At 46.8% G+C, this 139,282-nt stretch overlaps 13 protein-coding genes and 2 long non-coding RNA genes across 25 annotated transcripts; 8 read left to right on the top strand and 7 right to left on the bottom strand.

Annotated features, from left to right (window-relative positions):
• Nucleotides 1-1,391: 1,391 nt before the first annotated feature.
• LOC118513874 (17-beta-hydroxysteroid dehydrogenase 13-like) lies at nt 1,392-5,147 on the top strand. The gene is made up of 4 exons (XM_036060180.1): nt 1,392-2,076; nt 4,351-4,607; nt 4,687-4,800; nt 4,863-5,147. Exons 1-4 carry the CDS (start codon nt 1,480-1,482, stop codon nt 4,942-4,944), a joined length of 1,050 nt encoding a protein of 349 aa, XP_035916073.1. The 5' UTR covers nt 1,392-1,479; the 3' UTR covers nt 4,945-5,147.
• A 1,050-nt stretch (nt 5,148-6,197) lies between these two features.
• LOC118513875 (cuticle protein 1-like) lies at nt 6,198-7,636 on the bottom strand. Its single transcript, XM_036060181.1, has 3 exons — nt 7,480-7,636; nt 6,943-7,268; nt 6,198-6,857 (listed from the first exon to the last, which is right to left on the bottom strand). Exons 1-3 carry the CDS (start codon nt 7,492-7,494, stop codon nt 6,695-6,697), a joined length of 504 nt encoding a protein of 167 aa, XP_035916074.1. The 5' UTR covers nt 7,495-7,636; the 3' UTR covers nt 6,198-6,694.
• A 5,008-nt stretch (nt 7,637-12,644) lies between these two features.
• LOC118513877 lies at nt 12,645-16,723 on the bottom strand. Its single transcript, XM_036060184.1, has 4 exons — nt 16,560-16,723; nt 14,416-14,913; nt 14,211-14,359; nt 12,645-14,144 (listed from the first exon to the last, which is right to left on the bottom strand). The coding sequence occupies exons 2-4, from the start codon at nt 14,875-14,877 to the stop codon at nt 13,913-13,915; spliced, it is 843 nt and encodes a 280-aa protein (XP_035916077.1). The 5' UTR covers nt 14,878-14,913; nt 16,560-16,723; the 3' UTR covers nt 12,645-13,912.
• A 137-nt stretch (nt 16,724-16,860) lies between these two features.
• On the top strand, nt 16,861-18,588 carry LOC118513878. 3 transcript variants are annotated; one of them, XR_004906526.1, is made up of 4 exons: nt 16,861-17,291; nt 17,367-17,414; nt 17,544-18,381; nt 18,446-18,588. It is a non-coding gene; the product is annotated as an uncharacterized LOC118513878 (long non-coding RNA). The 3 variants fall into 3 exon arrangements; XR_004906525.1 differs by having other exon boundaries at nt 16,861-17,414; XR_004906524.1 differs by having other exon boundaries at nt 16,861-18,381.
• LOC118513876 (glucose-6-phosphatase 3-like) lies at nt 18,571-20,720 on the bottom strand. 2 transcript variants are annotated; one of them, XM_036060182.1, is made up of 6 exons: nt 20,300-20,720; nt 20,054-20,218; nt 19,802-19,987; nt 19,452-19,746; nt 19,261-19,376; nt 18,571-19,183 (listed from the first exon to the last, which is right to left on the bottom strand). In XM_036060182.1, exons 1-6 carry the CDS (start codon nt 20,359-20,361, stop codon nt 18,949-18,951), a joined length of 1,059 nt encoding a protein of 352 aa, XP_035916075.1. In that variant the 5' UTR covers nt 20,362-20,720; the 3' UTR covers nt 18,571-18,948. The 2 variants fall into 2 exon arrangements, with proteins under 2 accessions (XP_035916075.1, XP_035916076.1); XM_036060183.1 differs by having other exon boundaries at nt 18,909-19,183; nt 20,296-20,653.
• Nucleotides 20,721-21,012: 292 nt separating this feature from the next.
• Nucleotides 21,013-26,179, top strand: LOC118513879 (histone-lysine N-methyltransferase eggless). Of its 2 annotated transcripts, none has more exons than XM_036060187.1 (9): nt 21,013-21,360; nt 21,431-21,706; nt 21,795-22,126; nt 22,210-22,345; nt 22,412-22,558; nt 22,630-22,922; nt 22,989-25,047; nt 25,116-25,276; nt 25,911-26,179. In XM_036060187.1, exons 1-9 carry the CDS (start codon nt 21,246-21,248, stop codon nt 26,115-26,117), a joined length of 3,726 nt encoding a protein of 1,241 aa, XP_035916080.1. In that variant the 5' UTR covers nt 21,013-21,245; the 3' UTR covers nt 26,118-26,179. The 2 variants fall into 2 exon arrangements, with proteins under 2 accessions (XP_035916080.1, XP_035916079.1); XM_036060186.1 differs by having other exon boundaries at nt 21,014-21,360; nt 21,768-22,126.
• Nucleotides 25,690-27,544, bottom strand: LOC118513880 (MTRF1L release factor glutamine methyltransferase). Its single transcript, XM_036060188.1, has 2 exons — nt 26,827-27,544; nt 25,690-26,755 (listed from the first exon to the last, which is right to left on the bottom strand). Exons 1-2 carry the CDS (start codon nt 27,382-27,384, stop codon nt 26,294-26,296), a joined length of 1,020 nt encoding a protein of 339 aa, XP_035916081.1. The 5' UTR covers nt 27,385-27,544; the 3' UTR covers nt 25,690-26,293.
• Nucleotides 27,545-28,530: 986 nt separating this feature from the next.
• LOC118513882 (protein C10) lies at nt 28,531-29,357 on the top strand. The gene has a single exon (XM_036060190.1). It carries the CDS (start codon nt 28,658-28,660, stop codon nt 29,006-29,008), a length of 351 nt encoding a protein of 116 aa, XP_035916083.1. The 5' UTR covers nt 28,531-28,657; the 3' UTR covers nt 29,009-29,357.
• Nucleotides 29,358-29,370: 13 nt separating this feature from the next.
• Nucleotides 29,371-32,169, bottom strand: LOC118513881 (FAS-associated factor 2). Its single transcript, XM_036060189.1, has 2 exons — nt 30,236-32,169; nt 29,371-30,165 (listed from the first exon to the last, which is right to left on the bottom strand). The coding sequence occupies exons 1-2, from the start codon at nt 31,382-31,384 to the stop codon at nt 29,995-29,997; spliced, it is 1,320 nt and encodes a 439-aa protein (XP_035916082.1). The 5' UTR covers nt 31,385-32,169; the 3' UTR covers nt 29,371-29,994.
• A 543-nt stretch (nt 32,170-32,712) lies between these two features.
• LOC118513884 lies at nt 32,713-34,516 on the top strand. The gene is made up of 3 exons (XM_036060198.1): nt 32,713-33,204; nt 33,268-33,606; nt 33,674-34,516. The coding sequence occupies exons 1-3, from the start codon at nt 33,136-33,138 to the stop codon at nt 33,842-33,844; spliced, it is 579 nt and encodes a 192-aa protein (XP_035916091.1). The 5' UTR covers nt 32,713-33,135; the 3' UTR covers nt 33,845-34,516.
• Nucleotides 34,046-38,528, bottom strand: LOC118513883 (dihydrolipoyllysine-residue acetyltransferase component of pyruvate dehydrogenase complex, mitochondrial). Of its 6 annotated transcripts, none has more exons than XM_036060197.1 (7): nt 38,443-38,528; nt 37,859-38,064; nt 37,214-37,401; nt 36,544-36,942; nt 35,763-36,399; nt 35,531-35,698; nt 34,046-35,437 (listed from the first exon to the last, which is right to left on the bottom strand). In XM_036060197.1, exons 2-6 carry the CDS (start codon nt 37,987-37,989, stop codon nt 35,569-35,571), a joined length of 1,485 nt encoding a protein of 494 aa, XP_035916090.1. In that variant the 5' UTR covers nt 37,990-38,064; nt 38,443-38,528; the 3' UTR covers nt 34,046-35,437; nt 35,531-35,568. The 6 variants fall into 6 exon arrangements, with proteins under 6 accessions (XP_035916090.1, XP_035916089.1, XP_035916086.1 ...); XM_036060196.1 differs by lacking the exon at nt 38,443-38,528 and adding an exon at nt 38,163-38,430; XM_036060193.1 differs by having other exon boundaries at nt 34,369-35,437; nt 35,763-36,447.
• A 12,502-nt stretch (nt 38,529-51,030) lies between these two features.
• On the top strand, nt 51,031-65,784 carry LOC118513885 (protein drumstick). 2 transcript variants are annotated; one of them, XM_036060199.1, is made up of 4 exons: nt 51,053-51,979; nt 58,871-59,357; nt 61,169-61,189; nt 63,421-65,784. In XM_036060199.1, the coding sequence occupies exons 2-4, from the start codon at nt 59,137-59,139 to the stop codon at nt 63,470-63,472; spliced, it is 294 nt and encodes a 97-aa protein (XP_035916092.1). In that variant the 5' UTR covers nt 51,053-51,979; nt 58,871-59,136; the 3' UTR covers nt 63,473-65,784. The 2 variants fall into 2 exon arrangements, with proteins under 2 accessions (XP_035916093.1, XP_035916092.1); XM_036060200.1 differs by having other exon boundaries at nt 51,031-51,979; nt 61,169-65,784.
• An 18,741-nt stretch (nt 65,785-84,525) lies between these two features.
• On the top strand, nt 84,526-85,228 carry LOC118513887. Its single transcript, XM_036060201.1, has 2 exons — nt 84,526-84,774; nt 84,881-85,228. Exons 1-2 carry the CDS (start codon nt 84,583-84,585, stop codon nt 85,022-85,024), a joined length of 336 nt encoding a protein of 111 aa, XP_035916094.1. The 5' UTR covers nt 84,526-84,582; the 3' UTR covers nt 85,025-85,228.
• Nucleotides 85,229-93,143: 7,915 nt separating this feature from the next.
• On the top strand, nt 93,144-97,297 carry LOC118513888. The gene is made up of 3 exons (XR_004906527.1): nt 93,144-93,509; nt 96,391-96,628; nt 96,702-97,297. It is a non-coding gene; the product is annotated as an uncharacterized LOC118513888 (long non-coding RNA).
• Nucleotides 97,298-105,325: 8,028 nt separating this feature from the next.
• On the bottom strand, nt 105,326-112,248 carry LOC118513890 (protein sister of odd and bowel). The gene is made up of 2 exons (XM_036060204.1): nt 110,112-112,248; nt 105,326-106,306 (listed from the first exon to the last, which is right to left on the bottom strand). The coding sequence occupies exons 1-2, from the start codon at nt 111,110-111,112 to the stop codon at nt 105,889-105,891; spliced, it is 1,419 nt and encodes a 472-aa protein (XP_035916097.1). The 5' UTR covers nt 111,113-112,248; the 3' UTR covers nt 105,326-105,888.
• Between the last annotated feature and the right edge of the window lie 27,034 nt (nt 112,249-139,282).

Raw genomic sequence — 139,282 nt, forward strand, 5'->3', positions numbered from 1 at the left:
TTCTAAAGCTACAAAGCGATCGAGGCTATTGAACTGAAAAGATTGTATTTTCAAGGTCAATGCTAGTTGCCATGTGGTTCCGAGCCGTAAAAGTCGCGATCCAAAAACTCGACGCCTGGGACGCTCCTGCTCAGCATCCAGCGCGCTCTCCAGAACCTGGAGACTGCTCGACAAACTGGCTTGACAACTTTTTCGGACGATTATTGGCGAAATAGCAACAAAAGACGGCAACTCCGAACCGTCCAGAGCTGAGCTCGGGAAACTCTCCCGCTAATACATGATTTATGAATTTATTTAAATGTTCATTGATTCGCCGGGCGTAAACCGCAGCCTCACCGGGGAGAGTAAAGAAGTAAAGGGCTTTCTTTTCGATGCCCGGTACACAGGAAAAGCGTTAAATTCGTTTGTTTATAAAGTGTATTTTAGTGGCCTCCATAATTAGGTAATTGTATACTTCATTTTTTACTCCTATTGATCACCTTTTGAGCGTGATGAATGGAAAAAATTGCATCTCAATATAATACGTACAGAATCTGTGGTGATATGCGTGACTGCGGACGTGCAAGAGATGCATGTAAGCGTTAGCTCATTACCAAACGCAATGATTGGTGCTAATTTCAACCCGCCAAATGTGTTTCTACTACTAACCCCATGCGGTTAGCTGAAGCCGCAGGGTGAGACGCGGTGTGTCAACAAGACGCGTCGAGTCATCTGCTCGATCGGCGCACAAGAACCGTAACCAATAATTCAAGATACTCATCGTGAGACCCCCCCAGAGAGCGACAGAGAGGGAGAGAGAGAGTACAAAAAAAAGGGCACAAAACCACAAGGGAAACAAAACAAAACCGGCTACGCGGCCGGCCGTTGTTTGCACATTTGCTGATGATTGTGTCCGTACGTCATCGGCACAGATCACTTGTGCATAGGTTGTGTGCCTCCGTAAACCCCCCCTAAAAAAAGCACAAAAAATTGTAAAAAAAAGACGTTACGGTGGAAAGCATGGTGTGGTCACACAAACGGAAGCGATTTTGAGGATGAAACTGGCTTTAGCGCACTATGGGAAGCTAGTGTTGCTGCTGGTGTGTCTGTCTGTGTTGGTTAATAGTAGTCGCTACTTTTACTAATAAAATTATAGCAAGACATTTGGACACGCTTCATTTTATAGCAAGCGAAGATCCAGCACAATTTTTGCTAATAAAAAATATCTAAATACAATTTTGCAGACTCTCAATATTCGCTATATGAAAGGTTTTGAAAAATATATAAAAAGTTATCCAAAACTAAGTCATCCACCATGCACCATCTTGCTCCACCGCGTCTCATAGTGCCCTCTCGATCAGCGGCGGCGCGATCCTCCCCTCTGCTCGGACGATCGGACAGCCTCTTGAGTTGTGAACCCCAGTCAGGTTGAACTGTCCGCTGGCAGCTACGTCAGACGCAGTCTTTCCCTGGAACCCGTGGCTATCGCGTCGCCGCACCATGAGCTCGTCAACCAGCACCAGCGATCGCAGTGATCCTTCCTCCTGCGTTGATCCTAACCGGCGCGAGGAAGCCACCGGTGGATCAACGTCACCATCGCACGTCCGGTTCGTGATAGCGCTGGAGCCACTGCTCACGGTGCTCTCGATAGTGTTCGATCTGGTGAAAGTGATTCTGCTCGGTGTGCCGCTACTGTTCCGTGAAATCTATTCCATGTTCGTACCCCGACCGCAGAAAGATGTCCGGGGGCAGGTGGTGCTCGTAACGGGGGGCGGTAATGGGTTGGGGCGTGCGATGGCCCAACTGTTGGCGGCGCGTGGCTGTCATCTGGTGCTGGTGGACATTGATCTGGCGGCCGCTGAGCGGACGGCCGAAGAGATTAAGCAACAGTACGGTGTGTCCACCCGAGCGTACCGGGTGGATGTGTCCAAGTACGACCAGTGTCATCAGTTGGCCGCAAGTATAGAACGGGACGGAGCCGGACCGGTGGATATTCTGATCAACAATGCTGGGCTGATCATGTTTGCCTTCATCAACGATTCGGACGTGGAGCGCGCGAACAGCGTGATGGACGTCAACATGAAGTCGCACATATGGGTAAGCTTTATGGTGGCCAAGCCGTCTCAAGGCCAAGGGTGCTTCCATTCATGCAGCATCCTAGCGTCTTCGCTACCGGTTGAATGCAGCCAGTAATCTTGCGCGAGCGTTCTTCACTCCATCGCTTCATCTTCGTCACGTTAGGAGGAAGTCGTTGTGGAGTTTGTGGCGCTACCCGTGACCGTTAGAGGTGTGTCGTGTGTTCACGTGTGTGTGAAGAGTGTTGAAAAATTAAATGACCACATACTTAGCATAATGGCAATGTTTGTGTTGGGGTGAGCTACAAGCCTCGAATAGGCGGAACTGCCAGCACTTTGACCGCGATTCGATCAGCTGTGATGGCACTGCGGATATATGCATAGTTTGATACGGTTATCGAGATGGATGAGCGACCCTTCTCCATAAAAGCCAGTTTGGCATATTTATAGCCCTTGAGGAAGAAAAGGAATGCTAATTGGTGATCGTTAAAAAATAGTTCAATAATCAAACTAATTAATATTCCACCGCAGGTTGATGGTGGAAGAAGAATTTACGCCCCAGGAAAATGTCACCTTAAAACGAATGTATGTCAGGTCAACCAGCCACAACCTTATCCGGCCATAACGTGAAAAGTTCGTTTGATGCATTGCGTAAAAATTGGCGAACAATTTTTTCGCTATCTAGCCGATCAACGACGAAGGTTTGTGAAACTTGATCGAGGGAAAAAGTTAAACCCGGTTCGATTATGTCGGTGGTTTTGCTCGGTTGTGTAATCGTTTGCCAAAACATAGCAGGAAATAAGGGTAGCGTTTTTTAATTTTTTTACGAGTGCTGATGGACACACGAAAGCCATCTATTTCTGCCCATTCATGATGCTGATTGCAACTTTCGGCTCTCAACATTAGCCAAGCTTTTGCGAAGGGTAGCGTGTGCGCCCCGTTTTAGCGGTCAACCAGCAATCGAGCGGTCGAGCTTTGGCGAATGTTGTTGTCCAATCATGGGCGCTTGTGAACGAATCCCTATCAAGGTTGAGGCTGAGGTTGAGGCTGAGAAATTCTCCACCATGGCAACCTTAATGATTGAAAGGGTAGAAGCGTATAAAAGATGCAAACGAAGAATATGTAAACGAACTGGGGATCGCCAAGCTTCTCTCGGCTATGCTCTCGGCTTATGTTGATGGAAGCAGGAAGTATGCACTCAAGTTGATCGTCGAACAACACTCACGGACGATACAGATAGGAGGTGCCAGTTTTGAAGATGCTCCAACCTAAAATAACTTTAACGATCTTCTCGCTCGTCCAGCGGGTTCTTAGCAAAGGTGAGCAAAAAAATGCATCAAAACCAGTGCCAAAGGTAAACAAGTGTAATTTTGCCCGATAACATGTTTCCGTGCGCGTCGATCACATGCTACTCCTACGGCTCTGTAATTTTGCTGTTTTGTTTTGTCATTATAGCTAATAAGTGTTTTTCCCCAGCGGATGAGTTGAAAATCTGTCAATCAAGCATGAAGTATGCTCAATTGTTTAATGCTTTTTGCTGCGTGCGTTCTGTTGATCGATATCAATTTCGATAAGTGACTGTCGGGAAACAATTTAAAAGCCGGTTGTTTTTCTTGGCCAAAGTGATCGATGTGGATATGTATTAACGAGGTCACTGCAGACTTTATACCCTGCATTTAGACCTCACAAGCTCTGGTAGTCCATCGGTGTAGAGCTTTAGTGCGCGATCTTACACTTCAAAGAGTCGTTGTTCGAATCTCAGTTAGACCGGTCCTCTCTCCATATCCACTTATTAAATTCTCATACATGTATAATCTAAGTCAATTAGGAATGGATCCTAGCAGATACAAACACAAAGCTATTTTGGTGGTGTCTGACGCTCAAGCATGTAAATATGCATTAAACAAGGCGGATTGGGTTCATGTTGCGTAAACAAATGATAAAAAAGTCCGCAACTTTAAGGCCTTTTGCCTTGCGCAAATTTTTATAATTTTTTTTTCTTCCAAAAGTCACAATATAAGATCATTAATCATGTGTTGCAGTTATCCACGATCTCTAAATTTTGTTAGACCCCAACCAGCGAACCAGCGTGACTTGCTACTAAAGGTTTAATACGAAAACACAGAAGAAAAAAAATGACAAAGCGATGAATTTAAAAATATTACTGGCAGAGTTTGACAAATTTGCAAAATTCCTAAAAATCTTCGCAAAACGATTGTTTTTTGCATCTAAATGCTGATTAATTGAGCCGATGATCACCAATGTTTTTTTTTCTCTCTCCCTTTTTCAACCACAGATGACGAAAGTGTTTTTGGACGGGATGATCAAACGCAAACGTGGCCATATCGTCGGTATATCTTCAATGTCCGGCATGTACGCTTTTCCGTGGGGCGTTGTGTACTCGGCAACGAAATTTGCCGTGTCCGGTTTCATGGCCTCCCTTACGGAGCAGCTTCGCATCCAGGGAATTTCGAAGAGCGTACGCACCACCTGCGTCAATCCGTACTACGTCACGACACGCAAGGATGTGGTTGAGTTCCTGCAGAAACCACGGTACGGCATTACACAACATGCAGCAGTAACAACGGAGCAGCTCAAAAACAATTACATTCTGCTCCTCTCCACACACTAGGTTTGCTCCCCTGACGTGCGATCAGGCGGCACGGGAGATCGTTAAGGGAATCTTGCGGGAAGACATCGTGGTGACGGTACCGAGACTGTTTGGTGTATTTACTCGGTTCATGCTGTAAGTACGGTGAGCTTCCAACGAAGACCATCATAACTGACAAACCGTTCCTCTCGTTGTAGATTCTTCCCAGTGCCAGTACAGCAGCTCGTTCGAGATTATTTAATCCGCGAATATGAGCTAAACAATAATTTACACACGTAGAACCAACACGACGCAAATTTGGTAGATGAAGGAGCCTAATATTAGTACACGATGTACGTCGATACTCACTGAGAAGAATGCCTTCGGAGGGAGTTAATGCCTGACTAGTATTTGAAATTTTCTTATACAATAATACAACTGCATCTTTATACGATAAGAGTTAGCTAATAAAATCAACGACGGTAAGTGTGTCAAGCAAACAACTCACTTTTGTAGCATTCTTAATACTAGACCCTATTCCAATTATTGCGGAGATTTGTTGCCACCGAACAGGGGTGTACAACTCCGCCGAAGGTCAAGAGCATTCGAAAGTAGGTGTGTAAAAATGAAACCGATATTTGACATAAGCATGCCTTAGCCGGTTAATAAGGAGAAAAGATTATAGAAATTGAATTTAATTATTATTTTAACTATTTGCTCTAAGTGATAAGGGATTTTAGCGTGCTATATCATTCAAACATACTGTAAATTCAGACTAAGGCTTTGTTGTACAACAATTTTGATTCCTCGGGAATGTTTCATGTTCATTCCTTGTGGGTAGCCGTATTGCTTTGTCATAAAAGGATATAACGAAAAGCCAATTAGCAAATTATTATTCATCTTTCTTGGCCCAACGACCTCTTAGGTCATGCCTGCCATTTTTGGCTTATTGGACTTAATGTTACTGCATAGCTAGACAATCAGTACTCACTATGGGGGAACGTCCCAGATGAGACTTGAACTCCGGTCCTGTCGTGAGAAGACCGGAGTTGCCCTTGATATGAAGGCTATAATATAAAGTGCAGAATTTTAAGGAAAAGTTTTTTTAATGTTTTCAATTAATTTTTAAATGCGTTTTTAATGTTCTAGTGAAAGCAAAAGTACAAGTGAATTTTTAAGAAGCTTCAATTTGATTGAGAAACGCTAGTTTTATTGTGAGCTTACTCTACAGCACCAAATGGTAAAAAATCAAAGCTTAAGACGGATCACATAACAGAAGATATTTACACAACTAACTCATATCAAATGCAGGCACACACCGAGAAAAATTTGGCATGATGGACGGTTTGATAATTTAAACCACATCTCTTTTGGGCTGATATTATGCCAATGTATTCCTTGCCGTCCTTCTACTACTGCTTGTGACGTCATAGTGTATGGCCCGATAATATCGCCGACATTCGCAACAACAACAAAAAACATATGCTCTGAAGCGTTAAGTCATAAATTTCGGATGCAGCTACAAAAAGACCAGATACGCAACACAACGAGGGTTTGATTCTTAAATCAATTGCATTTCAAATTTCACTTGCGATGTGTGCGATCGCACGCTGAGATAACATAGTCGATGAGAAGTTGCATATTGTAGTGGGATCATTTCTTTTTGCTTTTGCTTTTTTACATGGCATTTTTCCCTATCCAAAAAACAAAAAAAGGTTCTCCAACGCTTGGAACTGCTGCGCTCTTATCGTTCTTGCTGTTCTAACAACCAATCACGCTAAGGGAACACAATAACATCTGTACAATGTGCATTGCAGTTCGGGGCAGTACTAAGTGCTGCACAAACCACTAACAAAAAAAACAAACAAACCAATACTGGTCAGCAGGGACACAACCGTGGCGGAAGGTGAAGCGAGGATGAACAACTATGGAGCTGAGAGGGATGAGAAGGAAATGGGGGTTTCTGTTTTCGCTTTTTACAGGACGGTAGTGTGAAGATCAGTGAAGTAGCAGAAGAGGATAGAGGAAGTAGTACGAGGGGGCGAGGATCTTAGCAGTACGGGAAGTTCGGGCAGGTGTGTGGGGACACTCCGGCCGGGTACTGGCGAGAGGTGAATCCTGGCAGAGGAGCGGCCTGAGGGTGTCCAGCCTGGACGGTGTTATCACAGTACGGATAGTTCGGGCACGACTGCGGGTTGACTCCGGCAGGGTAACTGTGGAGAAGAATTTTCGGGACATTAGCGAGTGCCAGGATTTATGGCCAAGGAATTGCTGCTTCAAGAGCAGCAGAACCCCTACCGGTCTCCTCCGGCGGTGGGGGCCGGGGCTCCGAGGTAGTTGTGGCTTGGGCCGGTCAGAGCCTGGTACGAGTGAGGAGCACCGTGGTAGTACGAGGCCGGGGCCGGAGCGGGAACTGGGGCCGGGTTCCAGCTGGGCTGAGCGTTCCAGTTCGGGTTCCAGTGGTTGGCAGCATGGTTGTTGTAGGGGTTGGGGCTGTGCAGGGCCGCGTTGTCGCAGTTGGGATACGACGGGCAGCGGGACGGATCGACTCCGGCCGGATACTGGGCGGCTTGCTGATGTTGGGGCTTAGCGGCAACCACGGCGGCAAAGGCCAAAACAGCGATCTACAAAGCAATCACAACAACGCAGGAAGAACCATTAGCATCACACTCACTGGAGCACTCTGTTCACTGTTCGATCATTCATCATCCCCGAGCAATCACTGCTCATTGCATCACTGATCCTCGACGATCCTCGCACTTCCCGAACTTCCGGAGCTAGAACTTCACACCGGAGCACCACAACGCACACACCGCGTCCCGGGATGGCACTTACCACTTTGGAGAACATTTTTGAGCGGCTGACGATGTTTTCTCTAGCGTTCAATCTTCTGATGCACACAGCAACTTGTTGGACTTTTATGTTACCGAAACACGGACAGTTGTTCGCTTAACACAAAACTTCCAAACCGAGTACCGAATACTGATCTCCGAAAGGACAATACCCAGCTTTTATAGTAAAAACACCACACCCAAGCAGCAGCAGGTTCGGTTCGTACCGATCTCGGCCGTCGATCCTCGGCCGAACGGCGTATTCTAGCGATCCCCTCCGCTGCTTCTCAAAGCCCGACACTCTCCATCCACGCAGGGGACCGAACCGTGCAATTAGAAGGGAAGGGTGCCCACACGAGCGCCACCGGATTTCTTTCTCTGCCCAAAAACGCGCTCGATCGCGCCAGCACGCCCATCCTCCCGTACGCCCGAACTCGACCACGAACGCACGAACGACCGGCCGAACGAGCCGTGGTTTCTCCCCCTTCGTGTTCGTGGCGTCGATCGAGCTTACTTACATTTACAGTTAGTACCCAACGCGCATAAGCATCCCCTTCCAACACCTCAGAGCCACACGGAGCCACACGAGCTCAGTAAACGCCAACCGCTAGGGCCAGTGCTTGCGGACGTCAGATTTCGAACGCGGTGGTACAATTAACGCGGGGCCGGTTTCTATTAGTCAGTACGGAAATTGGGTGTATATGCGCACCCACTACACCACCCCCACCCCCAGCAACCCACCGTCTCGCCTCAACCTATGACCCCGACCCCTGAAGGTTTGTAACGACGCGCCAAATGTGACACCGCTGCCGCAGCTTTTGCCTACAAAGGTTTCTTGCCGCCACAATCGATCGAGTTGCGTTCGATGCGTGCTAGGTAAGGAAGCGGAACAGAATGCCGAAACGAAGCAGAACAGAAACAAAAAAAAAACAAAGCACGATTAACGATTGTTGAAAAAGAAACGGCTCTTAAACGCCGATATAATTTAAAAAGACATTCCTAAAGACAAGACAAGACAATAAAACAGTACAGTGCGGTGGACAAAAAGTGCGACAGTTTAGGGTTTTTTTTAAGGTGGTTTAACTATTAAAGTCAATTTTTTTTCAAGCATATGTAAACAGCATGCAACGCATAAATGAAAACATCTTGATTTTTCATATAAAAAAGATCGAAAATATTCCTACAGATAAGGCAAAGCAACAGAACATTACAGTGATCGTGAAAACAACCTTAAGACCTATTTATTTGATGAAGGAAGCTGTTTATTTACGAAATTATGTTCAACATTCGTATGAGGGTTTTACTAAACTAATAAATTTAGAATAAAAACGTTTAAACCAAACAAAGAAATAAACAAACAAAATTTTATTAAGACTTTTAAAGAAGTAGGCGATCATGGCTTAATTAACAGAGGTAAATAAACAAACAAAAAATGTTCAAAGTAAAAAACAACCGAAAAAAACATAAAAAGCAATTTTTTTTTATCAATTATGACGGTACAATGCCGTTACGTCCAAAAATAACTTTTATTATTTATATAAATATATTTAATCATACATAACCATTCTTTGTTGGGCATTTTTTGTAAAATTTTATAAAATATAATTAATTTTTCATTTCATATTAAAAGATAAACATTTTCTATTTTATCAATTTTATCAATTTTTCTTTCATTTCTATCAAAAAATCAAAAAGGCCTAATAATTATTAAAACCTAAGTAACCTCGACAGAGACAACTCCCAGCTTCATGTTAGTGTATCGTTCAAACGATTTGATTTAAAAAATGCTATAATTGTGCTATAACCTATCTCGTCCATCGCGCCCTGCACTGTAGCTGTAGCTCCCCCTAGAGGCACTTTACACCTTCTACTATTGTAGTACCGGTCCACCACACCGCGACCGTGTAAAATAACAACAAGTTGCCCTTGATTGCTGGTCCGGAAAAGTATGATTCTGCGTGTCCACCTATACCACTCACCCACCCCACACTAGCTGTCCCACCATCACCACCTTGCTGCTAGTGCTACAGTTTTCTTTATAATATTTTCAGCTTCAGTCTTGCTGTGTTGCGGTTCCATCCAAGTCGCACCCGCTCGGGCCACGGTCCAGTTCGCCTTCGTCGTCGTCGTCGTCAGCGCGACAGCGAAAGTGAGCGCCACCACCGATGACGCCGATGGTCGAAATGGAAACGGAAGGGAAAGGCTCGCGGGCCAGTGCTTGGGCCCAGCGCCAGCAACCAAATGCTCCGATCGATCTATCGATCGTTTGCCCCGATGCAAACCAGATCTTGCACATGGGCTGTAGTGTGGTTTTGCTCTACTATTGCTCTTGCTTTTGTTGCGGTGAGCCCATTTGCGTGAACGCGAATCCGATCGCGCCCGTACACACTTCTATTGCAGACGGCGAAGAGAATGGATGCAGAACTGGATGTCCTGCAAACGGTCCCACATCGGGAAGCCGAGCGAAGGCGGCAGAAGGAATGGTAGGCCCTCAGCCCAATACGTGTGCTGCATTCTTTCCCACGGGCGTCATTTCCTAGTGGTTGGCAAACGGTTGGCCGGCTACGATCGCGTGCTGCCCAACGCATTCTATCGATGCACAATCGGACGTACATTGACACAAACGCCTCGTGCTTGACTGCAGACGATCATTAAAGGGAAAAACTCGCCCAGCTAATGATGAGCGCCAAACCAAACAACACCCACTGTTAATCACTTTACGGCTGCACCAATTAGCGAACGACCTGTGAAGGGATGAAATGAAAGCTTCTTCGGTGCGAAATCAAATTGCATGAGGCGAAGAGTGAGCAATTCGCTTTTCGGGTTTTCCTTTTGCTCGCTTATGGCACTGAAATTTTTACAGCCCCAAACACGCGCACGAGTCGCGAAAGCTCCATTCACAAACGGTTCCAATTTCCTGCTGAATGATCGTGTTGAAAGGCAAACAATCGAACAAACAGCTTGATTAAGCTGTCGATCGGATGTCGGGGTGATCTTATCGCGAACATAAAATTGTTTGAAAAAACGGTACCGAATTGTGACAAAATAACTAATGAACACTTCTACTTCTCGCCGCCTAATCAGCCGCTCTTTTATCGATTTCATCACACCAAACAGCGGAACAAAACAACGCCTTGCCAAGCGAACCGTGAGCCGATTCCAAACGAAAAATAACGATAATAAAACATTTTATTCGAAAGGATTTCAACGCCCTTTTCGGCGACGAACCCATCCGCTGAAACGAACCACCATGAATAAATTATGCCCGGCGCACCTCTGCTTTACGCGGGGTTCGAAAATTGAATAGAATTGATCGTACTTCCTGCCGCAAATCGGTGTGACTTCGAATCGAATGTAGGAATTCCTGAGCACGAACGTGAGTGTGCGTATACTATATGGCCCTGAACTTCGTGCCAGTTACGCCCTGCCGAGAAACGAAATATGGTGACGAACGCCGTCACGATCGGAGTACCTTCCTGCTTCTGTACAGCGATCATCCAACAGCCTCGGCACCCAGCAACCAGAGTAGCAAAAAAGACTTCCCATTCTGCAGTAGCACAACACCCAACCGACGTGCTGCTGCCACCTTAGAGTGCTCTCCTTCCGCACACGGTTCGGTATTTGTGACGGGGTCAGCAAGATCTGCGCCTACTGATAAAACGTGGCCGAACGCCGGACCTTGGCAGTATTGCAGCTCTCGGTGCTGGTGCTGCATTATAGAAATGACAATCCTTCTTGTGTCATACCCGATCAGGGACGGGACCGATGCAGCCGAAGAAGGAAACCGGCCACCGATCGGACACGGCTGATTACAAAGTGTACACTTAGTAGCGCCTTCGGAGCAGCTAATGTGCGACCCGCCGTAATGCAGTTCCGTGGCGGCTGTACTAAGCGGAGTTCGAGAGCGCCCGCTTCTGGAGGTCGGATGGTGCTATAAAAACATCGTTGTCATCCGTCATCAAAGAAGTACGGACGATCACGCTTTCGTTTCAATCGGACCTCGAGCCGCTTCTCACTCGGTCATGCGTGATTAGCACCGGCCATCCAATAAGCTACCGGAATTCTTCCCCCCGAAAAGAGATCAGTGAACCTTGGACCATCTGTGCACGCGCGAACATTAGGCGAAAGATCAATCGATCGACCAGGAAACTCCCATCAACTCTGCTGCTGCTCGCAGTTCGCTAGAATGTGAAGCAATTTCCCGCACACTGCAATGCTGCAAGTGCAGTGGCGTGGACAGGGTATGCACCAGGGTTTTGTGCGGTTCCTTCGTTCGTTACGCCATCGGTTGGTTACAGGTGCCTTACTGTCTTACTGAGCCGATCGTTCCACACCGATAGGGAAGCAGAAATTGAACGAACGGGCTGCCATGCTTCGTTCTGAGAGCAGTTGGAGTAGAAAAAAAGGGAACGTATTAATGTGACCTTCCAGTGACCCACGGCTAGTAATAATGCTGGCTGCTGGATCGAATGGTTAAGAACCCGAGCCGGGTGGACAAATAATACTGATGCAACAAGTTCCAAGGGAATCGGAGTTCCTTAAAAGTAGTCTAACTTTTAGATCTACCATATGAAGATGGAATTCCAATATCCCAACTCAATCCAAGGTCCAATTCGATGGGGAAAGTCTGAAAAATTGGACCAGTATGCTGCCATTCAACCGTAACGAGAAAGTGGCGGCATTCCGATCGGAATTAATTAATTTTGATCTTCCTCTTTGTTTTACGCTCAAAGTTATCCAAGGCGTAAAGGTGAAAAATATCACACAAATGCGATAATAAGCTAATTTGATGTTGGCATGTGGCGTATTTTGATGCAAATTTGTAGCTAAGCGTATAATTTACCGTTCAGCCGCCCATCGGCCCTGGAACACTGGATAGAATAATTACGCAAAATTTAGAATTAGAACGTTACCAATATCCGTTACATTATCCGCACACCTATTAATAATCATTACAGCCGTCGAGGGAGATAAAAATGGCGTGGATTGTTGAGAACACTGCTGCACATTGAGCTCCACCCCCGTGGGTTAATGCTTCAATCGTGAGCGACAATAATCGTTCAATGATATTTCCTTTCCCCTGGTGGTTTCTCCGCCATCACGCCCACAAGCCATCCCGCCACGCCACGTAATAACTTCATCGGCCACTCACTTTCGTTCATCCGTTCGCTGCGAGGCGCTTGGTTTAAGGAATGTGATGTGTTGCATGCCTACGCTACGGTCACAGATGTCTAGTGCTCAGCTGATGCCTATTACCTCACCGCAAACAGCAAACTTCCTTAAAGGCATGCCAAGAAAATGGTCGGACACCTTCTGTCCCCGTCCGGGATACGCAGGGCAGAGCCTTCAAGCCTTCGTCTGTCAAGTGGTGCTGCCAGCTGGTGTGAAGTTAAGGGAAACCGAAAGTAAGCCACGGCCAGCGGAACTTCCCGGAGGGACCATACCCGGTTGGGACGGACCTCACACAAAGTCCCACCACCCCCCCACCCAGTGAGCCCCGGTCAGGAAAATTACTGCAATTGTCTTTGACGCGAATGAATTCGATCGATGATTGATCGCGCCCAGAACACGCGCTGGCGACCCTCGAGCATGGGCGTCGGGTGGATTGTGGCGTTGGGCGATCGTGAAACAAATTTTACAAATTGAATTCCAAACTGATCGCCGGAGCTCGTGCTTTACCGTGGACGTGTTTCGTTAAATGTGCTAGCATGTGGCACTGGGCAGTTCTTGGGGGAGAATAGTTGTCGGACAAGTAGTTCGGTGGACGGCAATTCTGTGGTCGAAAGGTGTGTAGATAAATTGCGCGTCGTACAGTTCTTGCAAACCGTTTCTGAGTTCTTCCTGGATTGAGACGTATTAGATCATTTCATTAGAATTCCTGAGCTGTATTTGTATGAGAGTTTGAGAGAATATAAGAACTAGATCTTAGAGAGTCCTAATAAAAAAAAATCACTAGAAACCGCAAATAGACATCAGCTAGTAGAACGCAAACGCTATGCCCCTCACGGATATCATTACCAACTACTCTAATTACCACATCATTTTAATCCTATCTCCCCTCCGACAGATGTCAAATAACGCGGAAATGTACACCTGCTAGCGTACTGACATCAGCATACATTTATAAAGTCTCGATTCTAGTGTCAAACAAACAAAAAAGCGGCTGCTGCATTCGAGCTCTCCCTGACGATTCAATCGTTTCTGACATTGCAGATCCGTTTGATCTGCTCGCCATCCCTGCCAATCCTGGCTCCCGCTCGCCAACCTGCGATCCCAGATGCGGCGGAAAACCAAATAAAAACACGCTCGGAATATATAATGAATATGAGCCTGCCATCTGTTCTGATTTAATTTACATCGAATGCACGAATCAACGTATGCACGGATGGCGGCCAACGACACCACCACCTGCCAATGGAGATGTCGATCGGTTTCGCTCAACGTCCGCCGCCAATGACACGCAGCACTGCATCCCGGAGATAGATCAGATTCGTTGCCTGTACGCAACAGTCATAAGCGAGCGGTTCGATGACTTTGTTCAGGATCGCCTTGCTATGTCTGGTGGCGGGTATTAGGTAGAGTATGGTGACGATGATCGCACCGGCCAGAATGAGTTTGTTGGATTTGAAGCGCCGAAAGCATTCCCTGTCCTTAATTGATGTTTTGAGGCTGGTATGGGAAGAAATTACTGGGTTATTCGTATCTCCAAATCGAGTCCCACTATTTTCCCAATACCTTTCATAGATGTGTACTCGCTCGGCGATTACTAAACGCAGCAGCCTTATTCCAATGGTCTCAATAGTCTCATTATTGGCAACGTTTAGAGGCAGGAGATACTCCTTCGAAAATCGTTCAAATGCACCTAGCAATAGCGATGATCGAAGCTGAAAATAAACTTGAAGATGATCTTCTAGATTTTGAGCCTACATTCAATACATACCTCACTGTCCAATATCTTGATAACCTCAAACTCCACGGTCAAAATGTTCGGACCTGAATCACTCACTTTGGCCACTCGTTTAAGACCCACCAGATCCAACTTCATTCCTAGGTTTATGTACTTGGCTACGATGTCCACCACCGCCACCACGTACATCGGGAGTTGTCGCAGAAAGATGTCCTTTTGACGTTCCAGCGAATCCGGACCTGCTTGAGAAGACTTCATCCAGCTCTGGAAGGCACGCACCAGGAGCAACTCCAGCGTATCGATTGTAGTGAACTCAATCGCAGGCGAGAGCTTAAACTGTCTCGTGAGATGGAAAACCAACTCAACCAGCGGCTTCATGATAGCATCGGTTTCGTACTCGTGCGATGCCCACAGTAGCGCATCCCGGTGATAGATGCTTTTCCAATCCGATTGAAATCCGGACTCGTTACTTAAGCTCAAGGCGTTGTTGTCCATACTGGCAAATAGACGAGCTAGCTCCACTGAAGAAACCTGGGGAAAAAAGAACGAAAACAACTTGCTCATGTCTTTTGTTCATTTATCTTGCCCAGCCCAACAATAGAACTCCGGGCGAGCATTTGCCCCGGGTTAATGGCCCAATCCGGCAATACGGAATGGCTTTGTGACATTTTAATTATTGCAGCCAATTGGTTCAACCTCAATTTATTCGCCTTATTCCCATTTTATCAGATCGAGCATGGTTCGCGTTCAGAGCTTTATTTATATTTCTGTGACATTTAAATCGCGCTCGACTCAGGTCGCAGAGAAAAAAAAAACGCTGGTCGCAACCCCTAGCCAGACACCGGACACCCCCGCAGAGTAGTGGAGTGAGATATTGCTCTGGTGGAAATTTCAGCCCCTGCGTCATAGACTCCCTGCCTACTCCAGTTCTTACGTCACTGGCAGGGAAAAGGAGGGTGGGTGTCTCGGGTGACCCGGGGGAAGTGGGGGTACATCATATCCTGATGCAGAAATCATGTTTCGCTGCAGCTCTATGATGCAATGATAAATGATTTCTAATTGTGCCTCGGTGGCCGGTAGAAGCAGCAGGAGTACCGTTTAATGCGATACCTATTTTTTCCCTTCTTGAGGCAAGTTTAATGGAACTGTTAATGGATAACGATTATTGTCACCTATAAGCATGCACAGGGCGGGTGAAATTTATGTGATCGGGTCCATTGTGCAGAATCAAGATCGTAAAGATGACAGGAGTTGCAACCAAACGATCCTTAGACATTTAACTTCAGTGTCTCAACATCGAAGAGGGATTAAAGCAAAAGTAGGAATAGAATTCCATCTAGCTGAGATCATCAAGGAGATCTTAACAACACTTAGGGGAGTTATCTGGGCTCAAATCTCGACGAAATTGATACTCCAGCATTCCATGGCAGGCGCAAGTGTCCAACCTCTCCCAATTCTACAATTTACAGTTATCGTTCTTGCCTCTGACGCCATCTTGTAATATTCCGCCAGTAGTTACCAGAGCTACGCAACGAAACTAAGGCTCCACTTACGCTCAAATATCAATTAGGCTTTCACATTATACAACTACTAATATGATAATGCACGGCAGCCGGCAGGATTTGCATACCGTGCACATTAAATCACGCCGGGCCCTTAGCCCGTTCTGTAATACCCTTACCGACAGAAGGTCCAGAGTTAGGCAAAAAAAAAGCGCCGTTATTATTGGTACAATTTAAACGAAGGCGCTACTGGCCCCTGACCTCCTTCCCTCTAGCTACCGCTCCCTCTCCGGTGTCGCTTGGCACCAAAATCAAGCAGCGACTGCGAACGTGAGCCCATTCTTCAAGCGTTGCAACGGATTTAAATGGAGCGCTCCAACGGTTCACGGCGTCCGGAAAAACGGCACAGGTTGTGTACGCACGGTCGCGCGACCAAAGAATCATAAATATTTAACCGCCGATTAGCGCAATCATTCATGCCCGCTCAAATATTTCACCTCCGCTAAGTGACATAATGAGCGTTATAAATAAGTTGTTTGGGAAACGTTGCGGTCCAACTTCGGCGGTCCAAATGCAGGTGCAACAGCAACAAAAATGGTGGGCACGGTGCGGCCTGCGGAACCGAAGCTTACTAATTTGTTGAAATGGCACAAAAGAATTACTATCGTATCTTACCTTTGGACGTGTGTGTGTGTGTGAGTTTGCTATAGCTCCAAGCGTGAAATTGAATAAAGCACTCAGATCTGTTGACCTGCGCCAACGATTGTCCTGTACACTAGCTCCTCTCACATACTACGACCAGTATTGTTCAAGCCCGCGTCAACTGACACACGGTTGTCAGATTGCGTTTAAGAATATCGTAGCCTACTGTGGGAGTGTAATCGCACGACACGATCGCAATCGATCTGCTCTGCTGTTGACAAGAGTGTGTGTGAGCGATTAGGTGTGGGAATGGCACTATCAGATAATTCGCCTGTTTGATCTCACACTAGGACTGTGGATTGTAGATTGATTTGATGATTTGCTTAGGCGACAGATTGGACTACTTTTTCAAAAAAGCAGATTGTAACGGTTTTACCGGCTTAAAATTTGAATTCTTCATGCCCATAGCTGCAACGAAACCGATTTTCGATGCCGCAATCAGAACGAGGTGACATACGAACAGTTTTATTGCACCACCATAAACACCGCTGTCAGATAATTCGATGCCGGTATCTATAATTGAAATATAAAACTATATAACTACTGGATAACTGGGGACCGCTACCGATCGAGATAATCCTCACGCCGTTTGTGTGCGAATTGCACTCAAACTTGCCCAATGCCAATATCCGATTGCTGCAAGGAACGCTCGCTTGAAGCAACAACAACAAAAAGCTGCCGTTCTCGAGCTTCAGGTTCAGAAAGGTAAAGTCGTGGCCGTGCTGATTAGATTTATCGTCCCAACGTGTAATTAACCGTACGGTACACATACTTTATTAGAAACCTCTTGCGTGCAGGCTGACCTCACGGTGTTTGGCGCTGTCGCCGGTATTTATGGCTTTCTTCCGAGTTCCTGATGGCCTCGCCCTGCCTACCGTTCGAGAGCGCCTGGCAAGGGGTGAAAATGTAAATTAATTATTAAACTCGTCACACTCAAAACCTCCTTTCCGCCCACAGTGAGCTGTAGTTGCTGTACTTTCAACCTAGCTTTTTTCTTCCTTCATCTCGGTCGGATTCTTTGTTTTACGAGGTAGCAAAAACCGAAGAACGAGTACTCCTGCAACACCACCATCGCCGAGTACGTCACGATATGCAGCTGAAAAGGGGAAAGACATTGGCATTGATTTTATTTATGGCTGCCTGGTAACCATCAGCAAGCGGTCAGTGCATTGCAGTTGGGTCCTCGGTATTGCAGCTAGCTCAGTCGGACAACTGACTTAAACTCTGGACCGGTTCTTGGGCACATGCCCAACGATCGCAACCATCGAATGGAGCAAAGCTGGTTTTGCACGGTGTCGCTGGCGGAAATTCGTTGCTCCATTGAACCCGGGGTACCATAGCTGTCGGAAGTGGCCGGTACTCCACTGCGAACCACCAGAAACGCCAGATGGTGGCACCTGATCGGGCCAACGGACGGACGGCCGGTAATACATAATTTCTGAAAAGGGGCCACACGATCCTACGCTCTGTATGAGGCAAGTTGTTATGCTCCGGTACGGAGGCGATCTATTCTAACAGCAAACACACGCCTAACGAATGAGGTAACTACGGTAAGAATGGTGTACACCTTACAGTGGCTAGCAAGATAAACGAAACGTTGGATGCTAAGCCCACCAAGATGAAAGGGAGCGCTCGGGACAACTTTTGGCACGGCTGGAACTTGTTGCAATCGTGTCATGTTCAAGGTTTCCGTGCGTGTGTTCGGTGCACACACAAGACGAAGCAAACCGGAGCGAGCGTACGAAAACAACGCGGAAGTTGAATTTCTTGAACGATTCCAACTATCACTGGTAAGGTAAGATCGATTCCCTGCTTTTGTTGTATTTCGGCTTTGTCATGTTTTCGGTTTCACCTTTCAGATAATCCATCAACATTTTTTGATCTTCGTCAGAACATGGCGTTCTATACATCCAGCTCGTAAGTAATACTTCGTAAAGCATTTATAGCAATGGTGATATGTTTTTGAGATAAATAACAAAGAAGATACAATTTTAACAAGCAATTACTTGAATATTTTTATGGAAAATGCCATGAAAAAAACAATCATCTAATGCATCTTGAGAAGATTAGAGAGTATAGTTAGTGAACGCTTTCAGCAGTCGTTGTATGGCGCGGTGAGAGTTGTGTGCGAGGCATTTGGTAGAATTATTAGTTGTTTTGCTGGTTTGTGCGTGCCAGTGTTTGCTCGCCAGCGTTAGTCCCCTAGTCGATATGTGATGCATGAAAACCTAAAACTTGTACAGCATTGTAGAAAAGCGTTTCTTCTAGCTATTGAGCGTTCCAGGCGATCCAAGACTCTTTCGAAAAAACGAGACTCTCTAGTAAAAGTTGAATTAGTTTGCTGGTTGTTTGTGCTAGTTGCTTAGTTAGATTTAGACTTGGAGGTTCTATCACTGCGAGACAGGCGGTTGTCTAGTCCCGCTAAAGCAGGTACCCAGCGCAGATAGGCATACGTGAATAGGAAGTAGAGCAGGAAGCTGGATAAAAAGTAAACAACCACACCGTAGTTACGTGGCGTGAAGTCCAGCGCGATCCATTCGAACGCCATCATTGCCATCACCATCGGAATGCTGAGCTTCACGTTGAGTGGTTTAGCTCTGGAACGGGTTATAAAGGTGTGGGAGGGAATTATTTGTAAAGACAAATGTTGGGCACGATCTTGATTAAACCTTACCTTTGAATAGGTCCTACTACGGCCAATGCCAGCAGGGACCCTGTAAGGCGAATAGCGCTAAACACTAGCGTGGTTGTGGGCTTCAGGTAGAACGGGTCTTCACACCATTTGAAGGCCTGTTTCGGAATACAAATTGAGTTTCAGAATAGCATCCATAATAGGGTAACTAGAAGAGACATTTAAATGCTCACCATCTTCACTGCCCACTGTGGATCGATGCCCAGCAGCTTCTGAATCCAGTACAACGCCAGCATAACCAAGCATATGAACACGACGAATCCAACTCTTCGCTTGCCCGATTGCTTTGCAATGTACTTTTCCAGACGATGCGAGAGGCACACTTTGCTCATCACGATTCCCAGCAGAATTCCGAAGATGCACTGATGTAAGAAGTGACATCCGAAATACATCCGAGAGATCGATATGAAGAACAGCGTGCTGTAGTACACGATTCGGAGCGAAACTCTTGCGGTTCTTCCATATGTCCTGCAAAAAAAGAGCCCATTAACTGTTGCGCTATCCAAAGACTGCATTAACCTACGCTAAGTATTCCTCTAGCACCGAGAATATCACAAACAGGTAGGTCGTGGAGGTCATCAGATGACCGGACGGATTACCCGGGCTTGGCTCACAGGTTAGCTCATTTTGATAAATTTTTGGACGGTTCAGTGAGGAGAACTCTTTCGTTTCGTTTATCCACCAGAATGGGCGATCCTCGGCGAGTATCCTGCGGACATTCACTTTGAATCAATCAACCTCTCTTCAAACTCCTGTCCTCCTCAAGGTATCTTACCACTTGACGATTGTGTTGGCATACTCCGTCAGTAGCACACTGAGTAACAATTTCGAGTACAACTTCGTACTGAGACCGGCTACGACCGGAATGACGGTAAGAAACAGTACCTTCGGATCGAACGCTTTTGTGACGGCTGCCAAAAAATCCTCATACTGCGAAAAGCTTCACAAAACAAACCAACCCCAACCCAAAGTTTAGTACCGGCTTTCGGCGAACGGTTGACAATCAGCGATTCTTACTTACACATCCTGGACGTAAATGATTTGAAAAATTTCCTGCTTCAACAAATAACCGTACAGTTTCATAACGAGCACTAACTCGTCGTGGCAAACGTCTGGCTACTGTTAATGCTTCCTAGAAACCATTAACAACCAGCGAACACCGAGGGCCGATGACTACTTTGTTGAAGGAAGATAGATTTTAGGAACAATGTACAGGAGCATTAGAACGAAACGGTGAGGATTTGCTATCTAAATATCTGGGAAACGGAAAACAGTCCCTACAATGGGACTGGAAAGGGTGTGCTATTTCCGGAAGACAAAAGCTTGTAAAAATTAGTGAGGTGCAGCTTGCAACGAACCACGAATTGGGAGGCCTGTTTTTGACGTAGAATAATCTATAACCGCTGCCATGCGCACTTGCTACGTGAAGGAGGTTTCATAAAATGTGCGCGTTTTCCTTTCGTGTAAATAATGTAAACATGAAGCTGTGGCCGCATAGGGCGATTGACGAACGTTGCGAGCCACGATCCGGAATGGAAGTTCATTGATTTTTCTAAAAACAATGCATCTTTTTGGATTTAAGATACAGTTTGAAATATGTTATTTTGCAATAAATAGCTAGCAACCTTTCTATTTCTTCAGTTTCGACAAAATAAAAATCATAAAAACGGTCGACATTTGAAATTCAATTTCGAATGTCGACCGCCGATGACAGCTCGATGTGAACGTCAGTGTGTTCGGGGAAAAAAGCAAACACTCTGTTTGGCTTGGGAAAACAAGCAAAATACGTGCAGTAAAAAGTTCTTCTCACACGGCGATGTTTAGAAACCTATGTTTAGAAAAACAAGGCACATTACGTTAATATTTTTCCTCCAGTGTATCTTTTGAATCTGGTTCTAATCGCTGGAAAATATTAGCTTAAAATCACGGATTTACCGGGAAGATTGCAGGTGACTGCCGAAGGCAACATGGATACAGATTCTGCCGCAGTCATTTCCCTCGAGTCGGACGAGGAGATGGATACTGTTGCAGCACCGGAAGCACCGAATTCCACCGTAACCGGAGAAGAACCCGAACAGGAAGGTGAACGATTATTTGCTATCTATTCTATCCTCACTCGATACTGACTCAAAGTTTTATCAAAACATTACAGCATCGAACAACGTTGAAAATGATTCGGCGCCACTCAAAAGTCCAGACAACGCAAAGACCGATTCGAACGATGGCGGGTCCGATATCATATTGATAGACGATGAGGAGAAGGAATCTAGTGAGACTAGTGAGCAAAAATCATCCGAAAACTTGCTGCCACCTACAGAACCAGCAGTGGAGAACCAGATCGAATCTGAAGCACAGACAGCAACGACAGCAACGACTGAAAATGAGGATGTCGAAATGAAGGAAATTGCAAAAGAAGATGAAGAAAAAGGTAGCTAGAAAGAGATGCTTGTTGATGTTATATTTCTCTTTTCAATTAATGGCCCTCTCAGTTTCAGACTGTCCTCAACCCGTTCCAGAAGAGGAACAAAAGCCGGAAGAAATGGAGCCGGCTCAGTCAACAGCTATCTTAGAGCCAGACAAAAAGGATTCAGCTGGGATCGAAACGACTACACAATCCATCCAAGAAACGAAGGAACCGGTTCTGTCAAAGGAAGCCGAACCCGTGAAAAAGCTCCAGCACAACAGTAACCGGCGTGAGCAAAAGTGTGGCAATCCTGGATGCGTTAAGAAAGAGCTGGAATTAATCGAAGCACCTATATTTGCCCAAAGTCTGTACAGCATGCCACCCGACAAGCAGACACAATTAATATGTCCCGATTGTTTTCAATATTCTGTTAACCATTACGAGGTAGAGCGTGTGACTTCCTGACGCTGCGTTTCCGAAAGGAACCGTTTAAAATAATTCCCTTTGTTTCTTCCCTACGTATTCAGTCCCTGTGCGCATCGCTGACGAATGAAGAGTCTCTGTATCGGCGAGAGTTGCTGCAGGATAAGGTGGAAGAGATACACACGGTGTTGGATAGCAGCGATGAAGAGACCGATGAACCGAGTGAATCTGAATCGAAAGGTATGGGCAGATGTTCCGAAAAAGACCTCACATTTCCCACACGTACACAATTGTTTTTCGTTTTAGCTGTCGAAGCAGTGCTTCCGGAGGAAGCTATTTCCTTGGTGGATAAGAATCTGAACGAGGTGATAAATGCGCTGTGGAAAGAGTATGGTGAAAAGCATATAACAATGTTCCAAATGGACATGGTTCGCGAAATGAAGCGTAATGAAGGTTAGCGTTCAATAAGCGCTAAACCAGGCGGTAGGGATGTTTAACCTTTTTGCTTGCCAAATTCCCCACAGCGACATCGGAACGCATCGACTTGCAGCTGAAAAGGTTAAAGGCCACTCTTCGCGGTGTACACGAAAATATCTACAGCGTGCGAACGACCAAGATCGATACGCCGGAGCTCATCGTAGAGGACGACACAACGAGCGAGCGTATCGCTTACCAACGTATCCGCGACATGCTGGAACGCAATGAACCACTTGTCCGGCACCCGGTGAAACTTAACGATATATACTACGGCGTACAGTCGACGATACTGGGCAGCTGGGTCAAGTGTAAGGTGATGAATATCTCCGAAAATAATGTGGTACGTAGGGCGGATAGAATTTACAAAGATGGACAGTTTTCTAATCACTCTAATCCCTTACTCCAGTACTCGGTACGCTTCCTGGTCGGCAACAACAAGCAGACCGTTCTGAGTGCGAAACATCTCGCCTACACGGAGATTCCATGGGTGAAGCTAAAGTTGGGCACGCGTGTGATTGCCAAAGTATGCTCTACCACTGGGGAAGCGGCCAGTCGAGCATTCTACGCCGGTACGGTGCTGGAATCAATCAGCTCTTACAACAAATTCCGGTATCTCATCATCTTCGACTCGGGTCACACACTGTACGCACCGCTACAGGAAGTTCGGGTCGTTTGCGAAGAGTCCAAACACGTGTGGGACGATGTGCACCCGCATTCGAAAGAATTCATCCGCAACTACATGCAAACGTGCGGATCGATGCGACCGATGGTACAGGCACAACCTGGCCAACGCCTAATGGTGGAAATCAACCAGAAGTGGTACCAGGGCAAAGTGATCGAAACGGACAGCAGTTTGTTTAAGCTGTACTTCCAGGAGATTAACCGATACGAATGGATTTACCGCGGTTCGAAACGACTCGCGCCGTTGTATTCGCGTGGCACGCCAAACAACAAGTTTTCCAAGTTCCAGCGTCGCAATGAGCCTTCCATCGAGTACATTACGATTGAGGACGATAGTGCGAAAGCGCCGGCACAGCAGGACAAACCCCAGCCATCGCAATCCGGCGCCAAACAGGAATCGCAAGATACGCAAGTTCGTGCGACCGCTAAAAAGAGCACGGCGCATCGCCACAGCAACAGTGGCAATAAAAACGCCAATGCTAATGGTACGGCCACCACCACCACCAACAACAACAACAACGTCCCGGGCGTCATCTCCTTGAACCGGAACACCATCTACATCGATTTCGACAAGAACCGTTCCACCGGGAAAACGCTCAACTATACGACGAAAAACTATCGAGCGCCCCAGAAGTTTGTGCCGCACGTGTGCGGTCCGAGCTGTGTGTATAAAATTCCCAAAACCATGCGCATGTACAACCTGCTGGCCCGTCCCCTGATTACCGGCTGGGAGCGAGAGTTTTGCCATTACCGGGGACCGAAGAAGAATACCGTAGTCATGTACCGGGCACCGTGCGGTCGTCGGATCCGTGACATGCCCGAGCTGCATCGGTATCTAAGGGCAACGGGTTGCTCGCTGAACGTGGAGTGCTTTGATTTCGAGTCGGACATACGGGCGCTTGCTACGTTCTGCGCCCAGAACGTGCATTTCGAGTGTAAGGATCTTTCGTTCGGTGCGGAACCGATGCCGGTGCACTGTGTCAACAACTACGACGACACGCAACCGCCGCCGTGCGAATACTCGACCGAGCGGATCCCAACGGAGGGTGTGAACCTTAATCTGGACAAGGAGTTCCTGTGCGGCTGTGACTGCGAGGATGATTGTGCGGATAAGAGCAAGTGTCAGTGCTGGCAGCTAACGATAACGGGGGCCCGGTTCACCAACCCGTACGTCGATCCGAACACCGTCGGGTACGTTTACAAGCGTTTGCTCGACCCGGTACTGACCGGTATCTACGAATGCAACGTGCAGTGCAAGTGTCGGAAGGATGCCTGCCTCAACCGGGTGGTGCAGAACTCGCTGCAAACGAAGCTGCAAGTGTTCAACACACACAACAAAGGCTGGGGCATCCGGTGCCTGAACGATGTGCCCAAGGGAAGTTTCATCTGCATCTACGCCGGCCATCTGCTGACCGAGGACACGAGCAACAAGATCTGCGAGCTGAGCGAGAACAAAACGGGCGACGAATACTTTGCCGATCTGGATTACATCGAAAATGCGGAGAATCATAAGGCGGATTACGAAGCGGAAGCATACCGATCGGATAATGAAGATTCGGTGCAGACGGACAACCCGGACGATTCGGATGAGTCGGCGGACGATGTGGGCGGTGAACGGTTTGCGTCGACCCAGGACTCGGACGAGGAGTACACCTCGAAAACGAAACCGAGCACGATGGTGGTGAAAACACGGGCCCAGTCACGGAAGGCAAGCACGACGGAGCGTACTGCTGCGTCTGCCCCTTCGATTATTGGAAAAGTGTCCAACAACGGTGTGAATGATGGTAAGAGCAACGCAGCCGACTAAATTTGCTATTGCTTTACGTTTCCCTCTCTACCTCCGCGTACACAGAGCAAGAGTGCGTTAGTCTAATACCGAATCCGGAGATGAATCCCAAAGGAGCATCCATAACTGCGGATCAGGAATCGACTCTGCGGAAGTTTTTCGGCGAAAACGAGCATATCTACGTGATGGATGCGAAGAAGTCGGGCAATCTCGGTCGATATTTTAACGTAAGTAAAGTTGCCTTACTGTTGTAAGTACGGTGAGTCCAAATCAGTCTTCTGCAAGCTTCATATTTTACATAAAAGGGTGAGATTTGGGTTGCAAAAGGCATGATAAAACGAAACCAATGAACAGAGCTTCAATCATAGAAGCTCAAAAGTAAATTATATAGAAATTGCAGACTAAACAGAAGATCAAGAAAGATCTGGTGACTAGCTATTTCCAAGGACAAAAGCAAATTTGATTCAGAGAGGACTTGAGGCCAGGAGGCCTTCAGAGCCTTCACAGTTCTGAATATTGCCTGTAGGATCATGTTCCGATTACTCTTCTACAGACCAAGCTACCAAGCTGGTTTTGCAGGTGTGCAGGTTTTGCAAGCCAAAGACTCTATTATTGTGATTGAAAATCTCTACTGCCCAAATTTTCAACAAAAACTGTGTATTCATGTATCAACTATCTCAAACCTGTATACTTTAGCTTTATTATTTAACGCCTGAGATGCTCCAAACTCGCCCTTTCGAGTGAAATATGCAGCTAGACGAATACTTTCTGGGACTAAAGACACTGCCACACGGTGGACGAAGGAGCTAACGTTTCGTACTCTCGCGATTCTATTTTTTTCCCCCTTCTTACACGATAAAGCATTCCTGCGTGCCCAATCTGTTCGTCCAGAGCGTGTTTGTCGATACGCACGACGTACGGTTTCCCTGGGTCGCGTTCTTCGCGTACTGTAACATTAAAGCTGGCACGGAACTAACGTGGAACTATAACTACGACGTGGGCTCTGTCAACGGGAAGGTGCTGACCTGCGTCTGTGGCGAACGAGGTTGCAAGGGTCGATTGCTGTAGGTTGAGCGTGTATGTGTGTGTGTGTATGTAGGTGAGAATAAATAATGGAAAGCAGAGCTATACTATACTAGTGTTTGGCTGCATTGCTGCTGTCTTTTCCCACGTTTCTATTATCCTGGTAGTCTCGCTAAACGCTAACAAACGCTCTCTAGGTACGAGTAACAAATGCAATCAGCTTATAGCTTAACTATCTCGACGAATCGATCCTTCTGAAACAGATCCTTGTACGACGCCACAAACCGTAGTCCCATCAGCTCGCCGTGCTTCGTCAGAAACTCCTCAATGACCGGTGGATGTGAGCTGTCCACCTCGAGCCACAGGACGCCATCCTTGTTAAGGTGTTTGCCGGCTACCCGGAGAATGGCTTTTATCACAGTTAGTCCATCATAACCACCGTCCAGTGCTCGCAGATCTTCGTAGATTTTTACCTCCGGATCGAGCGTGGGAATAAGCACCGAGGGCACGTACGGAGGATTGCTGACGATCATGTCGAACGTTTGCGTGTGCAGCTCCGGTGGCAAATCGTTCACCAGCTTGTGCTTGAATATGCGCAACCGGTCCATCAAGCCGACCGATTCGGCGTTTTCTCGCGTTAGCTCGCACGCAATTCGGCTTTGGTCGATCGCTATCGCAGAGGCCTGCCGGGCACAGACAAACAAGGTAATTCATTACTAAGCTCGTGCCTCACTTAATGATACGCGTGACTCACCTTCGGGGCGTGTTTCAGCAGCGAAAGACTTATTGCACCCGTCCCGCATCCGATCTCGAGGAAGAGCGTTTTCTCTTGATTTTCCATCTGCTGCAGTATCAGCTCGACCAGCTCTTCCGTTTCCGGGCGCGGTATAAACACGGGCGGGATCATTTTCAGCGTCAGGTCGCGGAAATCCCACTCGCGAATAATGTACTGTATTGGCATGCGGGCGAGCCGGCATTCGCACAATGCTTCGATTTTTGCCATCTGAGCATCGTTGAGCGATGAGTTTTGGTGGTTGCCAACTTCCGACGGACCGGACAGCTCGAGCACGTGTGCGATGATGTTCACGATGGAGGTTTCCGGTTCGGGGATGGATTCCGATTCGAACCGTTTCATCCACCTTTCCTGCGTACCGCGTACAGTGGCCGGCAATGTGTTCTGTGCGATCGCCGACCCAGCGTTACCGCTGTAGTGCACATGGAATGGGTCTGCGGCACGAGCCGGAACGGTTCTTGTGAACAGCTTAACACCCATCCTTGCTGCTGCTCGTGTCGTCGACGTTGACAACATCATTGTTGTCGTTTTTTTTTTGTAGCACTTTAAGCTAGATTTTATTTAAAAAGTAAATGGAAACTCACAAGAGCACGGGTAGCTGGTCGCGTTGCATCTTTGCGCAATCGATCCGCTGCAACCGATTCGCAATGTTTTGCAATCAGCTGACAGGTGCGGTTGTCAGTGTTGCCAGACTGTTAGAGAAATCGAAGCAAATTTTGGGAAAAATCAGGACGAAAATAAAAATCCAACGAGCTTCAACTCGTTTTGGACCTACGACGACTCCTTGCCTCGTTTGGATTTACGAGGACGGATAAGTAAGTTTCGCTTTTTCGATCGTGGAATAAAGACGATGAATCTTAATAGGTTATTGGCCCAGAAACGGTTCCTATCTAGAGGCAAGAAAAGATTATAAATGGGCGAATACATCGATTGGCTGTTCTGGTGGTTGTAGGTAGTGCCGGTAGTGCGGTAGTCTTCACAATACGGCAAATCTTGCAGAAGATGTTGGAGCAGCAGCTCCACTCCTACCATCTCTTCATATGGCCAGGTGAAGGTGGATGGAAAACTCTCAGAGCCCTTTGCTACCACCAAGGGCCTGCGCCAGGGAGATGGCGACTCGGAGGTGGAAATTTCAGGGACCATCTTCTATAAGTCAATCCAGATCCTGGCATACGCTGTTGACCTAGACAACCGGTCATACTACAGGAATGAGGAAACTTCTCCACTCTAAATACCTGTCGTGACGGACGAAGCAGGGACTGTACAGAACATTTATAGTCCCAGTCCTCACATACGCTCCTGAGACATGGACTCTGTCCAAAACTGACGAAGCCCTCTTAGCCACGTTCGAGAGGAAGATGATCAGAAGGATTTTTTGTCCCGTATGTGTGGAAGGACATTGGAGGAGCCGCTACAATGACGATGCCCTTAGTTAGTTAGATGCCCTTGCCCAGAGCTGGTTTGCATAGAAGCGGATGGAAGATGGATCTCCCTGTTCCTTGAGGTTACCAAGAAATCTATGAACTTTCTATCCACCTTCACCTGAGATGTCTGGTAGGCCACCGTTATTCTTATTTTGTTTTTCCTTCTGCGCAATGAATCTGGCAGCACTGTTTCGTTTGACCCGCTTGACAGCTCCTGTCATACCTTGCAAATCCCAAACAAAGCCTACCTTGCTGTTGTTGTTGTTGCTGTGCTTTGTTGCGCTGCTGCAGTAAGGAAACACAACAAAACAAAACCCGTTTTCTACACTCATCACACCACACCTAAGCACCGATATAGATAGGCCGCCATGTCTTACCTATCAAACTTTAACGCCGAAACGGGCAAAACGATCCTGGTGGACATCCTGAAGACGGTCAATCAGCCAGAAAACTCGAAAAAGCTCGCCGAAGCGAAAGCCAGCTCGGGCAAGGAGATGATCAAGATGATGCAGAACGTGTTCCCGCTGGTGATGCAGATACAGATCGAGGTGATCAAGGATTACGGATTCCCCGGCAGTCGGGAAGGGTTGGTCCAGTTCGAGCAGATCATCCGGGAGTTCGAGCGCGAGGATGTGGATATAGCCCGATTGCGGGCACAAGTACGTTCCATCTATCTACCTCCAATTAACATCAACAGTACGAACGACGTGTTGATTTAAGGATTTATGGGCAAAACGCCTCGGACGGGACGGACGATGTGTGCATTTTAAGACTGAAGACAAGTACGGTTTTCTAATGGAACAACTGCTAAAACTGCCAGGAAAGGATTCGCATTACGGTCTAATTTACAGGTATACTCTAATACGCGGGACACGATGACCCATGGTGAAGTATTGATATAGTTCAAGTAGGTAATGTTAATGTGTCGAGTCGTCGACTTTTGTTTCTTTTTTTGTATCGCCATAACCATCCCCACTCGATATACAGCTTCCGTACAGCGATAAGTATTTGTGTATTTAATTTTGTAAGCATTTATATTGCAAATAAAGAACAAAACATAACCACCAACCGCTCGCGTGTGTGTGTGTCCGCAATAGTTTTACGTTGTAAAAAAAGCAATTTAAACGATTTTATTCGCTTCCGTTCGCGTCACAAGGGCATGCTGATGGGTGGTCGTCCAAGACGACCGGAGCTGTCGAATCAATCAAAAACCTCCCTTCGATATAGACACTATTCTTCTGTATTTTAAATGAAATTTACAGTTTTTTGTTTTAAGATTTCATGCAAAGCAACAAATAAGTATTCACAAGTACCACCAAGTTTGGTAGCTTGGCCGTTCGAATGGCCCTACCCCGCTTTTTTCCTCGCGCTCCTAAAATCTCAACCACTTCAGATGGGTGGGAGACAAACCAAAGAGGAGAAATGTTTTTTCTGCTGTTTTGTAATTACTTTTGCACATACAGCTTGATGCACTTGGTGAAAATGGTTGGGAATTGTTGTATCCTTTGCTTAACCCGCACCGTGGGACTGTGTAGTGGGGCTACACTTTGCATGGTTGGGGATACCATCCCGCTGCGAGTGAAAAATCGATAAATGTCCGCTGCCACCGGAATACGGGCGGGCAGTGCCTTAGCATACACATCGTAAATCGTAAATCGTCCGCGGTCCACACAGCACACTTGCGCATCAGACCCGCCGGACCACACTACGCCTCCAGATCGGCCACGAACAGTACTTCGCGATTTTTCAACCCGGACAGCAGAAGCGTTTGGCCGGGCTCGTCACCGGAACAATCTAGCACGCGCTTGGGGAAGTTTGTTGTAACTTCGAACGAATCGGGCGCGTCCGGGTGACAGAAAATAAAGTTGTAAATATCCTGCAGGAGAGGGGAAAGAGCGCGTTAAATTGAGAGGAAAAGGCCACCAAAAAAAACCCGGCTCACTTACCCGCATTGTGTCGGTATTACGAAATCGTCTCTCTAATCGCAACCCGCTGGGCAGTTTGAAAACTATGCTGATCGTGTCGGGCGCACCTACTTCCGGCTCCGAAGGCACTTGTTCCGCCAGATCGAGCTTTAACCGTTCGATGTCATCCTTGCGCTGCTGTTCCGCCAACTGTTCCGCCTCGATCGCCGCCTGGATGCGCATCGCCTCCTCCCGCTCCTGCTGCTTCCGGCGCTGCTTCTCCTGATCCGCCTGCAGCGAACGCTGGTACGCTTCGTCCTGCTGCTGGCGCAGCGTCTGTGTAAGATCGCGCTCGAGCCGATCCTGGCGCGCCTGATTTAACCACACCTCGTTATCGTTCACCACCGTGTCCATCCGGCGTATGAGCTCCTCCGACGAACAGTCGCCCTCTAACCGTCCCATAATGATCATCTTGTTCGCCCGCATGCCGATGATGAGCAGGGTCGGATGGGTGCGGACGCTAATTGCGGTCGCCACCCGCTTTCCCTCGTGCGACGCCATATCGCACGCCCAGAACAGCATCCGCCGGTTGACGTACTCGATCACCTGCGGGTTAGACATGGCCCCGCGACAAAACGAAACCGCCTCGGACGTTGACTCGGAATGCAGATACACTAGCAGGAAGCGCAGCTCGTTCTTCGCATCGTTCAGCGCCTGCGAATACGTGCCCTGGTAGAAGACCGGATGCTCCGGGTACTTTTCATTGTACGTCTGGATGAACTTCAGCACGTCGCCGAGCGGATCGGCCGGAATGCTTTCCTGGTCGCGGAACAGCCCCAGAATGGTGGACAGCACGGAGGAAAACGCACTGTACCAGAAGTTGACCATGTAGTTAAACATGTACCGTATGATGCCGCCCACCCCGCTCGGCTCCCGGGCAGGGCTTAACCGTGCGCTGGAGAATACGTGCTGCAGAAAGCGATCGTTGATAACGGCGGGCGCTCGTGATTCGGTCGCGTACGCCGACGGGCGGCCTTCGCGTATGTTTAAATGCTCCTGAAACGCCACCTCCAGATCCCACTGGTGGCGGATCAGTATGTCGCGGCACACGTTCATATCGTCCAGCCCGGTAATGTCCTGAAACTGTAGGACCTTCTCCGTCTGCTCGTTCGACAGTCCATCGTTATCCATGGCGATTCGGTTTGTGTGTGGGTGTGTGTTCGCGGTTGTCGCTCGCAGTCCAATCCTCCCCTCGACGCCGTTGACGGGTGTCGTCACCTGTGCTAACAAACGGGTGCGTAGGACACAGCCACTCGCCGCCCCAGCTCGCGCGTCGTGTTTGTTTTTTCCTCCGGGACTCTCCTACGCTAGGCGATGCGTTCTGGTGTGCGCTGGCGTGATTAGGTATGCCACCTACTTTCACAAACCGTACATTCCACGGATTTCGCAGTGCCTTTGGTGTTGTTTTTGCTGGTTGCTGGAGCTGGCACTTTCACATACGGCTTCCTACCGCCTCTTCCCACGACTAGATTCACCAGAGATCGTTCCTTACGTAATGCCCGGCAGGGATGCCACCTTCAGCTACCGATCGAATCGGAATTGCACTATTCCGGAAGGACGTTCCGGTTTTGTGTAATCCTTCCCGTTTCTGTGGTTGTGCTGCACCACCAACGAAGTAGGCTTCCGTGTGTGTTTTCTTCCGACCAGGGTCGTTTATCGCGTTTCGACGATTTGCCAAATAGCACAGCAGTAGTACCGCGATGGGCTGGTAAAACAAAACAAAAACACCTATTTCAACGCTGCCGAGCGTACGCAGGGTTTAAAGGCTTTTTCCCCCCGAAAAAACAAAGATAGTATGCGTGAAAATCTACACAATGGAGTAGAAATCACTTTTCTTTTCCTTTTTCCAAAGAATCACTAGATTTAGACATTTTGACATTATTTGGCCAAGTGTGTGTGATGGGAGAGGTTGGTCAATAGTGTGCGCCACTGTGCTGATAGCAGCGTGTTGACAGTTGAGAGCAACACAAAGCGGAAGTGCAAATGTATTTGTTATAAATGTTGTGTGGAAATTCACGTGTTTATTTGAAATTATTTTTCTGAAAAAGATTTTGGATTTTTTTGCATTGAAAATACACTTCAAAACCCCATCAAAGTTGTGTTAGTTTTACATTACAGCTTGCCCAATCCTACCTGCGATTGTGGGGTGATGCCCAGTGAAAATACTATGCGAAAACATGACGCGGTAGAACTTTTTCAAATAAACACGTTGCCTTTGGGTGGTAAATACGTGTTAAAAAGATGTTTGTTTTAAGATGGAGAGCAAGAATACTTACATTGTTACTCTGCCTGCTGCAGAAGCCCTTGGTATTGTCCAAGGAACAGCGCCGTCGTTCGCCAATCAAATATCCAGGACTTTCCAATGGACGCATGAACGCCATCACTCCAATACAATTTGGACCTATCTCACCTTCTCTGTGTATGTATCGTCGTCGTCCGGTACCATTTTCATGACGAGTCTTATTCGCTGTCCAAAGGCGAAGTCATTGTACACCACATATCGAGGTTCTGAGCATTCTTCCCTAGAAGCATTGGACGGAATCCATATCTCAAAGTATCTAATCAATTACTTGCTAATGTGTTAATCAACGAAACAGAACAGCTGCACTGTCCTATTAGAATTATCCCAGCGCAGAGGGGCCCCTAATTTGATGATTTGTACCCAAATTATAGCCCCACAAATATCCGCCATCCGCCAATCACACGTACCTTTCGATTAGGTACAGAAATTTGCATAGTCACAATTAATGACTATATCCGATCGGATGTTGCAAAAATCCGCGCTGCCGCGTACAGCGTTAAAACGACCCTATTGCTATAAAGCGTAAGCGCAAAATTACGCCAACTTTCAATGTCTGTTTAGCTTCCGACGACGAAACAAAATGTCGATCGAAAGGAATGGAATGTTTTACGTGCTGCTCCTCTGTGTATTTGAATTCGTCCATGGGTTGGTAAGTAATGTGGGTAGAAGAACTAACGGAAACACTAGCGGCTAATTTCCGTCTCTCACGTAGCGAATCAACATGACAATGTTCTCCAACTGCCAAGACGTAAAGCTTCCCTACGATGAGATGCCCATCTCGCTGGAAACGGTACGATTCGATCGGGATTCCCAAGGCGTTTGCGATACGCTGCATGCCGAGTATGAGGTCCGCCAGTCGTCGGACGATGTTGAATGGGAACTGATCATTACGACGTACCAGTGCGAGCAGCAAACGGACAAAATATGTCTGGACAATCCGAAGGAGTACATTGAGCCGATGCATTGTGACCGGTTCCATTCGGATGATAGTGGGCCCTGGTTCTTCATCGCCAGCTCCATGTCCAATGGTGATCGGTGTGGACGGTTTACGGTCGGTTAACATTACTAGTTTAGCCGGAAGATGAAATCCATTATAGACTATCTGACTTCCGTAACAGGGCCGCTACAATCTAGATGCAGCTGTGCTGAAGATCAAGTATCTGGAGCAGTACATCGCCATGGGCAAGGGTACGTATCGCGTTCGGATGCTGTTCCACATCCCCGGCACGAACCTGGACACGCTGAACGTGCGTGGATGCTGCGAGATGGACTTCGACGTGATTGATTGATTGATTGGCTGTGACTGGATTGGAGACACGGCAGAGACCCGATATGCTGAAACTGTACAAATGATCACTATAAGTCGCACGGACATACAAGTAAAGACATTCAACTACTCCCTATTGCAAATTCTGTCCCCGGGCTGTTTTGGTCAACCGTAATTTTGAAGCACTTTGCCAACTGTCGGGCAAACAAGAGAAACGGCCACATTAAGCTCCAATCGGTACTGTATTTGATTCTGTATCAGAGACATTCCGTAGTACATTGGTTTTTAAACGGTTTTGGGGGTACGGTTGAGTTTGGTAGACGACGCTGTAACCTAAAGCTGATTCACTTTGTTTTCCAAACGATTCCAAACGATCACAACGATTTTCCTAAAGATTCAAATACGGGTCAAGGTCGGCAAGGCTTTTCGCTAAGCTCCTCTGTGCGCGCGTGAATAGTTTTAGCTTATTGTCTTTGCTCGCGACGATCATTCTCTCCCCATTCTGTGCAAACACAACAGAAGGACAGCAGAAAACTCCTTTACGAAAGTGCCTTGATGAACCACGATGCGGTAACCAATAAATAAATTTGATTTATTCCTCGATGTCTGGTTTAAAAATAAGAGTAGCGCATACAAACAAACAAACAGCAAACAAAAAAGCTATACAAAAAAAGATCTTGTTCAACAAGCAAATCCATCATCGGGTATCTGACCAGTGGCTCGTCGTCTAAATTTCCCCTTTTTTCCAACCCCCCCCCGTCGTTTTTGCGCCCTTCGCCGTTTGAGTGATGGTGCTGTGTCTTTTCTTTGTTTGTTTAGTGAATCATCCCGAACGTCGCGAACATTTGACTGACTATAAAATAGTGCTTTGCTCCTAGTGTAAGGTTGGGAAGATTTCGGCTCGTGGCCCGCACTCAGCTTTTGGTGGTGGCCGATTTCGTTGCCAAAAGCGAGTTTTTGATGGTGATGTTTTTGTTCGAATTTCGTTGGCTTCCCTCGTCAATCAAGGCTGTCCGTCTGTATGGGGGGTGGTTCCCTTTTCCCTTTGTCCCTGTCTTATCCATTTCCCCGTGACTAAAAGATTAGTAGTGTGCGGGAACGATGTGGCATCGCTCCTGGTGTGTACAATGCGGCGTTAAACGGTCTCTTTCTCTATGGCTTTCCTACACTATGAAACAGGTAGATCGGTTACTATCGGCAGCGTTTGCAGCTTCAAGGTATGCTCTATTGGAGCTGTATTGCTCGTCAACATCTCTCTCTCTCTATCCCTCTCTCTGTCTCGCTGTGGTTGTGAAACTATGAACTATTTGGTACATATGTGTAATGTAATTGTACAGGGAGCATCCATTCGTTAGGGAGGGAAATCAGTCCAGAGCATTGAACCACCACTGGGATGAGTGTGCGATGGTGTTTGTTTCATTGCCGTTTTAACGCACAACGCACGTGCAGTAAATACGCAACTAAAGCATCAATACTCTTGCCTCCCATACTGTTGACACCCTTCAGTTTTGCGGCTGCTGCTAGTACTACTATTTAATATTTCTACTCTTTCCATTACAGTAATCATCCGCCCCCCATAGAGCTGGACTTTCGGTTCGGATTTCAGCAACAGGGCCTTAACAGGACGGAGAGAGAAAAGAAAATCGAGAAATTTAGATTAGGCTGGTATGGGTATCAAGAACTGGTGCAAACGAAGCAACGTTCTTACCACTCGAAGAAGACTTTTTTTACAACACCTCCTCCCGTTTACAGCAACATCGAGTTGGGATCCTCCAGGAACTGGCGGAAGTACTGCAACCAGCGGGCACCGACGGCACCATCGACCGTACGGTGGTCACAGCTAAGCGTTACCGCGACATAGTCACTTTCCTTGAAGCTACAAATACAAAGGAGAAACATCACAATATACAGCTCGATCCAAGACTCCACACCGTTCTTACCCAGCTTCCGAGTCCTTGTCAGGTACGAGACGCTTCTGAGTGCCACCGACCGCCAGAATGCACGACTGTGGTGGATTGATGATGGCGCAGAAATGGGTCACGCCAAACATGCCCAGGTTCGACACGCTGAAGGTGCCGCCCTGGAACTCCTGCGGCTGCAGCTTGCCCTCGCGTGCCTTCGCCGCCAGATTCTTCACGTCCTTGCTAATGTCGGCGATGCCCTTCCGGTCGGCCGCAAACACAATCGGCGTGATCAGTCCCCGGTCGGTCGACACGGCAACGGACACGTCCACCGCGTCAAACTGCCGGATCACCGTGTTCATCCAGGCGGAGTTCGCCTCCGGCACCTTTTTGCACGCCATAGCGGCCGCCTTGATGATGAAATCGTTAATCGACAGCTTCACGCCCTCCTTTTCGAGCTGTTTGTTAAAGCGCGCCCGCAGCTTCGTCACCTGATCCATATTTACGTCGACCGTGAGATAGTAGTGCGGGATGGTGGTTTTCGATTCGAGCAATCGCTTCGCAATCACGCCCCGGATGTTCGACACCGGGATGTCGACGTAGGCCGCACCGGCAGGGATGGTGTGCGCTGCTGGTGATGGGGCACCGGCCGCTGGTGCACCGTCCGCTTGCATACCTGCAAGATCCTTAGACGTTAGTGAACCAAACATTCCGGAGCCTTTACCTTCGGAGGGGTTGGGGAAAAAATGGAGAAAAACGAACGAAATTGCATGCGTTAGTTTGTGTGTGTGTGCTAAGCATTAAGCCGTTTATCGTTTACCTTCCAGCCGCAAACGTTGCTGTTCGGCAAGCTTCTTAGCCATCGGGCTAGCGTAGACGCGCGGTCCGCGCTGCTCTACCGCCGTCATCGGCTGTGGCGCGGCAGCTACTGGCGGTGGTGGCGGAGGGGCAGATACTGGCGGTGGGGTAGGTGCTGGTGGGGCAGCGGATGGTGCCGGTGGGGCTGGAGCAGCGGCCGGTGCTGCCGGTGCAGCACCCGTATCCTTGTAATCCTTGAACGCAGCCACATCGGCCTCGTTTTCTACGATAATACACACCAACTTTCCGATGGGGACGTCTTTCTGACCGGCAGCCACCAGAATCTTTGCCAAATAACCCTCCTCGGGCGTTTCGAAGCCCATCGTCGCTTTATCGGTTTCAATTTCCGCCAGTAAATCACCTACGGATCGACACAGAGAAAGGGAGAGCAGCGTAAAAAGAGAAAAAAAAACGTCAAAACATTATACAATTCTTGGCTATAGCGCCGTGACTGCTGATAGCGGTGTATTGATGAAGTGGATCCCGGGCGCGGATCGTGCGATAAGGTCGTACGAGGAGGAAACGACAAAATGCCCATGCTGTGAATGTCAGCAAGGTCATTCGGTATGCACGCCGCACGGGTATGTCTGCTTTGTGCATCGTTTACTAATACTACGCAAACGTAAACAAACCTTCATTCAGCTTGTCGCCTTCCTTCTTCTCCCAGCTGACGATGGTGCCCAGCTCCATCGTGGGGGACAGTGCCGGCAGCAGGACCTTCGAGTGAGCCGGAAATCCGCTGCAGTATCCTCGGACCAGGTTCGTTCTCCATGTTACCTGCTTAAGGTTGTTGCGGCCGTTCGATAGGGTGTGCGAGTTTCTACAAAAATAATACAAACCGATTATTAGATCGCACTGGTATTGGTTGGTTTGGCGTAACGGAAATTATTTTTTTAAGTAGGCGACTAATCGTCCGGAAGGACAACTTTACGGTCAAACACTATCACCAGCATGCATACGATGACGTTTTGCAACCCCCGATCACGCATATTCGCACGTTCCCCTTCTCGCGGCGCTTCTCCTCAAGGAGCGAGCGAGTGGGTTGCTAAGATTACACAACATATCGTATATCAAATCAAGGCCACACAGGCAGTCTACTCCAAAACAATCATTTGTACCTCGGGAGTGCAACACTAGACCACCGTGCACCTAGCTGTCGCCGATTACTAGTTCAGGCGATCCGGCTACTTTAAAAACACCGACCAAAATTCACCGATATCGCCGTCGTTCCGGTTACATAACACGCATGCACAAAAAATTCAACGGGATCAACTTACCTGCGGTGGCCGGCAGCTGATCGTTTGGCACACTCGCTGCTGAGCGAGCGGACGGCAGTGCCTTTCAGTATCTTTCGGATCGATCCTTGCAGCAGGAGATTCTCGTTTCGTACGATGATTGTTCGTAACATTTTAGAGCGCAGGAGGCAGTACTGGGTCCAATCAATCAATCGCGCTTCTTAGTTGAAGGGGTCGTCCGGCAGACACTGTCGGTTGTACACGTAGAGAGAAAAAAAAAACGAACAAGATATTAGGTTGCGGAAGAAGGAACACCGATTGCCTCGACGGGCACGCACGCACGCACAGCTTTGCAAGTAGCAGGAGCTTTTTGGAAACTGCTGGAAGCGAGAGGAACGAGATCGAAGTCACTTTTTCACGACCGTCCGCGGCGACCTTGGCGAAAAAAGTGTACGCGGAACTCGCTCCCTTTTCCCTCGTTCGTACGCGCGGCTTGCTGTTGAGTGCACTTTCAGGGTATCGGGTAGCAGGGAAAGGACGAAACACGAAGGGAGCAGGGAAGTACTTGTAGGTACTTTTAGGATTAGAACTAAATAATCGTTGATAAATAATTATTATCAATTTACCTGAAACGACAAAGTGTACAAGAATGCGTTTGTCTTCTTTTGCCGACCAGCTGTCAAACTTCGGCACTGGATCGGGTGACATCGGGTTTGACAGCCCGTTGTGGGTTTATGGCAGTAGAATTTATAGCAGATTTAAACTGCAATAATACACGAATCGAGCTGTTGTTGGAGTGGACGAAGGTGTTCGATCACTAAAACATCTGTTTCATCGTAATAATGAAGCATTTTCAAGTTTTTTTTTGAGAGTTCCATTTTTAATTCAAAAGTATTGCTACCTAACTATTTGGTAGTAATGAATAATAGGAGTTCAGTGTGCTATAGCGATAAGTTTGAAGTTATGTTTGGTTTGGTAAAGTGAACTTAATCAGCTCAATCGCACATTAGTAATACTTGAGCCAACCCAATTCTGAGATATGTTTTCTTGTTATCTTTGAAACTACAAACTAATTAGAACTAATCCTGCTAATACTGACTTCCTTGACTTAGTATCCTTTAGCTAATAATTATTCCTGCTTACGAAGGAACAGACCGCATGGGATTTAATCCTATCGTGTTAGAAACCAGCGACGATTCTACTAGTCTCTAAAATCTATTTTATCAAGATTTAAAGTAAAGAAAAGCTTGGTCGCATCGTACATACTCAAGGCTTTACTGCACGGATGTACACCATTTTGAATTCTACCGGGCTTCGAATGTATCTCCTGTACAACCCCGATCGATAGATCCTTGATTAAGTTGTTAATACAACCCATACTTTGAGCTTTATCAATAACGTTACAGAGCACACACACACGCAAAAAAAACACCCGAAAAAATAGCACCGATTAAGCGCGAAATATATGCCCGAATCGCCAATTCGGGTCCAACATTACTGCGGAAACACGCGGAACACACTTAAGCCAATCGAATACGTGCCTGCGCACGTGAGGTGGAGTTTTCCGTGGGTCCGTGGCTCCATGGTCCACGTTGGGCCGCGCAAGTCTCCGCGGCAATTTACTCCGCCTCTATGGCCCCACGCCTAACTTATTGTTATTGTTATTATCCCAGTCATCCTTCGCGCGTTTACCACCGTTCACCGTGGCCGCGGCAACGAACGTGGTGGAATTTAATGCTCTTGCGTTTTAGCTTCTTCGCTTCTTTGATTATAGGCATTTAAGGCGGCCCAACCACCTGGAGTGGAGCTCAGGGAGTAGAAGATGGTGGTGGTCCGGTGCGTCCTTTTCCTGCACGGATCTTGCGTACGTACAACGCTGATCAATCCGAAACGGGCTCGAACCGTGCCGCGCCCAGCAACGGTCACGATGTTTGATTTATCAATCGGTTTCGGCCTCTCGATCGTTTCCCAAAGGGTTTGGTTTTGTGCTCTTCGCTTCGGTTTCGATCAATATAATAGCAATTCGTTATTTACTGCCATTATGTGCGTTTGCTCACAATCGATCGAGTGGCATTTACGGCGATTTTATGCGAGTGATGCGATCCCCGACAGACATTTACATTTGCTAACCGACGTTACATTGGGCGAATTTCGCTAATTTAAAGCATGCTTAATTGTGATGTATGAACCAGTGTCAGTAGTCGCTGAAGACTGTGCTATAAAATATTCCATTCATTCCAGATTCTCTCCAAAGACATTGACACACACACTCACAGCCCCTTGCCACATGTGGAGAAATTAAAGTCTTCCCTAACAGCTCGGTAACAGCAACAAATGAGACACAAATCCCACTCCCGAGACCGGGCCAAGATGTCTGCCGCCCCAAAGCGACCAAACCTTTTGTTGGACTCCACACGAACTGGAGCTAAGCCAGCGGTCGCTTCACACACGGACAAGAATAGCCCACCCCAAAGATCACACAGCTTCTTTTCCCAAATTCCGATTCCGACGATGCACGCCGAGGCGCGTACGCGATCTCGCGACTCTCACCGCGATCCTGCTTGTTGCTGTTGTTGTTGTCGCTTTTTTTTCGCGCGATCGTTCGCTCTCTCGAAAAGGGAGGCAAACATAAGACATTAGAGACACTACTGTGCATTTCCCACGCTGCTCCAAGGGGTAGTTTTTATATAAAGATTTCGTTTCCCTCCTTGTTTCGCGTCTTCTGCCTAGGCCTATTCCCTTCGGTACGAACGACGCGCTGGACGTCTCCTCGGTGGTTGATGCCGTTGTGCCCACGAGGCGATGTTCGGCGCAGGATCACTCTGGTGCTCTGGCGTTTGGGGTGGTTTGAAGTTGGAGTCTCTCTCTCTCTCCCTCTCTCACTCCTCCACGGTGGCGGTAGAGGCGAAGTCATCGTCGTCAGGGCTTATGCAAACTTTCTGGTACGCGATTTTCAACCCGTCCAGAACGTCGCCGAAGTGAGCGCAGAATTTCGCCTCCAGGCTATTGCTGCAGTCTCTTCGCTGGTGCCTCCTGATCACCCCCACCCCAAACTCCCCGGCGGCTCAAGTTGGCGGGCATAAACGGTCGATTACTGCCAGCGCGATTATGCCGTGGGAGGATTGTTGCCGTACCATTCATCCTTCTCCTTGTGTGACGATCGACGGCGATTACGCCCCGGCCCCGTTGCGTGTTTTTACTTGTGGTGAGCGCGAACGAAGACAGAAATCAAACGCGACTCGAATCTGCGCCACTGCAAGTTGCGATCGCCCCCCGGGAGAGGACACCCTCGCATCTCCACTTTCAATCGATCCTTCTGGCAGGCTAAGTGAGCTGATTGTTTGTCTTCTCGTCCCCGCCCGCGGGGTGGGCAGCGTAGGAAGGTATCCCGAATTTGGGCCTGGATTTCTGAGGTGCGGTACTTGCCCAGTGACGGTAACGTGCCGTTTTTTGTAGGGCCGAAATTTCCCATTCTGCTTCGTCTTGTTCTTGCTTCCCTGTTCGCTGGTGCTGTCGTCGAGCTTGCTGCGTTGATTTTTTGATCTCGAACTGTTGCGTACATCTCCGGCAAAACTCGGCAAATTCCGACCGAATGCCTTACCCGTGTATGGAGCGTTAAATTAAAATGTGCGATCTCACGGTTGTGTGTGGCGGCGGCCTGCCATTTGTTGCCCTCCATCTCGCGGCCGTTCGGCGGGATTAAGCCTGACAAAACGGTACAAAAAGCGAAGCAGTGCTGCTGGGAAGGCGGGGAACATGGGTGGAAGAAAAGTGTGTTTGCGATATTCAAATGCGCGGATGGAATGGAGGGAGAGATATAGATGTAAGTGAAGAAAATATTTTAAAAGCTGGGTTGGTAACGTTCAATTCAAGTAAAAGGACTTTTTAGTGGATTTGCTATAAAAATACTAATCGAAAACAACGATGTGATATGATATAATGCGAGGGCTCTTGCTCTGATGGCTCGGAAGAACATCTTCGATTGTTTGTTTCAAGGTGTAGATATATTTAAAAAACTCCAATTGCCAAATTTAATTTTATTGAGCAGCATCCAAGCAAAAAGAACGTTTAAACAGCTCTTAAACAGCTTCCATGTCAAGCAGATTTTTTTTTATAGCAAATAATTAAATTTCAGAAACAGCATAGTGGATGACAATATATTTTTGACACATTCGACTACTCTCAACAGGGACTAACGGCATAGGGATCGTGGATGAGTCATTAAGAAATGGACTTGGAGAAAAAGGTTAACAGGTGGACTTTATCAGTATGCTCACTGCCATAAATTTAGGTCCTTAAACCTGTCAGCTAGCTAATGCTTAAATTTTAAGGGAACCTCTATTTCAGTTGCTGTTTCCTAAAGTACTGCCTTAAATTACTTACGAATCACAGCAAAGACCTACTGGAGGCCTCCCATCAAGAACTTATGTTAAATATCTTAAGAAAGTCTTTGCGAGCAGCAAAGTACTATGAAGATTCGAAGTATCTTTATTCAGCTTTAAAAGAGCAACAACGTTAAATGTCTGTGTACATCTCAGTTACTTCATCCCACGTGTTAATTAATCGTCCATTTACTTCACTTTCTTGCCAGCAATCGTGCCTCCATATCGTGTTAAGCCAAACAGTCCACCTATGGATAACGGATTAACGAATCAATGCTTAATGTACCGTTTAGCTAATGACACGTACTACATCACCCATCGATGGCTGCACGATATTAAGCGATATTTAATAACGGGTCAATTATGCTATAATAGCAACCAATTTGCGGGGCTAATTGTGTGGGATCGAAGCCCATTATGAGGTGAGTAATTTTTAATCATTCCCACTCCCCGCCTAGCGTGCACGAATGAGGCTTTTTTTTCCTGTGCGTTCGATCGTTTTCCAAAACCCCGCGGATATAGTCGAGCGGCGAGATATTTAATCAGAGTTTTTAGTCTACAAAAAAACGAGGGACCACGCAAGGGAAGTTTCTCATGGACTGCAATGAACAGACAAAATCTGGTAAAACGGGTAAAAGGAAATGTGACTGTGAGGACGATTTACGTTAATGCGAAATGAAACTATCAGCGCGCCACACAACAGCACACGACAGCGGGCACCTTCGTTCGACCGTCCCTCGAAGCGCAACTGGTAATTTGGACAGCGCGCGCAACAATTGGGCGCGAGAAGACAGCGCCACACACCGAACCAAACCAAACCAAACCAAACGAAAAAAAGCGCGACAGCCACCAGGACCCACAAATAACACAACTAAACGGCAAAACAAACGGGAGACTAATTTTCTTCCCTTCATAAATCATCATCTTTCTAGTCGGGCCGGGCGAGAGGACCCTCCAGGCCGTGATGGTCGTGATTTTTGTTGTTGTGGCCTAGTGGCCACGGCTAGGTGCAGTCTTCGTCAACCTGTGCCCGGGCCCAAGAGTTGGGTCGCCTTTACTGGAGACACATGTAGCAGATGTGTGTGCCCCAGAGAGTTCCATCGATCAATTGTGCGAAGCAGAGTGGTCTTTAGTTTATTGCCTAGCTTCTTGAGATTATGTGATCGAGTTTGTGGAGCGGGTCCTCCTCTCAGGGGTTGATTGATGAACCTAGGAACTCTGCCTCCAGCAGTTTGCAGGAGAGCACCCCCCCCCCAAAAAAACATAACAGCACCTCGATCCGTTGTGTACATTATGCACAATTCGGGGTTCGGGACTGTGGGGACACCTTGTGCAGTGCGAAATCTCCTGGTAGACAAATGGTTCCGAACTCGAAGAAAGCGCAAAAAGCCACGGTACCCTACAATTTAAATCTGTTTCGCCATTTCGCTGATGGTGGGAACCGATTTTTTGTGTGGTGCTTTGGGTGAGTTTGGTTTGCCGTTTAATTATAAGGCAAAACTAATCAGGATGATTTAGCCGAAATGACCAGGGCTCAAAGCCCGAGGTGGTGACCGTTTATGGGGGGAATGTATCATGGGACGGTTTGGCGATTTTTTGGTTTGCTTCTTCCAGCTAAGCAAGTGATTCGCATTAAGGAGGAAGGCTTTTTGGGTTGATCATAGACTTTGAGCTACAAGTAGCTCAGTTTACGTTTAATCATAGAGTTTAGAGCGTAGGAATAATTTGGGACTTCTTGATCTCATTCAAACCTTATTATCTTTTTCATACGAGTTAAAAGTCTAGGTTTTGCTTTAAATTATATCAGAATAGGTAGCCTCAAACTAGCCTTAAACAAGCCTTAAACGATGACGAAATCTGTTCCACCCTGTTTTTGCGCGATCATTTGCAGATGCTTGCAAACATTGCCCTGTTCATCAGCCTCTTCCAGCAAAAAAACACACATTATGACGGCAATAAATTGTTAAATATTCCTTTCGATAAAATTGAAAACCGTTTTTCCACCGTCACGCCACCACTGAAACGCGAAGGTGTATGCTCGCCACAAATGGATTGATCATTAGGCGCACAAAACTAATAAGGATCTGCCGCGGTGTGCAAAAACAGAAACAACCAAAAAAACCGCTGGACACAAACGAACAGCAAACTGTCCCCGAAATAATAATCTCAATGAATTTCGCTTGATGGGGCACCAGCACAAAAACGCTCAACAATAATAATCTCCGAAACACTTAGCGCATCACAAAAAACAAACACCCAAAGCAAGCATTCCACCAGCTTGGCACTGGGGGCCATTACCCGTACCGGGCCGTCGGGTCGGTTGGTAAATCGTAAAAATAAAAATATCAAACTAATTGATACATTAAAATCAAACGAAGCGCTCGTAAATAATATTTTGTGCACTGGGTCTGGGCCGCGGTCTGGCCGAATACCCCCGCCATAACGGCTACAAACGAATCGGAGCTTTAGCGTGACAATTTGGGCTGCAGAACAAAACAAATGGCAGCTCGTTCGAGCCTGTATCCAACTGGGCCGAGAACGAGAAAATGAGCGAGCCGATGCAGCGGACTGCAATTCTCTGGAAGGTTTCCTGGTAAGTGGGGAAGGGTAAGGGTGGGAGGGAAGGGGGGACGGATTGAATTCGATGCCAAAAAATATCGCTTAAGAATTCTGCCTGCCTGACAAGGTGTATCAGATTTCAACCGAAAAGCTTCACACAACGATTACTTAGAAAGTCTGCCATAATGGTGACTTCAACTTTGCTATAATTTATTAGCAAATTTGTGCGCTTTACCATTCATTTGTTTACTTTATTGGATGATTGAGCTGTGTGTTGATTAGCGTCCTATTAGCTCTGAATGCACCTCATTAGAACCTTCGCCTGCAGCACCCTGTCTCTGGCTCTTGGCCTTTTCTTTTTGGTTTTTTTGGCGATCGATTTCACAACCCCACTGGCAACCGGTGTGCAGTGGCGCAAGCCAAGTGATTGGTTTAGGATGCGTGACCACGCAAAGCAGCAGGAACTCAGCGCCGTTTTTAATGCCTCGCTACGCACCCGGCACCGCCAAACCAAAAAACAAGCCACTGCGAAAGCATAATTAACCAAACGAAGGTGAATATTTTGATGCTTCTATAAATAGTAATGATCGCATTAACATATAAAGCCATAATTTATGTGCCCGCAGTTGTTGGTAAATCGTGCCACAGTTTGGACTGGTGTCCCGATCATCCAGGCTCCGGGTGCAATTAAAGCTGGCCGTCGTTGATAAAGCGAAAAGCTGCGATTTCAAACAGGAAGCAGTGGGTGTGTAATAGCTTCCAGTTCTTCCAGTCTGGTGCTTTGTCATTTTTAATAATTAAAACACCCGCTGAAGGAGAACCCCTCGGGGACATTTTCTTCGCAAAAATTAGCGACATCTTCAGAGACTAGTTTCGCATCTCGATTGCTTCAGAATAGGAGTTAGCACTAGGGGTGTTTATGGTCCAGCGGTCATCTAAAACAAACAGGCGCCATAATGCCATAATCCTCCGACAAACCCAACGCTGACTCATTTTCTCTTCCCAGGACGATCCAATGTGCCGCGCATCCCATTAATAATAATATCGAGTTTTATGTTCCGTCTGACATTCAAATGAATCGTTTGTCGGAATCCGGGCCAACCTCCGCTGCCAGTGCGGGTTGGCGGCATTAGCCGTAGGTTTCTGTAGCAACGAGTCGCCGATCGGGTCACCGCTTTCAATCGAATCGGCCCATTGCCGTGTCCGTTAATTGATAATTAAAGATTTTCTTCCCGACGCCGCATGTCGCATGTTCGATTTTAATGTCCCAAGGATGGTGCCGGGGATCGGGCCTATTGGCGAGATCGCGCGATCCGTTTCCTTGTCGCTGGTCGCGAAAATCTTCCCGCACCGGGATGAAGTGACAAAGGGGCGCGCTCGTGTGACATATTGGCTGTAAAGCTGTTCGACGGCGAACCTTCTCCGGCTACACAAAAACTGTCTTCGCCTCGTCAACGACGAGTGACCGGCCGGCCGTAAAACATTAACATCGTTATGACCGTATAACGTCACTTTGGGGGTTACAATTTTCTGCCTCCACCATCCGCAGTGTGTGTGTGTGTGTTGAATGTTGATTGATATTTATGATTTGGGAAGGATTTACGAGCGTTCCCGTACGGTCGGTACGGTGTTCGAACAACGCACCGTGGTCCGTCCGATAATGGGGTCTGATGGGTTTTGTGTGGATGGTAGTTTTTGTAAACATTCGTGCGAAACATCCAAATAAACAAAGGGCGGTGGTGGTGGGGAGAAATGGTATGGGAGGTATGCGGGCGAGAAGTTCTTGGGGTTGAGATTTGTCATAAGAGTTGTACACATATGTGAACAATAAAATGAGTGTTGTTTTTGTTTTCGAGTGGGACCTTGCATGAATCAGACTTCGTTTCGACATCACGTTCGTTTATTAGACCTTTAAGAAAATTTTGAATTTAAAAGCAATTTAAGCAATATCTCAATCAGAAAAAATAGAGATATTCATGATCATGTTGATCTTCTCCATTCCCTTTGTGTGTGTGGCTACGCCTCGACCGATTTGATGAGTCGAAGTTCCTGGACCTTCAATTTTAACTTTACAGCACAATTCGCAGCAATTTAAGGACAGGCAGATCAGATCATATGACCCATTGACGTTTGACATTAAGTGACAGCGACTAATGTTTTAACTGACAGCACTGACAGCATATACTGTTTGACAAAATAATTAGTACGTACTTGGGTAATAGCATTTGGAGTACTAGAAGCCGCATAAAAAGGCATATCAAAATGAACGAGAAGGATCTAGATAGAACAGGATCTCAAGTGCTGGAAGAGTTAAAAGCAAGGTTAAGGTTCAAAGCGGGCAATGTTGACGACTCTTTAATAATTACAGCAGAGATATTTCTTACCAAAAATGATGTCAGTTACTGCCCGGTTAGGCTGTTAGTATAAATCCGAGAAAGATGTACAGATTCAGTCGAAGTCTCATGGAAGCTATGGTGAAAAAACTTATTGCAGTCCTTCACCAATTTAAAGCCCAAAATTCTCCTTACTACAGAGTAATAACCTTTTTGTTTACGTGGTCATATATGAATGAAATTGCCCTGCATAGCTTCTTCCTTCAATTCTGAATTCCGCTTCAAGATCATCCACGGGTAGAAATGGAATTACCAGCCACAGCCCGAACAACAGTCAGATCATTATATTTCCTTCACAACACATCATCAAAACCCATTTCCCACCGTACGGTCCCGAAAAGGAACGATCCCAAGGTGGTGGCTTAATGTTGAAGCATGAAATCGTTTAGAACGGGCGTGGAACGCCGAGAACCCGAAGGAGCCTTTCACAGATGCATCTGCCCGCAGTAAGTCACGTCGATGTCAATCATAAGCGGGTGGAAATGGTTCCCGATATATTCATTCGTTTATAATGATGATACACTCGAGGCGCTCGCAGCGAAACGGTCCAGTTGAGCGACCTTGCCAGCCCGGGAAATGTGAAACGAGCACCGGTGGCCACCGGTTTGCCCCCGTGGAATGATTATTTCGCCCTCCCTGCTTGATGGCCGACTACCTTATTTTTTCCCACAGGAGTGGTAGCGTTCGCTGATTGCCAGCAGTTCGATGATGCAGCAGCAGTAGTGAGGGTAGTAGTAGTAGCACCATTAAAAGCAGCTCGAATGCGGTGGCTTAATCGATTTTGCTGAGCGAAGGAGTCGTGCATCGTTCGGTTTGGGAAACGGCAGGGAAATGATAATAATAATTTCATCATTCGGTACTTAGTGTCACGCAACGGTGCTGCGATGCTGATGGCCCTCAGAAGAGAATATTGCGGCCGGTGGTGGCTTTAACGGTGGCACGGAGGAGCTTATTCAATCAGCGTGCGTGATTGGACGTGGAAGATGCAACAGCAGCAGGTTCATGAGATTAGAGCAGGAGATAACAGGCGGACGAGAAGAAATGTTTTTTTTACTGCAGAGAAAGAGTGCGATCTATGAAGGGTGATTGAAAGGTTAAAGCTCTGATTCCCACAGTAATTGGTGATTGCAGGGCTTTTGTATCCTTTTTCGACCTAGATGGATTATCGAGAAAGAAGAATTTAGATTGTTCAAGACTTTTAATCATTAGACTTCATCTGGTTCTTCCAAGAATCGAGGTATCAATCACTTAGTAATTCACGGGGTTAAAAGTATTTCTACGTCCAAACCAATATTAATTTATTCAGAGTTGAAGTTAGAGCGAACTCTTATCACTATTCCTAAGCAGATCTTGATTGGATCGCTTCTGAAGATCTGTTTCTCACAGCTCAAGACACCGAAAAGCTGGAAGCTAAACATAAACCAGCTCAGGCCGGTGAGTGAGAATTAATTCATCACAACCTAATCGTGTGGTAGCTGCGGAGTTCTAAAACTCGTATAGTAGGATCAAAGTTGCTCGCTTCCCATTATTGCTCGGTCCTTGGACCAAATGCTCGCCGAACGGAGGGTGACTTGCGTCACGTCACCCTCACACCGTATACGTGTCTACCCATTTCCCTCCCAACGGCATTTCAAACGGACCAATCGAACTTGCCGAACGATAAAAGTCGGACCAACTGCAACCAACCAACCAATCGGGCGAACCAAAACGGAGAGGGCCAACAGATAAAAAGCCCGTTTTCCGCGATATGCCTCCTTCACCGAACCACGGCTGCTACTGTTTCGTGGTCCCGTCGACATTCCCTGGGCGACTGCGGGGGTTTGAGCGGGGTTTGCTGGACGGGGTGCCAGTCAGAAAATTTATCTCTGCTCTCTGTTTCGTGAGAAAAAAATGTGTTTCGCACACACAGAGACACAAACACACACGCAGAACAAGGGCACGGTAAGCGCGCGCGCGTCACACGGTAGCGACAAGTTATGCTCTCTGGTGGCTTTCTCCGCTAATCTCCCGAGCGAGACAGAACGAAGATCAGGCTGAACGCTCAAAACCAGTAAGCATGTACGGGCCAAAAGGCCCTGCACACATAATGTACTGTGTGGGACTTTATTTATCCACAGTTCTTTGGGCCTCGGAGCCATCAGCTTATGTGCAGGTCGGTATATAAAGGTAAAGCGTTTGCATACGCGTTATGAGTGCTGTATTCTATTGGGCGATCGTGTAAAGACAGGCAGCACGGCACATAACCGTTTCTGTTGCTGGCTGCCGTGATGAGGATTATTTAGCTCAGCGAGAGCGAGAGAGCATTCATTGTGAGCCCCAGCAATCTCCCAGCTGCTGCTGCTGCTGCTGGGCGCAATCTTTGACATAAGTGCGCAACTTGCCTGCTACAGATCGTGTGCGTGTCGTATGAATTTTGGGGAAACGAGACGATGCTATAAACCGCTCCAAGGAAGGCAGGGTGTGCGTGTATGGTTTTTTGTTGAAAAAAAAAATAAAATCGTATCATCATAAACTTCTTGTTTTCATTCTAGAAAGTTATAACAGCTCATCCTTTTCAAATCATTACTAAGATTTGATTATCTCAAGCTCTCGCTTTCTTCAATTGTTTTAATTATAATCTCAAGAACACCTTCAACTCTGATTCATCTTCGTCACTTTGATCGACGAACCCTGCCCAAAAATCCACCTAGTGGTCAATTATTGAAGTGTAAACAATTGTTTAACATTCTCTTCTTCTGCTTCTTCTTATTCCCCTTCTGATCCACAAAACTCGTCGACTGGCAGAAACCACGCCCCTTTTCTCCCCGAGTCGCCATTTTCGCCTGCTTTACTTTGACGAATCCACCGCGTGCTCCACCAAGGAGCGACAGGGAGTTCCTTCGGCAAGCTGCGTGTACGAATTTAACGAAAGAAATCGAATGGATTAATTGTGGATCTCCAGCGCAGTAGCGTTAATCTGAGCCATTAAAGCCCTCCTCCTCAGCCGTCCCCAACCACTGCCCACCTTTGAAGCATGCTCGAAACTTCGAAAACTGCTCGAAACCTTACTGCTCACTGTGTGGTGGAGATATCTCGTTTACATAAATATTTTATATATCTCCCTGTCATCCTCCCGTATTCTCTCCTTTGCTCTATGTTTTCGCCTGACTCCCACTTTCTTCATTCAACTGCTTATATGGGTCCCCTCATAGGGGACCCTCGAGGGGGTGTTGTGAGGTGCCTTGAACGGCTCCTGCCGGTTTTCAGCGTTAACTGAGCTGAACTGAAGGGAAACCGGGCGTGAGAAGAAGCTGGCAGCATCAATGAAACGGCTACCAGTGTCTACGGGAATCTCGTTCGAGCTGCATGCTATCTCGTTCGCACCCTGCACATACACACACACACACGTGCCACCTCTTGCGAGACCATTTATTTCGGTTTCAATCTTCTTCCGTCCTACGCGCGCAGCATCGTTTCGAGGTAGCCCCTTTCTCACACCTTCCAGCCATCCGCCTTCCTTATCTTTTTTTGTTCCCGCTCCCTTCCTGATACCTCTTCGCTGCGCTTCACCCCCTCGGATTTCACGTACTGTTCGCACTCGCTCTCTCTCTCTCGTTCGCTCTCACCTTCGCGTAGGAAGGCGAACCCTGCCCAGGCCTGCTGTAAATACCAACCGTGCCGATATACATCAATCGGGACATACAGAAAAAAGGGAGCTCTCTCTCGTTCGCTCTTTTGCTCTCTGGCTCGCTGCCTCTCCCTCGTACACACACACTCGCTTTATCTTGCTGCCAGCTTGCATCGCCTACTGCGTCTCTCGAGCCGTATTTTTTTGTGTGTCAGTGTTTCTCGCTCCAGCGTGAAGATCAACATCGTCCGTTGCTGTTTATGTACACGGTTTTGTGATTCGTTTCGCTCGCACAGCAGAGCCCAGCAGCCCCCGGTGTTTTGCTTTCGACCTATGTGTGCGTGTGTGTGTGTGTATATTGCCTTCACCGTAGCGAGAAGAAGGCGCTACTTTTGCTCGGCAAAGAAGTCCGCTTTTGACTTCTGTTACTAGCAACGGCCAATTCCAGTAACCAATCCCATCCGTCCGCTCGCACGTACGGAAGTTGCAGTAAGCGGCAACAGCAGCAGCAGCACCACCAGCAGCAGCACTAGCAGCAGCGGCACCATCAGCACCACCAGCAGCAGCAGCAACAACAACAGCAGCAACAACAGCAGCAGAAGCAGCACTGCCCGAGACCTATCGATATACCAGCGCCGACACGGGCGCGTTAAACGATCATTCGAACTCGATCGAACGAGAACGCTTCGCCGAGCTACGCTGTCCGAGGTTTACGAGTCGAGCGTACAAGTAACCGTGTGTCCCGGTATTACCGATGCGCAACACCAAGGCCTACTACAACTGAACCAAAATCCCTCAACGCGTGGTAGTTCAGTTTCGGCAATAGCTGTGAGATTTGTGAGATTTTGCGGCAGAGCAGCTGACACGAGTCACAGTGTGAAAGTGAAACGGTTTTCGTGGCTTGAAAAGTGTGAAATAGCCGAGCCATTTCTGAAGGCAACAAGTCACAGGGAAGAATAGTGACAGTTTGGTAGTATTTTCGGTTGTTCGAAAGGGGCATGAGATTGCTGCCTAAAGTCATCGAGAGTGTCATCGACAGTTTTGTGACAGTTGTGAAGAACAAACGGCATTTGCAGCAGTGTGACGCAGAAACGTGGCTGAGAGCTTGAAGAGTTTGAGTTGAGTGTGGTTGAATGAACGACTTTATACACGAGCTGAGTTGAAGTTACGGAGGTTAGAGGCAGCTATTCTACGACGTTCAAACAAGAAAACTCTTTACGAGGTAAGTTTTTCATACACTATTTAATATCTAATGCAATTTAAGACAAAATATTTCGTATGAGACGTTTGGTAACGTCTTAGCGTTACGTGTGGGGAGAATAAAATTGTGGAGCTAAATTGCCGTCGGCTTTCGTGCGCTTGAAGTAACAAGCCAACTTAAATTTCAAATTGTGCTAAATAGCCGTAATTTAACGCCGTCCAAGGAGCACACACCAGCATGTTGCACAATTTGTTCGATCGATTCGAACGATTTATTGCCTCAACTGGGACAACCTCCATTTGCTACCGTTTCGCAGTTCAACACCAATAATCCCCCAAAGCGACCGAGGGGTGAACGAATCGCGTAACGGCAAATGGCGCTACCGGTTTTACGCAATGGCTACCGTATTGCGGGCGGGCGTGAGAACGAGACAGCGCGCAGGTTTTCTTCCATTTCGCTCGTCGTCGTCGTTCAGGTGAAGAGAGCGAGAAAACCAGTAGCAGCAGTGTGTTGTGTGTTGGGATGCTGGCGCTTCTCTTATTCTTTTTTTTTATTGGGCACGTTTTTCCACCTTCCGAACACACGCTTTCGCTTGCCCACGCGTAACACCGGAAGGCGCGAAACAGTAGCTGGAAATAAAAGAGCGCGAGAGAGAGAGAGAAAGGTGGGAAATGAGAGAGAGTGAGAGAAAGAGCGCACAAAGCGCAAACGGTAGCAAAGAGCGATGGCGATCATCAAGGCGTTAGCTGAATTTAGCTCCTGTCGTTAGCAACTCTTTCTTGTGTTGCACTTTCAATTCTCTTTTTATCTATTTTCTCTTTGCATTTCACGTCGTTTTTTTGAGAATTTTGAATGCGTAATAATGAGAGAAGAATGTTCGATATGGGCATGATGTCATGGAAAGCCATTACAACCCCATTACACCATCCAACGGTGGAAGCCGTTTCGGTCAACACATTTCCGAACATCAACACTCGAGATCTTGAGAGTTCGATTTGTCTGCTCGTCATCATCGTCATTGTCATCGACAACACCGCCGCACAGTAACAAATGCCGTAACCTGTAAACCAATGTTTCGCTACATGTTCCCTCAATTAGGCGGACAGTTGTTTGATGGTTGTTGGCAGCAGCAGCAGCAGCCGAAAAAAAAGATGGAGAAAAAGAAGTAAACAACAACTAAATCTTGTCCATCGCCAACGCGCGCGGTTTTTTTTGGGGGGGGGACAGTTTTCAAAGCGGCCCGAAGTACTTTCCTTGCACCGTAGAATCGGTAGTTACCGGAGAGGGACGAGATAAGGTATGTGAGCGTTGTGTGTGCTCGATGTAGGCTGCTTCTGGTAGGTAGGTGGCCAGGTTTTCGCTGAGGACACACAGACACACACACACACACGGCACACATCAAACGGCCGACGGTACCCATTACTTCCGCTTTGATGAACCATGTTGAGCGTACGGCCGGTCGAACCAGTTTGAACCGATATTCACCGTTAACGCTGTGCTCTGGGGCTCTGGGTCCCTCTGGTGGAGATGTCGTAAAAATCACCCCGGATCACCCCATGTTTCGAGAGTAGAGTGGCGGGCAGTGGCCATCATCACGAGAGCTCCAAAATCTGAAGCTAATTTATTGGTCCAAACTTGGTACCGGTACCGATGATCATGATGGTGATGGGTCTAACTCTGACTAGGCCTCACCAATAGGGGTTTTAAAAATTGGAAAGATTTATTGCGCGCGTCTTGGTCGACTCCACTCCTCGAAACTAGATCGGTGTCGCGTGGGAAGGAAATTGGTGGTTGACACATTTTTGCCACTCGAGTTCTCTAAGAAGCCAAAATAAAGACGTAGTTGTGGTTCCTTCCACAAAAGCATCCTTTTTTTTCGAGGTCCTCTCGGCGAAACCAACTTGTTGATAATTTGTGTTGAGTCACCTGATTCATTTATCATGTTTCGGGTTTGTCGATCAGCGACGAAAGATCTCTCAGACTGCACCCTTACTTACCCTTCAACTTCGTCAAACGTTTTGGTACGATCCGAGATCACCAGATCCGAATCAATATTGGGAGTGTTGGTTGTGGTTCTGTACTTTCTCTCCCTGTTTTTTTTTCCTCTGTTTTCTATCTTCGAAGTCCACTCGATCGTGCGCAATATTGTCCTGTACAGGGCGCTGAAGTGGATTCCGAAGAAAGGGCGGTATTTGATTGTTCTGTCATGTGGAAAGGACACTCATGAATGGAAAGCAAGAAAGGGATCGGAATGCACCGAGTCCGAACAATGCCATGCATCCTGGTCGCTTGACCATGTCATTCAAACATGCCGTATCATTGCGAGGCGGATCATCATTGCGCAGTCATATTTCATATCCTTCTATTGTCCGGGGCTTGATGTTGAGGAGTCTTTTGAAGCTCCTGAATTGAGTCTTTCAATGAGCGTGTGAGCTTTGTGAATGAAGTGGCGGAATGGAATTCACTCCATAAATCATCAGGTTCAGGATCTCGCTAGCTGAAACGAATTGCGTGATCTACAAATTGAAGATGGGTGATAGATTTTTTTTTTTCGGGAAAAGAAATCAAGTTCAGAACCCCAATCCTGAGCAGGGATAGGGACTTTGCCACCCATGCTTCATAGTTAAGCCCAGCAAGTGCGCGAGTTGTGCCATCCATAGACAATTAGACAACCACGACCTCTGCGGCTTTCGAAATGAGCTAGAGAAAAATGGCCCACACAGGTGAGGAGCTGAGGTTGTAAAATCCCTTTCGCAGTGAGCTATCCGGGGTGAGAAAAGAAGACAGCACAAAACCGGCCTCGTTTTCCGCTCATTAATCACGTTGTCCCTTGTAGTCGGTCGCCGGCTGCATGTATCCGCCAAACCGAGTTGCACGAAAAAGACCACCCGATGCGGTTCAGGGCCCTGCACTCTGCCTAACTTCGCCTTCGCTTCCCTGGTACACATGACACGACACTCTATCCGTACGGGCGATGCTTACCGCTAAAAATTAACAGCAAATTTCCATGTCCAACACTGTTTGCAACTCTGCACTTCCCATTTTCGAAGTCCGCCACGACGGTACCCGGGCACGTTGCCGGAATGTGTCGGAATGTTTGCAAGGCGCAGGCGTCCGGAGAGCGCGTGTGTGAGAGAGCGAGCGCGTGTGAGTGCAGACAAGACGAGTGCACTTTATTACGACGGTGGGAAGATGTGTGTTCCCAGCGCAGAGCTGCACAGCAAAGCCTTAAGTCACTTAAGCGACGGTAACGGATGCGTCGTAGGCGATAGTGTATGCAGTGGTTGTTGTAGTCGCTTTTTTTCTCTCTCCTTCGTTTGCCCTTTCTTAGCGACATAGATGGCGTGTGAAGTGGGCAATTCCGTAATGCAACACTTCCTTGTTATCGCCATCGTTTGCAATAAGTTAATCCCGGTTGAAAGTGGCGAGTCCCTTTTTTCCTATATTGTGTCGGGCCGATGAAGTTGGCAGCATTGCGATCCGAACTATTCGGGAGGTCTGTTCGGGTGTTGGGCAATATTGGAATTCAATTTAGTTGTTTCGAAGAATTTCTGCAATAAAATCCACAACAGGATGTCACAAAACAACGCTCGTGGCTTTGTACAGGAACAAAAAATGGCAGACGCAAGTCAGTGTGTTTGTGTGTTTTGACCCAAAAAACCACATGATCGGATGCTGGGCGAATGAAAAGACAACCAACTCCTCAACACACCAGGAGATCTAACGCATTTCGCATGGTCCGAACCGATGGGTCAAGACCTAGATTGCTCAGACCCTCAGACGGGCCTCAGCGCCCGAAACAATGAGCCCGACCAGAGAGACCCTGAGAGACCCTGCCGATTTGTTGTTCAGGGTGGTCTAGCGACGGACAGAAGAGGGCGCACACAAGGCGTCCGTACGTTTGGGATTGCAAAGAGGAGGATTATTACCACCTCATGTCAAACATCTGCCAAACAGCCGTCGCTACGCAACCATGCCCGTGACTCATACGCCAATGGCCAGAGTTGGGTGTAATGCGGCGCAATCTTAACCAGCACACGCAGGTGAGAAATCGGACTTTACGGAACCGTCGGCAAAATTTATACACTTCATTCGGGCTACCAATTCGCGCTTGTCTGCGCTGGCGACAGGCTAATGGGTTGGCTATTAAGCCCCCAGAGAGAGAGACACACACACACATACACGACAGCGCGTTGGCAAATTACTTCCCTCGCTAGGGGAACGGTTTCAAGTGACCTCCGGGGGGAAAATATGGACTATGGCTGTGAATCATACGCTGATTGAACGGCTGCGCCGTGTCCGAGACCTTTGGCGGGGCAACGGTTTAGTGTGGTTTGAAAAATGACACAGAGACCCGCGGACCGACGATAAAAAGCGGATCTCCCTACCCAAACTACGCGCGCGCACCCTTACGTCATGGAAGGTCAAATGACCGCGGGTGCGCGGACGTTTTTTTTTTCTTGCCAAGCTTGACGAGTTTCTTTGTCTGTGGTTTCCCTTCGGCACTATGAATCACGGTGTGTGCGTGTGTTAAGTAAGCGTTTCGTTTCGCCCAGAGTGACAAATGTCAGAAGGTTTGTTGTTTTTGTAGGATCTCTCGAACCTCTCGGAAAGACCTCTTTTTATAGCAAAGTTGGGCAGATCTTCGGCTTTTTTCTCTGTTCATTGCGAGGTTAGGGTTAAAGTTGAGTTTAGTGTGCTGGGGAATTATTCTGAAGAATTTGGAGAATATATTTATAGCACCAACTTCACAGGGAGCCACCCTGGTAGCACGTATTAACAAGCGGTTAGCCACAGAACGCCAAAGCGGGCATTTAGCAGAGGTAGGCCACATTACTGCCAACTACCGATCGCGCTAACCCCCGGGGCTGATATCTGACATAAATTATAAGCATCTTAATTTCCCACCCACCGCTTGCAGGCAATAAATTTCAATTTAATACATCACGGCCTGCCACGATCATGCTGATTTCCACGATCGCAACCAAGCCTATTGATCGTTGCATTGGGCTACCGAATGTGTGTGTGTTTTTTTTCGGGGGCGCATGCACATCTGGAGTATCTGATGCGATCGGCTCCATTCCGGTAGCCGTGGTAGCTAACAAGCAGCCCCCCGACAACTCATCTTGACAGAGGGACATGAACTGCAGGTTGCACATCGGGGATCGGGTCTCGTTGTTTTGTGCCCCTTGACAAGCTCCCACTGGGCAGAGGGATTATTTATCTGCTGCACGATGAATCAATTAGTGGATTTGAGAATCAGCATCGACGAGGTGGAATGTATTTTGGATCGAACTTTTGATAAAGAATATGGACCAGAAGCCAAAACAAATCGCGGAGATATACTAAACAACTCCTTAGTAACTTATCGTGCTATAATTATAGCAAAACAGCAAGTGTAGCTATTTTTAGAGATGTTATCATCGTAATTTGAATCCTGTTCTTTTTCCTAAATCATGCTGTGCAGCTTCCGACTCGCTTCCAGCCGAACCCTTTCTGTTGTTCGCCGGGCGATCCAACTCCGCAAAAGGTGATTTGAGGAGGTGGACACATAACCTCTCCGGTCTAGCTCTCGCATTCACATCTATCAAAACCCACGGCGATCAAAGCGTCACCCTCATCATCATCATCATCATCATCGTCGTCGGTAGCGTAGGAAAACCGGTGGCTAGGCGCTTGCCGAAACGAGTTTCCGGACCGTACGTCAGGTCATCAACACTTGATGTCCCGATTATGCGTGGCTACCAGCGCCACGATCGAACCGTTTACGATCACTAATTTCGGGTCCGAGTGCGCAGTAACGCCTGGCACTCATAAACGGCGCCAATATCGATTAAAACTCGAAGCGTCTCGGCACAGTGCAAACAGTGTGACCCATTACCGCGAGCTTCCGTATAAATGAGTGGAGGACTTTTGCACTAAATGGGCGCTTATCAGTGGCAAACGATCACGCGGCAAGGGTCCGCGAATTCGAGAAACCGGTAGTATGAAGAAAAGTTTAAGTGGTTTTTCGATATGAAGCTAGGTTGCTTAAGAGACGCAACGCAAGCAAAAAACTGAGCAGCAACTGCATGTCCATTTGGAGCCGCTCGGCGTCAGCGCCAGTGTTGCGAGGTAGCGTATTCGCGTCGTTCCCGTAGCCGAGGTGTAGTGTTTTATTGCTCCAAAAGCCACGGTTCGTGTGAAGGTTACACCACCAGCGGCTACGAATGATGAGCTGCTGTTGATGCTGTTGCTGCTGCCGTGGTGGCGCTGTAGGTCGTCCGACGGTGACAGTGACACACACACTCGAGCTCCAATGTCGAGCTGGAGGAGAGTTTTATATCGCCCATTAAATGGAGTAGCGCGTCACGATCGAGGAAGCGTAGTTCGGTTGAGACTTTAGGGGGTTTTTTGCCGTTCTGGTTGAGGATCTGTGTTTGGGTTACTTAAGTGGACCCAGCTGCAAGAGGATAATTTATGAGCTTTGTGAGGTCTGAACAATCGAGCTCTTCTCTGTGTACTTCACGGCTAGAACAGACGACTAATCATCTTGTGCTCTTGGCTTTCCAAAAAGTAAACAATTCCATCATTGATACTCGTCTAAATACGCCACAAATCTTCGCATGGGACTGCTGACAGGGTAGTTCATATTTCATCCAAGAATTCCAAGAGTCGGTCGGTACTGGTCTAGTCACGATCGTTTACACAAGCATCACCGGCAGCTCAAAATGCCTGCCGTGGTTTTTTTGGCAATCAAATATTGACGCACTGTTTGCACTGATGTCCACAGCGGACTGTCCACTTGGGCAGGTTGTAATTGTGCTGCAATTAAGATAAACCTGGTACTAATTTTGCCAACCATCCATATTTACGCTCACCGGTAGTTTATCTCGGCTTTTAATGCTTCTTTCTCACTTCTTCTACCCGCAGGTATTAAACGACAGAGATTCCGTAGTCTGCGGCATTACTCCCGGCCTGGCACGTAGGCACAGGAGTGCAATTCCAACGCCACTCCGGCAGACAATCGGTCAGCAGCACAATCTGAGCACAAGCTTCCGTGTTCTGTGTGGCGCACCAAGCGGACCAACATCCAGCTAAAACCCGCACCACGACCGGGAACGACCGCCACCGGAGGAGCACCCGCCGGTAAAGAATTCAAATTTAGCTTTGACACAAGCCAGCATCACCACGCCACCATGTTTGCGGTAATGCGTATTGACAACGACGACCGTAGGGCCGACTTCCGTCGCAAGATGCGACCAAAGTGCGAATTCGTCTGCAAGTACTGCCAGCGGCGCTTCACCAAACCGTACAACCTGATGATCCACGAGCGCACGCACAAAAGCCCGGAGGTGACGTTCTCCTGCGAGGTTTGCGGCAAATACTTCAAGCGGCAGGACAATCTACGCTCGCACAGGTAAGTTGCGTTGGGCGATTGGGCGAGGGACTAGAGATCTAGGCCTTATCGATCAAGCTGATGAAAGATCCCGATCGGTCGCGAGTCTTTTTATTTTTTTGGAAGGTGCTCTGGTGGTTATTTATCCAATTTCCAATTCTACAACTCAACTTCTAAGATTCCACGCGACTCGGACCAACAATTCGAGGAATGGAAATATGAGCTGCATCAAGCTGTTAGCGGTTCTGTTTGCTTGCCCAAGTTCGGGCTCTTTGAATTCCCGTGTCTTAAGACCCTCTCCGGGGACTCGCGGAGAGGTATTTTTTTATTGTTGTTGTGCGTTCTGTTTACCGTGTGTCAATATTGACACACTGTTGTACGGATTATTTGGAAAACACACAGACACATCCTCTGGACATGATCGTTTGTTTTCTTGAAGCCGCTCAAAACTTATCGATCTCCTAGTTAGGAGCGCGTGGATCGAGGAGGATTTTTTTGCGGAACCACCCATCACACACACACACACACACACACACACACACACACACACCCAAAGACCCGTGACGGATTCGGTGCTATCGCGCTGCAGTGCTTCAGGGATCTTGGTGGGATTTTTCGTGACCGCATCTCTTCCGGTTGTACCTTATTCGGTACACGCGGTAAACTTCAAACGAGTCCAGCGAGAGAAAGAGAGCGTGAGAGGTTATCTACGAGTGCGGTCGTGCTTATCAGTGCCCAAGCTTTATGACCTTACACCATTACCTTCGGCGTGTCGGCACTTGTCGGTCCGTTTGTTTGAGGTTAATATTTGACCAGGGTGTCAGCTGGCTGTTGACGCTGGTTGACTCGCCGGCCCAGGATAGATGGGCGAAGAAAGTGACACGCACACACACACTCGGTGGATGTGATTAAGCAATCGGTCGGTGGTTAATAATCTCATTCAAGCCGATCGCTTTTGGGATGGGTTCATTCAATTTAGTATTCATTCATCACGGCTAACACGTACCCACAACACAAGCGCACACCACGTGAGCATGGTGAAACATGAGCATCGGGTTGAAGTTTTGTCGCATGAAGAATTCGGACTCGTGGGGCTAGGTGGCTCCAGGAATCGGGCAGCTGATCGTGCTCGCCACGGCAAAAACTGGTCCGGTGACGGGTAGAGAACGAAATAGAGCTATAAAACGCACCGTTGATAAGTTACGACCAAACATATCGTATGTCAGATTCGAGCCCCATTCAAGCGTCCCCGCTAGACAAGCGTTTGTAGACACAGCACAACACACAACACAACGCAATGCTGACTGATTTACATAAAACAATTCTATTTCGCAGTTCCGTTGTTTGGATGTCTGCCTAAAGCTTTAAGGTGCTTTGTCCAGTTTTTTCTCGTGTTTGTTGTGCAGGAAAGCTTTTCTTTTTGATGTATCGTTGCTCTGTAAGGACTCTGAAGTTAATTTGAAGAATTAAGAAGAGAATCCCGGAAGAGTTTGAAGTCGCAGATGCCGCGGACGAATCTTTTCTCACGCTTCTTGATGGCTTGGATCTCGGCGGCGTGATGGCTGTTTGTTTCCGTGTTGCGTGTCGTGTCGTTCAAGGGTGTTACTTGATGGTGTAACATGATCGGTTCTCGCTCGTGGCAGATAAAATAATTGGTGTGACTTTTCTATTGCTTTTTATCTCTTGGGAAGCGTGCTGAGAAGCGCTTTTCTCTTCCAATAGCTTGTTGTTTTATTTTTATTTGAAATAAAGTTTTATAATTAATTGAATTAATTCTCATCTTCGTTTTCTTCTCTTTTCTCCCCCTTTTCGCTTTATTTTCCTTCTTACAGATGCAGTCAATGTATTTGGCGGTAAGCAAAACAAAAACCCATTTGACAAACTCTTCCACCTTCGATTGTACACTCATTTCTTTGCAAAACAACAAACACATACCTATTACACGACAATACACATAAAGAGTAAAGATTACAAATTCAGCAAACTCTTAAGTAAAACTCTCAACCAACATAAAAACAAAACACCTAAACAACAAACAACAAAAAAATGGGTGATGGAGAACATACAATATATAAATATCGTATCATAGATAGAAAATACAACAAACAAACAAAACAAACAAAACCAACAAAAACAACACACAAATGCGTGATGGCGGCTTAGAGTATGTAACATCGTGTGAGCTGTTGTGAAAATGGGAAGCGAGTGAAACAAAAAAAAAAGAAAGAACCCACAGACCAAGGGGTTGTGTGTGCCTGCCTGCCTGCAAGACCCAGAGTCATTGTAAGAGAATGGGCCCAGAAACCGACCGGACGCGGTTAAAAGAGAAGAAGAAGGAAAAGAAAGCATTTGCTTTGAATCTCCCTCAGCCTTAGCGATTGATCGTGTTTTGAGCTCGGTCGCGCTCAGCAAACGCCAGAAGCAGCGATCGACGCTGTCAACGTATAGTCATGTGAATATTGGGAAAGTTTTGATAAACTTTATGGCACGCAAAAGAAGAAAAGCACTAAGCGAGACTAAGCAAAACAAACACATTGAAGGCCGATCAAAGAATGCTAAAGGAAAAAGCAGAAAAGCGCAATAGAACATCTGAAACAGCAAACAAAACAAAGAAAACAGAAGAGAGAGAAACTGAGAAAGAGAAAGACACGATCCAATTTTAACGTAAGCATAACTGTTCTGCGATAATTGTCTGTATATGTTTAAGAGATCCCCTCCCCTCGCCTCCCTTCGTTTCAAGCCTCTACCCCACCCCCCCGGCCACCCCTTCCTTTTGTTCGATTGAAGTGCTTTTCATTGTCCCTGGAAGTTAATCATGTCGCAGAAGTTATGTTTCGACCTTCAAAATTGCAGAAAAAAAACAAACTTACGTTCCTTACACGCGTTCGTGATGTTGCGCCAGTGCCACCCAGCCAAACTTATGTTGTTAACATCCAACCCTTCACTCTCTCTCACTCTCTCTCTTATAATCACCCTCTCTTGTCATCAAGCTGTCAATCAGGCAGGACCAAACCCATCCAGCTCAACGCGCAGGAGTGTGTTAAACTCGGACACTAAAGAAGATATGTTTTGGCCCCCAAAAATGAAAACGACAGACACACACACAAACACACACACATGAACACACATATTTACAGTGATCCTCGATTATGGATTGTTTCGACAAAGATGGCTCCCGGGTCGGAAATGTCGAAACAATCCTGATCTTTCACGGGTCTTTTTTTGGTATATATTTTTTGGAATAAACCCACCTAACGCTTTCAAAATTATTAAACAACTCACACCACTCAACCTCACTCAACACACCAAGCACAAGAAAAAACCATCAGGACTTCCAAGGGAACACTAGCATGTCGGAGGACGTTTCGGTCTCAAAATTACGTTTCTACTATTAGTTTGCTAAGGTTTATGTTTGTGATATAGTTTGGTATCATATCGACGTATCGACGGGTGCTGGTGTTCTCCCTTCACACAGACACACACACACAACTACAACTGCACGTACACCTACCGAATAACAATCGAACTGCAAAATTTATTAAGATGAACATTTTTTTCCGAATAACCAAACCACACCACAGTTCCGTAGTTTTCGATGCAAAATTACCGATCTAACACAGACTTATAGTTCACCTCCAAGAACCCATTTCCCATTTCCTTCACTTTTCCCTTCCACCGGCAAGTCCTGTTTTCCGCTTGACAATGGTTGCACAAAATTTAGTAGATTGCGGCTGTCACAATGCTAATGTATCGAAACACTTTGTATTACTTTGCACTCTTTCTGGTTGGCTGATTGGCTTTCACATACATCTAATTGTTTGTTTCAATTGTTATTATGGTACTTAGAAATGTTTCTTTTCGGTTTTTCTCTAATTTATCCTTTATCTTCTAAAATCAAAAACAAAAGCTCAAATAGAAAAATTATCACCATTATCTGTTTTTCGTATTTTTTTCTCTTTTTTTCTTTTTTTCTTGTTTCTTTTCACCCCCCATCCAACAAAAAAAAAAAAAAAAAAACAACAAATCTCTTCCTTGACAACAACAAAAAAACAAACCTCCCCAAAATCAACCACCAAATGGACAGATCCATCCATATGGATAGGACAATGAACGGTAACAACAATCGAGCATACTGAGCGTAACGGGCGCGCGGACGTTGCTTTCATGAGTTCTGTTTTCCCTTTCTGCTTGCGCGTGCTTGCCTCGTCTGTGTGCGTGTTTCATTATACTTTACACTATTTGCAAAACGTTTCGATTTTGACTTTCGCGCACGACAGCACTACAAAAACAAAAGCTACATTGTAATACTTTATTTTTATTTTATTACTATTATTATTATATTATATTATTATTATATATTATTACTATACAAAAATCACACACACACACACACACACACACAAAGGTTGGAAGGTAACAAAGAACGGGCGTAAAACAATTTTTTTCTGAGCGATAGATGGTAGGAAAAAGGCGGAAAATCTAGCCTCATCGAAGGGAAAATTTTGCCAGCAAAAAGGGGCAGCAACAGAAAAAACAGGTTTTTCTTTGCGTAAGTTATTTAAAGTGAGTTTACATCGCAGCACGATTGATGTGTTTTTGTTTTGTGTGTGTAAAATAATAGATATATATATATATATACTTGTATTCCTTCTACTTTTTGCGAGAGTATGTGTGTGTGGAGGATGGTCGACGATCGGGAAGTGTTTTAGTGATGCCACAGCTGTACATATCTTTCACGCGATCCAATCAAAATTTTGAAACAAACAAAAAAGTTACAGAAAAAAAAAACAAAAAAAAAAAGAAGTGAAGCACAAAATCAAAAGCAAAAATAATATTAAGTTTAAGCTTAAACGCGTGCGGGAAGAAAACAAAGCGAAGCACTTCCAAGGTTTTTTTTTTAAATATACTTATATTTGAGCTATTTAAGATGTACTGCTACTAATTTATGCTTCATGAGGAAGGAAAAGAGTGAGAAGAAAAGGAGAGGAAAATTTTGTACGAAAACACTCTATCCCAGTTATACTACCCAGCATGTTGACCCGGTTGGGCGACAGTGGACATTATGATGATCGAGCATCATGAGCTTCTCCACCCTTTTTGGCCGTTCCCAATATCTTCCGTTTTACACACACACACACACACACACACACACACACACAACACAGATAGAGAAGATGGTTTGCCTTGGTGTACGAGTCGTTGCCGAATAAAGTTGCTTTTATAACAAAACAAACCCGATCCGATCCCCCATTCCGATTTTTCGCAACTTTTCTCACACCGATGAGCTCCATCAGCTTATTGATTGATGTGAGAGAATCATCGCGCACAAACGGTTTATCACCATCGCCACCAGATCAGTGATCGTTTCCTTGTTCACCCTTACACACACACACATCGATTTGCATCACAATACGAGCCGAAAGAGGTGGCATTAAGCGAAGTGATTCGTTTGCAAGACGGTTAGTTTTTGTTCGGAAAAGTAAAGGAAGGTCCTGTCATCGGATTATTAACTGCCTTTCGTCGTTTCTTCGTCGTCGATCGTCGGATCGGGCTGTGGCGTGATAGAAAGAATGATAGGAGATGAACAAAAAAAAAAGAAGTAAACTAACAGGCATCATTTATATGAGCGGAGGATTAGTGCAAAAAAAAAGAAGAGGTGTCCCCATTAGTGGTTGATTCATCATTTCATAATTTCGTTTGTGTGCTTTTATGTGTCGTTAATCACAGTACATTATACGAACAAAAGATGCGTGTGTGTATTCTGCTTTTATTTGATTTCCCCCTTTTTTGTTCGTTAATTGACATCGATTTATCGATTTTTGTTTTATGCTTTTATGAGTGTGTGTTTTGCTCTTACTAGTGAGAGTACGACACTTTAATAATTATTTTTCCCCTTTTCCGTTTAGACTAATACGTTAAACCGCGCTTAGAATAGATTCTAGTCTGCTGTAATTATGTTAGTAGCGGAAGTCAGCACAGGTGGATGAGAGAGAGAGAGACGGAAGAAAAAACAGCAAGAGCGCACGATACACTCCCCAACTAGCGCTTGTAAACGAGACCGGTAAACCGGCCGAGCGATTGGTAGCGTGCGCTAATGTCTACTTAGATTACATTCCAACTAAGCAACCGCTCCGACGAGGTGCCAAAATTCGAATAATAATTTTGCCGATCCACCTTCCCTCTCAAGCTTATTAGAGCCGAAGATAAATACAGAATCAATCGAATATGCAATACTCGAACAAACACCAACAAGCAGGTAACAGGTGAAAGTCACAGAACAAAACTGAAGAATGCAGGATCACATGGCGTCAGAAGCCACACAAAAAAAGGAACGGCGAAGCGAATCAATCACACAAACGTATGTAATGCATTTGCAAAAGGAACAATTTCTGAATAATTTTTAGCAGAACAGTAAAGGAAGTGGCTGCAAGTGCCGTGAAAATGAAAACATTCGTATGCGTTTCTCTTACGATGATTAATATTGATGACACATTCGATTCGGGACTTTAATCGCCAAAAGGTAAGTGTTTTGAGAATATTGTTTTTTCTTCTCTTATTTCTTATCGATTTCTTGCTTTTGTTGGCCACGAAAATAAACTCCCAAATGCTTTAGAGAGCATTGCGTCCGCGATTAGCTTGTGCTGACTCCCGAGCACCGAAACGTTTTGGGGAAAAAAAGCAATTTACAAACGAAAATCGCGTCACAGCGGGAGCTCTTTGCGCAAAATCTCAATAATCATAACATAAATATTTTCCCGTTTATGCGGTTCCCCCGTCTCCGTGCGAGCGATTTCATTCATTCATGGGTTACCGTTGCCACCGCATGCATGTATCCGTGCTCCACAGTGCTCCACTGTCATCGGGTGTTTGGTATGGTTGGTGCGGTCGGTTTAAATTAGATTCCATCGGAACCATATTTCATCTGCGACGCCGTACCGGATGTGGCGATTCGATGAATGAATTCAAAAAGTGGACCGGTATTTTAACGGTGGATTCGTGGAAAACGGGTGGAAGTTGTTCATATTTTTATGAATGAAGCTTGGCGGAGTGGCTTTGCATTGGGTAAGTAATAGAATTTTTGTTTGAATTACTGGATGAGGTACGCGTTTTTATTCCAAATCGGTTTCGGCAACAACAATTTTAAAACAAAACCGTTTCACAAGCTTCCCGAGAGTGACCCGAGACTGTCATAAAACATTCCTCCGATCGTGCTGTGTTCAACGTTGCAAGCGAAAACACAAAAAAGGGCCAACTTGCACCTCAAGAGAGAGAGGACTCAAAGCATCATAAATTAGGTGCGTTGCGTTTGACGAGCTGATTTTTGCTGTTGGCCTGGCCACCTGCTGTTGATTGCTTGCTTGTTTTCTTGTAAATTTCTTCGCCACATTGAGCGTAACGAATGTACTCCGCATCAACCGAACTGCATTCAAAACTCTATCGTGATAGTTAGCCGCAAAACGTGTGACCCCATACAGTGATAAGGTTTCGGCCGTTTGTCCTTAGACAAAACCCTTCAAAAACGGTAGTAAGAGATTGCTACCGTATTTGAGTTGCAGTTGGAAATGAGCGTAAGCCAAATTGGAAGACCTGTGTCGATACCCGTTGAGTTTGTTTGGCAAACTTCAATTCGATACGCACCGTTTGATTACCAGCTCGAGAACGAAGAGCAGCGTGTGTTAAGAGAGAATTGATTTGTGTCCAAAGCACGAGGCCCAATCAGTCTGGTTTGCATTGGTTGACCGGGGTTAATGAAAAATGAAGTATTTGTACATAATTTATGGCTTGAAAGTTTGACAAGCTATCGGCATGCAATTCGTTCTACGTGTTTGTTCCAGCACGGCAATCCGTATGATTGTGGAGATCTGCTAAGTCTTCGTCACAGTGGCTGTGCACAGAGGACTCAATTGACATCGGTGCTCTCAGCAAGACTTCAAGTCATGTACTAGATGGCCGCAAGCACCTCGAACTGATTTATACAGTTTGATAGATCATAGCATCCTTCGTCCGAGGGATCTTATCGCCGTCATGAAAATATTTTCGTTGCTGTAACTTTGTCGTCGTTCATGGGATTCAAATCTAGTATTGGTGCTGCATGAAGCTATTTGAGTTAGAGTTACAGATTTATTGTGGTGTGGTAATATTTTGGTTGTGCATGTCTCTATGAAGATTACCATTAGAATAAATTTCAGGATATTCAGCAACTTTAATATGGGTAAAATTAAGTCACAGAAAGCCAGAAATGGCAGGCCGAGACCTCTCGAGGTTGTAGTGCCAAAGAAGAAGAAGAAACTTCAGGATAACTAAGCCATTGATGAAGTTGTTTTGGGAGGGCTATAAAAAGATGCTGATTCTTCTTCTCTCTTTGGTGATCAAAGTGAATACTAATCTGTCGCATTAATTGAGGACTGAATAAACGGGAACAGTGATTCATCCAGAAGAGTAAATCCCGATGCTGTAGAGTTAAGCAGCCAACCTGTTGATGATTCCATTGAATTCCGTTGGTGCGTAAAGCATGGTGTCCTCTTATTCTAAGCATCCTTTGTCACAAATAAAAAAGTAATTTCATACAATGCACAAGATGAGCCATACTAAACATGATCAAAACGAGCACAAATATGTTACACCAATGATGATACATCACATTCCTTTGAAGCTCGTTTTCCTCGTTTTCGCTCGTGACCGTGATTTATCGTTTCTATGGATTGGACCATTTTGAAGAGCCTCAATATCGGTTTGAATCGGTGGCATAAAAAATCCCCGTGATGTGACATGTGTAGTGCATCAAAGTAACGCGCTCGACTTACTTAGTCACACACAGACACACAGTTCAGGAACGGACGTTTTTCCCGCCCTCCAGAGGTGTGCAAAGCGGCTGTGGGAATGACTCACGGGAAAAAGAAAAGCGGAGGGCCGATCCCGGACCGACTCATCGCGCTGGAATTTAGCTGACCAATCGAATCGAGTACGCCACTCATCGCCGCCGTGTGCTGTTTGGGTCGCGCGAGCTGCATCTTCTCGGAGCGAGGTTTTGTTGAGGTCGGCTGTCGAAACCGTTCGCATGAGTAGCATAAGTGATGATGTTTGGCCCGTAGCCGTATCGCGTTTTCGACAATCCCGTCGGTATGGCCCGACGATCGAATCGAACCCGATTGATCTGCCGAATTATGATGATGGCCGGGAATGAGATGAGATGACCGAGAGAGAAAGGGGGGGGGGAAGATCGGGGCAACTGTCAGCTGTCGGCAAAACGCGAGCCGTGAAGTCTATTCAACCGCGGTGCCGGGTGCCTTCGAGTGATCAAGTACCAGTGCATTGTAACCGATGCGGCTGCAGGCTCAGCACTCAGCGCGTACGGGCCTGAAAGTCGAGTATCGCTTACAGGCCCGCCTGCGAGCCGCCTCACTACAAAGTGGAAGTGTGATAAAATAACACACGTAGCAACGAGGACGCGGTTCTTGACGCACGACGGTGTGCGCTCACGCGCCTCGGACGCGCTTTCACGGCGCGCTCGGATCCGGCGGTGTTAATATTCCAGCATAAGTGGCCACCAAGGGACGATCGGGGCGCAAACGCGATACAGGTAACCGATACCCCTATCGCCCCGATCGTGCGCCACACAGCTCGATCAAAACCGAACCCGCCTGCGTGGCTGGCGAGCCGGGTTCGTTTCTCATCTGCCCGTTGAGATCTTTCGATGTTGATATCGTCACTCACCGCCCGATCGCTTGCCCCGTTGGAGTTGATAGGAGCTCCGGCGGAATCGGGTGGTTTGGGGTTGGCGATCGTTTGCCGTGGTCAATGTGTTAATATTTCTATTATTAAAAATGACACACGATGACCAATCGGGCGATCAAACGGCGATCAAACAGCGTCATCAACAGCTTCGTGTGTGCGCGCGCGCGCCCCCTTTCATTGTTGTTGGGTGATCGTGGCTGTTGTTGTGTGTTGTGGTTGTTGTTGGGTGATCGATCGATCAGCTCGAGACGCGCCTTGCGATCGCCTTTCAAGCGTGGCCTTTTCATCTTCCACCGACCCCGATGTTGCTGTGTTTTGGGGTGGTTGTTACAATGTTTAGCTGAAATAGGTAACAATAATATCAAGAAGTCATGACGACCTCGTTGGGAGACTTTTCTCACGCGTCGCACGCCTGGACATTAGTTCGGAGGGGGGGTGCACCTATATAGCGCTCAAACACACACACACACATGGTGATCTTCACCTTCCAAGCGCAACAATCTTTAGTCGATCGCGGGTTTTAGCGGGCTGATCTTGACTCATCGCATCAACTTAAAGGAACGGAACGTCTGATCACAATCAGCAGCAGCAACAAGACTTCCCAAGGCTCGAGTAAGACATCAGGACCAACCCAGTGTTACTCACTGGCGAAGGTAGCAGCAAGCCCGTCGTCGTCGGGAGACCATTATTTGTCTCCGCTTGTCCGCACTTCCAAGTAATCGTCCGGCGTCGGCGATCGGTGTGGTGTCAAGGAATTAGCTAAAAATCTGCTACTCTGCATTTCAACGCGAGCTACTACTGTCTTCCCGACCGAAGGCGAAGGTCCCCTTTTCCCCAGAGATTACTCGTTAAGATTGGTAGTGATTAATAATTTCGTTGATTTCGGTTCGGCGATAGTTCCCGGCTCGAGACGTCCGGAGAAGCACTTGCGCCCGGTTAATGATCCTCAAACCCCGAACGGACCCGGGGGAACTCCGGGGTGAAGAGTGATTAAGTTGGGGCAGAGCAAAAAATAAAGACTGAAAATTCGCCGAAGGTAGAGCAATTCTGTGGCTCGGTAAGCAGCGATAAAGTTGGGTTGGGTTGGGCGAGAATTTGTTTATCTTTCCCGTCACGTTCAGGCTTTGTTTTTTTTTTTTTGCTTGGTGTCCTCGTCCTCGGCTTTCTGGTCCGAAACTGGTCAAATGGAATGGATGAGCTTTCATGATGAGTTTGCTGTTGGTATCTCGTTTGGGCGACGGTAGCCTAAATGATAAAGATCAAATCGGGTTGATATGGTAATAAAAAAAGGCCAGCGAGCGATCACGCTGGTGGATCGTGGTAGCAGCCATTTGCTGGCTGCCAGATTTACACAAAACCAGTGGAGATAAGCCGGTACGCCGAGGGTGCGGTTCAGCTGGGAAGAATTTCTCGGTGAATTAAGTTCGATAACGAGCAACGATGATAAAGCACAAAGAGCTCCGAAAGCTCGCCTGAAGTTCGGAAGCCAGCAACGGAGCTGATCCAGATTCCGTTTGGGTTTTGAGATGCAGCTCCAAGGTGAAAACAGGGCATGAAAACGGTCAACACACGCGGACAGGAAGACCCTTCGGGCGGGTTGGAGATTAATTTTTTACGGCTCGAGTTGATCCTTCCGGGGGGGGAAGCCGCTCGCCAACAGCAAGCCGATCTCCAGCAAGATCTGGCGAGGCGTAGACGAGGTCTGGATGATTAACAGTTTTCAACTACCGGCGCGCGGGTTTGAAATGAATTTCCTGCAGCCTTGGAGATTGCTACCGAATGAGTTGACTGAAGCGGACGAATTATAATTGCGCGGGAAATTAATTACCAGTAGCGCCGGAACCGAAACCGACCGAGTCGCTCCCGGCGCGGATCGAAATTGACGAACATGACGCGTTGGTCTTGTTACGAGGTAATCTACTTCATTAGCTGCTACTAACTTTGTAGCCGGACGACTTTAAAGCCGCTGCCGTCGAAATCAATCTCGTTCGATCGTGGTTGCAGTTCTCGTCGGTAGTTGCGCTCGGGACGTAATGCAATTAAGTAAGTAAGACTTTGGTCCATCCGCCTACCGGATGTGATCGGCGCTGCGTCATGCGATGTGAATTTAGTTTAAAGTAAGCACACGGCAGCGTTCCGATAGGAATCTCCAAACATCAGGATCTGGTGGTCGTAACTTGATGCGTAACCACTTCTGAATCATTACCATCAAATAATATGAGTTGGTCAGCGGAAGCGGTTCAAATTTCTTCTTCAGCCTGAAGTGCTATGGTTTTACGCATTTGGCCATAAGTTATTGAGCCCCGTGCGATATCATAACACCGATCGCGTTAGACAGACGGCTCGGACGGTGCAGTTCGGTGCCGTGGCCAATTAACTTCCACAAATTATCCACATCTTTATTCGGCCGGTTCCATTTCTTCAATCGATTGTCCCATACCGTGAATGTTTGGGGTTCGTTCCTTGTTTTTTTTTTGCCTTCCTTCCTTCGGTTTGTCCTCGGCCAGAAGGTGTCCCATAAAGATTTTTTTCCTTCTTTCAGAGAGATGGAACAAGTTTCCGTCGCGCGGGAGGTACGATGCCCGTATTGCGCACCGGGTTTCCGGCAATCCGGTGTAGTGTAACGCCACCAGCCGCCGGGAATCATCATTTCGGGGGGACAAACGAACACGAAAGAAAATGTGGGTCCCGTACCACACACACACCGGCCACAAACGAACGGAGCTTTTGTGTATCAAATTTCAAGTACGATACCAATTTTAATATTTTATCATCCTCCGAAACATATAATTTTTGACATTTTAATAATATATCTCCCGCGCGCCGTGGGTCTGTCATATTCGTCCGACTCGTGCGCCATATGCGAGGTCCGTTGCGATGCCCGTGGATGGGACATTAGAGCGTGCCAGGGGAATCCAACCAATCTGGCAGCCGGCAACCGTATCGGATCACCGGCTAGAATTGGACCGAGGGGGTGCGAGAGAGCGCAGGAAGGCTGAAACGCATGATATTGAGAACGATCGCAGCCGGAGACATAAATTTCGCACCCGAAATCTTCGAGGTTTTTTGGGAACATATGGGAAAGGAAGGCAAAGGAACAGCAAATGGGTCCCTCCGAAAGGGGGAAAAAAAGCTAAAGCTTCCGGATGATGCATGAGTGGCGTTGTTAGACATGGCCAACAGTTCTCCCCACGGTGGACAGGAATGGAGAAATTGGAAGCCGGGCTGACGAATACGGAAAATGAGACCCTCCATGCATAATTTGGCTACTATTTTGATAAATTAATTTATACAATCTGTGATGCGGTCCATCCGGTTCGAGCGCCGGGGTGGCATTTGGTGTCTTCTGGCTTTCCGTTCTGTGAGGTTTGTGTCTAGCCTTTGTGGCTTTCGGCGCAAAAAATGCTCCCAGATTCGGTTTTGTATTAGTTTTTTCAACAAAAATATACATTTTAAGAACAGGAATAGTTATAATGAGAAGTTAGAAAAACATATTGTGGGACATTTAAAATGTGTTGCGATGAATTGCTCAGGAAAAATTGATGCTACGATTTACTTTTCCGAAATTCCAGTACCTATGACCTGATGTCCCATCGGCCTTAATCATTACTCAGAGTCAAGATCTCTAAAGTAATGAATGTTTAAAACTTCGATTGAGACCTTTAGAATCTGGCTTCTCGTCTAGAAAGATATTTTGCCTTACAAGGACCTTCATCGACTATGGAGCCTTGGCTACTAAGAAGCCCCGTGGTGCAAAGCGTTTCATAGCTCATGAAGCCTCATCTACTAAGAATTCTTATCTATCAAAGAACCATACAGACCATACCGACCGACTCTGTCCGTCAAGGGAATTCATCGTTCATGGGACCCCTTTTTACGAAGCGTCAGCCAAGCGACGTCCAAAGGGTCTCGTCTAAGGAACTTCAATGACTGTATATTGTACATCTTAGGCTAATAAGATTCAGGAAGAGACCTACGATAAACTACGAGAAAAACGCTGATATTAAGTTGTTTCAGCCCGCTGACAGGTTTGATTGTAAGATCAACTCTTCCAACGTTGTTCCTCAATTATTTGAACTATAGCTACACCAAATCAACTTATATTATATTCAATTTTGCCATACACAGAGTGAGCTTAATACTAAAATAATAACATAGGTAGAATGGCCATTTAAATGCATTAAAAAAGCAAATCTATTGTTTAAACGCATATGTTACCAACAAACGAAGCTCAAAAGAAGAAGAAAAAAACCCATGTCCTTCCATCCTACCGCCCGGATCGAACGGATTCGTCCATAAATTTCAAATCATTATCATCCGATGCTGCAACGCTAAGACAACAGTATACCGAAAAACACCAACCACAGAATGAAAAAATCTACGCGCAAAGACAAACAATTCCGAGGCGAACGAGCGCAGCGAGAAGGAATCAAAGCAACGGCGCGCCATTATAGCACCGATGCTATAAGAAAATGCACACAAATCCTTTTCTTTGCTGTTGTTTCTCTCGCTTTGTTCGGCCATTGGTAATCTAATATTTATAGATCCAATTATGCCCGCCCGAATGGAGGGGGCGCATTTGCTCGCGGGGGCGACAACCATACGGCACACCCCATACCCTGGGGAGGCTTGAGTCCCACAGCGTCGTGGGCCGTGGGCATTCTGGTGCCCACCTGTGGTGCCGCGCGGCGTTGTCCAGCAGCGATTTGTAATTGTCACTTGAATGGAGATTGCGTGGATAGCGAACGAGAACGAATGGAAAGCCGGGATTTCGGGATCTATTAACACGGGTGCGCATTCGTGAGGGTGGTTAACGTTCGCCGGCTAGACTTACCGATCCGGGGGCGATTGTATTACCTATGGGAGAAGAAGCTCTGGAGCTAGCAGCAGCAGCAGCAGCATCAGCATCGGCAGCAGCAACTCGCAGTAGAGTAGCAAATGATAATTTATACTTCTGATTCATTCCCGCTAATTGTGGAGCCATCTTCGGGACGATTAATAGCGATTGATGCCCCGCCGGTTGGCTGTTTTGAAATTATAATTATGAATAATATTTCTCCCCACTCTTCGTAGCCTTCTATCCCTGCCTCACCACCTGCAAAGGTTCACGTTTTCGGGAGGATTTTAGCATAATTTATGAACGGTGGAAACTTCTGTTTCGTCCGATGGCGATACTAGATACTCGGACACTGTGAGGACACTGCGGACCCGCACGCCCCCGGGGTTCAAAACTGAACCAGATCGTCGGATGTTGTCTTGCTTTCTCGCCCGATCCACCCGATTGTTTCGGTGGAAGCAACATCAATAAGCGCCGCTTAGCAGGATCCACCGACGGTTTTCTTACCTTCCTGTGAGCCAAAGCCCCGGGCAGGCGAATCGAACGGTGGTGTTTTGGTTACGGCTTATTCAAATTCAAATCGATCGAATAGGACACGGGGAGAAAAAATGGTGGTTAAAAACACAATCAGCTTCCAAAAAATTAGCCAACAAGAAAGGGGAAAGAATGCGCTTCGATTATTGGATCACAAAAGCTGGACGCTGGCCGCATGAATGAAAGATTCATCGATTGGGAATTAATCTTCGCGGAAACGATTCAATTAACTTTGACTACTTAAACGGATTAACGTCCGGAGTGCTAGGACTAGCTGAAGGATGAGCGTGGTAGCTTGTTAGAGCGAGGGAAACTTCTGTTGATGAATTTAAATTAGAATAGAGTTTAAATGCTTATGTCCCCTAAGAAAAGGGAATGAGAATTGTGCTTGGAAAACTACTGACTGAATACTTGAAAAAAATCATAAAACGATTCTCAAATTGATCGTCTAGGCAACTATCGTTCCCATGGCAATAAAAGTTGGGTGTGAAAATCGACACCGATGGTAATCGTCGGTTCCCACCGCCTGTTCAAAACTCACTGCGCCTACTACTACTACTTAGCAGCACATTAATTCGCATGTGGACGCCACAGAGTCCTAGGCCAGCCCAAAACCCTCGATACCTGCTGCTCATTGCCGATCATCGCCGATCGCCGGGCTTGTCTTTCCGATCCGATCGCGTTGTCACTTCATTGACGACAGTCGCGTCGCCAAGACCCCGGGCTCGGGCAGCTGATTAATGATCGCTGTTTAGGGCGTGCATGAGTGCCAAGGGGCCAAGTTTCCACGTGTTTCCACCGAAAGCGTGAGCATGGCAGCCCACATGCACACCCCTGCGGTGGCGTTGGCAGGGCAGCGGTGTGGCAGCCTGGTGTCAACGAATTGACTTATCGTCACGCGTCTTCACTTCGGGTTACGGGTCGGTTCTGGCGTGTGTTCGAAAGAAGAAAACCCCCCGCCTGGTGGGACATCGCCCACGGGTCGACGGTCGCAAAAGGAAAGGGTTGGGAAGCCCTACGGTGAGCATGCTGCGCACTGCGCTCTGCGGCGACCGTGAGGCGTTTCCCGAACAAAATTATCTAGATCGGTATCGGGACGGCCATTTCGAATGACAAATCGCTTGACAATGGTTGGCGACGAGGATCGAGGTTTTCAGTTTAACGATCGTTCACCGAGAAGGTGGCATCCCCGATCGGCAAGAACATTAGCGGCTCAATATGGAACCCACGGAATGTTGATCGGCACCGATCGTGATTGGAGGAATGTGAGCGACATGAGCTGTGGAACAATTTATGGAACAAGCAAGGAGTGAGTTGGGAAGAGATGAACGTACTTTAGGACGTTGGAAGAGCGCAGCATGTGCTTTCAATAGATTCATTTCTCTACTAGATTCATTAAAGGTAAATTTCCTTCTCGAATGAATTACACCAGAATGAATTATAAGCGCAAGCACTAATTAATTCGAATTCATGCAATATTCATTGAACAATTAGCTCATGTTAATTTACATGGTATGGGTAGGTTTCTGCCCATGTTTCCCATATACCGTTCCAATAACAATCAGTTTGCGCCTTGCAGGTAGCCATTCAAAAAGGCCATAAATAATGCACCCGCCTGTCTGTCTATCTGTCGCTCGGTACGCCCATGGTACTACCATGCGTCTCCATCGCTTGGCCGGCGCTCCACACGTCAAGGTGTGTAGTAAGAGCGATAAATATTACAGCACAGGAATTATTACAGTACCGGGCCTCGTCAATTGAATGTGGCTACTAAGGTGTATCGCGGTGATCGGTGTGGCAGTTGTTGTTGTCGGTTGCAATCTCATTAGAATTTTCAATACACGATCGTTAGTGGCAGTAGGATCATTATTGACAAGAAATAGCAAGCGGATGGATAGGCATTAACATTCATTAGTAATGGCTGGTGGAATGGTTGGAATTACTGCTTTCAATAAAAGGAAGCAATTCGGACTCGATCGTACCGAACAAGGCGTTCGTCGCTAATGTCCATGTTCTCTGTTGTTTATCCATTTGAATTTCAACCCTTGTTTGAGATCGCAGAAGAGTTTATAGTTCGAGTTATATTTCCGGGTTGAGCAAAAATATTTTCTATAAGACAAGTAAATTGCTTCGGTTATTTTAATACAATAAGTTGGTTCGAAATATAAAAGAGAAAAAAAATCATAAAAGAAAACTAAAACAGTCAGCACATGCGGTGTTGACAATAGGGCGTCAAGCCGTCATCCTAAAAAAAATAAGAAAACTAAAACAAAATTTTAAATAAAAAAATAACATAAAAGAAAAAAGACTATAAATTAATGCAAATAGTAGAATGAATCGGGGCGATCCGGTGGCCGAGGCGATAACGGCGCCGGTCTTCACACGGCAGGACCGGGTGCAAATCCCATCAAGACCGCCTGGCCATACGTAGGGCTGACTACTTTTCTACGGGTAAAATTAAGTCACAGAAAGGCAGAAATGGCAGGCCGAGACCTCTCGAGGTTGTAGTGCCAAGAATGAAGAAGAAGTAGAATGAATCTTCTGGAATTTCTCCTCTTACAGATGGAAACGATTGTTTCGATGGAAAGTGATCGAGTTCATTTTATAAAATTTTTCTTTTTCCTTGGCATTAGCATTACAGACTCAGCGATCTCGGCCTGCCATTTCTGGTTTTCTGTGACTAGATTTCACCCTTAGCAAAGAAGTCAAAACTGCGTATTGGGAGGCGATCTGGATGGGATTTGATCTCCGATGATCCTGCCGTGTGAAGACCGGCGCCGCTGCCGACTCGGCCACCGGTCCGCTTCAGCATACATACAACATATTTCATACAACAGTCAGTGACTTGAGACAGTGAGAGGTTCGAAACATTTTTGTTGAAATGTTGTCAGCGATAAGATAACTACACTCCTTCTTGTTTTAGATATGTCTGCGTGAAAGGTCCTCGCCTAGATTGAACCGTGTCCTTGATGAACCAATTATAGAGATGAATCACCAAAAAAGCATTCTCTTTTCGATTTTTTCTTATTTTCAAACCCCTATCGCTCACCCTCAAACCTCTCGCAAGGCAAAAAGGTCACGTTAACGCACGTTACAAGCGGACCACGATTATGAAACTAAAAACTAAACCAAATTCGCTAGAATGCAGAGCAGTCGAACCGCGAGCCTGGATCTTCCTTCCTCAAACACACAGAGACATACAGTCGAAAAATACACAGCGAAAAAAAGCACCAAAAAAAAAAACGCACAAGACAATAAAAATCCAATAAATCACGGTGATTTATGTGTGATTTTCAGTAATATTTTGCCGGACTCGCGGGCCCGGTTCGCTGTGTGGCCCATTTCGTGGTCACAAAGATGAGACACATACAAACGGTCACACAAACACACACGGGCCATGGAACCATATCACAATCGCACAATCCTGCTCGGTCGATCTGTTTTTCGCAAGTCAAGCCAGATCGCTTGGCCCAGCCATGGTGTTTTGAGCGTACAAACGCGTGCGGGCGCTTTTTTTTCGCTATCGTTTGCCGGTTAAATGTGCTCCGTAACTAAACGAGTGCACGCACGCGTAAATGGTCGTTTTAGGGCTTTCTTTTCCGGTCCGGGCCGGCAAATCGGGCGCGTGTGTGCGCGCGCGCGCATTTTTGTTGCGATTTTGTGTTGCAGAAGATCGAGCAAGGATAAATGGATGTGGAGATGCATCCTTTACGGATCGAGTGTCTGGTTTCGTTTCCGGTCGCGTTAATCAATGGACTTGGTTTGTTGTGACATGGATGTGGAATGTTGTGTGTGTGCATCGTGGCCATTTGTCGATTTGGAAACTCTCAATTTTGGTAATAATTACTATCCTTAAAAAGACTTCTCTTTCACTCTGTTCCTCTCGAGCTTCAAAGTGCATAACGATTTATGTTCTACCAGGTGACGCTCTCGACGCTTTTGGTGATACATTTCCATTCTCACCCCGGAAAAGGCAATTCGGATCTCCAAAAGCGCAAAATTGATTGCCCCGATTACCGTGCATGCAGTTCCGTGGCGCTCGAAAACATTTTCGCACCACGCGAGGCACCATATTTTGTCCAAACATTTAAAGGATGCCCACCTGGAATGGACAGGTCAGTGCGAGAGTGCAGCAAGAGTGCATCAAAGGGTGAAGATTTATCTCTTGCCGGGCGAACCGCGAGGTGACATTGAAGAGTTGCGCGTGGAGGTTCGTTCCTGCGAGGCCCAAAATCTGATGAATTTGTTGCCGTTGAGATGAGGCAAAGATGAATGGGATTGCACTTATTTTTCTGCACTCTATAGCAAGAGAAGATGGATGTCTAAGGTGTTTTATTCGGAGTTGCGAAATAGGGAGGGAGAAATAAATTATTTGGTCAAACTTCTAGATTGAGACCTCCATGGCAGGCGCAACGGAGTAGTCGAGCCTGGTGCTCCATGACTCCATGACTCCTAGTGGCTCTCAGGTGATGTGTTCTACACATTGTCTGTAGACACCACACCTTCACCGTGCTGGGGTGAAACAGATCCGTTTGTGGACTAGTGATCGAAGCAGTTATTTACAACCTCACCTAAGGGCAACCATTAGTTACTGTCGAGCCGGGCTAACGAGTGACAGAAATTGCCACTGCAGCGATGTGTGCCGTGTAGTAGTTATGAGTAATAGTGTTTTACCAGTGTTAATTGAAGCTCGTGTACCTATGCCAGAGCTACACAGAGCTAACAACAAACGAGCACAGGCAATATCGAATGTCACAGCACATGTCCCTCGGTGTGTCGAAGTGAGACTCCAGGCAAAATTTATTGTAAGTCCCTGTCCCATGTCGTTCCTGTTTCGAGTTTGGATTTGTTTTAGGAACGATTAAACGAGCAAGCGTTTCAGGGAAATGTATTTGCCAATAAACACTCTACAATAGCCCCGATCGCCAAGTTTTCATTTCGGGGATGCATTCTCAATTGATCGTAATTTAGGGAGTGTGGCTGACATCATCCGATGTTGCAGGCATGTATCTGCATGAAGGCTTTCAGTGTCGTCGATAGCTTGTACTTCTCGAGGCCGTGGGAGACTTGGGAAAAATATGACTCCAGCCGAAACATTGTGAGAGTGCCTTCCTCGTTCCTCGATTAGCGTTCTTGGTGCCACTTCAGACACAGAAATGATTTGTTTACGCGCTATAATTGCAGTTTTTTGGCTACAACTCCCGCCTTCCCAAAACAGAGCTTGCCGGACCAACGCTGTCGAATGCTCATTGCCAAGCTCGTAAACTTTTGCACTCGATGGATGGATGGATGGATGGATGGGTGGGAAGCGATAAACATTCGACTCGCCCATCGACGACCATGGTGGCCCCTCGGGTCACACTGGTCCCGCGGAAGCACCATTCAGCACGATCTATTTCTTGTTGTGTGAAATTGATTTCGCTCGTAAATGGGAACGTCGAACAATACGGAAGAATTTCGTCATCCAGTCTCCAGCTGATTTTGTTTATGTGACGTACTGAATAAATAAATCCAAACACACACGCACACGCATCGCAATGATGGTGAGAACGAAGCAGGGAAAAAAAAGGATGGAAGGAAGCGTTTCAAATAAAATTGTGTGCCGGTGACGACATCTCGGAACAGCGTCGTGATTGAAAGAGGTAAGAGCTCTGATGCCTTTCCGCGATGCGCGACTGCGACGTTCTAACCATGAGGAGGAAACACATGAGGAGGAAACAAAAACGGCCGGCACGAAAATATCTCTCGCGTGGGTGACATTTTTATTAATATATCTATTTAGTGTCCACCCGATTGTCATAAAATTGTACATTTAAAGATACATTTTAATATATTTTCTTGCTGTGTTGCGTGTTTTTTGTTCCCGAGATATACGTTGGAACAAAAACAAGCAAACGAGCCGAGGACGAACGATCAAAAACTAATGTTTGCACGATGCACGAGTGTCTGAAGAAGCTGTGGCCGGTGTCGGGGTCCGCTGCTGGACGCTGATGTTCGGAGGGTGTTCGGTGTTTTTGCTCTGGTGGAAGATAATTTATTGAATTGTTTCTCGACGAGCCGTTCGCGCGCTTGTGTTGAAAGATGTTTATGATGGTCAGGTTTGATAAGGTTTTTTGGGGGATGCAGCTCTGGAGGTGACTCTACGCCTTTTAGAAGCATTGTGAAGCAGAGGAGATAACCAGAAGCATGGCACCGAAGAGCACAAAATCCGTGGGCTTTGTTCGGTGATGCACGGGCATAAGGTAGCCAAGGCGTACAACGAAGTAGAATAGCAAACAAAGGATTCTCACTCAAACCGTAGGCTGACGAGATTAGATGCGCAGAGGGCCTTAAATTTCTTTGCTTCAATACTCTCCGAAATCGCATTAACGCTAGAAAATTGCAAACAACACAAGAATTACATTTCGATGCAAATAAACGGTGACGGGCTAGACGGTAGGTAATCCCTTTTGGCAGTCGAAGGTGCTAAGCGGTACTGGCAGAGATCGGCTTAAGCGGAAATTCTCCCGTCTTTTCTAAGCTTGTGTACGCCTATAAGATCACGGGGACTGTTTTGGGTAAATATTTGGGAAGTTGATTAACCACCGTACGGTGATGGGCGTGCCACGGATCGATTGATCGATAATCGCATTATGACACATTGATCGCAAGTCCGTAAGCTCACTGGCTACTTGATGGAGGACGCTCGCTGGTACGGAGCACCAACAGAACGATCGTCAACCATGGTGGTCACCAAACAGGCAGAAATAGGATCAGAAAAAAAAACTCGGGAGAGAAATTGATGAGCCCAACATTCTGTCAAAACATCCCACACAGCATCCCAGAAACGGAACGGAAAGGCGACAGGACACGGGACCCGGAGTCCTTAAAGGTGTGATGGGTAAGTGACAAGATAACGCACGGACAATGGTGACAAGACAGGTAGGTAGGTTGGTGTGCACATGCACGAGAGTGAGGATCAACGCGCCTGTCAAGCGATGGTACGCCCCCGGGGGCAGGACAACACTGATCCTCAGCGGGGTTTTTTTTTTTCTTCAAGGAAGGATTTCGGAGCAGTCGCTGTTTGCCGCTCGTTTGACATCGATGCCACACACACATGAGCGAGATGATTTGAGTTGACCTCGTTCACCCTTAGGGATGTGTGACTGGATTCCCTGGTGGGGTGCATTCCCGCACGTAAGGAACGCATTGAACTAATAAGCTTGTCCCGGGACATGGCTTCCAACTGCGATGATTATCCTATTATGTCTAGCGACCGCACCTTGAGGTCCTTGCGCTGCAACTATGTGATCTATGTGGTTATGCTGGTGGTCTTCGGGGGAAGGAACGTTGAAGAATGTCCATAGGCTATCGTTGCACATCCTCAGCTAATTAACTTCTCCTGTCGAATCATTCTTTGGAGTGAAGATTCTTCGGGAAAATAAAACAATGCTCAGTTGGAGAGAACGATTCCCTTTTCGAGTTGTATTTCTATGAGGAAGAGCTCAGTTTGTTGTCTTTATTTAATGTTTAAAGTATTGCTTTATATTTACACGCATTATGAGCGGTTTATTATTCGATTTGTATGGACGTTTAATAACCTTAACGACTATAAATTGTGTATTCTATGACCAAGTGATGTGATATGCTTGTTAACGCCTGTGGGTAGGCAATGTGCTAGGATGAGATCGCAAATCGGTAAAAATATTTCAAGATGAGGCAACCAAGACCTTGATCAAGGACTTGAATATGACACAAGATGCCATCATAGGTCTTTAACTCTCAGTCTCTCATGAAGAAGAAAGTAAGTTGATGTAGCTTTCTAAAAATAGTTCTAATCAAAATGATCTTGGTGTTCTTCAAGACTTATTCCAATTTCTACGATATCTGCCTTTAAAAAAAACGATTATTAGCTGTTCAAAAACGAGCATCATCATCATCATAAAAATGGCCACCAAACAAAGGATCCAGCTCAACCAATATCCGGCCATTGACATTATCCTTATCGGTGACAAATAATGCCAAACCTTCCGTAATCTTCACACCTCAAATTCCCCGAACGAATGTCCTTTTCTCACCTTTCCCCGCACATGGGTGTCTAATCTGTGATAAGTGCAGCAGACGACGGTCGATTGTGTGCGTTTGACTGAGCCTAATTTACGAACACAGATAGTCCCGATAGTCCGTGTCCGTGAGGTGGCCTGTTTTGCCGGTGGCCTCCATTGCGAGAGAGTTGTTAGCCCGTCCCATTAAAGATAACCTACCGACTTGGTAGGTGTTGTCTCGCACCGGACCGCTGTCGTTGTGGTCGGTTGTTCGCTACCGCAGCCAACCCGAGTCTAGAACAACCCAACCTTGGAACGCCACACAGAACAGCCACACGGATAGGCCACACTTTCGGCAAACCAAAAAAAAAAAAAAAACATGACAACAATCCCCCGTCGGTGAGGACTTTCGGGGAAACCTCGAGTGACACCTCGGACGCGTGTGGGTGGGCCACGATCAGCTGCGAAGCTGCCGGCACGACCTCGCAATCTAATCTATATGGGTCTTTCTAAAACACCCGCGTCTGCCTGGTTTGCCTTGGATTTTGGATGGGCCGGCGTGCTTCGGACACCTTCTGTGCTTCTAGGAAAGTTTTCGGCCGGAAACTGAAGCCGGTTGGTTGGCAGGCCCAACACCATTAGCCGGCCAATCCGGCACAGAACAACCGCACAGTGTGAGCGTCCCATTAAGGCAAATACAACACAAAGACAAGACACCGAAACTTGAAAAGAGACGAAAAAAAAAACGATGGAAAAAAACATTAACCACCACCAAAGTGAACAAATATTTACTTCAACTTCCCGTTCCGATGCCGAGGGTGACAAAAGCAGCCAGGAACACACAAAAAGCCCCATGAAAACCAAAAAAAAAAAGCAGGCATGTACGATCGTAAAACTCCAAACAATCACAGAGGCTCGTTTGCACCCACTCATCGAAGTCGTTCCCCTTGTTCCAAGTCAATTAGGCAGTTGTCGTCTAGTTTAAGATATCATTTCAAATTCCCGCCGTACAGATTGCCTACCACCGGCGTCGCGTATCGGTGGGTGGCTTTAACTCTTCCCCAGCTTTCGTCCACGAGAACGTCCAGAGAGTGGGAGAGGGAGAAAAAAAGGCGAAACCATGGGCCAATCAAGAAAATGGACGCCCAATGGTACGATGGAAAACGTTTGAAAAATTAATAACTGTGTGTTTATTTGCTGCATTCGGCTTGGTGGGATATTTTAAGGTTCTTTTGGAGAGGCTTTTTTACAAAGCTTTGAAGGAGTTTATTGCCGCTTTGTATTGATGAGTCTTTTCTCGGTGATTTACTGGACGTCTTTACACTTTCTGAACGTGAGAGATCGAAGCAATCCACGACTTAGTAATTCGTTTCGATGTCTTTGGTTTTGGGATCCTAATTCTTGTTATCTGAGCTAATAAGAGTTATATATTCTTGAGGTCTAGAGACTCAAATACTTAAAATCTATCCTTCTGTTTTGATTCTACTGACTTACTGAGAATTACTCAAAAAAGGCAGGAGCGTTTGAAGTCTTTCTAGGAAACTCTTTAAGCATTGATTGACTAGGATTCCTCAGAAATTTTATAGGCATTAAGCGAAAAAAGCATTCCAACCCCAAGTCTCAAGGACTCAAGTGAACCAATGAATACAAAATTAAAGAATGAAGGCGATTCTTTGGGTCGAGGTCGTCCAAGAAATCATATTCTCGGATGTGGACTCCTACTACACCATCATCCACCACATTATTACTTGTTCATTTTGCGATTATTGTTAATCATTTGCTAGTTATTGTTGAGAATCTTACAAAAAAACCCTTCTCCTCAACCACCGCTTTCATGTGACAACCGGGCGATTCGAATTCAACCTCAAACTTGACGCTTTATTGACACATCATCTGACTCACTGCGCCGCTCGGGTGCAGTACGGGTGCGGTGCATAATGCTCAGGCTGGCTGGTGTCTCACATTCTACCCCATCAACGTCTATTCACAGTGGAAGGGCCGGCCCGAGAGACCAGTGAGCCTTAACCTAGCGCGTGACACCACGGGCCACAGCACGAGCCCCGAGAAGTCGAGAACAATTCGCTCAAATTAGCTATTCATTGCGAGGTGGCTACCCATGTTTGCCGGGTCAGCTTCCTCCCGGACATGGCCCGGTCCGGCAGTGACGCAGGTCCGTGTAGCGATCTATGTTTTACACGTGTTCTCGTTGCCTTGGCTACTACCGGTCCGGGTAAACGCGGTTAGAATTCAAAAGCGAAGGGACACACCGTTCTCGCTAACCTTTTCGGCACTGGAGATCTGGACGAAGGTAAGTGACGAACCCTTGACGGTGTTGTGACTTGTTGTTGACTCGCGCGTAAATTGGTTTTAATATTGTTTATTAAAAAGAAGTTATTAATGCACCTTTCGTCTAGAATTGCGAGAGAACGCCACGACGCCGTTCGAGCATCACCGATACGCCGCTAACTTATGTGAAGCAGATAGTGAAGCTTGTCCAAATGCAGAAATGGGTAAACCGTGTAGCATGCCGTTCGCCAACCAGCATTCACAATAAATAGCACGATTTCGCTCGTTCGATTGACACACAACTATCAGGAGGTGCAGGCGTGCAGCACACATACGAACCCCTGTGCGAGGTGTTTAGCCATTTAGCACATTTGCTTCGGCGCGTCGTGAGATAATTAAGCTAATGGATTTCTTGGCACCGGCGGGGTATCGGGTCAGCATAGCTGACGGATACTTGCAAGCACACTTTTCTTCTCCTAATTCTACATTTAATCGCACAACCGGCGTCGTGGGACTGTCGTCGTGCAGAGCGATTTGTGTCACGCGCCGTCAGCTCACGGCGCAACCTGCTGACAAGCCGACGGCCGCCGCACAAGTGGTGGTTGCGCTATCGGGAAAATTGTCAAATAGCGGGGCATAATAATCGTTAAATTATTAGCCGCTGCTAGCGAGCGCAGCAAAGTGGGCATGCATGTAATTGAAGGTGATAATTGAACAGTTCGGGCCGGAGCTTTAAATGGTGCAATGCTTAAACTGATTGAAATGGATATTGCCTGCAAGTGTGTGTGTGTGTGTGCGTATTAAACCTCCAATGTTTAGAGGCTCTTAATTCAAACACTATAATGTTCGCGCACACGGAACGGTGCAAGTGTTAATTGTAAGCATCCCATATATTCTGCACCGTGAGAAAGATGAAACTTGTGCATCAACCGCAAGCACAACGCTTAAAAGGATTTTCTCTTCCTCTCGCGAGGGGTTGTTTTGTTGTAAATCCCTGCTTAAAATAAAATATTGTAGATCGGGCGCGGTGATAGGGCATGCGTGAAAGGATAATAAACATGTGTTAACACAGCGGATCATATTCGTGCACGGGCGGGCGTTTCAGTTTGCCCTCTAAGCTAATCGGCCACCAGCATCACTTTTAACTGCATTCAAATCATGCCGCAAGAGCAATGTCCTACACCATCAGATAGGCTGAAGACGACGACGACGGCTCGGTGTTTGTCCCCACATCACGCCGAAACCAATTAAGATGTTTGTCGCTGCAGCACGCAGTAATGATAGACGCGGTGGAGCTGCACAAATGATGCTTTAAAGAGCCATAAATGTGCATCGTTAGGCGTTCAAAAGGGGGGGGGACGCGAATGCGAATGGCCAAAAAATATGGCTCTTCGTTTTAAAACAGTTTGCAGGAGTTAAAGCCAACATTCCAGCGTGATGAATGTCAGCAGCAAGGAGCAGAAATGCGAAACAACCAAAATGATGGAATGTTGATTATTGCATATGAGCAGGAATTTAGAAAATTATATTATACAGCACCGATTGTGTTTAACTAAAATGAATTCAATTTCATCTGCTATAAAATCTGATATTGTCAAACCTGCTAGTCTCATAAAATAAATTATTTGCTTTGAAATACTTGGGAAGATCCTGCAGCACATTGTTTTAAAGCTGTATTGAGTGGACGGGGCGTTAGTGGCGCTGATCTTCATACAAAAGGACTGGAGATCAAATCCTTTCCTATCAGCACGTTCAACTGATTATCCAGTGACGTGTAAAATCCACGAGACCTTTCGATGGCCTTTCGGGGATTTCATTTTATTCATGAAGGATAGCCTGACTGTATTGCCATACATTTAGATTGTGTTATGCCGTAAAATGCTGACTTTGATATTAACTCCCCATTTGATCAAATAAAATGCAGATGGATGTGTTAAATAAAACTCCAACTTCAACACTAACTCTTTATAGCAAAACATCTTCTAGAGCTTTCATTAAAAAAAGATTTTATTTCAGCAAACTCTAACCGTTCCCCAAGTGATCGCTCTTGCCAAAGAACACACACATACACACATTGCCGCTCTTTCTTTATTTATTATACTCTTCAGCTTCAGTAGAGTGACACGGTGAACAAAAGACACACGCAAGCACACACGTTCCGCCGCCGCGGTTTAGCTTTACCCGAATGCAACAACATCCGCTGGGGACAATTGAAATTTTCGTCCCTGGCGAGCGAAAGCAATCTCTGATTACGAGGAATTTTAGCCACGTGAAATGCAATCGCACCGACTCCAGCAACACTCACGGGCTGACATTCCAAACCGCTTTTTTTGGCGAAGGGGACAACTAAATAGAGCGACCATGTGTCGACCCGTGTTCCCGTGGCTTTGTACGTTGCGGTAGACCGCACGGCGTGTGGCGGCTGCTTTTTCCTTTTTTTTGTTTGTTTTTTTTTTTTTGGCAAAATTGTCATCGGCATGAAGTTTGAAGTGCGCGGATTGTCGTTCCTAAAAAAAAAAACGAACACTTGTCTTGTCGGGGCGGCCAAGTTGGATGGGGTTTGTGATGTAACGTTCGTGACTTTTATGGTGTGATTCTGACAGGTCGTTTGCCCGGCGTCGTTCGCCATAAGCAGCTGGGGTCAAAGGGCGCGGTTTGGTCCGGTGGCTTACGGCGTGGCTGAGAAAACGAAAAAGCAGCCCTGTAGCAGACCAGAATGCCACACAGACGGCTTTGTTGTGGGCAAAAAAAAAACACACACACAAATTAGCGAATGTTGCGCTGCTCGCTTGGGGATGTGCTCGCGTTATGCCCGCGTCTCGGTCGGTGGCCCAATTGCGAAGAGCGAGAAAAAAAAGACAGACGATCAAAAATGTTCGACTAAACATCACCAATTTTGCCATAACTTTTCGCCTTCCGTGGAGTCCCACCAGTCCAGCTTTTTCTTCTCAATTGAGCTCGAACTTGAGCTCGATGGGGAGGAAGCGGCTGGCGTGTCTTGAGGAAGGAGGAGCTGGATCCGGTAGGGAGTATTTATTCGAGTCCGTTTGCGGTTTTTGGTTGAAAAATTAGCTTTTAAAAGCTTTCATAAGTGTGTTTCGGTGTTGTTTCGAATGCTGTTGTTGACTTTTTGTTGTTGTTTCGCTTCGTTTCTTTCTGCTCAGTTTGTCTCGTTTCATTTGGTTCGAACTGTGATTGTGCGTTGTTTTGGGTTGTGTGTGTGTTTTTGTTGTTGTTGTTGTTGCTGTCTTCTCTCTGTTGGCTCGGAGCAACAATTCGCGACACACACAGGGTGTAGCAGGCAAAGTACAAGCATCGAAAGTATCAAATTTCACCACTCATATTAAATGGAGGAATTTATATACGCAACCGCGGCTCTGCTCTGTGGCCCGTGTGGGGTGGTTGGTATTATTTTCCCTCCCTGCACTCCCCCTTTTTCCCCTTCCCCGTTGGAGGTGCAGGCGCCGGACACTGTACTGCTCGCGGGGGACACACGGACATGCAGTGGACACACGCGGACAAACGGCAAAAACCAACTGTCCGGGCAACGGACCGCGTACATGACTGAACCTGTGTACACCGCGGGCTACGAAGCTAATTGAAGTTGACTTTGACGACCTTGTCGAGTAGGCCGGGGAAGGACCTCCCTTTTGGCGAGCGGAAGGAGAGAGGAGGTGAAGCTGGAACCGAGACCGAGTGGCCAGAGTTTTCGGCGAATGATATTGAGATATTTCGTGAAATGTGGTCTTGCTTCCTGCAATGTGCAATGTGGGTTCCATAATCTCGTCGCACGAAAGGCCACAGATATCGATAACGTTTTGCTTAAGTTGAGCTTTCGGTAAAGGTGATTGTTGGCTCTTGCGGTAATACAACAAGAGGTTTGGAATTGATAGTGGTTGAGATGCAAATTCGCTATGCAAAGTGTCTGAGTGACTGAGACGGAATTAATAGGAATTTTGGAACAATCATTATTAGGAATTCCCTACAATAAACAAAAGGGACGATAGAATCCATTAGATCCAAAAAGCTTTTTTAAAGTAATTCTAATAATAATGCTCTACTGTAGCCAATGAGGCAATTTGGAAATGAGAGCTTCCATGGTTGAGGCGTCTATGATAATGATGCATCTATGACTAAGACGTCTATTAATGAAAAAGACTGCTTTACCTCGGAGGTCTTGCTAGATACAATTTCGATGACAATATCCCTTGTTTAATAAGGACTTCTCTAGGGGAAGTTCTCTTGGACGATGAGGTCTCTTGGTGAGGTCTCTTGGAGATCTCTTTGTTTACAATGTTCCTCAGAAACGAAGTCGAAAACGAGGCCTCCTGGTTGATAAAACCTTTCCTTCGCGTGGTAGACGGGGTTCTTTTTAGAGGATTTTACCATTAAACCTCTTCAACTAAGAGTCCTGTCTTAGACGTCTCATAATAAGAGGAGGTCGCATGAAAAAAAAAAATCCCTTATACTTCATGTTTCCTAAGACCTCCTTCCTTGAAGATAAGTCCTCTTGGACTGAAAAGCCGCATGCACGCTGATGCCAATCAGACAACGAGACAGAAACTTCCTAACTGAAACCTACTCCACTAGTTGTCAAACGTGTCACTGCGAATAAAATTAATTAAAACTAGACCAATAGATTCCTTCAAACCGAATCTAATTTATAAAAACAACAAAAAAACTAGTAATGTTCTAAAATTACAAACATAATTTCACAAAATTTTACACACAAAATGGAAAATAAATTACAGCTAATACAAAGCCCAAAGCCCGATTACGAATGCTGCTCACGAAACATTTGTAGGACAATTTTTCACCTGTGAACGTAAGATTACGGAAAAAAAATTCTCCTTTCGGCACATTTTTCTTGGGTGCGTGTGCGTGTGCCTTTATCCTTGCGGGTGCGTGAACGTGTGATGTATTCAGTTACATCGCATTATGATAATTAAATGTCTAACGCCATCGCAAACGACACCTTGAATCAATAACCGTGCGTTCCAAAGAGGCGTATGACTCAAGCACCACACACCACAACCGGGACGATATAATCGAACTGGCCATTCCGATACCCCGCGGAACGCCGAACGACCAGGGGGAGAATTCGAACATAATTAAGTGCTTTGCTGATAAGATTATCACACCTCTGCACCGTCGACGGTCGACGGTTTCTTTTCTGCCTGTGTCCGTTAACCGTTTGCTCTCACCGGGCTGCGGATCGCCGGGGCCAGGGTGGTAGCATATTGGACCTGGTGGACAGCTGGACGAGCGATACAATCGATTTGGGAATGTCACCACTCGCCCATGTCCATGCCAAGCAACATCCGTCGGACCGTCGATGATCTCATCCCTCTCCGCTTATCGTAACTGTTTTATTGTTTCCGTTTCGAACCGTTCGAGTTCTTCGGCGTTCGAGTTGAGCGTCGTCTTACGACCCGGAGATTAGTGGATGCGTCGACAGCACAGGCAAAAAGAAGGTTTGGTCCCGCGCTGTTTGTTCAGCGTAAATTAACTTGTACCGTGTTGTACGCATCGCTCATAGCTTAAAACGCAAACAGCGCGAACGTCTTCTTCCAAAACCCGAGCGTCAAAGATCATAGGTTAGACGGCGAAGGATGCGCTGAGCCGTGCTGCGTTCAAGCCAAACGTTGGAGGTCCCGGGGGAAGGATGGGGGGAAAGGGGAAGATTAATTCTCTATTGTGTTTGAAAACACTGGCACTGGTGTTTGTCGGCACCGGCGAGAGATCGTCGTGGGATCGGCCTTTTGTTTTACTCAATTTGGATGCCTCTGCAACGGCACATGTAGACATGGCGAAGAGCAATCCTACCAGACGGCCAAAGATTCGCGTTCGCATCCAGCCGGGATGAAGAATTCTGTTCTCGGGCGAAGAGCCCATATTGTCCACACCTACACGGGGCTGTTTGTGGGCAGGCGCCTGCCCGAAAGTATGTCGAGGCTCTGGCGTCTCAAGAAACCAGCTCCTAAAAATACATTCCTGGCGCGCCATCCGTGCCTAAGGTAGTAATCAATCGAGCAAATAATCGAGCGCTCCAAACCCGACAACGACAGGCGGGTTAGGACCCTACGGTCCTGTGGCCCTTCCTTTCGGGGGGGCGAACCCTCGGCAAACAACCAAGGAACCAGTTTTGCGACTGACTTGAATGAATTCTTCACCCGGATCGATCGAACCGAAACCGAAGATCACGGATTCTTCGATCGAGCCCTGCCCATGATGTGTGTGTTTGTGTGTGTGCGCGCACGCGCAAATGAATGAAACATTCTACTAGTGTGTCCCGGGGAGGTCGACCGCCTGCAGATCCAGCTACGCGGCAGCACCCGCGAGGCCCTTTTTTGCGCCGAGATCGATTCAGGTGATTGTTGTTTCGGATTTGCTCCGTACACACCGGGCTTATCCGGGCGCAACATCGGCCGGAGGTGACCTATTGCCTGGCCGGGCTGCCTGCCGCTGGAGGAGGCGGAAACCACCTCCACCTCCATCGCAGCCAGTCAGACAATAATACATCCCACCAGCGCCGGTGTGAACTTTGGTGACCCGCTAGTATTTTATTTTAACTGCCTGCACAGTTGTAAAAGTCTTCGAACCGTTTTTTTTTGCCTCATTCTCTCTCCGTTTCCGTGGTGCCTGTCGTTGGCTGACCTCAGTGGCGAGTGGCGAACACTGGGCAACAACGGGCAACGACAACAAACGTCCCTCACACCTACAGCGGCTGTCCGCTCCGCCGCAGCAGCAGCCAGCCCCGGTACATTGGAGCTGGTGGGTGGAAGCTTAAGTGCATCGTTTATGGGTGGCGCACCCTGCTGCATGCCGGACCTGCATCATCAGCACCGGAATCGTGCGGAATCGTACGCCGATACGGACGAACGTCATCGCGAGGAGGCTCTCGGTGTGCAATTGAAACATTCAATTAAATCGCAGTAATATTAGCGTGTGTGTGCGCGCGCTCGCACTCGTCGGTTCTGGTAGATATGGATGGGTGGATGTAAATTTCCATTTTATGCTAATCGAGAAACTATGCCAATAATATACACCCGGTTGGCTGGTGCTTTGCGCTTAGAAGACGATTATCGATTAGTGCACACAGGAAGCTTACTGACATTCTATTATTTCCATTTTATTGCCATGCCGCTAATCAAATAGTGATGCGCTGCTATAAAAAGGCTTTGGTCTTTGATCGTTTCCATGAAGGCTTAGCGTTCGATCAGCAGTAATGGATAATTATTTTTATTAAATCAATTTCATTAGATATGAGCGTGTATATGACTGTCTTGGAATGTTTATAGCTTTTCAAAGGCGTAGTAGTCGATCGTGATCTCACAGTTAGTAATGTGTTCTTGGAATGTTTCTGGGAAGCACACCTTCCTCACTTATTTCAAAAGATCTTAGATTAGGCATTAACAATCTAAAAACTGTTTATAAAATACCTATAAAAGAGCTTTAAAGGATTCCGAAGATCCGAACTTTTGATCAAAAATCCGAATTAGTGATGTCCGAGACAATTTATAGATAGACTGGAAATGAACTTTCAGAAACAATCGAAGTACTTTATCGATCAACGTATCTCCCGTTTTTTTTTTAATATTGTTTACTTTATCTTGAGCCAAGTCCTGGCTTAATGGCTAGAACGTTGCTTGCTCAGTTCTAGCAAGCTTTACCGGGTTTTTGTTGGTTTGAGGGAATTTTTGGTGCTCACCAGTTCTTTTCGATATAATTTATCTAAAGTACGAGAAAATGTATTTTGTAATATTTTTTGCCGTATTAATTTTTGTAATGATTTTTTAAAACTTAAATTTATTTCGAACAAAACGAGCTCGTACGGTTAACCTAGGTACTATAATTCCTCAAAATTATCTTAACAAAGTGGAATCTATGCTTTTACCTTCAAACATAAAAGTAACCCTGTCGTCTTACCTTTTTTATTAGCAACTTAAGATTGTTAAATAGTGGAAAAACAAAGCTTTTTTCATCCATTGACTCACTGCAACAGAAACACTTTCCGTCGACTTAAGACACTCACTCCTAATTTGTTTGCGCTGCAGCTAAACGGATTTCCGGACAGAAACAAGCAAACAAACAAACCATCCTTATTTACAATCGAATTAGAAACAATTCGAACGATTCCAAGCAACACACGATGGTAAACACAGATGCATCATAATCCTCCCGTGAGCGTTGTTCGTCACGTGAGAAAGCGTTTAAAATTTGAAATTTGAACTGTCAAAGCAATTGTCCCGTGGTTGTTTGTCAACAACAACACAGGCCAATCGGCCATCAGCGTGAAGGCGTAACGCACGTAACACTCACTCGCATAACTCTTCCCATGTGTGAAGCAGCAACACCTGACCGCCCGAATGACCAACGGAGCAAACGGAGTAAGCAAACAAACAAACAAGTGTAGCCATCCTTCCGGCCGCGTAGTTCCTTCACACGGATGCGAGTCCTTGCTGTTGGGCACCATCTGTGGTCGCGTGGGACACACCCAGAAAAAAACAGGAGAAACGCATTCCGCGCGGTCTGTTTCAGATTATCGGTCAGGAACAAATAGTTTGGCACCGGTACCGGAAGGGTTTGTTTGGTCCGGGCTCGGGTTGGTGAGTTGATTATCGCATCGCTGAAGTGTGACTTTTCGGTGTGGCCAAACAGCCGATCTTCGAAGCTTACCAGGAAGGAATGTTATGGTTAGTCACATCTTTACTTTCTAAGTCGTTTTGGTGATTATCGGCCGGGGGTTTCCCTAAGGTGATTCAATATCCTACGGGACCGGCGGATGTCCAGATGTTTCGAAACATAAGGCCGCATGATTTTGACTCGTCTTCAACACAATACGATTCGATCGCGAGCCTACTCTCAATCTCGAGCATCGATCCACCACCCCACACACACACACATACGCCCGAATCGAACACTGATGCTCGCTTGATGAATGCAGGCTAATTTATCATCATTGTTGAGGAAAAATTTATGTTTTTATTTATAAATTTTGATTTAAATTGATTGTAAGTGATGTCGGCCGACTTTGGTGTGTGCGTCCGGCCGAGTGAGCCCTGAGCCTGCCCCTCGGTACTTGGTACTTACGCTCGCATTCGGAATATTTCGGTACGCGTTATTTATGATCGCACGATCGCGGTACGTACGGTCGACGCAATACCACGCGATCGACGTGACCGATCCACCACCCCGATGCACTTAAATGGTTCGCCCCGCTCATTCTGCCCCCCCGTTCCTCCACCGAACTGCCGGACGTCGGCTCAGAACGCAAATGTGCGCACGCGTCACGCGCCCCGCTTTTTTGCAGTCATAAAATGAAATTATTTCTGCAATTATTTATTTCCCAGCGCGGCATTAATCGCACTCAGATCGGAACGGTTTTTTTTTTTGGTCTACCTACCTTCCATTTCCCTTTGGATTCACCCACACGACACGGGGTTTGGAGATGATTCGGAATTCGACAAAACGATCGACTTTGCAGGCGCGCCGACGTCGTCCTAGCCGCGATCGCCAGGATCGGTTCGGCTGTCCATTAATCATGCGCTCGTCCGGGGAGATGAGTTACAACGGTTTTACGGAAATGCTGTTGTGCGGAGTGGAGCAACTAAATCATTCCACAAGATTCCCACCGGCCGGAGATATGCTTTCATTCAGCATTCAGTTTTGCCAGCCCGGCAACTGGCAGTACGAATTCAATGCGGTTAAATATGATCAATGGTTCGGCAGGGGCTTTCGGTGGATGCCGGTGAGGGACGGTGTGCTGCGTTTAGGTGCGAGAAAAGAATTATTGACTTAAGCGGCTTTGAACGATTTATACACCTTTTTATGCGATGTGGATCAAACTGTGGGCATGTTGCTGAGTTCGGAGGGCAGGATACCATCGATCTTGGAGCGGTTGGTCTCGATTCGCTGGTGGTCGCCATGTGTTCTCGGGCTATTTTATTTGAACATCAAATCAAGGATTCGGTTCGGTGTGCAGGTTTTGTGATGTTTTGACGGATGCCGCCAAGCACAATTGGTGAGAAGCTAATCATCTTTGACCACCCCAAAAGCGATTCGGGCTCTTGTGTTCGGAGTAGGATCATTTCATTCCACAAGAGGATCGCAGTGTACGCAATGCTGGACCATTTTCTGTGTTTGTTGTACGTAATTTAATTTATTTACATTTTTAAAGCCATTGTTGAGTTCAGGCCAATATTTAGTTTAGCGTGTGAGACGGATGTAGTAACCCGCTAATAGAAAATGTAGAGCAAAATCTAGAGTAGTATATTGGAATGTCTTTGGCAGGATTTCCACTCAGAAAACACTTTGGAGCGCTTTGACGAACTTTTGTTCCAGATATTCATCCATTCATCCATCCAGGATTCATTCATTGTTGCATGGATTTTTCTTGAACATCAAACAATAGCTCATGTCAATGTTAATAGAGGTCCTTCGATAGTGTTCGAAAGGTGGATCCTAGTCTTGAGATACTGCTAAGTTCAAGCGAGCAAGGATTGATGTTAAGGATTTCTTGAGAACATATCAGGGTCACTGGCGGGAATGCTAGATTTACGCCTCTAAAGACTTTCGTACGTAGGACTGATTATCAAACGAAAGGTAAATTGGGAAAACTAAAAATGGCTGAGCATGGTCTCTTAAGGTTCTAGCTTTCAAGATGAAGAATATATCTCCTCAGTATCTTATTAGGACTAACTGCTGGAGTGAAATGTGAAAGTATCAGGATTTGGCCAAGAGAAAATAGTGAGGAGACTTCAAGGCGACTGGTCCCATAATTTATCTTAGAATTAATAGAAGTAATCCTACCAGATGTCTAATGCAGATTTCTTCTTGTCATTCCCCCGAAACGCTTCGTCCGTCGGTTGCAAGCAATCGATTTGAATTTCAATAACACATTAATTGAACAGGTAATTTCATTGGAATCCGTCTCATCTTCCATATACAGACTATAAATTTCGCAGGACGCTTCTAACTTTGCAATTTAAAAATTTAAGCTAGTCAACAGCAACTATCATTAGAGCAATTTTGGAGATCACTTCCAATTCAACGGAATAATTGTTTTAACAACGTGCATTCTTTACAATCCTTTCCAAGGGAATTTCCAAGTACTCGATCTCGATGCCTCCCATTCCCTTTTAAACCCCATTTTACAATCTACCTCGGTACGAACTCAACTCGTCCAGTCTCCGAACAAAACATACAAATCTACACGGCAAAACCCAAAAATTTGCTTCACTCCTATGTATATCCTCACAAAAACCTTCCACCTCTCTTGCAGTTGTCCACCGTAAGTGAAGGCAACGGGCCGAGACTAAGAAGAGGAAACGAGCCCCAAAACGAAACGTGAAAATCGTGACGATTGCGGACAGCGCTTCACGCTTGTCGCTGCTCGTCGTCTTAATTATAATAACAATCAATAAAATTGTATTATTCAAATTCACGTTCATCATTGATTTCCAATCAGCGTGTTCCCGTCCGAGAAAGCATCCACAAAAAAACGGGACGGCTTGGGGCAGGGAACCAAAAATGGAAGGGGACCGAGGTGGGATAGAAATATTCATGGAATTATGACTTTATCATAATAATAAAACTTGGAAACGAGAAAGAATTTTGATCTCTGTTTTGATTTCAGCTTTCATCTGCGGCATTCTTATTCCACCATCTCGCTCAGCTCCGCGCGCTAAGGGTGAACCGGCGGGCCGAAGATTTCTAATTCAATTTCTCATTCCTCATGAAGGCTTTCCACGGCTTTCCATCGGGGCATCCAACGTTCGGCAGCAGCTGCGAGCTCCGATCCGAGTTGTAATCCATCTTAATCTCACCAGCATCGGTCGGACATGACGATCCCCAACGCGCAGGGAGACCACTTGGTGAGTTACCTGTCCCGGGGTCTTATCGCACGGCGAAGTGTTGAAGACGATTAATCAGTCGTGATTTCAACAGGTCCGCACCTGGATTACCTGGTACGATCAGGCCGGAACGGTGGGATTGGTGCGTGTAACACTTGGAACCGGGAGACTCCGGGGCCCGCGTCTAGTCGAATCGAATGAAATGGAACCGTGATAAGTGGTCGAACAGAGAGATAGAGGGAGAGAGAGAAGGACAGAGACACACAGAGACAGAGCGACAGCGTGTTTCCAGAACTCCTGCCACACCAGCGACTCGTGGGAAGTGGAGAATGGCCGGACAACAATGGGATGGACGATAGGATTATTAACTCATTACCCGTATTGTGTGGCAAATATTTATACATCGCGCATAATCCGATTAGGCCGAGCGTTAAATTGTCAAATAATCGATTCGTCGTCACTTGGTTGCGCCGCCAGCACACGGTGGAGATCACGACTGCGGACGAACACGCTTCTCTGCTTCACACCCCAAGGGGAAGACTTTGGGGGACTTTGAGAGTTTTGAGTTTTGCGTCACGACCCGTCGCCTAATGATTGTGTTTTTGGGGGGTTTGGTGAAGCGACGTCCGTGTTCGTTTGGTTTATTGTTGAACGGGGATAAAGTTTTATTTAGTTAATAAAGCCATTGGCGTGAGGTTGAAAGAGTTATTGCTTGGAAATGATCGTTACGCGATCGTTTCAAAATTACAGTACAACAATGGATCCGATCTTTATAACTATTGTAGAGACATCTAGAGACGCTCCCTTGGGCAATTTGATTACGATGTCCTGAGACTCTCCTGTTAGTACATTAGTAATTGAAACAACTATCGAACGATGCATTTATGGCAAGGCTCTATCCTGAAAGCCACCTCAAAAAAACACTTCTCCAACAACGTCCAAGTGCCCGATCGATCCTCACACTCCATTTTGGCGGCAGGTTTTTGGTGAGAACCCAACGCCAAGTCGACCCATTGTCGACGGTCCAGAACGGCCCAACCATTGTGTGCGCTAAACGGGGAACTTCGCCCAAGCGTTTCTAATGCCACCGAGGGAAAGTGTGAGAAAACTGCGACCAACGACGGCGATGGTAGAATGTTTGCGCGTGCGTTGCGCGGTTTTATTGTTAGCCTTCGCGACGACGGAGTCAAGTCAGTCAGAGAGCGCGGTCTCGTTGGAACCACGGCACACCACACAACAACAACACCGCAAGCGATTATGCTGATATGCGTAGATAATCGATGAATGGGAGACGTCTCAATAGTTCGTTCCGAGCGGGCCTCGAAGGACTGCGCTGATCCGTTCAAAGGCCCTCCTTCTCCCTCACTCACACTCGCTTGCAATGGTGGAAAGTGATCGTGAAGCGGTCTGCTGGTCGGAATAAAGAACCTTCAATGCGACTGTTTCCTTTTTCTTCCAGGTTTTTGTGCGACTCTGCGACTGAAGCGGTTGAAGAGGTGTAGTGCGATCAATACTTCACGATTCCTGAAAGCGCGACGTGCCGCGGCATCCTGGCACGGCCACGTCTAGACGACTTGTGAGTTCCTCGCCGATTTGCGACCGAAACGATCACTCTCGGAGGGGTTAAATTTATGCAGGAAAGCTAATAATTCGACACTGTACTTCCTGTCTCCATCGGGGCCGACGGTTGGAGTTATGAATCTCCGCCCGAGCCCGAGTGGGCCGAAGCACTGCCACACGCTGTCCCTTCACGCTTTTGTTCCCCGACCGTGGAAAAAAACTCCGGGCCAAAACCACAGGGGTAGATCCGTGCGCCATGATTGTCGAGGCAGAACCCAGCCTCGGGCGATCCCGATTCAGCAATTCTTCTCCGGTTAACGATTAACTTCCTTTCCGCCTCGCCAGATTTCTGTCCCCAACTTCCTACCCAACCCCGAACGCTGTGTCCTCCGATACTCCAGGAAGGAGTACCCAACACCCGAAGCCCCCAAGGGCTCAGGGGCTACCCTTTGGCCCGGGCGCAACAACGCTCAGCCGAACGCATCATTATTGTTATTGAGCATAATTGCCCACGCATTTGATTACCGATTCAATACCGGCCCACCCTTCCTCACTCCGACCGGTCCTTGGGCCCCATTGAGACCCTTGGGGACACTCCTACTCGACCGTGCCGAGAGTTTTCGATCCCGCGGGGAGTGGTCCTTGGCGAGATCACTCATGCTCGAGCACACGGGCAAAAACATGCCAATGGCGAAAGCCAACAGCGGCGCGCTCCAGGACTGACTCCTGGAGTGGATCTGTCACGACTTTGAGGATTGGCCATTGTTCTGCTGGGAGGGGTACCGGCACGAGTGGGATGGGGGGATCTGTCTACCCCGGCGACATTGAGCCGATTTATCATGGTTCAAAGTCAGTTACAGGGCGGGCGGCATATTGCGAGCAGCAGAAACAGACATTCGACATGTTAATATTAATTATTTTGACAGCCCGCAAGCCCGTGCCGTGCCCGTGTGGAGGAAAATGGTTGTCAGAAGCATTATGATTTCCATCTGACGTTTGTTTCCGCTCGTAGAACTTGATTTATGCTGTGGATAAATGTGTGTGTGTGTGTTTAATTTTATTACGACATTAAACGAGGTGTTGTAGCTAATTGTTGTGTAAAGGAGATCGAAGTCAAAATCGATCCTTGGAATTCTTGATCCACTGCGAGCGATCAGGTGTAGATACAAATTTACTAAAATTGCGTGTGCTCCATTCGATTGTTCCTTAAAGAAGCTCCAAAAATAACCAATCCGAAGGATTGTTCATTGTACTCCAACAACGATCCTTCTCTCTGCCCCCACTCTGGTTTCTGATAGGATAGACATCAGATGAACATAGCGTAAGATACAGAACCTGCACGACGATAACAACTTTTCCCAAGAATCCCGTAGCCACGTACAACTTCCGCTCGAAGAACGGACCCCGCTTTCGCTACCACACAAAATCGCCAGACGACCGTTGACAACAATTTATTTATCCTCTCAGACGTACAGCGCCGCAAAGAAAACACCGCCTTAATGCATTTTCCGGACCGGGGGTCCCGTCTGGCCATCCGTCCCGTCGGCCTTTTGCCATGTTTTGCATCTAATCTAATCTTCTACCGGAAATCGTAATAATTGCCAAAAATTGAATCCAACCGTCGCCCGGAACACCGTATCCAGCCGCGGGTTCGTCGCCTTCATTCTCGCACGTCATTCTGCACTTCTTGCTGGACCGGCGGTACACGGGCCGGTAGCATCAGAGTGGTTTCGAGCAAGCACCAAAACCAAAACCAAAAAAAAAGCGCCAAAGTGAGCCACACTAATCCACTGCCACAGCACGGTGCTGACGGTGGGTTCATTAAAGACTGCGAAAAACCCTTTCCACCGAGAGATTTCGGCCCAGCAGGGAGTTGTCATCTTATTTCATGCAAGCGCACAAGATGAGTAACACGAGGAAAAGGAACGAAGAAGGGACAGCCAAAACGGTTTGACTGCGGGGATTGGGTTGGGATTGGGACCGGACCGGCGACCGGCTCGGCGTCGGAACTCTATGGAAAGCGCCATGACGAGTCAAAAAACTGCCAGCTTTGCTGCGCCCCTATGTCATCTCGCCCGTCGGAATCGGTCGGCTCACTCGGCCGTGTCGCCAGCACAGAACACCTTGGGGGACTTGGGTCCAGCTGTACGGTGCCGTCGATGATCGTTGATCGCTCCGTTGAATCGACACTTCATTCTAGCCTGGCAAGGCGGGCAGGAACGAGCGAGAAACGGAACGAAACAAAAAAAAAACGAACGAACTACCCAAAAACCAATAATCCACGGGATATCGCATACCGATGAAACGACAATGTCATTTCGGGGAGCTTCCAAACAAGAACAGAACCATAAAGTTTGCCAGAACGTTCAGTATCGATGAAATCACCGCAAAACAAAACCCCAAACAACACACACGCACACACGAGATCCCGGCGGGGACCTGGGGCCCGCTGTGGCTTTTGTGGTTCTCTTGTTTTATTTCACAACCACGCGGACCAGCGATCCCATCAAAACCGAGGCACCGAGCCAGCAACAACGACAGCGACGCCGTTTGGTACATGTTTGCTGTGCGCACTTGCGGACGAAGATGGAGAACGCAACGTTCAGCCCGTTAGGGTCCTTGCCTTTCGGTGCCCCTGGGTGAGCGCGCCCATAACGTCGCCAGATCCTTGCCGTACCGATCGAGGATGACTCTCCGATCCGGGTGTGTCGAAATTCTTGCGCCAGCGAACCTCGTTCGGACCTCGTTGATCAATCAGCGATAAATCTTTGCGCATCTTCCGGGCGAGGGCGCCCATTCGCCCGGTCGGCCCTGACGAGCAGCAGGGAGGCTTCGATTCGGGGGCGCCACCGCCACCGGGGACACCAGGGCCCACAATTCTTCGAACAGAACCGAAAACATGGTCGCGTTGGAGTTGGTTTGTGTTGCGGCGATAGAGGATGCTTTTTTTATTGAATCAATCGAATTGGTTGTTTTGAAGAGAAGTTCTTGATATTGTTGCGAGGAGATATTGAGTACGACATCAAAGGTACATATCTGGTAGAGAGAGTTATCCTGAAGTTTATGGATTAAAATCCTCATTTTCATCAAAAGTTTTCTTCAAAAAATGGTTAGTAATAAATTTACGAGAACATGCTCATCTGAGCTACCGTGGAGGACTTGAGTCGAATGTGAGAATATTTTGAAAGTCTGCAAAGTAGACTCAAGAGGACAATTCTGATAGATATCCCATAGAAGCTTCTCACCACCACACTCCTATAGCTCACCCCAGTGAGAATCGCGCCTATTGCTTTGATACGATTTCAGTCCTCAGAATACCTCACTCAATTGGATCATTAAATCCGGCTTCCAGTTCAACATGTAAAGGGGTTGATTTTTCGCGACAGGATTATACGACCCTTTGCGACAAAAATACACACCCCTATATACACACACGCACACACTATTATCTTTGCCTTTAAAGCTACAGGCAACCCTTCAACGAATCCTTACGACAATATTTAAAACTGTACTCAACAATTTTCAACAGATTAGATGCCATTTCAACGCCATCAGGAGAATCATCACCGTACAAGAGGGGGGAACAAAACCAACATACAACTAGAAACCCTTCATTCAAGGCTTCACATGCAATCCAGATCCTTGTCAGCAGCATGGCACCGCCAAAACACCGTAACACCAACTGTTTATTCCACTGCCCTGTGCACCCGTACAAGCCCCCTATGATGGTTTCAAAACCGGGAATAATTACAGGGGATTATAAAATTTCAATTAAAAATGGACCGTTCGCCGACAGCCTCAGAATGTCTTTGATCCTGTACGGAGGGATTTCATCGAAACTACAGCCGAGACACGCCCTCCGAACCGACCGGGTGACGCGCTCACTATTCGATCTAATCTTACCAATTTACGTGTCATCCTTATGGCGCAGCAAGCAGCCTGATTTGCCCTCTGCGGTAGGAAGAAACAATATTTATCCTAATGATAACTGGCCGCAGAGTCTAGGCGGTTTTGAAACGAGGCGATGATAGAGTTGGAACCGTTTTCTAGCAGCTGACGGATAGCGTTGATGAAGTGGTATGAAGACGTTTTGAGGCAATTTCTCGTCTAGCGTGTGAGCCTCGTGTAATCGAGATAATAGAGGACGATCTTTCGGAGCCTTCTTTAACCTCGAAGAAACTCGATTACTATTTGCTCTAAATAGCTGCGTCCTGTAATCATAACCAAGTCAGCAGGCGAGTTGTTGGACCTCCCCGGGTCTTTCGTCCAATGTTTTCGCCAATATTATTCCAACCTTCTGCACCGCCAGTAAAAATATTGATCCAAGCGGCAAGAGCGAAACGGAGACACCGAACCGATCGATCGGGCTGAACTGTTGCCAAGTTGCCAAAAAGGTGCTGACACCAATTCGAAGTGACGTGACCGAGCCCAGCCGTATGCTAATTTCTATTGGTCTGTCAGCGGATCTCCGGATCAAACCAGAAAGCACCCTTTTTGTGCAAACATACACACACACACACGCTCGTCAGAACATGCTGCCTACACACCGTTGGGGACTGAACCAGAATCGCGAGCGCACAATTGGAGGTAGGACAGGCAGCACGGCGACACTACAAAGGAGACACAGCCACTCCGAGCCACAGCGCGGTGAGCAAATTGAGACAAACATGGCCGCATCTGTGGGCCCCCGAGAGGCCGCTGTGGGTGGGGGTGTAGTCCTCCCGAAACGGGGGAGGAAAAACACGCACAAACGGCTTCATAATTTATTAATCATGCTGAAATTTGTCTCCACTGATTGCCGGTAATGACAGTTCTCTTTCATCGCGTTTGTTTCCTTCGGCCGAAGTCGAGCGAGTACGCGCGCGCCCGAACGCCTAGCAGAAGAGACAGACATGAGGCTAGGCATTTGATGAGACATGTTTTTTTGCTGTTGTTGTCGTCGTTGCTGTATCTGTTTTGTTTTGTAGGACCGGTTTCTTCCGCCCGGCACAGGTTTGCACTGTGCACACCCGGGATGGGTGTTCCGTCCGTGTCAGCAGTTCGCGTCTTGTTTGCCGTTTTTTGTTTTGTCTTCCGCGCACACAATGTGTGTTCTTGGAGCACCGGGCCGTTTTTTTTTACGGATGACCGATCGGCCCTTGGTGACACTTTGGCGCTTTGGGGGAGCGATAAGGTTAGGGCTGGTGAGGAGTGTGGCTGTAGTAGTTGGATTCCAATTTTGGGTGGTACAATGTGTAACATCATGTCTTGTGGCCCTAATCAGCAGGATCATATGCATGAGGACTAATGCCTTGGACGATCAGACGTCACTCAGATTTTGGCCTGAAATTATCGAAGCTGATTCTTCGTTTGAAGTTGCTTAGGGACATTGTAAGAATTTGTTAGCTTGTTTGAAGAGCATCATATTCAGACTCAACAGAAGAACACAGCTCAGAATGACATCTCGAACTCGGAAGAGTTATTTGAAGTCAATCCTTATCTCGACTGCCCCTTGTTGTTACAAACTAATACTTTCTCGTCTATGCTGATGAGGACCTCGGTTCGTCGTTTAGTGGGTCTATCGAGCTATTAAGTCATCGAGTCTTTTGCTTACGCCTTGAAGAGATCTGGAATCTAGTCTCCATGAAGTCTCCAGAGAAGAGGTTGTAAAGTTCAATTGAACTACAACTTTTGGAAAATTTCACATTGTTCAGTTCCTTCTTCCGGACTTAGAGTTTAGATAAGAGCTAACCAATCTTTAGGTAGAATGTTTGGCCTTTTTAGTCAGAGATGCTCTACATTAACTCATATTATAGCCAAGTTGTATCTGCAGAACTCTGAACTATATCACGATAACTTTACAGTCAATGGATGATCTTCCGACGGTATCTTCTCTCTAGCTTCAATTCCTTTATTCTACTTTAACCACTTCAATCTTTTAAAGCTCTATTATTCACACATTCAATAGAAAAGATAATATTTTGTCATTCAACCTCAAGAACAAATCTTTTGCACGCACGGTATCTCCGCCACCATAAATAATGCCACAATTGCTTCTATGTCCAAACACCATCGCACCTTCAAACGTGCATGATTGATTATCGCTTAATCAATCAGATCAGTTTATTGTGGCGGACCGCGTCCCGGGTCGAGGTTCATAAATTAGCGCACGCTGTTTCAAGATTAAATGGCGTTTCGCGCTCGGTGCAATTTCTGTCATTTCCGTTGCACTCCCTGCGCTTGCTTTGGCAAGATTGAGCAGGAAAAATCGGGAGGAAAAAGCAGGAAAAACACACCAATCCGCCAAGCAAGCAAAACCCAACCGAGTGGCATAATTTATGTGCCTGTCCGCGAGCATGTCCCCGGGATCGGTTGGCTGCAGATGGAAGATGTGCCAACAAGATGCACCACCACCGTACCCATCCGGCGAGCTATCATCACGCCTAGACCACGGGCTAGTAGTACCAGCCCTAGCCAGACTAGCCGGGCAGTGCAATAAACAACTCAATAAAAAACCAGTTGACCGGGTGTCCGGGGATGATATCTGCACCGGATTAAATTTACTCCATAAACATCGCGCGCGCACATGATGCACTTACAAGAAAACTCAATAAACACATACTTAAGCGAAGGTAATGTACGCAAATGAAGCTCGGCGCACGGCGAAAAGGCAAGTTCCGCGCGATGTTGTCCTGGCCGGAGATGAAACATGATCACATTCGGGGACGGTTTGGGGCATGGGGGTCCTGGGTCCATGTTCCCATCCATCTATCGCCCATGTCGCCCTGCCAACGACCAGCATAAACTCCCATTAAACAAACAAGTGCAGACTGATACGGCTGTGTGTGCTTTGTCATTCGTTTGATTAGAGACTCGTGTTCGCTTGCGCGACTCCAGAATTGATCGGGTCCTAATGTCTCGGGAACAGATCGCGCGGAACCATTTTTTTGCGCTGTCTTCGCTCGCTCAACACGATAGCCCATGATAAATACGGCAATAAAGCGAGATCGTCCTAAAGGAGAACATTTGCCACAAACATAATAAAACATGATGAATGTGAAGGGTTGGGGTGTACTATTTGCTTTAAAAAATATTACCTTCCATCTGAAATATGATTGAATAAAAATGCCATTTCGGATAACATAAGCCACTTTAAAAAGAAAGCGAGAGCGTGAGGAGTTCTGTTTGAGAGAATGTATTGCTAATATCAGCTAGCTGCCTTACGACTAATTAGCGATTATTTCACTTTACTTTAACACAAACATGGTCCGCCATAAAATAAGCGAAAATATAGTTCATCCATTGTACATACAGTTCTGACATAATTGTATACTAAACGGGAACAGCTCCTAACGTACGATTTGCCCTAACTCTATTAACCTCATACAAATGCATATTGGAAGGAAGAAATAATTCTCAGAGAACGACAGATCAGTCCAAGCCAAGCCTGGCCTGGCTTAGCTTGTCTAGGAAGGCACACAGTAACAGTGCGGTTCAGGTTTTTATATTTAGTTTTATTTTACATTCTATCACGACCTCAGCTATATTCCCTCCGAAGTAACGAAAGACTTCAATGCTAGCCTACAAACTACAAGCGACGAACCCTATCGCTATCAGTCACTGTTAAATTACTCACATACGATCTTCACAGGTTTTTCTTATCGATCTACAGTTATTTTTCCAAAACAATACCATTTCACGCTCCTTTGACGCCACGCCGCACACACACACACACACCCCCATCAGTCGACATCGGCCAGCGCCATCAGATCCACCGTCTTGAGCTCACATCCGTCCGGTTCGCTCTCGCCACCGCCCTCCGGACCGACGGCAGTCGAAGCGCCCGCACCGGCCAGATCGAACCCACCGCCAGTGCCGGTCCCGGTCGCACCGAGATTGTGTGTGAGGCTGTGCCGCCGGAGGTCACAATTCCGTCGGAATACCTTGCCGCAGGCGATACAGTGGTACGGTTTGATGTCGGTGTGCGTGAGCAGGTGCGTTTTGAGATTCGAGCGCTGGTTGAAGCTGCGGCTGCACACCGGACACTTGTGCGGCGATTCCTCCATGTGCAGGATCTTGTGCACGGCGAGCGTCCGCGACTGGCAGAATCCTTTTCCGCATTCCAGACATTTGAACGGTTTCTCCTTCGAATGAATGTAGCTATGTGGATTGAGACGGAAAGAAGAAGAGCACGAAACGAATAACAGAATTGTAAAATAAGGCATAATAAACGAACAAAACGTGTGCAGGCGGGCGAAAAAGAAAAAAAGCTACGAAAAGCCATATCCATCATATATTTTAGCGCAAAGTTGAAAGACCAAGGAAGGCACACAGAGAGAGAGAGAAAAAAAGGCCAGCACCAGATGAAGCTAGTGAGTGGTAAGTATTTAAAGCGATAAGAGGTCCCCCACGAAATGAAAAAAAAAACGATCCACACAATAAAAAAACAGGAAAGTTACTGAAAGCCGTGAAGATGAAAACCGAAATGCTAAATAAACTGAAAAGCGCGCGAGAAGGGCAGAAAAAAAAGGAAAAAGATCCACTGGCCACCTCCAAAATGAAGAATGAGCAAAAGCAAAGATGCTGGTGATGTTTATGGGGGCCTGAGTTTTTTTTCCGTTCGTTCCTTGTCCGTTGTGTGTGTGTAATGCGTGGTTATTTCTCAGGCGATGGGATTGGGATCGGGTCCGGATCGTCGAAAACACTCCTGGCCGAAACGGGCGTGCGATTGCCGTGCGAGCCGTTGTTTTGTGCCTGTATCGCGCACAAGATTAAGCATTAACAGATGTCGGATGCATAAAAACATAATATTTTTATATTGATTTCATCAATTGTCTAGTCATCGCGATCCGGCGTTTCGGAGCGCGCCCTATAAAACGCGCGTGCACGAACATGTTCGATCGCGGTTGATCATCGCGGACAGATCGAAATAATAAAATAGGGAGCCCGGAAGAGAGGGATTGAAACAGAGGGATCGAAGCAGGGACCAAAAGCGAAAAGGAAGAATCTCGCACTGGAAAGCCAGGCCGTCGGCCAAATAACGAATAGGGAAAGGAACCTTGGAAAGGTCCAAATTGTTTAAATAATGTGCAAATTGATTGGTTCTTTTTTATTTTCCATAAAAGATTATCAAACAAAGCAGGCTAATATGATCATGAATCAACCCGAGAGCTGAGAACCATTTAGAGCGTGTGAGAGATTGAGGAGGAGAGGTCTAATATTTTCATAGCCCACTTAATGGCTTTTCTGCTTTTTCGATCCTGTCATTTAAGCGCTTGAGTTTTAGCAGCTATAAAAATACACTTGCTATAAAAAAGGCTATGTCAATGAGATGAGTAGCGATGAATGTGACAGAGAAGGTAAATATTAATGTGTGTGTTTTTAGTAGTGAATATACCGAAAAAGTGGGATTAGGATTGCGCCAGTCTCGTGTGTCTTCGTTTGACGCGCGAATCGGGAGGAAACAAAAGTCAAAGGTGAAGCGTGAAGTTAAGCTAAGTAGATTAGCAAAAGCGAAACAGTATCACAATTGTCTACCTACCTTAACTTACGCCCAAAAAGCTTTCTTCGCGTGCAGACACAAGCGCACACGGGAACACACGCACATCCATTTTTGTTTTGTCTGCGCTAAAGAAATCAAACTGCCAAATATAAACTGCGGATCGGATCCTACTACCATCCTACTAACTAGCGTCCTACAGTTGCCGACAAAAAAAACTTCCAAACTGTTGCTCCTGTTCCAGAGTCTCAACCCTGCTTTGTACCTTTCTTTGTGTTGTTTCGTTTCACTTATGTGAGTGTTTTCTCCTGTGAGGCGTGTTACGATAGGAATTTGCGTTTGAATAATGCACCTTATCGGTGCCGGTGTCAAGTTGAGCGCTAAAATGGTCGTCCAGCTGTCAGTGGCGATGCCACTTATTTATCATCTTGCAAACAGCGATTTCAACACGGCGACGACGACGACAACGACCATCAGGGGAATTAGTAATTTACGCCGTTGCATTCTCGCACTCACTCTCTCTCTCTCTCTCTCTCTCTCTCTCTACCTTTCATGTCCGTTGAGTCTCTGGGGTGTTTTTTGTATTAATTTTAACTCCTGCCTTTGCTATTCATCCTAACGCAAACAACGGTTTTACTCATACAACCGATGCGAGGGTGCGACTTATCGAAAAATCATAAATTAAATGTGCGACACACATTTCCCTTTCTACACACACACACAGAGCTTACTACACGCCGTGAAGTCCGCAGGGTTTCGAAAGTGTCGAGAATCAATTTACATATCGTCGAAATGAGAAATGGAAGTTACTTCTCGCTTCGCTTTTCGATTCGATTCGAGCTGCTTGACGGCTGCAAAAGGAACAACCAACACCCACCCCCTCATCGATGGTCGTGAGGGGAGCGCGGGGGTGCGTTGGATGGGGCAGAGAGACCCGAGCAAGGGAAGCTGAAAATGGATGCCATAAATTAGGCGATCCACTCGCGCCAAAGTGATCATGTTCGTAGTCACGCTTCGTGCGTGATCATCAGTTTCGCTACTTGGCCAAGCGATGCAAAAGTTGGGCGCTCGAGAGTACTGACGCCGGGAAGGGTGCTCAAATTCTTCTTTAATATTAAATAATCGCTTTTCTGTGACTTCTGCAGCTTCCTTAAAACCTTATTAAACTTGCTATAAAAATCATGACTACGCTTCCATTGCTTCCTTTTGGGGTTAAAGCCTATCATAACTCGCGGAAACCTTCCACATAAATTGTAAATGACAAAATAAAACCTGACCTTTATTATCGGCCACCTGCTTGCTCACCAACAAGGTGAGAATCCGATGCGATCAAGAAAAACGCATTTCAACTCGTACACACACACACACAACCCAGAATGGGAACAGACAAAAAGAGGAGGAAAACGGCGGACACCTAAAATCCGTCGCCCCGCTTATCTTCTGGGCCTGTCTTCATGGTGAGCCTTCGGGCTTTTTTTTATTAGTTACCAACCAAAACGCCAGCTAATGCCTTCATAATCTGTAACCGATCTTAAAAGCATCTATAAACATGGCACATTGCACACACGAACGCTAAAGACGTGCAGACGTCTGAAGAGTGGGAAATTTAAACCATTCCAGCAAAACGTGTCTCGTGTATATGAATAAGCATCACAGGAAAAAAAAAACCAAAAGAAAACAAAGACATTACTGAACTTAAGAAAATGGCTCATGATATAGCTTCACTTGCGCGAAGCGATCGGAAAGCCTTAAACCCGCGATTTTAAACAGAAGTAGAAACCTGATGCAACGCGCGTGCTAATCTGCTATAAACCCGTTGCTATAATGAATTGAATGGCATTTGAATTGTGTTTCCTTCTCGATTCCCTTTTTCTCGATGAGCAGTTATATATAGATTTGAAACAATACTTATCCATTATCAAGCATATCTTTATTGTGTTTGAGTGTGTACGTGTTTGTGTAACTGGGGTGACTTGTGTGTTTGGGCGAGATCACGATAGCGATGGAATTTGAGAAAAATCCCTGACTACTAGACTTGTCGCTCACACCGCTTGTGGAAGGACATCACAACTAATTGCTCTCTCGCTCTCTCTCTATCCATCTATCTATCTCTATCCTTATCCTTTTTTCTTGTTATCCTGTTCTGATCTCTTTCGCTCACTCTCAGATGGTTCTGCAGTTAGGATGCGGTTGCAGTCTTGATATTCGGAGGGTTCATTTAGCCGTTTTCCACAGTATGGATGAGGGACAGCGGGAAGAAAAAGAGAGAAGAAACATCAGAACAAAAAGGTGAGCGTGAGCGTTTCGAATAGGTGTAGGATCAGTGATAGGATTTTATACGAAATCAGCAACAACAAAAATACACACACACACAGATCTAGGTACAATAGATAGAAGGAAGGATAGCAGGCAGGACAGACGGTGGAGTGGTTATAGAGGGAATCCTTCGGACGGTCGGTGGCTTACCGGTGGTCGCGCAGGTGATCCTGGCGACGGAAGGCTTTTCCGCAAATGTCGCACGAGTACGGCCGCTCGTCGGTGTGTGTGCGCTCGTGGATCAGCAGGTTGTAGGACTTGGTGAACTGTCGGTTGCAGAACTTGCAGATAAATTGCTTCTTGGGACGTTGGCCACTACCACCGGGTGCTGCCGTTGCTGCCGTCGTTGGAGCTTGAGGTTCTTTCGCGCTTACACTTCCCGAAGCGGCGGAGCTTACAGTCGCGGGGGTTGCGGTTCCGACGCTGCCAGCTGCCAAGGTTTTCATTTTGTCCGCCGTCATTTGGTGATGGAAGGCGGCGTTGAGTAGTAGGCTCGGATAGCCATTGTCGAGCGAATTGCCGTCGGAAGCGTCGTCGGCCGCATCGTCGAAGTTGAGATCTTCATCCTGGTCCAGTACGGGAAGTTCGTCCGCTAGCTCTCCGCTTTGCAACAGCATCGAGGGTCCGGATGTGTCCATGAACATGTCCTCCCCGATCGTATCACCGCCGGCGGAGCTAGAATCGTTAGAAGTCTGTGCAGCTGGTCCAGTTATGGGCATCGAAGGCAGGGGTTGATTACGCTGGTGAGATGACGCATGTCCACCGCTAGAACTTAGACGTAACACCTCCGACTTGCTGGTAATCCTCTGCAACGTCAGGTAGGACTCGAGCGCTTGAAGATTGAGGGCGGCCGCGGCGGCAGAGTTCGCCGGCATGAGAGCCGCTTGCTGCAGACTGGTAACCATTGTGTTCTGCAACGACAACACTACAGCGGCCGCTGCCGCAAAGTCACCCGCCTGCGTTCCGGTGGAAGTGCCCGAGCGGCTCGTGGCGGCGGCGGCTGCGGCAGCTGCTGCAGCCGCCACGGCCACTGCTGTCGACTCGTTCGATTGCTGGTCCATCCCGAGCACGCACACGGACGGTACAGGAATGTGTTCTGGGGCGGGCGATACGTTCCTGACGGCGGTGGCACCAATACCTTCCACTAACATCTAGCCCACGGTGCTTCCTGTGCTGGCAACGATCGACGGTCACTGATCGCCTGGTTGGGCTTAGCCGAGCGTTGCTGTACGACCTTCACAAATACAAACCCCCGTAAGTTAGGCAAACATTTGACCCCTCGGCACACAGCGCTGCGGCACTTTCTGTTGGTTTAAAGGCTGGCACACAACGGCAAACACATACACATACACATATACACACACCTTACAACGCGTTATCAGTCAACTTCAAACGGCCGCTATCAATCAACCACTCTACAACGCTCGGATTCTTTGACGCTTTGTTGTTTGTTCTGTTTGCGAACACATCTGTAAACTCACACGCACGCACACGAAGTTGGTCAATCGGCTTGAATGTTCATTTCGGATTCGGTACCGTATCACACTACTCCTACGCAAACGTCGCCTTCTTATCAATGCAAACACTCACACAAGCACGAGCACCCTCACACACACACACACGTCTGCACTCACACTCCCGTGGGAAAGTCCTTGTCACACTAACACCACGCTAGAACCACAGGACCTCTCGGAAAGCTCCGCTACGGTGCGGGAAAAACACCGGGCCGAAAAGACAAGCGTCCGGGGAAAAATCCGGCCGCTAGCAGTGTCAAAACTATCGGGTAAGCGCGCGCGCACCAGCGTTCGTTCGGTTGTTCTGCCGTATCCAGCGTCCTGTGCTCTTCTACGCATATCGATATGGAGACGCACGAGCGAGCCCTGCTGCCGCTGAGCCCGGCTCTCTGTGTCGGTGCCGAGAGCTTTCGCTCACCGCTGAACGACCGCGCTTGGCTTGGGCATCTCGCTCCGGCTTCCGAGCTTTCCGGTGCTCGCTTCTCGCTTACACCGTTCGGCTCTCCCGACCCGGGACGCTCTCGCCGTGCCAGATTTCGCTTCTCGCCAGATGAAATTGATCGCACGCCACGAAAGCTCCGAGATTCGAACCTGTTTTTTTGTTGTTGCTGTATCGTACCGGAGTCGCTGTCAGGCAGCACCCGACCCTAGCACACAGCATCCCCACAGCGACTACACACATTCTCGCTCTCGCACACCCACACGTACCGGCTCACACGCTGGGCCACAGCTAAAAGCCCCCGGAGCAATGAAATCAACACGAACCGGAGACTTAGCGAGAGAGAGAAAGAGATAAAAACCATCCGAGAAGGAAGAGCGATCAACCTTCTTGGACAGAAAAAGTGGTTCCTTGGCAAACCGGGCAAACGAAGGAGGAACACGCACAACCCGGTATGGATCCATCGTCACGCTAACGTCCTCCTTCGCTCCGTGTCCCCAATGCCTCTACTTGACGTCCCACTGTGATCCCGTACCACTGATGCTGCGTTCATTAGAGAGAGAGTTTGGGGTTCTGAGCCGCAACATATGGGTTCTACCTCAAAACTGTCACTTGGGACCACCAATATCCCCCTCAGAGGTTCTATGATGTTCTTGCGTGTTGCCCCCGTCGTGAACCTTTTAAAAAGCGACCGAACCAGACGAATGTCAGATCGGCGGAGGGCCGAAGAAGCGGCGGAGGAACACGGCAACACGGGAACCTGTTTTACCAAAGACGCCTCAGGCGTTTTAAGGCTGCAGCACGATCATCTCCACAGTTTGCGAGGGTGTGAGCACGATGCTTACTAGTGGTTAGTGCTCAGGTGTGCAACCGGCCGAGGCCCAGGCTTCGACAATGTAGAGTCTTGAGAGGTGCAATATGGGCTGAAACTAATGTGCCAACTAACAATGGTCGAGAACACATTTTATTAGCACACTAGATGCCTCACCCGGAAACGTCACGCTCGCCATCAGCATTTGACACCCGTGAGAGATCGAGATCGGACACCGGCTTTATTGTCAACACCTCGCAGAGGAACGACGCTCTGTTTGACCACTTTACAACCGATCTATTTCTTGTCCGGTTCACAGTATGTCTGGCTGTGTTGGCAAAGCCCACGCTTCAAGCCGTCTCGAGGCCCGTTAATCTGTCCGTCAAATCCCTCGGTAACGGCTTTCGGACATCGGCAGGTGTCCTCGACGGGTTTTCGGTGTCAGCTAATGTCGACCTATTCATGCGGTGAAGATCGCGATCAGCTAACGAGCCGTGTCTTTCTTTCACTCAGAGCTGCCCACCAACAGAAAAAGCAATGATACACACCCTCCACGGATTGTGGACGTCTATTGCCCAAATTATCGTGTGTGTGTGTGTGTGTGTGTGTGTGTGTGTGTGTGTGTGGCTGCCGTTGTTGGAAGTCATCGCCGAGATGTGTGTGGATGGTCATCACTCGCAGTTGTCTGAAATGCGATCATTACGAGGCAATCACTACCTACTTGACTTGAATTACGATGGTCATTAATCCGCCGCGGTAAGTACCACAAATTTCAATCAATTAGAAGCGTTTTTATCGATGGACTGGGCCGGTCACTTAAAAACTCACTTCAGAGTTTGGGTTCGGGACACGGAACGGTAAGAAGCAGCAAACAAACCCTCAAAGCGAGAGTAAGTGTGAGATAAAGCTACGCTTAAAATGTATCTTCCATCAACACACACACACACACACACACACACACACACACGCAGACGCTCACACACCTGGACCGCTTGCCACCCAGTGCCGATGGGTTGAAGGGTTGAGAGGACTTTGGGACTTCAAGAACCTCAAGGCTCCCCGAAAAAAACCGCAAGCCGACCGATCGCCGAGGACGCGCTCTTTCACGCCAGCTCTCAACGCCACCAACGCTCCCCGTCTCTCTGGAGTCTTCCCTCTTCTTCGATCGCTCTATGAGACTCCACTTGAGTAAATAATAAAACTTAATAGTGAAATAAACCCGCGAACAAAACGAGCTTTGTTGTAGGTATATTTTCATCGTTGCTCGATACTTATGATGGGCATTCCTGTTCCTGTTTCTGTGGATGGTCTGCTTTTTTTGTGTTCCCGTGTTCTTTTCACCGATTTTCCATGCCAACACGATCTGCCGCACCGCGAGCGATGGTGCTCGTAATTCGCTCCCATACACTATCCCACCATTGCCGTCAGTGATCGTCAGTGACGTTCGACAGCCAACTCTTCCTGCCGTCGCGAACATTATCCGCTTTTTGATGGTCATCAGAAGGGCGTTACTGTTTTGGGGTCCGGCAGAAGAAAATGAGACTTTATGTAACCTTGTTCATGGTGTCCTTTATACTCTTTCTGCAGGTCATTTTGTTAGTAGAATGAAATACTTAATGATGCTATAAACATCTGACAGCACTATCAGCATGCTATTTGACAGATTACAAAACGAGTTTAGGGTGCGAAGTTGAGTCGTTGTACTCTTGAATGTGCTGAGTGACATAAGCTAATATTAGATATTAAAAAGGATGCAAAACCCATTGCCTAACCGTCTAAAATCAATTTAACGCTATTTTATTCCCAAAATCCTCTCTCATTCTCTCTCTGGGTGGATCGAAAGCCGTTACGGTGCGATCATAACGATCGTTTCCCTCATTTCGCGTCTTCGTAGCAGTTTGTTGTTGTTGCGTCTTCCACCTTTTGGTGAACTCTCCAAAGACATCGCGCGCCACCAATCGATCTTGAGCGCGGTCGGTTCACGTGGCTCGGTGTACTTTTCGGTGTTTGGCTCTTTTGCGTTGATCGTGATCATCGACAATATCTTCACATCGTGTGCCGGTTCGCTTGTGCTAGCGGAGTGCGAAACTGAGCCGTTGAGCGTTGATTAGGTGCGATCATCAAACAACGATCACACGATCGAAGGTAAAAAAAAACAGACCGTTCCATCGTTAAATCGGTGCAGATCTCGATCTGTACAGGGGGTTGTTGTGTTGGGGGAAACATTATCCATCGGGCCACCTAGCAAGCATGATTGGGCTCTATCGCCATTGCCTTTTGGGAGGAAGGAGAGCGAGCGATCCCACCCACAATCGATCGTCTAACGATGTGTAAACATGTGAAAGCTCGATATGTTTTAACGGGCTTTTGAATGCTTTCTACACCGGGTGAAAGCCAATTTATGTTACAAAACCGAGAGGAAAGTAATGAAAATTAATTCTACAATAAATCTGTTTCGGCTATGATCAGAACCGTGCCCTCTGTTTGCTGTCTCACAGTTGTTTGTTTATTTCGCTTCTCCCGGCCAAGGTTTCTCTGGTCCAGCAGAACCTCACCAACGCAAGAATTTATCATCCCAACACTCATCCCCAGTGTTTTGGGCTGAGCTGAAGGGCAAATGGGAGAAGAGTGGGGTATGATTAAATATTTATGTACCACCGGCTCCTCGAACACCAGCTTCTCGTGCATATTTGCGTAAACAAATGTTTACTTCACGCTAGCAGGGCCCCGTGATTTCTTTCCTGTTTTTTTTTGTTTCGTTTGACCTGGAAGGCGCCGGGAAAACAATAATGCAACGATTAACGCAACACTGCAAACTGCTTGCCTGTGCCATGTTTGGCACGATCGGGGTCCTTCCCCAGTTAATTGATCGTGTTTGTGTTCGCTTATGATTATGAACTTCCATTTTTCTCTCGGCGAGCCCGTTCCGTTTTGCATGCATCGGCATCGGCGTAAACAAGCGTGCACCATAAAACAATGCACCGGCAAACACAAATAAGCTTGTTGAACAAATTTGCCTTTTTCCTCCCCCTTTAACACAATCAAATTGATGCTAAACGTTTAATGAGGAGTGGAGAGACAACTCAAACAATACATCATCAACGTGTCACGAAATTGAAGCTGCAAAATTTCATTGTCAAATGCGCCCCTATTGCTTCAACACACGCACACACAATAAGACCTCCCAATTAGCTTTTCACCTGCTCGAACTGGGTTCGGGTGGGTTTCAATTTCCTTTTCCTGCCCGGTGTGTCCGCGTGCCTTTCCTAGAAGCCCGAATGGACACGAAGAAATAATTTGCGCCACATCGGTTGACCGATATTTGAAACTTAAAGCTGGCCAACTTGGAGCGGCGTGAAGGTCGGCTGTCAACAGGCCGCGTATCAAAATCCGCCGCCGAGCGAGCCATCGAGAAGGACGGAAACACGAAAAATCAGTTCAAATTACCTGTCTGTGTACGACCGGGGCAGGTTTGGCATTTTCGTCAACCTGGAACATGTTTCGGCCGTCTTCTCGAGCGACCCAGATCGGTTGCCGATGTGCGTACGGTTCGATTCGTATCAATTATAATCCCGAAGTCTTCTCCACGCGCGCGGACCTAGACAACGTTCACCAAAAGTCAAGTGCACAAGCGCCTCGCAAGCTGGGCTCGCGAGAGAAAGGGTGACCGCCGGGTGCCTCACGGAAAGCCGGCTATTGAATTTCATCTCACTCCATCAAAAAAGAAGGGATAACATGCTAGTCAGCGACACGACCTTTTACAACACGACCTGGGGCCGGCTAAAATTTATTCTGTTTGTCATATACGTCACTTTTGCTCAGGGCAATAAATCTTCCATCGACGGGTCCACCGACGCGCCGCTGGGATGGGCAAGAAGAAGACGAAACCAAGGTAGCGTGAGGAAGGTTAAATGTTTTCTGTAGTTGCTGGTTTTGTTATTTGTTTGTGTGTTTCAAGAAATATATTTAATTTAAATGTTTGAGCTTCGAACATTGCTACCTTGGGCAATCTAATTTTCTGTTACTCTCTGATGAGGCCAAGCTTTTTGCACTTGTGTTTAGCTGGAGCTGGGGCAGGGTTTTCCGACTGATTTGTTCTGGATAATGAGGTTTTCCCCACATCCAAATCTCAACCTCGATTATTATTTTCAGATTAATGCATTTTTTCTTTTGAAAACTTAATTAAATGAACATAATTTTGAAAAGGAAAATGTTCAAACATTTGAGACATTATTGGACAGTTAGTAAAAATGAAATGAAGTATAAATAAATTCATCTTAAGCTGTAACTGCTCAGTCTTATACGACTAGTCATACAATCTTTGTGTGGGATTGGACATATGAGGTCGGATGGCAGTTTTATTGCACAACCACATCCGTCAAATCTCAGCCTTAGAGCATGGCTGACAGTTCATTTTGGTAGATGAATTTTAAATGAATGAAATAACATAAAATCCTCAAAATTAAAATTGTTTTTTTTATCTATCTTTGAAAAGTAAGCACTAATAAATACATCAAACACTTTTTTAAGTGGTATCGATTACTCGAATTTAATTGTAATAGTTTTATAAACAATATTGTTTGAGGTTAGTGAGCTTAGTGAAAGGCTCTGGCCATAACTTTAGGTAACTACAGGTAATTATCATGGATCATAGAACCAAAACCTGATAGCCAGATGATATACAAGAGTGTTTTGCTCTTCTCTAAAGCTCGAACACTGACTCTTCAATTTTATGGGTCGAAAATTTACAAATCAAATCAGCTTAATTCCTAACAAGTGTCCTCTGCTTCGCATTAAAAATCTCCCGAAAACCCCTGCAAACACAAATTTCAAAGTAACTGCTCTCTTTTTTTTTGTTTCATTCCATTCGATAGCCAATTTGTACTTGAGACAGGCTAAATAAGGATGCTTCTATTAAACAGCAACAAAACAAAAACGAATCAAGCTTCATTCTGCATGTACTGTCCGGCGTTGCACTTCATGTCCATTAGAAGCTCATAAATCAAGCGCAACCCTTCGGTCGATCGCTCGCTCGCTTATATGGTTAACACGCACCCACACATACACATGATCGTGATCGACGGTGCAGGGAACATTTCGCGGCTCGCGGAATATGTAATCCACCGACCGATCCATCCATCCAGCTTTTCCGTTTTTTGTTCCGAAGCAACCGAACCGAAATTCTGTTTCGACATGGACATCCCCGAACGCTGTGACGCGCAATGATCGATTTCGGACGATAAATCTTCATTGCCGATGCCGATGGCTGATGGTGATGGTGCGACACGGTTTTCAGCGGTGAGCGATTTGGTGGGAGGAAAAGGAAGAAGAAGCGTTTGCATTTACACAACACAATGCCGATTGCCGGTTTGCTGCAAGTAGTGCCGGATCCGGTCCGGTGCGTTTACAGTGTGTCGTTTGATCCCCCGGAAAGGGAACACATTCATTCTCACTGGATATCCTTTTTCGGAGTACATGTGCTGTTGACTCCGGTGTTTTACATATCTCGGGCGAACGATGTTTCCGCAGCGGAGAGATTGTCGATCAGACCAAAATACACCCGCTCTTTCCTGTTCCAAGACCCAACGAATCCGAGGGCTGCCGCCAATGTTTGACGAGAAATCTGTTTCGCGGCCGGAAGATCAACATCGCCCGTCCGAGAGCTGGTTCGAGTTTTCACATGTTTCACAACCGAGGGTGCGATTGTGCCAAATGATGCGATGCACATAAAATATTACCATCGGCCGTGCTTTATGTTGCTCGTATTTGTTTTAGATTGTAATCAATCGGATCGGGAAAATTGAAAAGCAGACGGGAGGTTCTTCGTGGTACTTTTGGCAGGCTTTTGCTTACTTGCTTTCAATACGAGTATGAAGATTGTTGGAAAAGAATGAAAGAATTTCTGAGTGAGCAATTCAAACAGGATACCGGCCCAAAACCGATCCCCAAAATGAGCCATAAAAAGTGCCATAAAAATCGCAACGTCTTCAGTCGAAATTTTTCGCCAGTTAAAAAGCTGCTGCAATAAACACCACGCTCAAACAAGCAGCCAACGGTTCAAGGCAGGGAATGCTTTCCAGGCTTTCGACACAGGCAAAACCCAGCCGGAGACAAGAATTTCGGTCCACACACACACACACACGCCAGGCCCATAAAATCGTTATGAATAGACGATGGCGCGTGAAAGCGCGCGGAAAAAGAGCGATGATGCCGCCCCGGGGCCGCCAGTATCGGGCCAAGCCACGAGGACGAGTAGTATGAAGAAAAGGGCTTGATTTCATGTTCATAAATATTGTCCGTTGCACTTCGGCCAAGTGCATTGGCCCCCGGTCGCGGGGTTGAGCGTTTGTGCGTGCGTTCGTGTGCTCAGAGCTCAGTCGCAAAAATTTTCATAGCGATCGTGCTTCTTCCGTGCGGGGGTGTGTGTTGTTGGCCGCTTTTGGGAGGTTTTGTTTGTGCCTTGTTTTGGTGTTTCTTCATATGGTTTGGTAGGCAGAAGAAGGAGGCCACACCGTTTGACCTCGCGGAACCACACACCACAGGAAGAGAGGGGCTGTGGCACGCATAAAAGAAGCGACCGGTGGGCTGGATGCGCTCGTAGCTGTGCATGAACACATTTTTGGGGGGCACAGCTGTAAGGTTATGAACCTGGTATGGTATAAGCCGGCTTTCGCTTTGGTGGGAGGAGAAGGGAGGAAGAACAAGGAAGAGAGCGAGAGAGATGGGCAAGGACTTCAACTTCTGTAAAGTTGTCGGAGGTGGAATTGACATATAAGGGAAGAATTAAAGGACAAACCCAATGGTGCAATATGGTCAGGTTTGAGTTGAGAAATTGAAGCTAAAGACATTCTGAGGAACTCTTCAAGTATCGTAATCCTCCTTTTCTATAGTATAAAAGGTTTGATAAATTTAATAGCCTTTCCAGTTTAATTTCTCTCAATCCCACGCCTTGTTCACAGAAAAATCGTTTCCAAAGCACTCATTTCGCTAATCGACAGCCGCCACAGATGAAGGTGTAAAATAAAATGTTGCCCATAACGCGCCAACGTTCTCACCTGCGCCGGGAACGTGCACGACCAATAATAATCCCCCCGGTGAACCAATTTTCCCTGCTGAGGTTAAGGGCACACGCGAATTACATCTTCATTTGCCCGTGCCGATGCTCACCTGCATGATACAGAAAATCAGCCGCCCAGTAAGGGACCCCATGCCGAGGATCGGGGTGTAAATTAAATTACAATTTTCCACTGACCCTTGGCGGTTGGCCCCCTTTTGTTGGACATCGTTTCGAAAGCATTTATCTAAAATTGCCACTGCCCAAATAGTTCCTCGGCATGTGCCGAGGAAGATGAGCAAGGCAAGGGAAAGATCGCAACCCACTATTCTAGTCCCAGGGAAGGGTACTTTATGTCGGCCCTGGCATGCAGCGATCGCGAAACCCTTGGCAATGTGCCCCGGCGAGCAAACATATCATCATCGAGGGCTTTTATAAAACAATATCAATAAATTTTTATTGCCATTTTATCGCATAGCTCACCGTGCCCCGTAGATCTCCTGCGAGCAGTACGGTCGTTTTGCACCGTTGGGCGCAAGCATGTGGAACGGAAAATCGGACGGAAACTGACCCTGCGAGCTGGACCGAAGGAGAACCGCACATGGGCATGAGCAGCAAGGGTTGTAAAATTATTATCCTCCAAGGAGCAACAGCAGGCCCAGCAATGGATGTGTCACCAATGGCGCAATGGGGAAAAACCGGTTCGACGGAGTTCCGGAGCAAACGGGCCTTGGGTTGTCGATATTTTTCCGCCTTCCCAGCAGTAATACCAATCAACCACAAAAAAGATGGCCCGATAGATAAAGCAATTAGAAATAAATCGCCCGGCAGAGCAAAGTTATGGTTTTGCGGAAGCCAGTTTGAACAAGGGAAACGATGAGCCTTTCATAAAGTGTCCACAATATCTAAAGCTGCTATAAAAGATATATTAGTATATTTAATACTGATACTACCATGATAAAATCCTTTCCATAATCATCTCTTCGTCGATCACAGTTTTGCTATTGATTCGCTCTTAATCAGCAAAGAATTCATAAAACTACAATATTGCAACTAAGATTTCTTGTAGATCTAAGACTCAGAAAAAAGTAAATTTTGTATCCTCCAATTGTGCTATAATATCAAGCTATAACTCTCCTAAGTATTTCCTATAAAATAACTATAGAGAAGCTCCTCGTTCTAAATGATACGAACATTCTCCAGTTTGACAGCCTGTTTCATCTCTCGATCGACAATCACTTTTGTCGCCACGATTTCCTTTGCCATAAATCCTCCTCTTACTCATCCCTTACAGAAAAAAACCGGCAACCAGCAACCACGGACGGGGTCGTGCTGCAAATGCACGGTGCACGGGTTGAGGAATTCGGAACACAATGCGTATAAATTTTAATGTGTGTGCAACCGACCGATCGCGTACGATTGCCGGGAAGTGCGAATTGCATTTGCAGCCAGGCACACGCGTCCGTGCGCGTCGAAACCATATTTTCTGCCGATCGTTGCTGCCCAGGATGCTCAGTGACAGACCGACATTAGCATCGCGGCATGTTTCCTCACCGGGCGTTCTCTCTGAGTGTTGCCGAGGAGCCAGAAGAGGAGGAGTGAACTGTCGATGAATTTATTGACTCTTCTGCACCTCCTCGCGACTCGATCATCCTCCTGCACTCGGCCCTCTCAACCGGATTGGCAATTTCACACATTTCTACGCGATCTGCTCCCGAACGAAGGATGCGGGACCGCTCAGCTCCTCCGAAAGGGGTGATGAACAGGATGAAGAAAACTGTTCGCACTCTCACGATCAAATCTGATTCGTAATCGGATTCAAACAGCAAGGCTTGTCGCAGACGGGGGCTTTTTTCGTTGCCGCTTTTTGCTCGGCCGGTTTCTTCTTCATACAGCAGAGCAACCTTCGCCTTGTCGAAGCGCAGATCGAATCGCGCGAGCGCGCGATGTTATTAAAACATATGTTCCCGATTGGATTCCGATGCACTTCCAGCGATTATCGCGGTTCGGTGCAAATCAGCAACGCACAAGAAAAAAAAAACAAAAGATCGAAATAGGAATACCGCGCTGCTCTACATCGGCCTCTTATTTTGCTGCTCACCGTGCCATACCGGAGTTAAACGGGGTGTTGGCAGACACGAACACGGGCGCGTTCGTCAGCCAGACAGGGCAGGGTGAAATAAAATGTGCCCATTTCTCGACCACCCCAACCCGATCTCGGATCGATCTGTAGCAAAGTGTTTTTTTCTCCATTTCACGCCATGCTCAAAACGCTTGGGCCGTGTCGCCTTATCGGCTCGGCTGCTACCAACAGCGAACATAACTCTTGTACGTGTCGTGTCGTGTGTATTTTCAACCCCGTTTGTCTGTGTCAATTTCGCCGGGTGTGCCTTGTGCAGGGTGAGATTGTGCTGGTTAGCCAGCCATTATCAACTGGCTGCATCTGGACTAGATCCGGCCAGAAGACATTTCCCACGGTATCGGCCAACCGCGTGTGTTGAGCTACTTGTTTTGGCGCGCTCGAAACACGAACCGCTGCTTGTAATGCGTTGAGTCCTGGCTGTGTTTCTGAATGCTTGCAAAATGAGCGTGGAAAAGTAAAAGTAACTTAAATGGGGCGGAGGAAATAGCTTCAAATATTGAAATATTGAATTTGCTATAATTATAGCAAAGTTGAGTGATTTTAAATATGAGCTTGTAGGATTAGCAATTCATCTCATTTTATCTTTGACCCTCAAAAACCACATATTGTACTACTATTCATCACGTTATGATCGTTTATGTTTATTTACCGATGAACGATCAAAGGCGAACGAGAAACGTCTTACGCTCACGAAATTCGTAACGATGTTAATTGCCAATAAGTACACAAAAGCTCGTTCTCCGCCCTTTGAAGACATTCTCCAGATTCCACACGCGCGCGCACTCTCCACCAACTTCACCCCACCGGTGGCCGGATCCTTTATTTAACTTTCGGCAGACGTCCCCCGGAATTCTCACCCCTACTTTCACCTCCCCATGGACCTCCGTTGAATAATCTCAAACCGTGCATCAGCACGTTAGCGTTTTGTTCTGCGTCTATGCCAGCGTTCCGAGAGGGCGAAAAATCATCGATCAAAAGCTTTTTTTTTTGCTGTGTACCGGACCGATGTAGCCGTCATCGTACCACCCGTCTTCGGGATCTTGATCGAAAAGGGATCAATCTCTGATGGGGAGCGCTCGCCGGGCCCAGCTCAGACACTGCGTGGGGTTTTGGTTCGCTGCTTTGTTGCTTATCGCATGAGCATGAGCAACATAATCACACCACCAGCCACCAACTCACCGTCAACAACTCCCCGCGCGATATCCCGAGGATCCCTGCCGCGATCGCTATGCTGCGTGTGTCAAAAGAAGCCTTCGTCATCGTCGGAATTCGGGGCTGCCCGAGTGCGAGCGCTCGCGCGCGCGCGCGTCACGCGATGAAGTGACGATGAAGGCGGCAAACGATTCAAATCAAAATAGATTTATTTAACAAATTGAATTAATCACCGATCACCGATCCACTTTCGTTGCCCACCCTTCCCCCTCCCCAAACCGAAAGCAAACCGGATCGAATTCACTCCCGACCAGCACCAGCGTTTTGATCGATTGTGATGAAATTCTTAGTGTGAAGAGGGAGCTAGGGCCAGTGAGATGGAGTTGACGGTTGGTGTGGCCGCCACCACCCAACAGTGCAAACGAGCTAACGATCTAACCACCCCCCACACACACACAGAAACAGCCGCTCACACATTATAAATGATCGTAATTAGTGGTACCATATTGCTTTGGCCCTGCGTCGATTTTCCCGAGTGTGAGCGACACTCGCCGTGGAAAGTGGCAAATAGTTAATTGCCCTGAGCAACGTTTGGCAACGGGCGCACACACACACACAACGCAACCGCAGTGTACAAAATTGAATTTGTAAAACGAGATCGAAAATGTGTTGCGCTTATTGCCAAAACATTAATCACTGCATTCAACGAGCGCAACAACGGTGGCGATGGTGGCGGTGGTGGCGACGAAGACCCAACGGGCGGACAGTGGGCAATTGGTGTTTAGTTGGAAGTGGGCTTTAGATTCGATCCTCCTAACGCGATCTTAATGCTTGTGGTGTATGTTTTCAGGGTTTCTGCCGGACTCTATAAGGATTATCTAGAATTCTAGAGTAGAAAAGACTTTATAGAAAATGATGAAGTCACATACGACCATAAGCGACAACGAGAGCTCACACCAAAGATTTACCTTGATAGGACCTTGAGTTTGACGAATTAGTCATAACTCTTGAGTTAGTATCACTAGGCTAACCAGTATAATCGGTATAGACTCCTGGAGCAGGTCAAGACATTCTAGCGATTATAGCATTTGATACATACTCAATTTATAGCAGATTTTGAAGGGTACAGACCAGTAAAATCTGAATCGAACCTAATGTCACAAAATCGTAAGTAATACCGACGAGACCTGTTACCAATCAAGACACTCAATCACATCAACCCTTAAAGTTAACCTCTACTAGAACTCCGATCGCAATACCATGTCTTCCAGCCCATCCGCCCAAAAGAAACGTACCTGCTCGTAGCACAATGGACAATCGATTATTTTCCTCCGGGGCGAATGGAACGCGAAAGTGCGCGTGCCCATTAGGTTCGAACATGGGAAAATTATGCACATTCTGCCATTCCACCAGCCTTCCAGCGCTTAACCCCAATGTTTAGGGGCTTTGCTTTTGTTGTGTTTTCGACACGCGGTCAATACCCACATCCTTCGCCCCCCCTACACACACACACCGATTTAGTCTTCACCCTGGCCACCACGCTCACATTCCAAACCGCCCAGCCCAGTGTATCGTTATGTCAAGGGAGAGGGTCGGGCTCGTTGGGCAGAAGACCCAGTCGGCTCCCCTCTTCGGTGGGAACCGAATTTTCACCGATCTTATTAGGTATTGTTGTGTCGTGTGTCGTCGTCTCCCATCCCTCTTGGACAGCTTGCCGCCTCTCACACCCTTGTGCTCCAAATGAAGGTGTTATTCAAAAACGGTTCGATTCCGGCTATCGAACAGTGGGGCTCTTGCGTTTGCGAAAGCATTCCATTTTATTATTTTCATTTCAGTTCCCACCGGACCGAACAGTGCACTTCGTATTGCACAATGCACACTCTATTACACGACAAACCCACCAACCGGAAGAGCTTGGAGAGAAGACACAGCGAGTGAGAGAGAGAGAGAGGGACGGTTGAAACGATTGCACCGATCATCGTAAAGACACAGAACAAAAACAGGTCGCTAAATCGCAATCGCTCGTGCGATTCGATCGATTATTCTCTTCAGTTGATTATTTAATTTGATACAAATTGCCCTCGACGAGTTGCTGCTCGCCCATTGTTTTGCCGTTCCATTCTTGCACGATCGCGCGAGGGCGGTTGGTGCAATCGTTTGTTCTTCCTGCCCGCCAGTTTTCTCACGACACCCGTCCTTCCTTTTCCACTGTCAGGCCAGCGTTGGTCGCGAAATTTAGCAAATTCTCTCTTAAGAAAATGTTTCCCCTGTTACTCATTTGCCTGTCGCGGTCGAGAACTGCGATGAATTTTCTCGTACTCGATGGTGGAAATTAGTATTTGCATTTTGGCATTGTTTGGGTATCATGAGCATGATTGTATGTCTTCCATCCTGTCTGCACTGTATTGCGATGTAGTTGGAAATGCTCGATCTCAAAGGATCGGAAAATGTCATTATACCTTAGTCTTTTGGGGGTTTCATTATGTCTTGAGTTGAGTAGTAGCATTCCTGATCTACAGCCAATATTTTTCTACTTTGGAGGCCTTATCGCTTGAGGACCTAGTCATCCTAGTGAAGAATCTTGCCATAAATCAGGCCTCGTTATCCAAGGATCGATTCCTTTCTAAGGGTCTCTTGAAGTCTTGACGCCAGTGGTCTACAGTCATGATTTGCTATCCAGCTGCAGTTCCCAAAGTTCTATAATAAATCTTGTGCTGCAGGAGACCTTGCCGTTCGAGGACCTAGTCTTCAACACATCCTTGTCATACAAGAAACCTCATTATCGAAGGAAGATAGCGTCCTACGGGCTTCTTGAAGTCAAACGCCACTGATCTTCAGTCAGGACAAACCATCTACAGTTTCTGAATTCCCTCAGTTCTAATTGGTCTTTTCAAAACAAGAAGATTTCTGGAGAGATGACTCGTCCATGATAGTTTTTTTTATTCATAAAGAACGGCCTGGCCGTATTGCTCGTCCATGATAGTTAATAGCTTACGGAATGCTGTTTTACGATCGATCAAGAATTTTTCTACCGTGAGTTAGTACTTCATCATTAGTTTATAAATAAGTCGTCTATCTTCAAAATGTTCAAAACTTTCTAGGACTAAATTTGCTGGTGGGATATTGAGTTGCCGAATAAGACTTGCCGACCTTCAGGTCACATAAAGATAGTGGAAAACCTCTTCTAAATTTCACACAAACACTTTGTCTTCCATTCCAATGAATGATCCGCAAAAATCCTTCAAACAATCACGGCTTATCAACACCGAAAACACTTCATACGCTTCAAACGAGAATCAACCGATGCCACGGCCCCGTTCGGCAAAAGTTCAAACGTTCCGGCCCACTATCAGCCCGCATCTTTGTTGGGTGTCAATTTTATGTTCTGTTTATCCAACGGCGCGTAAGAAATCCGACCGGCAAGACCGGAAAACGTGGGAGGTTTCCTAAGCGATCGTTAAGCCACACGGTATCGCACCGAGGGCGGGCCTTTTCACCGCCCGCCCGAAGGATGTTTTGTTTGCCTTTTTGTTTGTCCCTGGCAATAGTAGGTTAGGTTCTACCGTTGATAAGTCGTCAGATTTTTGCAGTCGGTGTGTTGGGTGGGTATCCGTCCGCTGGGAACAGATCGATTTGTCGCCGACTAGTCCACGCAAAGTGTCCGGTCACAGTTATTGTCTTAAGTGGTGTTTATTCTTACACGGTCTCCACTTCCTGTCGGGAGAGTTGTTTTTTGTCCCCTGCGCTTTGCGGCGAGATTACTGTTGGAAACAGCCACACACACACAGCCATAAAAGCTTAGTTTCGAAAAGCACTTGAACAAAATGTTTTTTAATGTCGAGCAAACATCCTCCAAGACCTCACAAGCGTGGCATGGGGCGAGAGAAAATTTGTTGCGGTCAGCACGTCTCGTTTTCTTTCTTCCTGCCTCTTCGTCGGTCGACAAAGCGCCCAGTTGAAAAGGTTATTTTTGGGTAATCACGATAAACCAACAGTGCCGAAAATGAAGGGCACACGCCGGCCGTCCGGGTCGCTCGTAAAAACAACGCCCGAAATGTGGGCGCGTGTGTGTCAATCGTTTCGTTTGAAATGTTTCAATATTGCGGTCCCGAGTGCATCCGGCCGGTCGACCAACCAATCCTCCGGTCAATATTGACCGACCGACCGATTTGGGATGGAAGCAACGATGGGAACATTGGTGCCCGTGTAATAAAGTCGCATGGAAAACTGTTGCAAAACGCCGTCGAGCCGATGCACCACAAGCATCCGGAACACCGTACAATGTTGCGGATGTGCAATGGCCGCCTTGAGAGCGTGTGTGTGTGTGTGGGACAACTGATACACCGTCGGCAACAAACAAGCAAAATATTGATCCGGCAAACATGTTTACCATCGATTTGCACCTCATCGGTGTTGCGGATCGTGTTGCGGTGCTTTGACGACTTTAGCTCAAAGGGTGCCGGAGATCCTTTTTTTTCGCTTTCAAGTGCACCCAAAAGGTGTAAAGCCAGGCACGTTGAAGAGTGCGTGTGTGTGCCTGTGGCGTACTGCTGCCACGCGATAGGGATGTGCTAATGATGGCGTATGGCAGTGTGTCCTGTGGCAACGGTTATCGGTTTTAGGATTGGAATACAAACAAAAAATAAAACTGATATTCCTTGAAGCATGCCGCTGTAAAATCAACATTGGAAGAACATTTTTCCCCGAGTTGAAATAATCGTTCAATACGTTTAAAGTGAAAGATGTCAAAATTATATTCAAACACAGTATTATTATTATCAACCAAAAAATATTACAGAAAGTCGTTGGCTGATTATTTAAAACATGATCAAATTTCGATTGGTTTATAAAGAATTTAAAAACTTAACGCCTAACTATAGGCTTAGGAATTCAAGATGCAAGTATAATCGTGAGTAGCTGCTATAATGTCGTGCTATAATGTACAGTGCCTCAATCAGGAATCCGGTCACCTAGGAATCGATCGCTCGCTTGACTTTAAGGACGATTTCGTTAGACTAGAGGCAGGAAAAGTATGATAACTTTTGAAGCACTTTTTATTAATCAATCCGAAAATAAGCTCATTGAAAATCGATTAAGTTCCTCAGAATTAAATTATTATTAAATTTTTATGTGGCCTAAAATTGACATAAAATAATCGCTAAAGATTTGAATGATTGCTTAATGATTGTTTTCGTTAATTTTTTTTCTGTTTTGTTCGCCTTTTTTGTTTTAATTCAGATTTTTTTATAGCATTTAATTTCACTGCTTTCTAACTGAAGTCACCATAAGCCTCATTACCAGCATCAAAGTAAATAGGAATGTCGTTCTGATCTCAGTGATGCAACTTTGTCTCTTTTTACCACCCTTTCGTTCTGGTGAGTGATGCGCACACTGAGGAAAACAATTCTGACAAGATAAGAAAATAGTGTCGCGATAAGCCTGTGACGAGTTTTCGTGTGAAACAGGGTGAGAATTTGGCAGCTCGTTAGCCCCACACACACACACTCACTAATTTGAATGAGAAATGACCTCTCAAGGAAAAAACAAACCCCAACAAACCTTTCAGAAGCATCAGGAAGCATCGATCATGGTCAGCTCGTACTCGGCTGATCACCACAGGGCCACGTCCTTCCCTACAAATTTGCTGCCACACCAAACCGAGTCGATAAGCCAATTGTGCTGCCACGATCAAACGACTCTGACCGCCCCTCACACTCGATTCACACACACACACAGGCGCGGTTGATAAGTGAGATTGGTTGTTTGTTCAGATTCGTGTTATCGCACACATCAAACGGGCCGCCCAGTTCGGAAAACTCGGTCGGTCGCAGATGTTACTGCGGACAGAGACTGGAATCGGCGCAATCGTCAACCACGGGGCTTTTCACACTTCCGCGCCTAGCCCGGGTGTCATGTGCCGTGGAGTGTGGTGTCGAAAGCTGTAATTTATGCTCATTACGTCTTTCAATTGCGTGTCAGATAATTAGGCGCACTTTACTTTAGAGCACCACGGCTTATCATCCTGGTAGCGTTGGATGGGTCTGGCAGCGGGAAGGTTCGATTGGAATGGAGAGCAAACTGAGCTGGAGCGAGACAGCGGATGACCTAATAATGGCGTTACGTCGACATGCCATTTCTAATAAGAATCCTCCCTTTCGATCACTCTTATAGGAGACTTCGAGTACGCGAGAACCTTAAACGGTATCGCCATAAGTCGCATCTGCGTAACTTTCACTCCACACTTCCAGCGCAGCCAAATGTGTTAATTTAATGCAACCATCCATCAAACTGCCACGACAGTGAAAGTTTTCCCAGCAAAATTCCAGTTGGCAAATAAGGAGCAGCCGACTGGCGGACTTCCAGCACCCCCCGTTGGCCAAGCTATTCCAGGTTCCAGTGTTGCCTTCCGAAAATAAAACATACATAAAGCAACAATAATCATTCGGACCAAAATTGGTCAGCGCAGCACGCATCATGGTTTTCGTCATCGAGTCAGGTAGCGATCGCGCGCCTTCCACACACACACGCACAGACAGACAGCCGAGAGGATCCAAGGATCAAATGTCAGTGTGATAGAAAGTCCGCTTCTTTTGCTTTGTTTCCCCATCGTTCGGCCGTCTCCAGCCAGATCATTAATAACTATGGCAAACAATTTGTTTAAACCATTTCTCGGGTCTCGGGTCCGAATTTGTTAAGCATGCTGTTTTATGTGTTTTACAATTTTTCCGCCGGCACCGGCAGGATTGTCTAGGCTCCGTGTTTTTGCTCCTTCACCATATATCATCACTCGGGGAAGGTTTCGGTCCAGCTCCTGGCTTCTCTACTCCGTAATGATAATCGAAGAAACGGAGGGCAAACAGCACCAACGAAAAAAACAAATGATCTGCGCCTCGTGTTCAAACCGAGACCGCCGACAGGAACATCCAACCGAGTAGTCCTACTCGGTAGTCTTCGGTCGGAAAGCGAAGGTGCCACTACTGGCTGACCAAGGATCCGGACCAGCGTCCTGTCCTGTACCACGCGAAGATAAATGATCGCTCACTCACATGTCTCCCCGTGCTCGCATCGATGATCAGTCCGAGTTGAGCACAAATTTTGGGAATCAGGATAGGGATCGATAGGTTTGACTACCCGTAAAACACCGAAACGAAACCCCGGCCAAACCCCGTCTGTTCGAATGGGGTCCAGGATTCGTGTTCACATGACAGTAGATTCATTAATAATGCTGCCGACGATCGGCGGCGGCGGTGGTGACATTGCATTACGTCTACGTATCTGAGTGTTGGGTTTGGGAATAAGTTGGAGGCGGATTTTGTTGGGAGAGTTAGACTGAGAAATTCTAGCAGTAAAATGTATCAAATGTAAGACAATTCTTGGTGCACAATAATCGCTTGGTGTCATCAATGACTCTGGCAATGTTTCCTGATGAGGCTCTATAAGCTCCTCTTTACGTCCAAGATCTTCAGTAAAAACCACTTCAATAAGGATTTTAAATATCAAAGGCAATCAGAGTTTTAAAAGACTTTTGGAACTATTCATTGCCATTGCCAAACGTCAAACTTTTAGTGTCAAACTTCTGAAGTCTAATGTCAAACTTTAACCACCGTAAAACAGTGACCAAATTTATTCACCAACTCAATCTGATGTAAATGAAAAATAAACAGCTTCGTCTTATCGGATAAGTTGCCTTGTAAAAAAGCATGTAAACTTTATTTACTACCAGTTGTAAAGCATTAATCAAGCAATTTCATTCGGCAACTGTTGATGCTAGCCCAGCAATCTTACGCATCACAAGCACCGATCACAAAGATCGCAGATAAGCGAGACCGTTCCACCCGAAACTAGAATCTAATGATCGGAAAACGGCTCCTGACATTCGCTCATCAATCGCCCCATGTCCAACGAGCCAAAACGAGCGAATGATTGATCGATTCGACCCGTCTCGCAAACTCTCTCGCTCTCCGGCCACTGCAGGGATTTGTTTGGAAAGGAGGGCCGACTGGCACACAGCACCGATTTCGGAAGCCCTAAAACGCCTGCGCAGCTTGCAGTCGTCGTCTGCAGTTTCGGTGTTTATAAATTACTTGCACATTTCGAAACTGGAGCAGGTAGATGGCGTCGGGTTAAGCTTTGTTGGCTGACCGACATCCCGATCCGGTTCGACTAGCACCAGCACTGATAAATGACGGAAACAGTGCTTCAAACGGAGTGCCGGTTGAGTTCCAGCCGAGTAATTAATAATGATTTTGGGCCCAGTTCGGACGTAGATAAACATCCCGCGCTGAGAGCGTTCCTCTGGTAGGAAATAGGAAGCTCAACTTCAACTTCGGGATGCAGAACTTGGATGTCCTAGGGCGAGGTTCCACCGACGATCATTACCAGGAACAGACAGAGCCCTGACGAATGTTGCCAACTCACCCGGGATGCTCTTCTCGAGGAAAGAGCTCTGCGGTAGTCGTTCAAGTAGCGCTCTTGTTTAAACAAATGATTAGGCAACATGTGAAGGACGTAAAATTACAAATATTGAGATAATTAAGTTTTGTTGGCCATACAAGCATAGCAGCTGCTGGGGGAAACAAACACGCACTAATCGTAGGGTGTAGCTTAATTAGAAAAACTCCAATCTCTGAAGTGGGTTTCATCTTTTGCCGAGCTTCACGGTCGTCGTCTCAAGAGTTGTTTTCTTTATCTGTATGAAGAACAATATTGCTCAACAATGGCTCAGCCTCAAACAGCGATCAAACTAAGCTTGTAAGCTCCAGAGTTAATCATCCCCGATGACACCGATTCGTTGACGCTAATAGCGATTTAAGATCGATACCCGCGACACTCGGAAAGCTCCCGCCTAAGCCTGCGTCTTTAAAAATCAATCCATTTGTCGAAGGTTTCGCCTTAAAATCCATTTAGCAAGTCAGCCGAGGACATCACCACGTGTGGTGGACAGTTTTCTCGAGGACCTATCGAACCTGTTCCATCTAAATCGCTCTAAATCGCTTCTCTTCATTCCCTGTTGGCTGTCTGTCTGTCTGTCTGTCTTGATAAGCGCGAAACAAAACAAAAACACCCGAGCGAACAACATTCTTCACTTTCATTAACGAGGGCTTACCGCAGTAATCCGCCCGGTAGACGGCAAACAACAAGATTAGGACTGTTGAGGAAGCGAGCAAAGGACCTCTCGCCCTGTGTTTGTATGCCCAGGACCTCTCCCTGTCGGCGACCCGACGGAATCGACGGAAAATTGGAGCAGTGTCAAGTCCCGGACGCTTGACGTCGTCGCAAAGGACTGGTCCGGACGATGACGGGCACGAAAGCCCGGCTAAACGACGCTTTAACTTTAATGATAGTGATCATAACAAACGGATTTACTGCACCGGGCGAGAAGCGCACCAAATCTTGCCCTCGAGCGAACGAAACAGCCCTTAAGGTGGAAACAGTCCCGAAAGTGGTCCTTTGCTCCTTGGTCCCGTGTGCTGTTGCGCCCTTCCCCGAATGCGATGCCTATCGACACAGCCACGGTGGTGTATAATTCCTCAAAAACTATGACATTAAGCTAATTTCTCGTCATACTCTCGAACCGTGCCGGTGCACGGTTGCGGTCTCTCTCTCCTGTTTCAAACGGTCCGTTTTGAAGTTAAAGTTGTGCCGACTCGAGTTCAGAGGTTGAGCGCTTGTTGTTGTTACCGAGGTAAACATCCAACATTTGCCGAGTGATATCGTCATCAGCAACGACACAACAAAATTCGGCAAACGCTTTTTGATTCCACCGTAGCTGGATCCCTTCTTGTTCGTTGTTCAGGGTCGTGCACTGGCCGCATTCCACTGCGACTGCTCAAATTTGGGAATGTTGCTGCTGCCTTCGACATCGTTATTAGTGGTGATTTCCTTCTAAAAGTGAACCACATTTTCCTAAATGGAATTAAGATTGTTTGATTAGGATAAACACAGTGGACGAGCATCAAGATTAACCCCGGGTCCCGAGCCTCGAGAGATAAAGGTCGGGACATTTTTCCCTGCAGCTCGCCAGCAGAAGCTTGATCCGAGGCTATTACGGCGCCCAGGACGAATGGAAGAAGAAAAGATGCACAAAAACGTTTCCCAGAAAAGGGAGATGGAAACAGTGGGCAAGAGGTTGGCAAGCTAAGGGAGGTGGCCGGTGCGGGTGAACAGTCTGCTGGGGACGATGATAAAATCGCACAATCGTTGGTAATGGTGGTGACTTGCTAATTATGATTGCCGGCTTAGAATCTGGCTGCCCGGTTATTGGCACATCAGGGCACAACGTTTGAAAGGAGCTTAAAAGAGGCGGATAATATTTTCAACAGCAACTGCTCAGGAATTCGCCCAATCTAATTAGGATTTGATATCCTTACGAATAGTAATGAGATCGATCGTATCGGAAGCTCCTATTGGCGGGGGGCCTTCAAATCTGCTACGTAGAACCGATCTTCCAGGCAATCGTTAGAATTCTCCGGGAAAAGATCTCCCCGTCTCGATTCGTTGGAGTTATCGAGGCCTCAAAATGACAGAATGCATTCGAAACATTGAAGCCTATGGTAGTAGGAATCGCGACGCATTTGAAGTTATATCCTTCAGAAAGGATGATTGCTCTCCCGATGCACCAATTGCCTCGGACTCGACTTTCCAGCTACATCAGTTGGCACTTTTCCATCGTCCATGGGTCTAAGGGCTTTTCAGTCTTAATTGAATCCATTTGGATACGTGTAGCATGCCTAAAAATGTATCTGATCTCAGTCACTCCTATACAGATATCTGAGTTCACTCAAGTCATCACTGAAGTCGTCTGAAGTCCTTAGAAGAATACACATACACGTTTCCTTAGGTTAAGTCATCGAGACTATTTGGGAGTTTCCCTGGGTCACAACATGAAATAATTATAAAAAATTTCCTTTAGAAATTTAGGCATATAGTCAATGAAAAGGACAACTGTCAAATCGACAGCCCTATCTAGACCTACCAAAAAACTCCGCACAAAGCTCCTCTCCTTCAGCCACCTAACCCATCGATCCTCCTGACTGGTCGAGATTAATAGGTCAAGTGGATATTTAATTCGAGTATCCTTACAGAGATCGAGAAAGACCCTTATAAAGCCTCTAAAACATTGAAGACCCCAGGACCACACAGCCTTCTTACAAGAAGATATGCCTCTGTCGAAATAAAGGGCGTTTCTTAAAAGCTTGAGCTTATAAACATCTGCTCAGTCCTCTTAAATTATGATCCTTGGGACAAACAGCCAAGTTGAGGATAAAGTAATCCAAGATACATAGAGATAAAATTACATCCAGAGCTCCTTCACGATTGCTTAAGAATCCTTGACCGCTACAGACTGATCGAACCGCGCTCTTCATACGAATTTTCATTTTCTCCTGCAATCAGTACAGAAAGCGTAAACGAAGAGCTTCGCAAAATGGAAGCTATTTCCCGTTGCCAAAACGTCATTACTCACGAAAGAATTAAACGAAATCCATACCCCTCGATGGCCGTGGGTCTCCCGACCCGTGTCGGTTAAATATGATTGCCCGTGAAGTTGCGCGGTCAAAATAAACGCGTTCCCAATGACCCTGCGCTCGCCAGTCCGCATTAATCATCGCCCGGCACTATCTATCTACTACTGGCTGCCCATAGCCAAACCTTACCGGCACGCGGAATCGTGGCGCGGTTGTTGAGGCATGCAAATGAAACTCTGCGCCCGGAGACCTGAGCCCTGAGAAGCCACAAAGTAGCCAAAGCTCGGCTGGTGGTTTCGTTGTTTTTTCCCACCAACAGCACTTTCCAGCCCCAGCTGCTTAAATGTGACGTGCACTAGTATTATTATTCCAGAATCATAAATTATTTTATAACATTTATCAAAACAAAACTGAGAGAAGAGAGAGAGAGAAAGAAAGACCACGCGAAACGAAACCCATACGCGCCATTATGCTGCCATTCCATAAGGTCAGCCATGGTGGCGGTGGTTGGTTTCTTCAGCCTTCTCGGCTGATTGTCCACGATGAGGGTTGAGCGCTGGGATAGACTTGGGAGTCTGTGGGAGTCACTCACTTTGCACCGAACCGAATGACCAACCGATTTGGTGGCTCGATTTCAAGCCAGTGTCCGCCGACGGAGTGTCCGGAGATGGTTAGGCGCGCGCGCGCGAAGGAAAGGTTAATATTTCTACTTTGCGTTTTCGATACGAAAGCGCCCCGGCTCGGAAGCCCTCGGGGAGAATGCTGTAGCTGGGTCCGTTTCCAGTGCGTTCCAGTGCGGCAGGAACACTACCGACAACTTCAACTTTTGCTTACTACAATTATGATACCGACTCCAACGAGCTGTCTCCGGGATCTCTCACTCGCTCGCTCGCTCTCTGTCTCCTTCAGGACCTTCTGCATTGCTGCGGTGCTGTGGATCGCTTCCCAAGCTCGCGGGTCACGCTGCCGTTGGACTGGCCCCGAAAAAACCGCAGCCAGCAATAAAAGCCAGTTTGCATAAAGCGCCCGGTACGTGTACGGGACACGACGATGGAAGCAAACCAATCTCCGCCGGCCGGCCGACCATTTGGCAGTTGCCAGGGCGAGCGAGGCCCTCATAATTTGCTCCCGCTGCTCCCGCGGACCAAAACGGTTTTGACGGGACGGGGGAGGGGTTTTTTTTTCGTCTTCTGGACCGAGAAGCGCGCTCGGACGCCCCCACTTTGCGTCCGTGGGAAACCGCCTCCGGGTGCTTCGGAAAAAAATATTTTATTTTAATCATTATCATGAATGGTTTCTCGCTTGGCTGCCAGCCCATAAGCGCTCCAGCGCCTGTGTGCCCTCGGGCCGTCGCTTCCCACATCATCGTGACGCGATATTGTCGGCCCGGTCGGGTTACGAGTCCCGAGCCAAACCGAAACCCGGGCCCGCGAACTGGTGATCAGCCAGTTGCAACCTTTTCGGTACGGCGCGCCCGGGCTTCGATAGCTTCTGCCACGGATGCTATCTGTCCGACAGACGGGTGGGTGTCCATGGTCAGTGGCTCAAGAGATTGGGCACTTGGGAGGGGGAGTTGGCAAGGTGTGTTGGTGTTGGTGTGGTATGCAAACATGGCGATGGTCAACCGAGGGAGGAAATTCTTTTTCGTCGCCCTCCGGTTTCTCTCCCACGAACAGTGCGAGTGGTGGCAAAAGGTCATAAAAGCCTTCTTTTATTGCAATTTGTTGAAGGGAATTACTAAGTAGAGTTTTCCAATTTTAACAAGCAATCGAGAAGGGGTTTGTGTCTTTTACTTACAGAAGTAATAATCAAGCAAGAACGTGCTTAAGTATTTAGTATACTAACGGAGCTTTATAGCTATATTTATCGCAAACTTTTGCTATAATTATTAGGACTTAGTTTTTGGATAACAATTTTTGTTTGAATATTTATTCCATCTCATAGAAAAATACTCGAAGGCCTCATGAACATTTTTTGCATTTTAGATCAAAGATTGTTATGGCAACATTTGAATTTAAATAAAAAATTATAGTAAACATAGGAGATGGTTACTGAGATGACTACTAGGCTCTAGGAAAAGAAATGAACTAAAGGATGAATTTCAGATGAATTGTTTTGTAATTTTAATGAACTTTAATGAACCAATGACTAAGGACCATTTCAATCCCTATATCTACATTACTTGAGGTTGATTGGTTTGTTGGATTATAGAGACTTTGAGTCATTTGTCTCGATTCTTTGGGATGGTCTCTGGTTATACTAATCCTTATTTCTTTTCAAGTAGTCCAAACAACCTTATATTAAAATTATTATTTTTGTTGTCTACCTATTGTAATATTTGTGTTTTTGTTTTTATAATAAACCTGCCAAAAATTGATTGACGCATCTCCACCACTGCTCCAAATGATCAACTTAAGGGAGCCCACCCCCTCTGCATACACGTTGTTCGATTGCACGAGCTTATAAAATATGTCATCCGACTCGAAGCGTATCATTTAGCAGCACATTAGCTTCCTTGCAGGCACTTTGCATCGATCCGCTTGACCTTTCCCATTGACCTGCACACACACACACACACTGCCTATGAATCTGTGCCGATTCGAGGCCGATCATCATTAAAGATGAAAAGGACCCGAAACCCAGGCAAAGCCCTCCCGGTTTGCTTATGCCCAACATTAGCAGCAACAAAAAGGGACGTGCGAGAGACAGAAAAGATGAATTATCGATCACTACGGTAACGAGTCCGTGTCCGTATGGTCCGAGCTCCGATTGCCAGTGACGTACATGCCAAGGGAGTGACGGCGGCACCGGCAACCCTAATGAAAGGGCGAGCGAAAAACTCGTGCAGTCAGGACAACCTTTCTGGATGGGAGGAGTACGGCCAGACCCGGATCCGGACGACCAATGCCTCACCGAACGTCTGACAGGTCGAAGCAAAACCGATTCCCGCTTCGTTTCCGCAAAGGCCCCAGAGTCGGATGTCACATTTGTAACAACGCGACAACGGTCACTACGAAATTGCCGTTTCGGAGTGCCTGGAGATTTATGGTTCACCCGTATTCCGGTGGCCCACCAGTAGTGACTGATCTACCGAGCGGAAGCCCACACTTCTCAGGTGTGGCACACCCGAAACAGGAACCGACACATCCCTCCGAACACTCTTCGGGGGTGTAGCGGTTTTTTGTGTGCCGAAAATTACGGATTTCTAATTTACGGATGCTAGTAGTTAATTGGCAGGTTCGAACGTGGGCATAAATCATGCCGAGGAGCTTCTCATTCGGAAACGAACGGCGCTAGCGGGTGGCATTCGATTCGGTTTCCGGCATTCGATGATGCTTTTTGTTTCGAGGTTTGAGGAACACTGAAACACAACAACATATTATCGATTTGGAGCGATTGGAAACTTCGGAAGATTATGGGTTTACTGACACGATGAGAGATTCCGGACCCTTTATCCACCGACAGCGTTTGATTGGGTGTCCAGCGGAAGGGTTTCGTCGGGGGTTTTTTACGGATGCAAAAACCAAAAGGGGCCCCGTCATTAATAGATGGCGCACGCTCATGCCATCTGGGCGCTGTAAAATTGGCCGAATGTTCAAATTATAGGACGGGCTCCGTTTTGGTGCTATAAAAATGTTCAGCTGTGTTCCTCGTGTTCCAGCTGCACCAGATGGATACAAGCTTCAGGAGTCGAAATAAATTTCTAGTAATAACCCTTTGTGCAGCCTGTACAGCCCTCGTGGATGGACAATTCACAGAATATAGTTTCTTCACTTCCAAAGTAGTTCTAAAGACCTATACGAGTCGAGTCGAGTTAGGTGATAATTCACTAAGGCTTAACGAAGCATTTACTACTCTAAGGAGAATGTGGCTTCTGCTTAACTATCATTATTGTAGTTAGATATAAAAATTATTACACAAATCAATTTTTGTTTTGACCGTCTTTATAGCAAATAGATAGCTATTATTTAGCTCATCTACTATAAAGCTTAGTACACCAGGCACCTCGCCAGAAGCATCCGATTTCAGTTTTACTTCAAATGTTCATAGCTTAATTATGCAAACTGTGTATAAAAAATGAATCTCTTATTAAAATCTGCTCCATTGCTTCTTTCAGTATTCAAGCTTCTCATTGCATTGACTTTAATCATCAATTACCGATACCGGTCCACTAGCTGAGCCCCCATGATTGAGAACATTTCAAACGACTCCAAACAGTTATTAACCGTTTGCTTGTTAATGTTTATTAACGACGCTCGCTAACCGATACGCCACACGAAGCCCCTGTCCACGCACACAACCAGGCCAGCAAACATTTATTAAGATTGACGGATGTTTTGATCGAAAACGGTTCACGCAGCGGGAATGGCGTCGTGCGTCGGATGCGAACTTCAGGTGGACTCCCCCGGCTTCGAGATGTTTGATTTACGAACAGTATGCTCCACAACTCTCGTGATCTGCCCGCGCTGTGAAATCATTTGCGTGGTGCCCCAATGAGTGGCACTTTCGGTGCGCTTTGATTGATTGTTGAACGTCTACGGATGGATACTTTCGTTGCTCGAGGTTCACGAAGCCTTTACGCACAACTTCCGCACATCGCAACCAACGCAGAACAATGAACGTCACGATGATTGATCCACGCTGTGAGCTGGCATGAGCTCTTCGTATGGCGTCAACACCAAGTCTTCGTCAGGTGGCGTCATGTAGGTGAAAATTCATGTGGAGAATATGGGCACCTTGGGA

This window comes from Anopheles stephensi, chromosome 3 (genome assembly GCF_013141755.1).
Source record: "Anopheles stephensi strain Indian chromosome 3, UCI_ANSTEP_V1.0, whole genome shotgun sequence".
Lineage (NCBI taxonomy): Eukaryota > Metazoa > Arthropoda > Insecta > Diptera > Culicidae > Anopheles > Anopheles stephensi.

What these genes read in the sequence shown, in the direction of transcription:
- LOC118513874 (XM_036060180.1), top strand. Translation starts at nt 1,480, where the DNA reads ATGAGCTCGTCAACCAGCACCAGCGATCGCAGTGATCCTTCCTCCTGC. An exon ending in ACATGAAGTCGCACATATGG is followed by an intron (nt 2,077 to 4,350) that starts GTAAGCTTTATG and finishes TTTCAACCACAG; the next exon opens with ATGACGAAAGTGTTTTTGGA. An exon ending in GAGTTCCTGCAGAAACCACG is followed by an intron (nt 4,608 to 4,686) that starts GTACGGCATTAC and finishes TCCACACACTAG; the next exon opens with GTTTGCTCCCCTGACGTGCG.
- LOC118513875 (XM_036060181.1), bottom strand. An exon ending in CCCACCGCCGGAGGAGACCG is followed by an intron (nt 6,858 to 6,942) that starts GTAGGGGTTCTG and finishes TCTTCTCCACAG; the next exon opens with TTACCCTGCCGGAGTCAACC.
- LOC118513877 (XM_036060184.1), bottom strand. Translation starts at nt 14,877, where the DNA reads ATGGACAACAACGCCTTGAGCTTAAGTAACGAGTCCGGATTTCAATCG. An exon ending in TCAAGATATTGGACAGTGAG is followed by an intron (nt 14,360 to 14,415) that starts GTATGTATTGAA and finishes GTTTATTTTCAG; the next exon opens with CTTCGATCATCGCTATTGCT. An exon ending in CGAGTACACATCTATGAAAG is followed by an intron (nt 14,145 to 14,210) that starts GTATTGGGAAAA and finishes TTCCCATACCAG; the next exon opens with CCTCAAAACATCAATTAAGG.
- LOC118513876 (XM_036060182.1), bottom strand. Translation starts at nt 20,361, where the DNA reads ATGAAACTGTACGGTTATTTGTTGAAGCAGGAAATTTTTCAAATCATT. An exon ending in GTGCTAGAGGAATACTTAGC is followed by an intron (nt 19,747 to 19,801) that starts GTAGGTTAATGC and finishes CTTTTTTTGCAG; the next exon opens with GACATATGGAAGAACCGCAA. An exon ending in GTAGTAGGACCTATTCAAAG is followed by an intron (nt 19,184 to 19,260) that starts GTAAGGTTTAAT and finishes AACCCGTTCCAG; the next exon opens with AGCTAAACCACTCAACGTGA.
- LOC118513879 (XM_036060186.1), top strand. Translation starts at nt 21,246, where the DNA reads ATGGATACAGATTCTGCCGCAGTCATTTCCCTCGAGTCGGACGAGGAG. An exon ending in AAAAGAAGATGAAGAAAAAG is followed by an intron (nt 21,707 to 21,767) that starts GTAGCTAGAAAG and finishes TGGCCCTCTCAG; the next exon opens with TTTCAGACTGTCCTCAACCC. An exon ending in ATATCTCCGAAAATAATGTG is followed by an intron (nt 22,923 to 22,988) that starts GTACGTAGGGCG and finishes CCCTTACTCCAG; the next exon opens with TACTCGGTACGCTTCCTGGT.
- LOC118513880 (XM_036060188.1), bottom strand. Translation starts at nt 27,384, where the DNA reads ATGATGTTGTCAACGTCGACGACACGAGCAGCAGCAAGGATGGGTGTT. An exon ending in TGCTGAAACACGCCCCGAAG is followed by an intron (nt 26,756 to 26,826) that starts GTGAGTCACGCG and finishes TGTGCCCGGCAG; the next exon opens with GCCTCTGCGATAGCGATCGA.
- LOC118513882 (XM_036060190.1), top strand. Translation starts at nt 28,658, where the DNA reads ATGTCTTACCTATCAAACTTTAACGCCGAAACGGGCAAAACGATCCTG.
- LOC118513881 (XM_036060189.1), bottom strand. Translation starts at nt 31,384, where the DNA reads ATGGATAACGATGGACTGTCGAACGAGCAGACGGAGAAGGTCCTACAG. An exon ending in GTAATACCGACACAATGCGG is followed by an intron (nt 30,166 to 30,235) that starts GTAAGTGAGCCG and finishes CCTCTCCTGCAG; the next exon opens with GATATTTACAACTTTATTTT.
- LOC118513884 (XM_036060198.1), top strand. Translation starts at nt 33,136, where the DNA reads ATGTCGATCGAAAGGAATGGAATGTTTTACGTGCTGCTCCTCTGTGTA. An exon ending in TTGAATTCGTCCATGGGTTG is followed by an intron (nt 33,205 to 33,267) that starts GTAAGTAATGTG and finishes TCTCTCACGTAG; the next exon opens with CGAATCAACATGACAATGTT. An exon ending in ATCGGTGTGGACGGTTTACG is followed by an intron (nt 33,607 to 33,673) that starts GTCGGTTAACAT and finishes CTTCCGTAACAG; the next exon opens with GGCCGCTACAATCTAGATGC.
- LOC118513883 (XM_036060193.1), bottom strand. Translation starts at nt 37,989, where the DNA reads ATGTTACGAACAATCATCGTACGAAACGAGAATCTCCTGCTGCAAGGA. An exon ending in TCAGCTGCCGGCCACCGCAG is followed by an intron (nt 37,402 to 37,858) that starts GTAAGTTGATCC and finishes TTATTTTTGTAG; the next exon opens with AAACTCGCACACCCTATCGA. An exon ending in GCAACGTTTGCGGCTGGAAG is followed by an intron (nt 36,448 to 36,543) that starts GTAAACGATAAA and finishes ACCCCTCCGAAG; the next exon opens with GTAAAGGCTCCGGAATGTTT.
- LOC118513885 (XM_036060199.1), top strand. Translation starts at nt 59,137, where the DNA reads ATGTTTGCGGTAATGCGTATTGACAACGACGACCGTAGGGCCGACTTC. An exon ending in GACAATCTACGCTCGCACAG is followed by an intron (nt 59,358 to 61,168) that starts GTAAGTTGCGTT and finishes TCCTTCTTACAG; the next exon opens with ATGCAGTCAATGTATTTGGC. An exon ending in TGCAGTCAATGTATTTGGCG is followed by an intron (nt 61,190 to 63,420) that starts GTAAGCAAAACA and finishes CCAAATGGACAG; the next exon opens with ATCCATCCATATGGATAGGA.
- LOC118513887 (XM_036060201.1), top strand. Translation starts at nt 84,583, where the DNA reads ATGTTTGCCGGGTCAGCTTCCTCCCGGACATGGCCCGGTCCGGCAGTG. An exon ending in CACTGGAGATCTGGACGAAG is followed by an intron (nt 84,775 to 84,880) that starts GTAAGTGACGAA and finishes CCTTTCGTCTAG; the next exon opens with AATTGCGAGAGAACGCCACG.
- LOC118513890 (XM_036060204.1), bottom strand. Translation starts at nt 111,112, where the DNA reads ATGTTAGTGGAAGGTATTGGTGCCACCGCCGTCAGGAACGTATCGCCC. An exon ending in GATCACCTGCGCGACCACCG is followed by an intron (nt 106,307 to 110,111) that starts GTAAGCCACCGA and finishes CAATCCACATAG; the next exon opens with CTACATTCATTCGAAGGAGA.